This window comes from Anomaloglossus baeobatrachus, chromosome 7, assembly GCF_048569485.1.
Source record: "Anomaloglossus baeobatrachus isolate aAnoBae1 chromosome 7, aAnoBae1.hap1, whole genome shotgun sequence".
NCBI lineage: Eukaryota > Metazoa > Chordata > Amphibia > Anura > Aromobatidae > Anomaloglossus > Anomaloglossus baeobatrachus.
Window position 1 is genome coordinate 273,877,096 of NC_134359.1, and position 144,179 is coordinate 274,021,274.

Genomic DNA, 144,179 nt, shown 5'->3' on the forward strand with positions numbered 1-144,179 from the left:
TTTTACACGACTCTTGCTGACTCATGTAATTGCCTTGGCTAATGAAGGCCAGACACACAGATAAATCGATTATGCGAACTTCCCATTATATTACTAAGTGAATTGTTAGATGTGATGTAACTTACCTGTCGCTCCCTTGTCTCTGGATATTTGAATATGGCTTGAAATCTAGCCAATAAGAGCCCAGTCTTATCCACCAATCGTGAAGCCCCAATGGTCTGAATGGAGAGCTCAGGGGTATAAGAAGGAGGACTGTCCATTGCCCAGGGAGACTCTTGCTACATGCTAGCAATCTAGGACCTGCGGATCTGATTGGCAAGCCATAGCTGAAACTGGATTATAACACTATATTGACTTCAGCATCGAATACAAGGATTCGGCTGTGATATCAAGGACTACCTAAGCAAGTAATCCAGCCTGGGACAATCCAGTCACCTGACTACAGACTTTGCAGACCTCAGCCAGCTTCCTAAATCTGGCGTTATTCCATTCTCGGTGGGTGCCCACCGAAAGCAGGGTGCTGCTGGTTTGAAGTAAGTAGCCCTGGAAGCTGTGAGGCACGGCCATTCGAAATCCCTGGTGAGCCAGCAGAAGGGTGAGACTCTGTTGCCTGTTAAATTTGTGTGTTTTGCTGGTTATGTGTTATGTACCGTTAATTGTTTGCGGATGCAATAAAGTCGTAATATTGTGATTCCCTCACCCTGTGTTGTCTGAGTAGTGTTCCGCCCACGGTTAAGGTGGTCGGGCGTTCAGTTGGGATGAGCCCTGGGCCATGCTGTCTTTCTAAAGGCAGCCGGGCCAGTGGACGAGAGCACCCACTGACCCCCGTGTCTCCACATTAGAGCACCCACTGACCCCAGTGTCTCCACACAGCTGTTCTCCAGTCCTGTTGTGACCGCGCGCGCTCCCGCTGCCCTCTAAGGCACAAGAGCATAAAGACTTGGTAATGCAGGCTTCAGAAACATGGCGCCGGAGATAAGCGCTATGAGCAGGCGCCATCTCCGACGCCAGGTTACTGGGTACAATAATTTGCATAGAGCTGGAGAGATGGAGGAACAGGCGGGGGGGGGGGAACCATGTGCATAACCCGCCCGGATATAATCTGCAAAGGTGCAAATGTCAGTCAAAAAACTGATGAATTTTTAAACTTCACAAACTGGGATTTCAAAGCCTAAACATCCGAGCTGCCCACTAATGGTATGTAGAGAATGTGCCTGACTGTGCCAGTACTGCACTGGCTTTACCTTATATACGAAAATCCTGATATTTGGTTCCCTTTAAGGCTTCTTTAGACTCGATGCGGTCCAGTTTCTGTACTCACTCTGTGGGTGGATCTCCATTAGGCTGTGCTCTGTTGATCCCACTGCTGCCACCAGTTTTGACAGGGTCCTTCTCCCATATCATGCAATCAACAGACTGACAGATGGCTGTACAATCCAAAGAGCATTTATTCCAAGCAAATTAATATAGTATGATATAGTATAATCAGTATAATGGCTGCCACCACAGGGGCCTAACACACAATGTAGTGGCCCTGTTGATGGTGGTCCCCACAGTCCTCCCCATAGAGAGCGATTGCAGACCCCCACACACTATATGATGGCACCCACACCACTATAGGGCACCCACAGCCTCCCCACACATTATGATAGTCCCACAGTTTTTCATTCCAATAATTCCATTTTGCATTATTTCTTATGAAGCACCCAAAGAGTTAAACTTCCTGAAAGCCGTATTGAATATTTTGTGGGGTGGTATTTTTTCCAAACATTTATTGGTTTTTCAATTTTCTAAACACATAACAAAATAGGTATGCTTATATAAGAAGGACATTCATCTTCCACAATGTGACGTATAAAGGGGTGATACCCCAGCTTGAAATTCCAAACTGTTCTTCAATTTCGGATGATACATACTGAACATAAACAAGAGCGTTGAAATATAATGCATGTAATACAAAACATTAAACCCCTGTGCCGTCCTTAAATGCTTGCATTTATAATAGCGTGTCTTGATACTTCCTCGTCATCTCGTCTCCCCCTCCTCCCAGAGCTCCATCTTAGGTAGTCTTCAATTTGCCCAAACTATCTTGGATTTCGTTCATAAGGTACCATTCCGAGTGTATAAAAGGTGTCATCAGGTCTATTTCTCCCCGTGTGAATTGGCTTTCAATAAAATTTCTCCACCTCCCAAAGAACCTAGCTGTCATCTTCCCTTTGTCCCTTTCCGCTTCTATTTTCTCCAACCTCAGGAGGTTGTGAAGTTCGCCGATAACCTCCTTTGTAGATGGGCCCTCCCTTTGAATCCAGTGTCTTAAGATGCACCGTTTAGCTATCATGGCTACGTCACGTATTATTGTAAAATTCTTCTTGTCCTGCATGTTTGGTCCCCCTCCAACTCCTCCATCAAAGAAGTGGAAAATCCACACCAGTAACTCTAGTTTGCAAGATATTCCCCATGTTGACTGGGCAAATATTCTGACTTGATTGCAAAACCTCTGAATTTCCTTGCATTCCCATAACCCATGGATCATATCCGTTTTCTCTTTTTGACATTTAGGACACAGTGAATCCCTTCCCGGTATATTAAAACCTACAATGGCCCTGTGTATGATCCTAAATTGAGTGTCTCTCCATCCCTCATTGGTAACGTGTTTCCGCACTTGCACCCATCCTTTCTGTATATCGCCTACCACTTCTCGTCCTTTCAATTGTTTCCCCCACGCTGTTAGGGTACGACTATCCTCCCGAGATATAAGCACACCCCTAAATGTTCGGTAAATTTGAGAGACATTTACATTTGCTACATCACATTCCAGAAACTCATCGATGGGCCTCTTGTTCAGTTCTCTTCCAATCTCGCCAAGATCTCTCATTACTACATACTTCAATTCTTCATACTGAATAATATGTGAGCTGTTGAGGTCAAATCTATCGAGCACTTCCCGTCCTGTCATCCACCGTCTATCTTCCACATTCATAACATCTTTCATTCTCTTGATGCCCTTTTCTTTCCATCTAATAAATAACTTGCCTCGTCCCTTATTAGTAGAGTTGAGCGCGGTTCGCGGTTCTCCAGTTCGCGGTTCGAGTGAATTTGGGGGCTGTTCTAGATCGAGCTAGAACTCGAGCTTTTTGCTAAAAGCTCGACAGTTCGAGTTACGTTCGAGAACGGTTCTAGCAGCAAAAGCAGGGCTTTTTACAGCTACAATGTGCAGGGAGCCATCACTGGCAGCCTGCCAGAAGCTGGTAACCAAGATAAACATTGCCCACCTGGCACTCTGCACATATGACCCTGCTAGGCTCCGCCCACCTGGCACTCTGCACACATGGTCCCGCTAGGCTCCGCCCACCTGGCACTCTGCACACATGGTCCCGCTAGGCTCCGCCCACATGGCACTCTGCACACATTGTCCCACTAGGCTCCGCCCACATGGCACTCTGCACACATTGTCCCACTAGGCTCCGCCCACTTGGCACTCTGCACCCATTACACCGCTAGGCTCCGCCCACCTGGCACTCTGCACACATGGTCCCGCTAGGCTCCGCCCACCTGGCACTCTGCACGCATTACCCCGCTAGGCTCCGCCCACCTGGCACTCTGCACGCATTACCTCGCTAGGCTCTGCCCACCTGACACTCTGCACGCATTACCCCGCTAGGCTCCGCCCACCTGGCACTCTGCACACATTACCCCACTAGGCTCCGCCCACCTGGCACTCTGCACACATGGCCCTGCTAGGCTCCGCCCACCTGGCACTCTGCACACATGGTCCCGCTAGGCTCCGCCCACCTGGCACTCTGCACACATGGTCCCACTAGGCTCCGCCCACCTGGCACTCTGCACACATGGTCCCGCTAGGCTCCGCCCACCTGGCACTCTGCACACATGGTCCCGCTAGGCTCCGCCCACCTGGCACTCTGCACACATGGTCCCGCTAGGCTCCGCCCACCTGGCACTCTGCACACATTACCCCGCTAGGCTCCGCCCACCTGGCACTCTGCACACATGGTCCCGCTAGGCTCCGCCCACCTGGGACTCTGCACACATGGTCCCACTAGGCTCCGCCCACCTGGCACTCTGCACACATTACCCCGCTAGGCTCCGCCCACCTGGCACTCTGCACACATGGTCCCGCTAGGCTCCGCCCACCTGGGACTCTGCACACATGGTCCCGCTAGGCTCCGCCCACCTGGGACTCTGCACACATGGCCCTGCTAGGCTCCGCCCACTTGGCACTCTGCACACATGGTCCTGCTAGGCTCCGCCCACCTGGAACTCTGCACACATTACCCCGCTAGGCTCCGCCCACCTGACACTCTGCACACATGGCCCTGCTAGGCTCCACCCACCTGGCACTCTCCACGCATTACCCCGCTAGGCTCCGCCCACCTGGCACTCTGCACACATGGTCCCGCTAGGCTCCGCCCACCTGCACTCTGCATGCATTACCCCGCTAGGCTCCGCCCACCTGGCACTCTGCACACATGGTCCCGCTAGGCTCCGCCCCCATGGCACTCTGCACACATGGTCCCGCTAGGCTCCGCCCACCTGGCACTCTGCACACATTACCCCGCTAGGCTCCGCCCACCTGGCACTCTGCACACATGGTCCCGCTAGGCTCCGCCCACCTGGGACTCTGCACACATGGTCCCGCTAGGCTCCGCCCACCTGGGACTCTGCACACATCGCCTTGCTAGGCTCCGCCCACTTGGCACTCTGCACACATGGTCCCGCTAGGCTCCGCCCACTTGGCACTCTGCACACATTACCCCGCTAGGCTCCGCCCACCTGACACTCTGCACACATGGCCCTGCTAGGCTCCACCCACCTGGCACTCTCCACGCATTACCCCGCTAGGCTCCGCCCACCTGGCACTCTGCACACATGGTCCTGCTAGGCTCCGCCCACCTGCACTCTGCATGCATTACCCCGCTAGGCTCCGCCCACCTGGCACTCTGCATACATTGTCCCACTAGGCTCCGCCCACTTGGCACTCTGCACCCATTACACCGCTAGGATCCGCCCACCTGGCACTCTGCACACATGGTCCCGCTAGGCTCCGCCCACCTGGCACTCTGCACGCATTACCCCGCTAGGCTCCGCCCACCTGGCACTCTGCACGCATTACCCCGCTAGGCTCTGCCCACCTGGCACTCTGCACGCATTACCCCGCTAGGCTCCGCCCACCTGGCACTCTGCACGCATTACCCCGCTAGGCTCCGCCCACCTGACACTCTGCACACATGGTCCCGCTAGGCTCCGCCCACTTGGAACTCTTCACACATTACTCCAATAGGCTCCACCCATCTGGAACTCTGCACACATGGTCCCGCTAGGCTCCGCCCACCTGGCACTCTGCACGCATTACCCCGCTAGGCTCCGCCCACCTGGCACGCTGCACGCATTACCCCGCTAGGCTCCGCCCACCTCGCATTCGGCACACATGGCCCCGCTCGGCTTACCTGCGGTGATGAAGTCCCGCCCTCCCGACCTCAGCGCTGTCACTGTTCTCCATGGCCACCGCTTGTCACATCACCTTCTCTCGCTGCGGCCCGAGACTGTCACTAGCGGTGACGTCACAGGCCGCTCGCAATACTTGGCTGTGAAGGTCATTGAACTCTGACAGGTGCTGTCAGCAGTGCAGGAGATCAGCGCAGGTAATGTACCTCGCTGACAGCAGCACTTGTCATCCCCTGCAGTGACCTGGGCTCACTATTGATGTTAGCTCCGGTCACTGCATTGCTCTCCCAGCCAATGGGGAACATCCTGCTCTTCATTGACTGGGACAGTGTGGATCGTCATGGGAACCCCTTGGATTACAGCAGACCTGGATTTGTTTTTCTTTCTAATAAATTGGTGAAAGATGGAATGTGTTGGGGAGTGTTTTTTCAAATAAAAATGTGTTTGTCGTCTATTTTTTTTATTACTGACTGGGTTGGTGATGTCGGGTATCTGATAGACGTGTGACATCACTAACCCCAGGGCTTGATGCCAGGTGACATTACACATCTGGTATTAACCCCATATAGTACCCCGTTTGCCACCGCACCAGGGCACGGGATGAGCTGGGGCGAAGCACCAGGATTGGCGCATCTAATGGATGCGCCACTTCTGGGGCAGCTGCGGCCTGCTATTTTTAGGCTGGTGAGAGTCCAATAACCATGGACCTCCCTAGTCTTAGAATATCAGACCCCAGCTGTCTGCTTTACCTTGGCTGGTGATCCAATTTTGGGGGGACCCCCAAGTGGTTTTTTTTTTAAAATTATTTATTTAATTTAAAATAACAGCGTGGGGTGCCCTCAGTTTTGGATTACCAGCCAAGGTGAAGCTGCCAGCTGTGGTCTGCAGGCTGCAGCCGTCTGCTTTACCCTAGCTGGCTACAAAAATAGGGGGAACCCCACGTCATTTTCTTTTTTCATTTTTTTGGCTAAATACAAGGCTAAGCACCCCTTAGTGCCACATGAAAGGCACCAAAGGGTGCAAAATTACAAAATGCAGGAGAGTGGGACATTATGTGTCTTTCTGCCATTATAATGACAGAAAAGACTGATATGAAGTGTACAAGCACAGGAAAATCACCAGAGCGCACTACGCTGTGAAAAGCAGTAAAAAATGGCACTGGAGTGAACATGTGACCGCCTCATGTAGGTTGAAGCTATGGATCCTGGGAAAATTTATGTATTTTCCCTCCTTCAATTTTTTTGCAGTACACAAAAAAAACGGAAGGCACACGGATGACAAACAGATGGCATACGGACCATCTACGGAACGGAAACGGATGCCACACGGAAAAAAACGGACTGGTTTTTGCGGACCGCAAAAATGGATCGGTCGTGTTAATGTAGCCTTATTCTGATCTGCCGTTTATAAACAGCAGGCAGAAATAAGTGAATAGCGCCCCCAGCGTCAGAAAATCACCGGGGTTTCAGGGGTAGCTGAGACCCTGGAGATCATGATTCAGGTCGGTTTTTCCGGTCCCCGCTCACATGATCACAGGTATACACCGTACACCGATGATCACGCGCTATTCCCTTCATTAGCTGCGTGGAGGTGACAGGAGCGGTGGTGAGTAGCGTGATCAGCTGAGATGTCACTGAGGTTACCCGCGGCCACCGCTGCATCCACCGCTGGATCCAGGTAACCTCAGTGACAGCTCAGCTGATCGCGCGGCTCTCTTCATTTGCTGCGTGGAGGTGACAGGAGCGGCGGTGTCTGCTGCTGCTCCGGTCACCTCCATGCAGCAGAGCTGGAAGCGACGCTGGACCATCCTGGATTACGCCGGACATGGAGTGCTTTTTGGGGCTGATTAAATTGGTGAACCAGGGAATGTGTTTGTGTTTTTTATTTCTAATAAAGGATTTTTCGGGTGTGTGTGTTTATTTACTGTAATTTACAGATCAATCATGGAAGGTATCTCGTGGAGACGCCTGACATGATTAATCTAGGACTTATTGGCAGCTATGGGCTGCCAATAACTCCTTATTACCCCGATTTGCCAACGCACCAGGGCAAATCGGGAAGAGCCGGGTACTGTCCCAGAACAGTCGCATCTAATGTATGCGGCCATTCTGGGCGCCTGCTGACTGATACTGTTAGGCTGGGGGGCTCCCCATAACGTGGAGCTCCCCATCCTGAGAATACCAGCCTTCAGCCGTATGGCGTTATCTGGCTGGTATTAAAATTGGGGGGACCGCACGCCGTTTTTTTAAAATTATTTATTTCTATACTCCATAGTGACACGCCCACCGGCTGCTGTGATTGGGTGCAGTGAGACACCTGTCACTCAGCGTGGGGGCGTGTCTCACTGCAACCAATCATAGGCGCCGGTGGGCGGGGAAAGCAGGGAATACGAGATTGTTTAATGAGTGGCCGGCTTTTTCAAATTAGAAAAAGCCGCCGGAGCAGTGTGAACGCCGTGCAGCGCCGGTGATCGGGGATCGTTGAGTATGAGAGAGGGGGGGACACTTCAGTCACTCGGGGGATTAGCGGTCACCGGTGAATCCTACACAGGTGACCGCTAATCAGTACATGGCACACAGACAGAGCCGCGGCATGACAATGAAGTCGGGTGAAGTTCACCCGAGTTCATTCTCATCCCGCTACTCTGTCTTCCGACATGTAAATGACATTTTGCATCACACACGAACATTCCACACGGACAACACAAACACGTCAGTTAAGTTTCACACACACACACACATACATACGGCTAGGATACGGGATACATACGCAGGCCACACATACCATAAAACGGACCTAAAAAACGAAAAACGGACCCGAAAAACGGCCCGTTTTACACGGACGTGGTTTTCACGGATGTGTGTTTTAGGCCCAATATATAGTAGGTGGAATAGCAATAATATCAGCAAATACCAATATTTGGAAATGTAGAATAGTTCTCCTGATTAGGCATGCCCTTACCTCATGAGCAGGGCATTGCAGCTTTGGTAGCAACCGTTACGACATGGGCTCTGCTGCTGTGGCGCCGGGGAGAGTGAGTGCAGATTCATTGCCCCCACACTCCTCACATGGAGGGTCTGCACTCCTAGGAAATGGGGGATACGTTCCCTGAGTGTCTCCCCCCATATTATAGACCAAACCTGGGCAAGGGGCGGCCTGCGGGCCACATCCGGCCCCCCTACTCTCTGTGACCGGCCCGCCTGGCTCCGGGCGTCCTTGCAGGCCGGTCACTGATGAGGGCAATCTGACCTGTTGTCCGGAGCTCCAGGCTCCGGGAGGCCCGTGGTCAGATTGCCCTCATCACAATCTGCGTGCCGGGTAGGAAACAGAGGACAGATCCTGCAGCTCCGCAGTCAGTGCAGGCAGCGGAACGCAGGAATCTCTCCTCTGTTCCCTGTCCGGCACTTTTCTCTGTGACACACGTGCGCCCTGATATCGTCAGTACGGCGCGCGTGTGTCATTTAAAAAGTTCCCGCCCGGCAGAAAAAGAAACTGCAGCGGCAGCGGCTGTATGGAGAGAAGCAGCGGCGGCTCCTAGCAATACAGCATCGGCGCAGCCTGGGCATGTGAAAGAGAAGCCGCTCAGCGGGGGGCTCGTACGGAGGTGCCTGAGGACGGGGACAATAAGAAGAGAGGTGAGTGGTTACTAGTAACCTGCGGGGACAATGGTGGGCGGGCGGGGGAGGGGGTTAACTGTTGACAAATATTTGGGGTGTAGTGGTTTAGTATATGGGAATGTAGTTTTACAGGTGTGGTATATGAGGGGGGTGTAGTGGTGTAGTATATAGTGGTGTAGTATAATAGGGGTGTAGTGGTGTAGTATAATACAGGTGTATATAGGGGTGTAGTATAATACAGGTGTATATAGGGGTGTAGTATAACACAGGTGTATATAGGGGTGTAGTGGTGTAGTATAATACAGGTGTTTATAGTGCTGTAGTATAATACAGGTGTATATAGGGGTGTAGTATAATACAGGTGTATATAAGGGTGTAGTATAATACAAGTGTATATAGGGGTGTAGAGGTGTAGTATAATACAGGTGTATATAGGGGTGTAGTGGTGTAGTATAATACAGGTGTACATAGGGGTGTAGTATAATACAGGTGTATATAAGGGTGTAGTATAATACAGGTGTATATAGGGGTGTAGAGGTGTAGTATAATACAGGTGTATATAGGGGTGTAGTGATGTAGTATATAGTGGTATAGTATATAGAGGTGTAGTGTATAGGGATGTATATTACAGGTGTAGTATGTGGCGGGTGTAGTGATGCAGTATATGGGGATTGTGTGTGGGTGTATGTATGTATACATTGTGTGTATGTGTATATATATATTATATACACACAGTATATATGCGTGTGTGTATATATATATATATATATATATATATATATATATATATATATATATATATATATATATATAGTAGAACAGAGTTAATTGTATTAGTCCAGCCCTCTAAAACCATCCCAACTTCTCATGCGGCCCTATGGGAAAATTAATTGCCCACCCCTGTTCTAGACGGTCCAGAGTCGTCGTGGGACCCCCTTATTTTTTTTCTTACAATAAATTGGTGAAAGAGGGAATGTTTTGGGGAGTGTTTTTTCAAATAAATTTTTTTTGTCGATTTTTTTTTGTTAGTACTGACAGTTTATGATGTCAGGTATCTGATAGACGCCATGACATCACAAACTGCTGGGCTTGATGTCAGGTGACTTTACAGCTAGTATCAACCCCATTTATTACCCCGTTTGCCACTGCACCAGGGCATGGGATGAGCTGGGGTGAAGCGCCAGGATTGGCGCATCTAGTGGATGTGCCACGTCTGGGGTGCCTGCGGCCTGCTATTTTTAGGCTGTGAAGGCCCAATAACTATGGACCTTCCCACCATGAGAATACCAGACCACAGCTGTCCGCTTTACCTTGGCTGGTGATCCAATTTGAGGGGGACCCTACTTTTTTTTTTGTAATTATTAATATTTATAAAATAATTATAAAAAAGAGCCTGGGGTGACCTCCACATTGGATCCCCAACCACGGTAAAGCTGCCAGCTGTGGTTTTCAGGCTACAGCCGTCTGCTTTACCCTAGCTGGCTATCAAAAATGGGGGGACCCAACGTCATTTTTTTTTAACTATTTTTTTAATAGAAAAAATTAATGGGCTTCCCTGTATTTTGATTGCCAGCCAAGGTAACGCCAGGCAGATGGGGGTGGCAACCTGTAGCTGTCTGCTTTATCTGCGCTGAGAATCAAAAATACCGCGGAGCGCTACGTCATTTTTTTTAAAGATTTATTTTTACAGCACTGTCATGTCAGGCAATCAAAGTACAGGGAAGCCCTTTTTGTTATTTAAATAAATAATTAAAAAAAATATATATGGGCTCCCGCTGCATTTTTTGTATTGCTAGCTAAGGGTAATCCAAGCAGCTACTGGCTGCTAACCCCACTGCTTGGTGTTCCCTTCACTGGCAATGGAAAATCCAGGGAAGCATTTTTTATTGTTTTTGCCAAAAAACTACAAAAAAAATTACGTGCGCTTCGCCATATTTTTGTATGCTAGCCAGGTACAGCAGGCAGGTACGGGCTGCCCCAAACCCCCAGCTGCCTATTTGTACCCGGCTGGGAACTAAAAATATAGGGAAGCCCTTTTTTTTACTTAATTTATGAATTTTATGAAATAATCAAAAAAAAAAAAACCACGTAGGCTTCGCCCCATTTTTGTGGCCAGCCGGGTACAACTAGGCAGCTGGGGATTGGAATTCACAGCACAGGTTAGCCCAAGGGTTCTGGGCCCCTCTGCTGCGAATTGCAGTCCGCAGCCATTATCTGGCGCTGTATCCAACTCTTCCAACAGCCCTGAAGCCAGGTGGCTTGTTGGGTAATCATGAGTTAATACTGGCTTTGTTTTACTAGCTAGTATTGTCAGAGATTCTTAATGTCAGGCACATTTGACCCGGCCATTAAGAATCTCCAATAAAGGGTTAAAAAAAACCACCACACAGAAAAAAAATACTTTAATAGAAATAAATACACAGACACACTTAGAGACTCCTTCTTTATTACCCCCTCTCAGCCCTCCACGATCCATGCTCTTCTGTCTTCTTTCTCCTTCAACACATGCAGCTCTGTCTGCTCCATCAAACATGGGAGAAAGACGCTGTGCTCCGTGCAGAAATCACTCTGTGAGAGTGACCACAGGCTCCCGGCTGTAAGTGGTGGCACGGGTTGCCATAGCAACGCTGCTCCGATTACGTGATTCCGGTGCCGCTGAGTGCTGGTAGCGGGACGTCCCCATCACCGCTACCAAGCGCGTTGCTATGGCAACGGTGATCTCCGTTATTGATCGGCTGTGTCAGCCGGTCTGGAGCCGGCTTCTGTGGACGCTGATAACTACGGTAAACATCGGGTAACCAAGAAGCCTTTTCCTTGGTTACCCGATGTTTACCTTCGTTACCAGCGTCCGCCGCTCTCACGCTGTCAGTGCCGGCTCCCTGCACACATAGCCAGACTACACATCGGGGTAAATTAACCCGATGTGTACTCTGGCTAGGAGAGCAGGGAGCCAGCGCAAAGCGGTGTGCGCTGGTAACCAAGGTAAATATTGGGTTGGTTACCCGATATATACCTTAGTTACCAAGCGCAGCATCGCTTCCACGCGTGCTGCTGGCTGGGGGCTGGTCACTGGTGAGATCTGCCTGTATGACAGCTCACCAGCAACCCATGTAGCGAACGGGGAAGCAGAGCGGGGAGTCGACCGTGTGCTAGAGCATGTCGCCGGTACACGGCGATACACAAACGTGCACCGTGTAACAGAGAGATGCAATGACAGGTCCTAGCATGAGGCGTCATAGTCATGTGACCAGTCTGTAGCCAATGAGATAACAGAAACGTGACTGGTCACATGCTATTTTGATGTCACGTAGGTCCTGCATCACTGCTGGTTAACAGAAGGATGCAGCGATTATCGGGAGGCATAGCGGCAGGGGACAGAGTGCAGGACGCATCCCGGGGACAGGTAAGTGTTATGGCAATGTTTATTAACTGTATGTGTACATTTATAATGCGTTTTTATGTGTTTGTGATTGCCTCCCATTGTTTCCTATGGGTTCGAGTGGTTCGCCGAACCGAACGCGAACCAGACATTGGTTCGGCGAACCGAGCTCGAACCGAAACCGCGACCGGTTCGCTCATCTCTACTTATTAGTGCTAAGCTCCCCGATTGTTCTTACCACCTCCTCCACTGTCATGTCTGCGTTTAAGGCTCCCCGATCTTCCTCCGTTGAGCTGGGCATTTGGGCTTGTCTTAACTATTCTGTCACATCAGTCGTGTCATTATTCCCTGGCCCGTATAACTTTCTATAATAGTCTCCCAACAATTTATTAATGTCCTTGGGATCTGTGGTCACATCTCCCCCTTTGTTTTCAGTTTAGAGATCACCGTCATTTTTCCACTACCCCTTGCCAGATTTGCCAACATCCTCCTCGCCCTGTTACCTAATCTATGTGGGTCAGCTTCCTTGTGCGACCAAAATAATTGTTCCTTTTTCTTGGCCCATTCATAAAAAACCCTTTTTACCTCCAACCATCTATCTTTTGCCATGGTGGACCTGTCTGCCAAATACTTTGTATATGCTATCCGCACTGCTTCACTATGGGAGTTATAGTTCTCATTGGTCTTCCGTTTGATCCTGGCCGCATACCCCACCAGACGACCCCTCAATACCGCTTTTGCCATTTCCCAGTTAAACATTGGGGTCTTTCTGTGTTCCTTGTTATCCTCTGTGAATTCTCCCCACCACTCTTGTAATACCTTATGGAAATTATCTTGTCTAAGGAGGAACGATGGAAATCGCCATAAAATATCTGTTCCTCTCTTGAATTTCTCTCTAATGCCCAACCTCACTGGACTATGATCAGAAATCACCATATTCTCTATCATGCAATTTTGTTCTCCATTCACAAGGACTAGAGATATCCAAATCTGGTCAATGTGCGAACAACTATCATGTGGGTGGGAGAAGTGTGTATACTCTCTATCGTGCGGATGATTTAAGGGTGCTTTACACGCTACGACATCACTAATGATCTCGTTAGCAATGTGACACGCCAGATCGCAGATAAGAATTGCTGAGATCGCAAATAGGTCATTTTTTTTTTAGCGCCGGTCACATGTGCGAACTCGGCAAATCGTATGTGCGATCTGGCGTGTTACATCGCTAACGAGATCGCTAGTGATATCGCATCATGTAAAGTACCCTTTAGTCTCTAAAGGTCTTTCAGTCCTACGTCTTCCAGTGTTACATCCCTATTGTCTGGACTCCTGTCCACGCCACCTGCCCCCCCCTCACCTCCTTCTGTATTCAGCTGAGTTTGGAACTGTGTTGAAATCTTCTCCTACTATGATGTTGGACTCCCCATCTGTTAATATGGTGGCCTTTATGCCATTATGGAATGTGGTCTGTTGTGAGTTTGGGCCATAAACATTGTATACACTGAGTGTGCCAGCTGGACTAGTAATTGTTAAGTGCTGCCACCTTCCCTGATTGTCTTCTTCGTGTGCCACTACTTCATGGCTGAGCGGTTTATTTATTAAAATCATGGTACCTGCCTTCCTACCTTGTGCCGCTGCCCACCCAGTATTTCTTCATGCTAAAAAAATCCTCCCTCCCCAAGAAGGTTTCCTGTAATAAAGCAATATCTGTTTTTAGTCTTTTCAAGTGTCTTAATATCATTGCTCGTTTGTTGGGTGATCTCAGACCTTTAACATTCCACGTTATTATTTGTACCATGGTTACCCTATGTATTCTGTTCTTACCGTTTCCTCCCCTTTGGACCCCAGCATCGAGGGAGACGAGACCACCGACACTATGTTCACAATCTGCACCACAAAATTGACATTCCCTTTTACCACCTTGTAAATATAACAGAAAACAAATAACTATGAAACAAGCTTTCCCTTTTGAGAAATTTTTGGCGCTTTTCGCCATGTTAGTGACTTGCCCTTTTCCTGGCCAAAATATTATGCTCCCTAGTTACCCCCCATAACATACATATTCTATCCCCATATCAACATCAACATACAAAGGCCTTGAATCTTATGCAGAAATTTGTACAATATGCTGAAACCTCATTAATAATTTCAAATCCGATTTAACTCTGGTTCTGGGGAACTATCAGACCGTTCAGATCAGTTCTACTTCGTTTGGATCTGAAAGGCGTCCCTGAGGGGGGGGGGGGATGAGGGGGGCTTGGAATTTGGAGGACCCTCCCACCTCCTTCTTCGCAACGTCTCTCCCCTCTCCTCTTAACGTGTTGTCATCAACACCTTTCCTCGATCGAAAAACAAGTAAAATCCAGTTCAGATATCTTGAATCTTCTCAAAGAGCTGGTCCCTGTATCCCATACGAGGGTTGTGCTGCTCTCCTGGACATAAGGCCGCTTTACACGCTGCGACATCGCTCAAACGATCTCGTTGGGGGTCACAGAATTTGTGACGCACATCCGGCCGCTTTAGCGATATCGTTGCGTGTGACACCTATGAGCGATTTTGAATCATCTCAAAAACGTTCAAAATTGCTCAACGGTGACATGCCCCCCTATTCTCGATTGTCGCTGCTGCAGCTAGCGATGTAGTTCCTCGTTCCTGCGGCATCACACATCGCTATATGTGACACTGCAGGAACAAGGAACCTCACCTTACCTTACCTGCGGCCACCCGCAATGAGGAAGGAAGGAGGTGGGCGGGATGTTACGTCCCGCTAATCTCCACCCCTCCGCAGCTATTGGGCGATGGTTCAGTGACGCTGCTGTGATAGTAAACGAACCGCCCCCTTAGGAAGGAGGCGGTTCGCCGGTCACAGCAACGTCGCTAGTCAGGTAAGTAGTGTGAGGGGACCGCGCGATGTTGTGCGCCACGGGCAGTGATTTGCCCGTGTCGCACAACCGATGGGAGCGGATACGCTCGCTAGCGATATCAGTCACGATATCGCAGCGTGTAAAGCGGCCTTTAGTTTCCTTTCATCTCTGACCTCTGCTTGCGTTTGCCCCCTGGATTGTCCTGTGTCTCTTCCTGTGCCCGTAGGAGATCCTCTTCTGCTATTCCCTCCTCTCTTAGGTCCTCTCTCTTGTTCGTCTGTCCATTTCTTGTCGTGCTCTGACATGAAAATGTTTTCTGCTTCCTTATGATCTTTGTAATATGCAAACAAAGCATTGGGGTTTCTACCGTTCACTGTAGCAGGGTATAGCAGCTGGCATTTTACTTTTTTTTTTTTTTATCATAAAGGTTTTTATTGAGTTTTCAGAAAAATACAAACTTCTCATACAACAACATCAAGAACAGGAGCATTGAGTAGCAAGAGGTGGAATAGCCTCGAGCCATTATCAGAATATCAATCTGGGACATTAAATACCCCTTACAACAACAACCTGAACATAGGAGCAGGGAGGGAGGGGGGAAAGAGAGGGGGTGGGGGAAGCAGCTCTACAAGACATTCTTAGGCATAATCAATTTATTTATGGTGTAGGTGTCGGTATCTGGGGGAGGGCCGTTGCATAAAGGGAAGTGGCCCACGGGTGCCATTGTTTAAGTCTCACCGTTCTCTTCTCTAGGTTGGGGGCCAAGTTGGTTTCGTATAGCCAGTGTAGGTTGATCCTCTCAATTAGATCTCTTTTTGTAGGGGGGCTCACCGACCTCCACTTGTATGCCACACAGTACCTGCCAGCTATGAGAATGTGAGAAATGATGTTTTTTAAAAGATCCGGGATCCCATCTACGCCAATGTGTAGCACCGCTAAGGTTGGGTTTGGAGAAAGGCGGAGACTAGTAACCTCATGGATTAGATTGAACACCTCCTGCCAGAAGTTAGATAACTTAGGGCAAAACCACCACATATGACATAAGGTGCCCCTGTGGTTGCAGCCCCTCCAGCACAGTGGTGACACATGTGGGGAAAAAGAAGCCAGTTTAGTAGGGGAGTTGTACCACCTCAGATGAACCTTTTTTAATTGCTCTATATGATTGAGACAAGAAGAGAACTTGTGGATCCATTTTGAGGCCGCGAACCATTCTTGCGGCGGAAGCGGAGAAGCTAGATCTTTTTCCCATTTGAGCATATTGTCACGCTCCCCGGGTCCTCACCCCCGTTCCCCGGCTCACCTGCCACGCTCTCCGCTCCCCAGTCACCGGATTCCGTCCGTCCCAGGGCTCCGGGCCCCCGATCCCGGCGCCCGACAGCTTCCCTGGACCTGGCCGGCTCCCCTGCGTCCTCCTCGCAGCCTCCTTCCCTGGCTTCTGGCACCCGGGCGGCGCGCATGCGCATTAGGGCGCGCGCGCGGTCACTGACCCTTTCTTAAAGGGCCAGCGTCCATTAACAGGAAATGAGGTTGCACAGGTACAGGGTATATAGGGGGTCATTGTCCAAGGGGGCGGGGCCTGATCTTCGTGTTCCCTGAGCTAGGAGTCAGGTCTCTTGGTGTTTATGTGCCTGTACTCACCTATCTGTCTTTGTAGAGCCGTACCTGCCTCGCCAGCCAGTCTGCCGTGTCCTGATCCCCGCACGCTGTCCGTCTGCCATCTGACAGTCCGTACCATCCCGGATCCCTGCGGTGACCCGTCATCTTGCTCCAGAGGTTCCGGACCCCGCCTGATATCACCTCGGCCTCCGAACCTGAGCTACGTCACCAAGACCACCTTCTGTGACTCCGTGGTCCCTGGGACTCCTCCGCTGCCTTCACTTGCACGGACTGTTCTACTGCCCATCAGTGCTTCAGCTGCCGGACTCCCTACCACCATCTCAGAGAGTTCGGTCCAGTGGATCCACCTCCTGGGTCTGCCCGACCGCCCGGCCGTGACAGTAAGATCAGGCCATGGATCCCGCTGCAGCACTATCGGTCCTGCAAGAGGAACTCCAGCGTCAGCATGAAGTCCAGACCCGCATGCTGCAATTCATGACCTCCGTGGACACCCGCCTGTACACATTACAAGCATCAATGACGCCTGCGGCACCCAGGTCCCCCGCCAGGCAAGCCATGGCCCCCGCACCAGTGGCAACCTCGTCAGATGCTTCCCGACTCCGTTTGGCGTCACCTCCTCGTTATGCTGGAGATCCCAAGACCTGCAGGGGCTTCATAAATCAATGTTCCCTTCATTTCACGCAGCTGCCACATCTGTTCGCCTCCGACCAAGCCAAGGTCGCCTTTATAATGTCCCACCTAGAGGGCGAGGCGCTGGCGTGGATGAACCCCTTGTGGGAGAAGGAGGACCCCATGACCAAGGATCTTCAACAGTTCCTGCAGGCATTCCGCAGCACCTTTGACGAGCCGGGACGCGCTTCTGCCTCTGCTTCATCACTCCTCCGCCTACGTCAAGGAACACTGACGGTGGGCCAATACGCCATCCGTTTCCGTACTTTGGCTTCTGAACTCGGGTGGAATAATGAGGCCCTGACAGCCGCCTTCTGGGAAGGACTCTCGAGTCGCATCAAGGATGAGTTGGCGGGTCGTGACGTGCCCTCCACCCTAGATGCCCTGATTGCCCTAGCCACTCGAGTGGACATTCGTTTCCAGGAACGCTCCAAAGAGCTGTATCGTGAGAGACGTGCAGTACGGCACTCCCCTCCTCCACAGAAGTCCTCTGTGCCTCACTCATCAACAGCTGGGATTCCTGTCCACGAGCCCATGCAGGTTGACCGAGTACGACAGTCTGACCAACGTAGAGCAGAGCGGCTCGCCAAAGGCCTCTGCTTTTACTGCGGAGAGGGCACTCATCTCTTACGCTCCTGTCCGGAAAGGCCGGGAAACTCCAAAGCCTAGGGTTGGTAGGAGAGGCCACCCTAGGTGCTGGGACTCTCTCAGACCCAGTTATGTGGACGGTACAAGTGTCAACAGGAGAGACGCGCTTCACGGCTGAGGCATACCTCGACTCCGGAGCAGCAGGCAATTTTATCCAGCAGGCCACGGTGGACAAGTACCAGCTGCCTGTTACTCCACTCGATAAGCCCCTAGTAATTGCCTCTGTGGATGGGAGACCCCTTTCTGACACCATCTCCTGGACCACCAGGCCGGTTGAACTGCGCATCGGTGCTCTTCACACCGAGAACATCGCCTTCTACGTCCTTCCGCACATGTCCCATCAGATCCTGCTGGGCCTTCCATGGTTACGGACTCACGAACCATCAGTCAGCTGGGGCACTGGCGAAATCACCCGCTGGGGTGCTTCGTGTCATGAGAGATGCCTAAAATCCACACAACCCATCCGACGACCTCCGGTTCCTGAGAACCTACCGGGGCTGCCCTCGGCTTATTGGTCCTTTGCTGATGTCTTTGATAAAAAAGAATCCGAGGTACTGCCGCCACATCGCCCCTACGATTGTGCCATCGACCTGCTCCCTGGAACAACGCCACCACGAGGACGGATATATCCTTTATCTCCAGCCGAAACAAGGGCTATGTCTACTTACATCTCAGAGAGCCTGGCTAGGGGATTCATTCGGAGATCCTCCTCTCCTGCTGGAGCAGGTTTCTTCTTTGTCAAGAAAAAAGAGGGCGATTTACGTCCCTGCATCGACTACCGGGGTCTGAATCAGATCACTGTTAAGAACAAGTACCCTCTGCCGCTCATCCCCGAATTGTTTGACCGGCTTAGAGGAGCTCGTCTGTTCACCAAGCTGGATCTTCGGGGTGCTTACAATCTGGTGCGCATCCGCTCTGGTGACGAATGGAAGACCGCGTTTAATACGCGCGATGGACATTATGAGTACTGCGTGATGCCCTTCGGCCTGTGTAACGCTCCTGCCGTCTTCCAAGAACTGGTGAACGACGTGTTCCGAGACCTCCTCTACACCTGTGTGGTAGTATATCTAGATGACATCCTTGTCTTCTCTCCGGACCTCCCAACCCACAGAGAGCACGTACAGCTGGTTCTACGACGACTAAGAGAGAACCGTCTGTATGCGAAGTATGAGAAGTGTGTCTTTGAGCAGTCTTCTCTCCCCTTTCTGGGGTACATCATCTCTGAGACTGGACTGCAGATGGATCCCAAGAAGGTCTCCGCCATTCTCAACTGGCCTCCCCCTTCTGGACTGAAGGCAATCCAACGCTTCCTGGGATTCGCCAACTACTACCGCCAATTTGTCCCTCACTTCTCTGCTCTGACTGCTCCACTTTCCGCTTTGACTAAGAAAGAGGCAAATCCAAAGGACTGGTCGCCTGCGGCCGACGCCGCGTTTGGCTCTTTGAAGCGGGCTTTTGCTTCCTCGCCTGTACTTCACCGTCCGGAGTTAAACCGCCAGTTCACCTTGGAGGTGGATGCCTCCTCCTCAGGAGCCGGAGCAGTGCTCATGCAGAAGTCCTCCTCCGGGAAGATGGTGACTTGCGGATTCTTCTCCAAGGGCTTCTCAGCGCCTGAACGCAACTATACCATCGGGGACCGAGAGCTCTTGGCAGTCAAACTGGCACTGGAGGAATGGCGCTACCTCCTGGAAGGTGCAGTGTATCCCGTGATCATCTACACGGACCACAAGAACCTAGAATACCTGCGGTCCGCTCAGCGACTGAACCCACGGCAAGCCAGGTGGTCCTTATTCTTTGCCAGGTTCGACTTTCAGCTTCACTTCCGACCCGCGGACAAGAATGTACGCGCTGATGCCTTGTCCAGGTCTTTCATGCCCATGGAGCAGGAGGAAGAGACTACCCAACCCATCATCTGTCCTAGCAACATCATTCCGGTGGCCCCTGTCACCCTAGCCCAGATACCGCCCGGGAAGACCTATGTCTCCGATACCGACAGGCAAAAAGTGTTACACTGGGGTCATGCCTCAAAAACAGCCGGGCATGCTGGTCAGAAGAGAACATGGGGTGCGATTGTACGCCATTACTGGTGGCCATCCCTTCGCACGGACGTCGCTGCTTTTGTCTCTGCCTGCTCCTCCTGTGCCAGGAACAAGACGCCCAAACACTTGCCCCATGGCCGTCTTCTGCCTTTACCGATACCCTCAGTCCCGTGGCAACACATAGCAATGGACTTTATTACGGACTTGCCATTATCCTCCGGGCACACAGTCATATGGGTCGTGGTTGATCGATTCTCCAAAATGGCCCACTTCGTTCCTATGGCCGGACTGCCCTCTGCTCAGGAACTCGCGGAAGCCTATATACATCACATCTTCCGCTTGCATGGCTTTCCATCCCACATAGTGTCCGACAGAGGAACTCAGTTCACCTCCCGCTTCTGGAGGGCTCTATGCAAACATCTGGGAGTGACTCTGGACTTTTCTTCTTCTTACCATCCTCAGTCTAACGGCCAAGTGGAGAGGGTCAATCAAATCGTGACCTCATACCTACGTCACTATGTCAACGCCCATCACGACGACTGGTCCTCGCTTCTGCCTTGGGCTGAATTCTCCCATAACCACCACGTCAGTGAGTCATCCTCCGAATCTCCCTTCCATGTTGTTTACGGACTCCAGCCCGCCGTCCCATTGCCTATATCCCCTTCATCGGATGTCCCGGCTGCTGATACTGCAGTTCGTGACTTTGCTACCATTTGGGACTCTGTCAAGGCGTCCCTTGGGCGCGCTTCCCAGCGGATGAAGAAACACGCTGACAAGAGACGTCTGGATCCTCCGTGTTTCTCTCCTGGTGACCTGGTCTGGCTTGCTTCCCAGTACATCCGATTGAAGATACCTTCCTACAAGCTGGGTCCTCGCTACATCGGGCCGTTTAAGGTCCTCAGCAAGATCAATGAGGTATCCTACAAGCTACAGCTCCCGGCCACGATGAGGATACCCAACTCCTTCCACGTCTCTCTGCTCAAGCCGGTTGTCCTTGGTCCCTTCTCCGCTGCTGCCAGTCCGGCCCCTCCTCCTATTGCCGATGATGACATCTATGCGGTAAGGGATATCGTGGCCATGAAGACCGTACGAGGTCGACAGTTCTTCCTGGTGGACTGGGAAGGGTATGGTCCTGAGGATAGGTCTTGGGAGCCCAGGGAGAATGTGGGCACTCCTCTTATCCGTGCCTTCATGTCCCGGTTGCGGGGAGGGGGGCGTGGGGGGGGGGGGTACTGTCACGCTCCCCGGGTCCTCACCCCCGTTCCCCGGCTCACCTGCCACGCTCTCCGCTCCCCAGTCACCGGATTCCGTCCGTCCCAGGGCTCCGGGCCCCCGATCCCGGCGCCCGACAGCTTCCCTGGACCTGGCCGGCTCCCCTGCGTCCTCCTCGCAGCCTCCTTCCCTGGCTTCTGGCACCCGGGCGGCGCGCATGCGCATTAGGGCGCGCGCGCGGTCACTGACCCTTTCTTAAAGGGCCAGCGTCCATTAACAGGAAATGAGGTTGCACAGGTACAGGGTATATAGGGGGTCATTGTCCAAGGGGGCGGGGCCTGATCTTCGTGTTCCCTGAGCTAGGAGTCAGGTCTCTTGGTGTTTATGTGCCTGTACTCACCTATCTGTCTTTGTAGAGCCGTACCTGCCTCGCCAGCCAGTCTGCCGTGTCCTGATCCCCGCACGCTGTCCGTCTGCCATCTGACAGTCCGTACCATCCCGGATCCCTGCGGTGACCCGTCATCTTGCTCCAGAGGTTCCGGACCCCGCCTGATATCACCTCGGCCTCCGAACCTGAGCTACGTCACCAAGACCACCTTCTGTGACTCCGTGGTCCCTGGGACTCCTCCGCTGCCTTCACTTGCACGGACTGTTCTACTGCCCATCAGTGCTTCAGCTGCCGGACTCCCTACCACCATCTCAGAGAGTTCGGTCCAGTGGATCCACCTCCTGGGTCTGCCCGACCGCCCGGCCGTGACACATATACGGCAATTGTTTGTCCGGTTGTGGGGAGTTTAGCATATTATGGATATATGAAAGGCCTTTGATTTTGCTATTTTGAAAGAATTTTTTAATTGAGGCGTGGTCAGCTGTCGTGGGAGCCGGGAGATGAGGAGCGGCCTGAAGAAAGTGACGTATTTGAAAAAACTGGAATAGACTGTGTCGGGGAAGGTTAAATTTATCACACATTTCTGAGTATGGGAGTAGGACGCCTTCTCTATAGAGATCTGCTAGGGTGATTGGACCTCCACGTGTCCAGGCGGCAAGATTCAAGTTCGGAATGAAGGCTTCTAGCGATCTAAGGGGAATGCTGGGACCTAAAGCATGTGACACTGGCTTGCTCCACAAGGACCAAGCTTTCTTTAGAGCTGCTGTGGTGGGTAGAAGATCGCCGGGGGGCGAAGGGGTTAGGAGCAGGGAGTCTATGAATTGTTTAGGGGAGTGGACCTGTGCCCAGGTGTACTCAATCTGTAACCATCTTAAGTCTGAATCATTCCTCCACCAATCTCGAGCCGGTTCCAGGATAGCGGCTCTGTGGTATGTTAGAATATTAGGAATACCCATTCCTCCACCACTTAACGGGGCATGCATGCATCTCAGGGCTATTCTAGGTTTTTTCCCAGCCCATATAAATTTACTCATTAGCGAATGAATTTTGGTGAGATACCGTTGCGGAATTGTTAGGGGCAGGCACCGAAGTAAGTAGATAATTTTTGGGAGGCAGATCATTTTAAAGGTCTGCATTCTCGCCACCCAAGAGAGCGGGAGAAGAGAAAGGCGAGTAAGTTCTCTATCCAGTGAGGTGTGCAGGGTCAGCAGATTTTTCCGGATCACGGAGTGTAGCGGGGCCAGTATAATACCCAGGTAGGGGATACCCTCGTCTTCCCATTTGAAAGGGTAAAGATGAGAAAGAGTGGCTCTAGTTGAGGCGGGCAGGAAGAGCGGAAAAATTAAGGACTTGGTAATATTAAGCTTGTAATACGAGACTTGAGCGAAGGAGGACAGGATCTCCATTACGTGTTTTAGGGACACCTCTACATTAGTGCAGGATAAAATCACATCATCCGCATATAGACTAATCACATGGTTTGTACTCCCCACTCGAATCCCCGAGATCCGAGGGCATTCACGGATAGTCTGCGCCAGAGGCTCTATAGCAAGGGCATAGATGATAGGGGAGAGCGGACACCCCTGGCGTGTCCCATTGGATAATTCAAAACTCCGAGATATAAATCCGGATGCCAGAACTTTGGCATTAGGGTTAGAGTATAGTGCCATTATGGCGGTAAGTATGGGGCCTTCAAATCCAAACTTGGCCAGTACAGATTTCAGATATCCCCAGTGCACCCTGTCAAACGCCTTCTCTGCGTCCAAGGACAGGAATACACTGGGGATTTTCCTCCCCTCAGCCACCGCAATCAGGTCCAGCATACGTCTCGTCCCATCTTTCGCCTGCCTCCCCGCCACAAACCCCACTTGATCCGGGGAAATCAGTGATGGAAGGACTTTATGTATTCTAGCTGAGATTATTTTGGCGTACAATTTTAAGTCGCAGTTTAGGAGGGATATTGGCCTGAAGTTTCCTGGTGATGTAGGGGGTTTTCCTGGCTTTGGCAGGGTAGTTATAATGGCCTCTAGATTATTTGGTGAAATATCTGCTGTGGCTCGCCAAGAGGAGAAAAGTCTCAGGAGGAAAGGAGACAGGGTTTCAGTGAATTGCCTATAATAGGAGTTAGTGAGGCCGTCTGGGCCTGGAGCTGAATTTCTTTTGGCTGTGATCACCGCCTGGCGAACCTCTTCCAGGGAGAAAGGGGAATTTAGTTGCTCTAGATGTACTGTAGATAACCGAGGAAGATTAATATTGTTTAAGAAGGAATTAATTGCCGATTGGGTAGGCTTTGGGGCATTGGGGTCATTTTTAAGGTTGTAGAGAGACTGATAAAAATCAGCGAATGCATTGGCTATTTCCGTTGGGTTGCGTATTGTGGCATTAGAACCCGTCACGAGGTATTCAATTTTGTTTTGCATTTCTCGTTTTTTAACCCTCCTGGCTAGTAAGGCACCCGCCCTGTCACCCATCATATAGTACCGCTGTTTGAGGGATCTTAAATTTTTCTCATAGTCTACCATCAGCAATTGGCGGAGCTGTGTTCTTAGTTTCCTGAGTTCGTCAGATGTTGACATGTTTGGGGCAGATTTATTGTGGGCTTCTAAAAGCGCTATGTGGGACAGTAGAGCTTTGGAAGTTGCCTGACGCCTCCTTTTCTCCCTAGTGGCAATTTTGATGAATGACCCCCTAATAAAGGCCTTGTGTGCAGACCATAGCGTTTCCTCTGTCACCTCCTTGTTGTCATTAAATTTAAAAAACTCTGCGAGGTCGGCCTGCAACTCCTCAGAGATTTGTCTACAGGCCAGGAGGGAGTCATTCATGCGCCACCGGGTAAAAACGGGCGTGCGGCTTTGCTCCTGGACTGTCAGGTATATGGGGGCATGGTCCGACCAAGCTATAAGTCCAATTTTTGAATCTGAGCAATCCATAATAAGTGAGCTTTCAACCAGAAAGTAGTCCAATCTGCTGTATGAGGTGAACCGAGGTGAGCAGAATGTGTAGTCCCTGTCGTTTGCATGTTGGTATCTCCATATATCATGGAGATGCCTTTCTGAAATTATTGTGCTCATTTCCTTCCTCTTTACAGCAGTATTGGAGCAATCCAGAGTGCTGGACATTAACATGTTAAAATCCCCGCAGATTATTTGCTTACCCTCTGTAACGGATGAAAGCTTGGAAAGAAACCTCCGCAGAAAGCTGATCTGACCAGAGTTGGGGGCGTAAAGGGTTGCAATAGTATACTTAGATCCATTTATGGAGCAATTAATAATGGCGTATCTACCTTCAGGGTCTAAATGTTGGGAATGTAGTGTGAACGCAACAGTATTTTTTACACAAATGAATACTCCAGCCTTTTTTTTTTCCCACAAGCCAGCAGTATGAAAGGAAATTTAGCATTATTTAACCTGTGCGAGTCCCCCTGGAGGAGATGAGACTCTTGACCACAAATCACGTCACATTTGGATTTAACCACTTCCCGCCAAAACATGGATCTCTTGGCCGGCGAGTTCAGGCCCCTAACATTTATAGACATACAGTTCAGTACCATTGTACATGAAAAAAAGTCTCTTGCCTAGAGCTGCGGGGGGAGAAAGGAAGGTTAGGCAGGAAAGAGGTAACACTGACAACATTAACATCACTAACATTACTGATGTAGGGAGCATCAGTCCACATAGAAAAAAGCCCAAAAAGGGGGCCTGCGGTATGGTGGAAATGTACCGCCATGGGGGCTCAGGGTCCTGGTTGAACAGAACCAGCGGACCTTAAAAGTAGCAACTAAGTCTCAGCCGCGACTCAGACATATCACATAACTCACGCGACGGACCAATCGTCATTCACTTTATCCCTTTGGGATGATCCTGTGGCTCTTGGAGATCTGGCCGGGAGATTTGCCATGTTCCAGGAGGATAGGAGCTTTGCCAACTGTTGTGGGGAATGGCAGACGTGGGTGTTTCCTGCACGGAAAAGCAGGATCTTTACAGGGAAACCCCATCTATAGGATATAGCTTCATCCCTGAGAATTTTGGTATAAGGGGCAAATTCCCTCCTTTTTGCCAGGGTTCCTGCAGACAGATCCGGAAAAATGGACAGGTGCTGGAATTGCTCAGACAGAGGCGGCCTCCTTCTCAGGGCTTGCAGCAGGGCTTCTTTGGTCTTGTAAAAGTGCAGGCTAGCCAAAGTGTCCCGGGGGGCATCAGCACTGAGGGATTTAGGCTTAGGGACTCTGTGTATTCTGTCCACCAGGAAATCAGTTGCAGACAGGTCTGGGAGCAGCTCCTGCAGCAAGGAGCCTAGAAAGCTCTGCAGCCCCTTGTCTGGTATGGCCTCTGGAATTCCTCTGATTCTTATGTTGTTTCTGCGGGACCTGTCCTCTAAATCCAAGACCTTGGTATGGAGCTTTTGCACTTGTTCCTCCAGTGCTGCATTGGCATCAATGAGGCTATTGTGTGACTTTGTCAGCTCCTGCATTTTAGTTTCAATGTGTGCTGTGCGACTGCCTATGGCAGTGATATCTCCCCTCAGCTCAGCCACCATATCTTTCCAATCCTGCTGCAGTGATGAGCGGAGGGCACTGAGCAGTTTCTGCATGGTACCTTTGGTAAGCGGTATATCTGCAGCGTCTGTGTCCAAGTCTGGGCCTGCTGTGGATCCCCTCCTGGATGAGCGTGAGGAAGCTGTGGAGGAGGATGCTGCTGCCATTTTCCCTCGTCCCGTGCTGGAGAAGAAGTCTGTAACTTTCGCCGGGGACGGCTTCTTCTGGGACTTTCCCCTTGGCATGCCACGTTCCTGGGTACCTCCGCAGCACTTTCCCCCCGTGTGCAGAGAGATTGGTGCCACTGGTGAGCCGCAGTGAGCCGGTTAGGAGTCGAGGTGGCTGGAGCTCAGCAGCTAGGTGACCGGTGCCATTAGCAAGCAGGCCACGCCCCCCGCATTTTACTTTTTTGATGTACAGGAATGAGCATATTTTACTGAATTCCTTTCTCCTTTTGGAGACTTTAGCCAAATAATCTCCAAAGATTAACAGTTTGTTGCCCTGATATTGCAATAGGCTTTTTTTCGGTCTCTAAAGGCCTTCAGTATTTCCTCTTTAGGCTGCTTTACACACAACGATATCGCTAACGATCTCATTAGTGATGTGACACGCCAGATCGTAGATACGATTTGCTGAGATCGCACATAGGTAGTTTTTGTAGCGCCGGTCAAAAAACGACCTATGTGCGACCTCAGCAAGTCGTATCTACGATCTAGCGTGTCACATCACTAACGAAATCACTAGAGATATCGTTGTTTGTAAAGCAGCCTTTTGTGTTTGTAGTCGAAGTACTTGATTATCACCAGTCTGACTCTCGGTGGGGTTTTCTTTTGACCCTCTCCTTTATTCGCCTCCTGTTGTCTCAGTGGTCCCACTCTGTAGGCACTTTCCACTCTAAATTTCGTCTTTATACCTAGGGCCTGTGGTAGCTCAAATTCACAGATGTTATCCAGCTGCCCCGGCGATACCGATTTCGGCAACCCCACTATACGTAGATTGTTGCGTCTCAACCTGTTTTCCAGGTCTCCCACCTTATTTTTCAGGTAGTCGTTAGATTTCACTAGAGTTGCTATTTGCTCCTGCATAATCACTATTGCCTCCTCAGACTCAGATATTCTCTGTTCTGCTTCTGACAGTCTAGTTACATGATCATTTAGCTGCTTTTGCATAGCAGCTAGTGCTGTTTGTATAGCTGCCTCAATGGCTACCTTAATCTCTTTAGACAGATGAGATGCCACTTTTTCAGCCAGTTTTTTATAGTCCACATTAAACTCTTGTGTGTACTTGTTTTGTCCTGCAGGTGGTGCTGCTTTCTTGGATCTCCTTGTCTGCACTGATCCTTTGCCTTCCTCTCCCAGTAGCTTGCAGGATTGTGATAGTGTACCAGGATGCTTTTTATTCCCTTTGTTAGGGGTATTATAGCTTGCATTCAGCTTTTGGTAGATCTGGTCAGAGCTGTTCCCCATGTACTGCTTGTCTGTGTTTTCATCCAGCACTCCTGTTCCTCTGGCTCTTCCCCTGTCAGACTCGCCTTCGCCATGCTGATTCCTTCCTCTCCTTGCAGCCAGTCAGTGTCGCCGCTTCTCCCAGATCCCTCTCGGTGCCAACACTCCTTGACAGGTACCGTTCCATAGCTGCCACCTTCCGGTTCCCCGCTGTGTTGTTCTCGGCTCGGCCACTTGATCGGGCCGGCTCATATCAGTCGGTTTCTCTGGAAAACATGCTGCTAAATGTTTAACCCTTTTGGCAAAATAAAAGGACATCTGAAGGATAAGGGTGCTTTCACACTGCATTCCTCTCCCCGTTCATTGGTCCTATTGGAGATTCCGTCCGAACCCCCGGCAAAACAGGATTCTGATGTATGCACTGACGGAATCACAGTGTGCTCTGTCGCGCACCATTTTCGGGCATATACGCCTATTGGAGGCGCACACCCAGCTGTAGTAGACTGCATCTGGGTGTCAACCTCATGTAAGCATATACCCCCGAAAATGGTGCACAACAGAATCCATCTGCACCATTATATTCAGTGGCCCCATCAGCACATACGTTCAAATCTCATTTATTTTTTTTAGAGGGGAGGGGTTCGGATGAAATCCTCGACAAGACCACTGAAGGGGGAGAGGAACTCAGTGTAAAAGCACCCTTAGGCTGACATAGTAGACAGAAGATAAATGTTATGTATCAACTTCTTTTTATGCAGTATAGTCATTTGTTGTAGGGGTTAACATGGCTTCTTCCCAGTGTGAGTTCTTTGATGTCTAACAAGTTGTAATTTCCTAAGAAAACATTTCCCACATTCTGAACATGAAAATGGCTTCTCCCCTGTGTGAATTTTCTCATGTATGACAAGAATAGATTTCTGATTAAAACATTTCCCACATTCTGAGCATGAAAATGGCTTCTCCCCTATGTGAATTCTAACATGTGTAAGAAGATTCCACTTCTTCGTAAAACATTTCCCACATTCTGAGCAAGAAAATGGCTTCTCCCCTGTGTGAAGCCTCTCATGTCTACGAAGAACAGATCCATCTGTAAAACATTTCCCACATTCTGAGCAAGAAAATGGCTTCTCACCTGTGTGAATTCTCTCATGTGTAAGAAGAGAACATTTCTTCGTAAAACATTTTCCACATTCAGAACATGAAAATGGCTTCTCCCCTGTGTGAATTTTCTCATGTGTATGAAGAGAAGATTTATCTATAAAACATTTCCCACATTCTGTGCAAGAAAATGGCTTGTCCCCCGTATGAATTCTCTCATGTGTAAGAAATTCAGATCTAACTGTAAAAGATTTCCCACACTCTGAGCAAGAAAATGGCTTCTCCCCTGTGTGAATTCTCTCATGTATAAGAAGAGAAGATCTAACTGTAAAAGTTTTCCCACATTCTGAGCAAGAAAATGGCTTCTCCCCTGTGTGAATTCTCTCATGTGTAAGAAGATGAGATTTGGAACTAAAACATTTCCCACATTCTAAACATGAAAATGGCTTCACTCCTATGTGAATTCTCCAATGATTAGCAAATTTCGTTTTATCTGTAAAACATTTCTCACATTCTGAGCATGAAATTGTCTTCAACCTTGTGTGCGCTGTTTGATCTTTCACACTTCTGACACTATTGTTTTGCTTAACAGTCTTTGATGGATTAGGATATAGTTCTTTAACAGAATCAGATGATAGTTCTTTCCTTTGATGGACTGAGAGTATATTTGAGATGTTTCCATGCTCTTCATATGTATCTTGTGTGATGCTACAATCATCTGCTTTAAAATATGAAGGTATCAGATGTCCTTCGGAGCTGCTGGTACAGCCATCTGCCAAAAAGAAAACGTATTTGATTTTTAAACAAAATAAACTTAAATTATAGTAATCTAAATATGAAAATTACAGATTTTAGTAAAAGGAAAAAATGTCATACAAATTGTATGCAACATCTATATACATAATTAACTTATTCTGTCTGTCTGTCTTGCTCCAAAATGACGTCATTACAGTGACAACCGTCGCATTGGCCGCTCGGCTCGGCCCGGCCCCACCCCCCGCACGCATTGGGCACCTATACTCTACTCCCCCCATTATACTCCACTCCCTCACGGGACTACTCCCCCCTATATACTCCACTCCCCCCCGGGAATACTCCCCCCATTATACTCCACTCCCCCCCGGGACTACTCCCCCCATTATACTCCACTCCTCCCGGGACTACTCCCCCCATTATACTCCACTCTCCCCATTATACTCCACTCCCCCTGGGACTACTCCCCCCATTATACTCCACTCCCCCCGGGACTACATCCCCCATTATACTCCAATCCCCCTGGGACTACCCCCCCATTACACTCTACTCCCCCCATTACACTCTACCCCCCCCTCGGGACTACTCCCCCCATTACACTCTACTCCCCCCATTATACTCTACCCCCCCTCGGGACTACTCCCCCCATTATATTCTACCCCCCCCTCGGAACTACTCCCCCCATTATACTCTACCCCCCCTCGGGACTACTCCCCCCATTATACTCTACCCCCCCCTCGGAACTACTCCCCCATTATACTCTACTCCCCCCAGGACTACTCCCCCCATTATACTCTACCCCCCCTCGGGACTACTCCCCCCCATTATACTCTACTCCCCCCAGGACTACTCCCCCCTCGGGACTACTCCCCCCATTATACTCTACTCCCCCCCAGGACTACTCCCCCCAGGACTACTCCCCCCAGGACTACTCCCCCCATTATACTCTACTCCCCCAGGACTACTCCCCCCATTATACTCTACTCCCCCCAGGACTATTCCCCCCCCATTATACTCTACTCCCCCCAGGACTACTCCCCCCCCATTATACTCTACTCCCCCCAGGACTACTCCCCCCCCATTATACTCTACTCCCCCCAGGACTACTCCCCCCCCATTATACTCTACTCCCCCCAGGACTACTCCCCCATTATACTCTACTCCCCCCAGGACTACTCCCCCCATTATACTCTACTCCCCCCAGGACTACTCCCCCCAGGACTACTCCCCCCCATTATACTCTCCCCCCATTATACTCTACTCCCCATTATACTCTACTCCCCCCAGGACTACTCCCCCCATTATACTCTACTCCCCCCAGGACTACTCCCCCCATTATACTCTACTTCCCCCAGGACTACTCCCCCCATTATACTCTACTCCCCCCCGGGACTACTCCCCCCATTATACTCCACTCCCCCCGGGACTACACCCCCCATTATACTCCACTCCCCCTGGGACTACCCCCCATTACACTCTACTCCCCCCATTACACTCTACCCCCCCTCGGGACTACTCCCCCCATTACACTCTACTCCCCCCATTATACTCTACCCCCCCCTCGGGACTACTCCCCCATTATACTCTACCCCCCCTCGGAACTACTCCCCCCATTATACTCTACCCCCCCTCGGAACTACTCCCCCCATTATACTCTACTCCCCCCAGGACTACTCCCCCCATTATACTCTACCCCCCCCTCGGGACTACTCCCCCCATTATACTCTACCCCCCCCAGGACTACTCCCCCCATTATACTCTACTCCCCCCCAGGACTACTCCCCCCAGGACTACTCCCCCCTATTATACTCTACTCCCCCCAGGACTACTCCCCCCCATTATACTCTACTCCCCCCAGGACTACTCCCCCCCATTATACTCTACTCCCCCCAGGACTACTCCCCCCAGGACTACTCCCCCCATTATACTCTACTCCCCCAGGACTACTCCCCCCCATTATACTCTACTCCCCCCAGGACTACTCCCCCCCCATTATACTCTACTCCCCCCAGGACTACTCCCTCCCATTATACTCTACTCCCCCCAGGACTACTCCCCCCCATTATACTCTACTCCCCCCAGGACTACTCCCCCCTTATTATACTCTACTCCCCCCAGGACTACTGCCCCCATTATGCTCTACTCCCCCCAGGACTACTCCCCCCATTATACTCTACTCCCCCCAGAACTACTCCCCCCAGGACTACTCCCCCCATTATACTCTACTCCCCCCAGGACTACTCCCCCCCATTATACTCTACTCCCTCCAGAACTACTCCCCCCATTATACTCTACTCCCCCCAGGACTACTCCCCCCATTCTACTCTACTCCCCCCAGGACTACTCCCCCCCCATTATACTCTACTCCCCCCAGGACTACTCCCCCCATTATACTCTACTCCCCCCAGGACGACTCCCCCCCATTATACTCTACTCCCCCCAGGACTACTCCCCCCATTATATTCTACTCCCTCCAGAACTACTCCCCCCATTATACTCTACTCCCCCCAGGACTACTCCCCCCATTATACTCTACTCCCCCCAGGACTACTCCCCCCATTATACTCTACTCCCCCCAGGACTACTCCCCCCATTATACTCTACTCCCCCCAGGACTACTCCCCCCATTATACTCTACTCCCCCCAGGACTACTCCCCCCATTATACTCTACTCCCCCCAGGACTACTACCCCCATTATACTCTACTTCCCCCAGGACTACTCCCCCCCCATTATACTCTACTCCCCCCAGGACTACTCCCCCCCATTATACTCTACTCCCCCCAGGACTACTCCCCCCCATTATACTCTACTCCCCTATTATACTCTACTCCCCCCAGGACTACTCCCCCCTTATTATACTCTACTCCCCCCAGGACTACTCCCCCTTATTATACTCTACTCCCCCCAGGACTACTCCCCCCATTATACTCTACTCCCCCCAGGACTACTCCCCCCATTATACTCTACTCCCCCCGGAACTACTCCCCTCATTACACTCTACTCCCCCCATTATACTCCCCCCATTATACTCTACTCCCCCCAGGACTACTACCCCCATTATACTCTACTTCCCCCAGGACTACTCCCCCCCATTATACTCTACTCCCCCCAGGACTACTCCCCCCCATTATACTCTACTCCCCCCAGGACTACTCCCCCCCATTATACTCTACTCCCCCATTATACTCTACTCCCCCCAGGACTACTCCCCCCTTATTATACTCTACTCCCCCCAGGACTACTCCCCCTTATTATACTCTACTCCCCCCAGGACTACTCCCCCCATTATACTCTACTCCCCCCAGGACTACTCCCCCCATTATACTCTACTCCCCCCAGGACGACTCCCCCCCATTATACTCTACTCCCCCCATTATATTCTACTCCCTCCAGAACTACTCCCCCCATTATACTCTACTCCCCCCAGGACTACTCCCCCCATTATACTCTACTCCCCCCAGGACTACTCCCCCCATTATACTCTACTCCCCCCAGGACTACTCCCCCCATTATACTCTACTCCCCCCAGGACTACTCCCCCCATTATACTCTACTCCCCCCATTATACTCTACTCCCCCCAGGACTACTACCCCCATTATACTCTACTTCCCCCAGGACTACTCCCCCCCATTATACTCTACTCCCCCCAGGACTACTCCCCCCCATTATACTCTACTCCCCCCAGGACTACTCCCCCCCATTATACTCTACTCCCCCCAGGACTACTCCCCCCATTATACTCTACTCCCCCCAGAACTACTCCCCCCAGGACTACTCCCCCCATTATACTCTACTTCCCCCAGGACTACTCCCCCCATTATACGCTACTCCCCCCAGGACTACTCCCCCCCATTATACTCTACTCCCTCCAGAACTACTCCCCCCATTATACTCTACTCCCCCCATTATACTCTACTCCCCCCAGGACTACTCCCCCCATTATACTCTACTCCCCCCAGGACAACTCCCCCCCATTATACTCTACTCCCCCCAGGACTACTCCCCCCATTATACTCTACTCCCCCCAGGACTACTCCCCCCATTATACTCTACTCCCCCCAGGACTACTCCCCCCCATTATACTCTACTCCCCCCAGGACTACTCCCCCCATTATACTCTACTCCCCCCAGGACTACTCCCCCCAGGACTACTACCCCCATTATACTCTACTTCCCCCAGGACTACTCCTCCTCATTATACTCTACTCCCCCCAGGACTACTCCCCCCCATTATACTCTACTCCCCCCAGGACTACTCCCCCCTTATTATACTCTACTCCCCCCAGGACTACTCCCCCCTTATTATACTCTACTCCCCCCAGGACTACTCCCCTCATTATACTCTACTCCCCCCAGGACTACTCCCCCCAGGACTACTCCCCCCAGGACTACTCCCCCCATTATACTCTACTCCCCCCGGGACTACTCCCCTCATTACACTCTACTCCCCCCATTACACTCTACTCCCCCCGGGACTACTCCCCTCATTACACTCTACTCCCCCCGGGACTACTCCTCCCATTATACTCTACTCCCCCCATTATACTCTACCCCCCCTCGGGACTACTCCCCCCATTATATTCTACTCCCTCCAGAACTACTCCCCCCATTATACTCTACTCCCCCCATTATACTCTACGCCCCCCAGGACTACTCCCCCCATTATACTCTACTCCCCCTAGGACTACTCCCCCCATTATACTCTACTCCCCCCAGGACTACTCCCCCCATTATACTCTACTTCCCCCAGGACTAATCCCCCATTATACTCTACTCCCTCCAGGACTACTCCCCCTATTATACTCTACTCCCCCCAGGACTACTCCCCCCATTATACTCTACTCCCCCTAGGACTACTCCCCCCATTATACTCTACTCCCCCCAGGACTACTCCCCCCATTATACTCTACTTCCCCCAGGACTAATCCCCCATTATACTCTACTCCCTCCAGGACTACTCCCCCCATTATACTCTTCTCCCCCCAGGACTACTCCCCCCCATTATACTCTTCTCCCCCCAGGACTACCCCCCCATTATACTCTACTCCGCCCATTATACTCTACTCCCCCCATTATACTCTACTCCCCCCAAGACTACTCCCCCCAGGACTACTCCCCCCATTATACTCTACTCCCCCCAGGACTACTCCCCCCATTATACTCTTCTCCCCTTAGGACTACTCCCCCTGTTTTACTCTACTCCCCCCAGGACTACTCCCCCCATTATACTCTACGCCCCCCAGGATTACTCCCCCCATTATACTCTACTCCCCCCAGGACTACTCTCCCCATTATACTCTACTCCCCCCAGGACTACTCCCCCCATTATAATCTACTCCCCCCAGGACTACTCCCCCCCATTATACTCTACTCCCCCCAGGACTACTCCCCCCATTATACTCTACTCCCCCCAGGACTACTCCCCCCATTATACTCTACTCCCCCCAGGACTACTCCCCCCAGGACTACTCCCCCCATTATACTCTACTCCCCCCAGGACTACTCCCCCTATTATACTCTACTCCCTCCAGGACTACTCCCCCATTATACTCTTCTCCCCCTAGGACTACTCCCCCCAATTATACTCTTCTCCCCCTAGGACTACTCCCCCTATTATACTCTTCTCCCCCCAGGACTACTCCCCCCATTATATTCCTCCTATTATACTCCTCTCTGAGGGGTGAGTATCATGGGGGATGAAGCACGATAGGGAGGTGCGCAGCATAGGGTGATGAAGCACGATAGGGGTGCGCAGAATGGAGTATGGAGCATGATGGGGGGTGCGCAGCATGGGGATGGAGCACGATGGGGGTGCGCAGCATGGGGGATGGAGCACGATGGGGGGTGCACACCTCCCCCCAAAACAAACACAGACTCACCGCCACACACACACCACACACAACAGACCACACACACACTGGGAACCACAAACACCGGCCTACACAGACCCACACACACAACGCCGCACACACAAATATACGCACACACCGCGCAACACACACACTGCACAATACATACCTCCCCCAAAACACACACACCCACATAAACCGCGCAACACACACACACACAACAATGCAGACAAATAGCGCTCCACAAACAACGCAACACACACAACGCAACACACAAACAACACCGCTCTCACACACCCCCATACCCAGACAACACCCAGAACATTTACAGCGCCCTACGCAAACACTTGGCAACTACATACAACAACATTTATATATATAACAAAAATCATACATTAACTACACAATAAATTCTAGAATACCCGATGCGTTAGAATCGGGCCACCATCTAGTTCTATTAATAACTGTCTAAAGTGTCATTAAGAAAATGTGATGATTGGCTAGGAAATCAATTGTAATAATGTGGATTACTGATCACTGCTCAGTGAAAACATCACATGTCAAACAATAAAACATTTGTCATTGATCGGTTATTTTATACCGGCGTAAAGATTATCGTTGTTGGCAACGTATCCCTTTGTGTAAATAGAGAATGTTCTGCAACATAAAAATGCATAAGAGAACAGAAAAACCATCAGTATACATCAAAATGAAAGTTAATGAGCCTCAAACTTGTTATATCATCAGTTATATTCTCCCTGCAGCCGGTCTCTTTCAGCCTTCAGGGACAGTAGAGGGTTGTATCAGACGTCTCTCTCTGAGAAGTGACTGGATAAAGCCAGGGAATTTTCTGCTTTCTCTTATAATCTAGACTACCGAGACCCCACCACTGCACCAATCTCCCATGCCCAAACAAAACACACAATAGTAAACCAAATCAACTTTATTGGAGAGATAACCAAATATTTACACAAACTCTCATCTTTTGTTGGGTTGGGGTCGGTCACAGCTTAAAATTAACCGTTGTAATTATCCAACTGGATATACCATTTCAAACGAGGAGTAATGCCAGGCCGGACTCCCGGCGCAATCAGCCTTCGCTTAACATCCACCATTTTCAACCACTGACCGCCACGGAGGAGCAAAAGTCGCTAGGCTGCACTCCGACCCCCACCCATAAAAAAAGAGGGCCTGCTCAATGCCATCTTGAAGGCCAAATAAAATAGCTGCCTGTCCCTGATGGAGTTTTTTTTTTTAATTCTTTATTTAACCTTAAACATGGAATCATTCCAAACTGAGGAAAATATATTGCATTTCACATCCATTGTACGTCATTTGTATAACCGTCTGCCAACAGTACATGAAAATTCCAACACCTTGACCCCTCCATGTTTACCCAATATTTTTGATACGGGATTACCAGAGAAAGTGAAAGATAGAAGAAGAAAGTTAAGAGTCTATTAGGAGTGATGAAACAAGCAACAAGTCGAAGAAGAAGACACGAAAGGAAAAGGGGGATGGGGAGGAGAACATACTAGGACAAAAACGAACACAAAGCAGGGTTCCCCCTCTCAGGTCACTACCGTCTCACAGAACCAATAGGTCCTCCCTCATTCGGGAGGTATCCATGTGCCGTAATCGTTAGAGTATTTAAATTCGATCCAAGAATACCAAGTTTTATAAAAGGCCTCATATCTGTCGTGGAGAGACGCCGTCAGGTCCTCCATGTACATCAGGTCGTTCACCCTGTTTGCCCACCCTGATAACTTCGGCGGGGAAGAGGATCTCCACCCCAAAGGGATACAAGACCTAGCAGCCATCACCAGGAAACTTAACAGAGACCCTTTATATGCACGGACAGAGGACTCAGATAATTGGAGCAGGAACAATTACGGGCCCAGGGTCTGTGTGTATCCAGTCACATGCCTGATCACTCCCCGTACACCTTCCCAAAACTGCTGCAGCCCGGGGCACGTCCAAAATATATGTAAAAAGTCTCCCTCTCCTGCACCACATCTCCAACAGTTAGAGTCTACTGCTGGGAATATTCTGTGGCGTTTAGTTGGGACCCTATACCATCGGGATAGGCATTTGTAGTTGGCTTCCTGGAGTTTCGAACTAATAGATGACTTATGGGCAAGAGACAGCACCTTGTTTCTCTGTACGGCAGAGAGAGTGATGCCCAAGTCCGACTCCCACTGAAAGAGGAATCTAGGAGGAGGTAAATCTGAAGAGTTAGTTAGCACAGTATGTGAGATAGCCAGTGAGTGTCTGAGGGTCCCCCCCTCCATGCATAACTTCTCGAAGTCGGTGAGGGGTCTGGTAAACTGACTATAGTCTGGTAGAGAACGTAGAAAGTGTCGAAGCTGCATAGAACACCACAAGCCCAGAGGACAGGGGACCATGCAGTTCCGAAGTTCCTCCGTCGTTAGCCAGTGTCCTCCAACTCCAATTTGTTGTGCTCGGAACATATTTCTAGAAATCCACAGATGAAACACCAGGTCAGAAAGACCTGGGGAGAAATCTGGGGAACCGATGGTTGGGGAGAGGGGAGAGGGTATGGAAATTAGGGATCTCCGGACCTCCTCATGAGTACAGCAGGATAACGTGGCGCTAATCGTGGGGTGGGCCTTGAGTTCTGTACCCGTTGGGGAGATCACCCATGGGAGCGCCGCCAGTGGAATATTCGTGAAGCTCTGCTCCACCGACACCCAGGATTTGACAGTAGAGTGCCTGCACCAGTCCACCACTGTAGCTAAGTGGATGGCCACATAATATGCCTTGAAATCTGGGAGGCCCAGCCCACCCCGGGTCCTAGGTCTACACAGCAGCGACCGCGCCAACCTCGCTGGCTTGTTTGCCCACAAAAACCCCGATTGCAGAGAAGAAACTTCTCTAAAAAAGGACGCAGGGATCCCGATGGGCAAGGTCTGGAGGAGGTACAACAATCTTGGGAAGATATTCATCTTGAAAATCGCGCACCTTCCAAAACGCGTAAATGTGCCCTTTGACCAGGGCAATCTTCTTTAATTTTTTGAAGAAGAGGAGTAAAGTTCAACTTGAATAGGGAGTCCACGTCGGCTAACAGTTTGAGTCCCAGGTATCGCAAGTATTACGGGGCCCATTTAAGGTCAAAGGCTCCCCGCAACTGCGAGACCACCCCAGATGGGAGGTTTACGCTTAATGCCTCCGACTTAGACAAGTTAATCTTGAAATTGGACAGATTGGAGTATCTTTTAAATTCCTGCATTAGCGCAGGAAGCGAAGTAGTTGGGTCTGTGATGAAAATTAGTAGATCATCCGCAAAGGCCGCTATCTTGTGATTCGTGCTGCCTATCTTAGGCCCTCTGATGTTCTAATTTTGACAAATGTGTCGCAGCAGGGGCTCTAATGTGAGGATAAAAATAAGTGGGGAAAGCGGGCAACCCTGCCGCATGCCATTGGCAATAGGGAATCTCTCCGACAGCACCCCATTACCCGTATGCTTGCCGACGGTGAGCTATAAAGAGAACCTATCCATCTGAGCATGTTGCCACCCAGTCCCAGAGAGGCAAGGACTCCATTCCAGAAACATCCAACCGACTCGGTCGAACGCCTTGTCGGCGTCCGTTGACAACAGCATAAGAGAACCCCCATCTGTCCTAGCCCTGTGAATCAGATTTATGGCCCTCGTAGTGTTGTCTCTAGCCTCCCTGCCCAACATGAAGGCGGCTTGATCAGAATGAACTATGCCCCTCAGCAGAGGGGATAGACGATCGGCCAGAATCTTAGAAAACAATTTTAAATCCACATTGAGCAGGGAAATTGGACGGTAGCTGGCGCAACAGGTGGGATCCCTTCCCTCCTTGTGTATGACCACAATATTAGACGCTAGTGAATCCCTGGGTATTGGGGAGGATGTACATGTTGGGATATTATTAAATGTTGCCAGAAAGTATGGGAATAGGAGAGGGCCTAACCTCTTATAATAGGACAGCGGAAGGCCATCCGGGTCCGGTGCCTTGCCCGCGGGGGAATTCTTTAGAACCGTGGCGAGTTCTGTTTCAGATACCTATGGGGAAATAAGGTATGCACACCAGTGACTATGTAAGGGGAATACATGAAATAGCAGAAACTGCTCTGTGAATACTGACTTGAAAAATCCAATAGCTATATGCAAGAGTGAATATGTGAAATGGAATCTGCATTACTGCCATGAACATATGAATCAAGAGAAATTTAGCTACTGAATTGATCAATGCAATAGAGCCCCAACACTACGCCAAAGTATTTCATAGTGATGTTTTTTTAGGTTTTTGCACCCAGTTCAGACTTAGAATGGTGTTCCAAACGTTATTCCTATTTGTTAGTATTTTTTCGTTTGTGAACCCTCCCCAACCACACCTATTGCCAATCCATATCATACGTATAAATAGCCTGGGTCTCAGCTTCCCATACACGGTAGGTTTTTTAACTGCATGAGAGGACACACACAAGCTAGGGACCCCAATGTAGAGAAATACTTTGGCGTAGTGTTGGGGCTCTATTGCATTGATCAATTCAGTAGCTAAATTTCTCTTGATTCATATGTTCATGGCAGTAATGCAGATTCCATTTTTCACATATTCACTCTTGCATATAGCTATTGGATTTTTCATGTCAGTATTCACACAGCAGTTTCTGCTATTTCATGTATTCCCCTTACATAGTCACTGGTGTGCATACCTTATCTCCCCATAGTGATGTTTTTTTAGGTTTTTGCACCCAGTTCAGACTTAGAATGGTGTTCCAAACGTTATTCCTATCTGTTTCAGATACCGGCGCCTCCAGCATTTCTATGTCCTCCGGTTTGAGTCTCGGGAGGCCCGAGGATCTTATGTATTCCTGTATGCGTTCCCTAGCTGCCTTCCTAGCTTCATCTGTCAGGGTATCGTCAATCGAATATAGGGCCGAGTAAAAGTCCCTAAATGCTGAAGCTATGTCGCCCGGAAGTGTGGCCCTCTCCCCCGACTGCCTCTGTATGTGGGGTATATATCCCTTTGACCGTTGAGCTAGTAATGCCCTGGCCAAAGTCCTGCTGTTTTTGTTTCCAAATTCATAGAAATGCCTCCAGCATCTTGCCAACGAGGCCTTGGCTTTGTTAGACAGCAGTGATTTCAGTTGCTCTCTTTTTTGGAAAAGAAGGGTTTTGGCGCCGTCGTCTAACCGGTCTTTGTGGATAATCTCCAGGGCGTGGATGTCCGCTATTAGAGATTCTATCTCAGAGTTCCTCTCCCGCTTTAGACGCGCTCCATGTTTAATAAACAGCCCTCTCACTACGCATTTGTGTGCTTCCCACGTTACAGCGGGTGTGGTGTCTCCCCCCGAGCAAAGGTCGAAATATTGTTAAACTGCCAACTGTACCTCCTGCATGGTCACCTGATCACCCAAAAGCGAGGTGTTCAATATCCACTGCCCGTGTTTGACAATCGGGCACGACAGGGAAACATTAAGGATAATCAAAGCGTGGTCGGAGAAAACGATCTCATCTATTTCACTATCCAGCAGACAATGGAGGTCCCTGTGCTTGAGAAAGAAATAATCAGTCTCGAGTAGGAATCATGGACCGGAGAGTAAAATGTAAAGTCCCTGTCTGCCGGATGCTGCAACCGCCACGCATCAATTAGCTGGTGCTCGTGCAGACCCTGTTTGATCCGCTTATGGGCGGCCTTAGGCATGGTAGAAACCCCCCTCGAGGTATCCACTACTGCATGCATCCCCAATTCCAGTCCTCAAGGGCCGCCAACAGGGCATGTTTTCAGGAATTCCTTAGTATTGCACATGTGATAATTTAATCACCTGCACAGTTGATGATTCCAACACCCATGCAATGCTAAGGGTGGTTTCACACATCCGGCTTTTCGCCGGTTTGCCGGATCCGGCGCTCTCCCGTACAGACAATACAGTACAGTGACAGCGCTGTAACTTCCGGGTCACATGCTTCGGTCACATGACAGCATGTGACCAGCGCTTGTTGCGCTGTCACTGTACTGTAGTCACTGTATGGGAGAGCGCCGGATCCGGCAAACCGGCGAAAAGCCGGATGTGTGAAACCACCCTAAGGAAATCCTGAAAACATGCACTGTTGGCGGCCCTCGAGGACTGGAGTTGGGGAACCCTGTACTACTGGATCCATTACAAAATTGAAGTCCCCTCCCATTATCAATGTGCCCTCTGAGAACTCGTCTAAGATGGTCAGGTCATAGGAAGAGGAAGAAATAGGCATATAGCACTCAACTCACCAGGTAGTATAGAAATAAGCAAAATATTTATTATAGAAATTAAGTCATGGGGTGTCAAGAGAAATGCCCAAACCCTACGCGTTTCGCTCTCATCACAAGAGCTTCATCAGCTTCACCTTCCCCTGATAAAGCTCTTGTGATGAGAGCGACACGCGTAGGGTTTGGGCATTTCTCTTGACACCCCATGATTTAATTTTTTGACCCTACTTAGGTGGCTATTGGCTTATGGACCTCCTTTGGTAAATTATTTCTGTTGTCTGACCTGTATGTTAGGGGCTTTTACCTGCCTCAGGAAATCCCTTGTGTTTTTTTTACAGGTCTTGATACTTTGTATTTGCCAATTATATACTACTATTATACTGCCATTACATGTATTTGTGTGCCTTGCATCTGCACTTTACTGCTTGGTTCATGGGACAGGTGTCCTGGTGTTTTTAATTGTCTTTAATGGTGTTTTTTTGCACTCATATTTCTATAATAAATATTTTGCTTATTTGTATACTACCTGGTGAGTTGAGTGCTCTATGCCTACTTCTTAGGCCGGTTTCACACATCCGGCTTTTCGCCGGTTTGCCGGATCCGGCGCTCTCCCATACAGTGACTACAGTACAGTGACAGCGCAACAAGCGCCGGTCACATGCTGTCATGTGACCAGCGCATGTGACCCGGAAGTTACAGCGCTGTCACTGTACTGTATTGTCTGTACGGGAGAGCGCCGGATCCGGCAAACTGGCGAAAAGCCGGATGTGTGAAACCGGCCTAACTCTTCCTATGACAGTTTACTAGTAGGTGTGCACCCTCACCTCTCTTTAACATTTTATTACTGATTCAGCTGTGCAGCCCTGTCCCCCCCTTGTTCGTTAAGATGGTCAGGTATCGCAATAGGGAAGAGCACTGACACGTGTTGGGTAGGTAAAGGGCCGCGAAAGTGAAGGCCTGGGACTGGACACGACCCTTTATCATAATCAATCTCCCATCATTGTCCGTGCGGGACTCTACCAGCTCCCAATGGCAATGAGCCCGCAATTAGGATGCCAGTTCCTCTGGACCGTGGGTCAGGAGATGGAGAATGATAAACCGTCGAGTATCTCCTGTCAGATAGCTTGTATGGTTTGTCTAAGCAAAAATGGGTTTCCTGTAAAAAGATTACCTGAATTCGCCGTCTCCACAACAGATTTAGTAGGATCGAGCGTTTCTCCGGACTTTGAAGGCCCTTGACATTCAGGGACCCCACTCTTAGGTTAGGTTGGGACACCCGCTTCATGACAATGACGTGGAGCTACGGGAAAACACTAAAGACAAGACCGGCAAACACACCAAAGGGAGAACAGAGGAAGGGTAGGGAGGGGGAAAAGAGGGGGAGAAACTGAATAGGGCTGTGAGAAGAAAAGAGAAAAGAAAAAGGAGGGGGAGAGAACAAGTGAAACCAAATCACGAAAAGGGGTGAGAGAACCCCCTCTCTCCCTAGATAGAATGTAGCAAAGAGAATTTAGGAGACAATAGCACAGCAGGAATAATAAAGAAGAAGAGAGAAAGGACAAGTAGATAAACAGCTCACAAGGAGCTCGCAGACCTATGGACCAGCCCTAGGCCCACTAGGGTAAATCAACGAGGACGGGTATGAACACACGTGCGGAGCCCACCCCCCTATAGATTAACTGACTACCGCTCCTGCGAACATGCAAGAGACGATACTTATTTTGAACTCTAACGGCCTCACCCCTAGAACACCAACCCTGTACCAACACACCCCACCCCCGTATGAGAGGCAGAGAAAGAAACCTTCACACAAGCCCCCCCCTTCCACATGTTAGACCGGGGCCCCTCACCAAAGCAAATGGTCACATTACAACCTCGCCCATATCTAATATCATTATCGTGCAGCCACTTCATCCCCATCCACCAGATGGCGTAGTAACTGGATCCTTCCCCCTCCTCTGCATCTGGGGGCCCATGGACTCCCATGATAGCCAATCTGGGATGGAGAGATCAGGCAGTTCCAGAAATTTACACAGTCCCGGTAACTCTGCAGGATGTCTCAACGCGAGTGTGGATGTCCCCTTCCGTATAATGAGGTGGAAGGGGTGCTCCCAGCGATACGAGGCATTCACCTCTTTGATTTTGGCCAAAAGCGGATGGAGCTGGCGCCTCATGTAGAGGGTGCGACTGGAAACGTCCGGAAAAAGCTTAATAACAGCACCATCCATCTTCACCGGACCATACTCCCAGGCTCTCCTCAGGATCTGTTCCTTGTCCGTAAAATAAAGTAAGCGGCAAAGAACGTCTCTTGCAGAAGAGGATGTGGCTCCTTGAGTGGCCCTGGCAACTCTGTGTACTCTGTCACATAAGTATGTGGCATCCAGTGGTCTGGCGGCAACCTTGTTGAATATTTCTTGCACTTTAGAGCGAAGTGACTCTGGAGGCCAGTCCTCTGGGATACCTTTTAACCTTATATTGTTGCGATGGCCTCTATTCTCTTGATCATCCAGAAGTAATGCCATGTCCTTGAACCAGGTGTTATAAGACTCACATTCTTTTTCCAGCCGTGAAACTCTGCTTTCCAAAGACTCCTGGGCCTGTTCAGTGGCCGTGACTCTATTATCTAGGGCACCTATCTCCTCCTTCACTGAGGAAATGACTTCTTGGTGGGACTGCTCAATTCTGCTTACTACTGCATCGAGATCACTCTTGCTTGGGAGTACCAGTATGAGGTCTCTCAGTGGCTGAAGCTCTGGGACGTTATATGAAGGGCACGCATGTAGTGAGGAGAGAGCTGAGCTGCCCAGGGAGGGCCCCTCCACAGGGAGGAAGATGGCTAGGATGTCATTTTCTGAAGTCCCCTCGAGTGAGGACAGAGGGCTGCACTCCCTCACAGGGCTCTGCTGTATCAGGGGCTGCATCTCCGAGAGTGTCCCCCCGTTCAGGGCCCCCCCCGCCCCTCCGGGTCTCCTCACCTTCCCCCACGTGGGGCCTTGCCTCCCCCATGGCTGCCTTGTGGTCACCGCTGTGGAGCTTCTCCGTTGTGCTGCCTCTCCCCGACGGCGAAGTCCTCACCTCCACTTCAGCTCGCGGCCCCGCTTCCTCCCGGAGTCTCGCACCGCCGGCGTCTGCAGTCTCGCTGCTTCTGGGAATTCCCCTCCAGGAGGACGCCGCGCGGGAGCCTGCGCCATCTTGTTGCTGCCCGCCACATGCTTCATGTCAGGTGAGGGCCCGGGGAAGAATCGCTCCATCCTCCCTCCCACTCTTGGAGTCACGGATCCAGCCACAGCGGTAGGTGCCCCCTGGGGCTTCTTTTTGGGAGGCATTCAGCAGCGGTGAGGCCGAGTGTAATAAAATTAGGCGGCGGGTGCAGGATCTCTGCAGGGAAGCCTCCTCACGCCACCATGTCCAGGCCACGCCCCCCCTGATGGAGTTTTACCACGTCGGACCTCATGGGACAGGAACAGAGCTCATCACCGAATACGAAAAGCTTGGGCGATACCGCACCGCCTATGAAGAAATGACAAAATTAGTGAAGCAATAAATGAAGTCTACCATAACGCACAAAACAAGGGGAACGCCACTACCGATGTGTTGAAAATCTGGGTTGGCAAACCAGCCCATGCAGCCTCGGTAGCAGCAACCATCCTAAAAGAATGTGTACCAAAAACTCGAAAGGGTTAGGCCGAGAAAACCAAAGACACTGACGAAAAAAGGAACAAGAACTGGAACGTTTGACAGCTAGGGAGTATCCTCTAGAGGTATAAGGAAACACCGGAGCCGAGAACCGCATATAGTTGTTAACCAAAGCAATACTTGCCGGACGGATACGTTCCTGGACTTACCAACCCAAACACGCAAACCGCCCGAAGACCACCGGAACTGGGCTTTGCAAAAAACAAACTACTCACCGATTCGCAAAGCGCCAAAAAAAGGCCAAGCGAAAGGAAAAAAAGCATAAGAACCAATTAAAAAAATGGGCAAACAAAATTACGCGCACAATCAATTGCCACCATGTGACGCTATGTACAGATCCAAAAAAACTCTGGGAAATAAAGCAATCTTCGTCAGGTGGGAGACAAAAAAATCATAGCTTTAGATCAATTTCAATCCCCAAGAACGGTAACCAAAAGTAAAACCAAAGCGCAGCTAAGCAACCGCCTCTTTATTGGGGTACCGATTGAGCCACGGTCCCATCGCGAGAACGACCACTGGCGTCCTTATCCAGCATGTTTGATGGTTTCGCTGGAAATTTTGCGGACAAACTAAGGCACTGGGTTGCTGCATGTGCTCCGCCACAAGCGGAGCACTCATGCCTGAATTTACATAGGCCAAAGAAGCGGCAGTGGCCTTCATTAAATAACAAATACGTGCAGAGTCTACGAACGGCCACTGAGCTGGAGGCGGCAGAGGAGCTAGGGTGAAGGGGGTCTTAAGCCTTCTGGGCCAGCATTAAACGCAGCCAAGTGTCCGTAGCTTTCACTCCCCAACCCAACTAGGGTTGAAGAGGCAAACGACGATGAAAATCCTCGTCGTAATGCCACCAAGCTGATCCCCCATGTGACTTGTAGGAATTATAAATGGTGTCGAGATATATAAACATCTCAGAACAGCGCACGGGGTGCTTCTGTCCCATGACACATCCCATAACAAAAAATGCCTGAAGCCAGTTGTTAATGGACTTAGCCACTTTTGGCCTCCTCTCGAAAGGACGATCAGATGAGCTCCATTCCCTGTCAACTGTATATTGATCGGTCGAAACTAAAGACCATATATCAACATAATCATTCGCCCATATTTTTCGGACGGTCTCAGCATCCAAATGGGATCCCAAAGGGGCAATGCCGCAAAAGAAAGCGTCTCTATGAATGTCAGCACAATGCGGGGGGTCAGACTGTGTAGGTGGTTGACCAGCTAAAGAAGGGTTAACTAGTATCCCCTCCCCACCCGTAAATTAGCTAACAGTGTCTGAATAGTCGCTGCCATGCCCGCACTACCCCCCCCACGCCCCCAAGTATTGGTACTCACCAGCATCCGGAAGTGGAGCGACAGCAGGCTCCTGGAGAGGATCAACAACCGTCTCCCTCTGAAGAGGTCGGCAAAGACGGCGATGATGCCCATGGGGCACAACTGATGTATTTGAGGAATCCGGTGTAGTGGAAGGAGAACGCCACCTCAATGAACGTGAATGGCGGCTCCTCCGAGAGAATCTGGAACGACGGGAGGAATGGTGGCTACGTCTGCCATGTGATCCAGCAGAGCGTCTGTGGTCAGGGCTGCGAGGGGTTGATGCTGAGGAGAACAAGGCGGAGTGGTTACCGCGCCCACGACCGCGGGCCGAGGATCCAGCAACCGCTTGTGGTGAAACAGGAGCAAATGGGGCTTGCGCAGGTGGAGAAGGGGCAGACACTGCAGGGTGTACACCTGCAGAGTGTCTGCGTAGGTCAGGGTTGCGAAGGGGAGACACCGGAGGAGAGCGAGGCAGAGTGGATACCGCGCACACGGCAGCTACGACCGCGGGCCGGGGGTCCAGCACCCGCCTGTGTTGGAGCATGAATATCAGGGGCTTGACAAGCCGGGGCAGGTGGACAAGGGGGAGGTGGGGCTAATAATCGAGCAGATGAGGCTTGTGCAGGTGGGGGAGGGGCAGACACGGCAGGGTGCACACCTGCAGCCCCCTGCACCAAAGATGGCAAGGTGAGGCGCTGCAACTGAGCAAAGGGGCCAGAAGGGCTTATTACTGCCCCAGCACCCAGGGGTGCATCCTGCTGGAGAAACTGAGGGGGGGGGGGGGTTAGGGCTGCACCATGCCTGCATACCCCTCTATGAACGAGGTTCCGCAGACATGTTGCCCCCCTGTTATTCTTAGTGACGGTGGTGGCTGTTTAACTAGCGGTTCAGGGAGGCAGGGGTTAACTAATACCGGCCGCGGCTCCACATTGCTAGAGGGACAGTGTCTGAGTGTGGCAGCCACGGCCGGAAGCTGGGAGGGAGTGAGGAGCTCGGAGGGGGTGAGGGATCTTCATGAGTTGGTGATACATGGGGGTTAATAGCTGCCGACCGCAGGTCAGCGCTGCCAGAGGGACAGTAGTGGCGTGTAGCCACCGCGGTCGGAAACCGAGAGGAAATTAGCGGGGTTAGTCGCGAGGCGTATGCACGAGACGTGCGCACGCCCCGCGACGTCATCGGTGTGGGACTCAGCCGCCGCGGTCGGGAGCTGGGTGGAAGTCAGCAGGGCTAGTCGCGATGCACGCGCATGAGAAGTGCGCAAGCCCCGTGACGTCATAGCTATCGACCGCGGGTCCACGCTGCCAGAGGGACAGTACTAGCGTGTAGCCACCTCGGTCAGGAACCAGGAGGAAATTAGCGGGGCTAGTCGCGAGGCGCACGCACGAGAAGTGCGCACGCCCCGCAACGTCATCGGTGTGGGACTCAGGCACTCCAGCAGACGGGTTCACCGAGCGGACCGCCTGCCGCCGGATAGAAAGAAAGATTGTAATGCAGATTTCTGTGGTTCAAGCGAAGGTTGAAAAGCCATTGAAATAGTTTCCCATTATAAGGTTACACATAACACAATATTTATAGTGTTCCCCGTTAGGTACAATTGACACAATGTGACTTTCATGCCTAAATGTAGAGCTCCGGGGCCACACACCTTTTGAATCTAATTATGCTTTGGATAATAGATTCAAAAAGGGGGGAAAGTTGATGTGGAAAGTCACACTTATTTTTAAGTTTTTAATTTGCTCATCGATTGAGATTTTTTTATTAAGTTGTCTTTATATTTTTATCGTAATGAAGGATACAGCAGACAGACATATAGCTCATGATTGCTCTGATGTAACAGGAATTGTCAGGTTTTGAATGTCTCAGATGAGCCCATTGCTAATGCAGATTTTGAGTTTTTCCGTAGATGGATCTCGATACCAAGATGGTGGTTGATTCTGCACTGGATATGCTGAGGTTACGCAACATGAGGTAATAAAAAAATCGAACCACTCGCTCCTCTCCCATCGGAATAGGAGAACGAGATGAAGATTTGCGATCGCTGTGGTTCGTAGAGAGGAGGGGGGTAAGATAGGAAAATGTGGATATAGGCAGATCTTTTCTAGTGTGACGTGATAAACACAAAAGCGTCGTAAATCGGCGATCTGTGTAGCGTCGGTCATTTCCATAATTTCGGAACGACCGATGTTATGATGTTTTTCTCGTTCCTGCGGCAGCACACATCGCTGTGTGTGAAGCAGCAGGAGCGAGGAACATCTCCTTACCTGCGTCCCGCCGGCAATGCGGAAGGAAGGGGGTGGGCGGGATGTTTACGTCCCGCTCATCTCCGCCCCTCCACTACTATGGGCCGCCTGCCGTGTGACGTCACTATGACGCCGCACGACCCGCCCCCTTAGGAAGGAGGCGGGTCGCCGGCCAGAGCAACGTCGCAGGGCAGGTAAGTGCATGTGAAGCTGCCATAGCGATAATGTTCGCTACGGCAGCTATCACTAGATATCGCATGTGCGATGGGGGCGGGTACTATCGCGCTCGGCATAGCTAGCATCGGCTAGCGATGTCGCAGCGTGCAAAGTACCCCAAAGAGCGTGGTGGTGGACAGCACCACTGCTTAAGTACCAGGTGGCCAGACACATCCAGTCTTGTAAGACGTGTGTCTATTAAGGTAGAAAAACTGTAAAGACCTCGTAGAAACACCCCCCTCATCCGCTCTACTGCTCCCGTGATTGCAGATTAGTCATATACATCTACCATGAGTAGGTTTATATGAGTTTTGTGTGTGTTGTGGGAGTTTCTTTTCAGGTCTGCTGTGAAACATATCCAGTATGGAAAACATTACTGCTGAAAAACTCATGATGCTGGTGGTATGTAAAAATGGAGTTCCTAAAAGTGGTAAAAGTGCATGTTCTATAGCACAGGTCATTATAAAGATCTTACAGTATCTGGGCATTAGCAGCTATTTTGGACAGGCTAGAAACAGGCTACACTAACGGTCCTCACCTGGGGATGCCCCTGATGAACCCGTCTGCCATTGTGAAGAGGGAAGAAACGCGTTGGGCTTCTTTCATGCTAAGTGTCTAACAAATATGTGTTTATTTTTATTAGCCTGAGTGTCAATTGGACAGTGGAGGGTCGGTGATTGCACAAGATCTCCTTATGACTTTACCTGGCCTTATTATTATTATATTTATACAGTGGGTACATGTTATACATGTGCGATATTCCATTTGTTTTAGCGTTTGGTCCTTGAATTTGCTGTATTATATTGATTTAAGCTACCAAACAGCTATTTAAAATGCAGTTTGAATATTTAATCTTTGGGAATGAATTGGATATATATAATTGCATATTGACGCCTCTTTATCCCTGTATCTCACGGTTTCTATATTCCCTCACTGACATTAGCAGCACGTATTAGCTTAGCAGTGTAGGGATAGGGAGGGTGAGCCGTCGGTGAGCGGGGGCGCCAATTCGCCTTATAGGGTGCCGACCTCCGCTGCGAGGTAGGGATATTTAGGGCTATTACCCCAATCCCTGCCCCCTTCTTTATTGGAATATTTAATTGTGTCTATAGTTACTCACATGGGTGTATGTATGTTTGAAATTTTATTGATTATAACAAACATGTAACAATCCACAAGATAATGGTGGATGCTAGCAAATCATGTAACAAATGTTCATTTTCATTTTTCTTAATAATTAGATCATTAAATAAGATATTTTTGGTTTAGCACCTGGAACGTGATTATATTTCTCACAGATACTGCAGATACAGTGTGATATCTTGACCAGCGATGTACAAGCCTTATACAACTGCCTATATAGTGACTAACATGTGTATCCTCCAATTCCAGATCCTAAATCAGTGTTGGGAGGATGTGGTCTCCAGCCAGGAGACTGGGTGATCCTAAAAAGACAAGTCAGAATGATCCCTGAGTCCGACCACAGCAACTTCCATGAAGCTTGAGGGAAAATTCATCTGGAGACAACAGCCGCTGCAAAGAGTCATCATACCAGCAGAATGAAGGTCACAACACACATAGTGCTGGATTATCTCACATAGGACCTTATGGAGAATTTCTAGCGTGGGGATGATACATGGGAAATAACCATGATAAGGGAACAATGGGTACAGGAACATTACACAAATAAGGGCTCATGGTGGTAAAAACATTATCTGACCTGAACCAACCAATTATTTTAAGGGTTTAAGTGACTTTTTAAGGGTAACATACACTTGTAGGTAACTGGTATTGCCTTATTTGTTGGTATTTGAAGCCGTAAAAGTGCTACTCTGTGTTACTGAAGGTAATCAGATCCATGCGTAAGGGAAATCTTGTTAAAGGCCTCCTGGTGGTAGATTAGGGACTGGAGACAAGAAGAGATCCATTAGTGTTGTGATAAAATTAGGTGTATTCAGGTAGAAAAGTCTCGAGGATGCGGACAGGACTCAGATGTTGACTGAGAAACATTCTTTCAGTAACAGTAATGCTAAAAGCTGCAGCATAACGGTAAGAAGCTTATTCTTACAACTGTCTTACTCTTTCTAATCGATTAATCTCAAAATCTGGGTGAGCTCTTCAGTATTAAATAGTCTGTTCTAAGGACTGGGACATTACCTGTTCCTCTGTGAACTGTGTGTGTGGGATGTGATCCACGCTCTGATCATCAGTCTGTACCAGTGGGGGGAAAGGCTTAGCATTGCTTGTATAGCGGATAGCAAAACGAAAAAAAGTTGCAGTTAAAGCATTAGAGCTGATGTGTTAGACGACCACGGTAGGGTCAGAAGGTTAATAAAGTATTTAGGGGGGACTGTTGAGGAGAGCCATAAAATGAAATACTTAATTAACCTCTTGACAAGGGATTGTGGGAAATATGTCGATTTGCCTTGCATAATTCAGATTTCAGATCATATACATGACACATATAAAGATGGCTGCCATTTCCTGTTCTCTACACCTTGCCTGGAATGCAAGGATGGTCCAGATGTAAGAAGATCACCATATAAGGAAAGACCCACTGGACAAGCTAGAGGACCAACCCACAGATCAGATGACACCATGGATTCATGCACTGAAGTCAGACCCGCCCATCAACAGCAACACAGATCTTCCCATTGGCTAGCCCATGAACCGTCCCACTAAATGGGCATATCCGAACTTGTGTACGCCCCTAGCCTATATCAAGAGAACGCATGCTTGTACTCGCTCTGTTCGGTGCCATCTTTACTGTGATCAAGAAGAGATTTCACATCCGACTGTGTCTGGTGTGAATTCTTTACGCATGCACTTGGTCCATACCAATTAGGCCAGGCAGTAGGCAACAAGTGATCTCTGGTCAAGAGTTCACCCTAACAATGTCATGAGTGTGTCACAGCCTGATGTGATCTCAGGGGGGGATCTGGGATCAGAAGGTCACAGTGTGTTGTTGATCGCAGATTTCTTCTAGCAGTGAAAGGGTTAAGGTTCATGTATATGCTGCACTGATCTGACAGGTAGTTGTTAAAGGGAACCTATCAGGTGCAATATGCACCTAGGACCACGAGCAGTTCTGGGTGCATATTGCTAATTCCTGCCTAACTGTCCTTGTATACACTAGCATAGATAAAGAGAGCTTTAGAAAAAGTATTTCTAAACATTTTTATCTTATGCTAATGACCACAGGAACTAGTCCCATGGGCATTATATCCCCAGAGTAGTCCGCCTTCTTAGCATGTTAGTATGTCCACCAGGGCCCACAGGGGTGTACTAACATGCTATTCAATTCAGCATCACCAGTGGTGACGCGCGTACCTGTGTTTACTGCAACCACATTTCTGAATGCCGGGCACTTCCGGTCAAGCGAAGTATGAAGCCGGGTGTATGTGTACCAGCTTCAGAGAGGTCTAATGCGCATGACTGGAAGTGCCTGGCATTCAGAAGAGCGTTGACCGGGAACGCTGGTGACGCATTGAATATGTTAGTACGCCCCTGTGGGGTAAAATCTGGGATCTATGGATTTCCTCTCCCAGCACACTCACAGAAACTTGAGAGAGAGGTTAATGTAGCTAATGATTCTTTTTGCAATTTGAAGGTGTGACATCCTCCAGCGGCAAATAGTGATAGTATGGTTATACTTTATTTTTGTCTGTTGTGTTATTTCTGTGATCTTTAGTTATGGTTATCTCAGACTAATTCTGAATAAGCTGCCTGCATGTCTATCACAGAGATACGTTGATTGTTCTAATGTTAAAGTAGATAGACGATAACGTTGCACCAGATATGGTTGAGATTAGCTTTGATGCTTGATTGGTACTTTATAATTTGTTTTTTTGCTATGTACAATCCGTGGTGTACCATGTCTGACTTGACTATTTTGTTAATAAAACTAAGGCTATGTGCGCACGTTGCGTACAGTTCACTGCAGAAATTTCTGCAGCGATCTGAAGAGCACACGTGCGCTTTAAATCGCTGCAGAAATGTCCGTAGTGAAGCCGATTCCATGCGCTCTGCCTGCAGCTCCTCCCATAGACAGAGCAGGAGCTGCCGGCAAAGCGCACGGAAGAAGTGACATGTCACTTCTTAGAATGCAGCGCTTCGGCAGCAGCCGAAGCGCTGCGCTCTAAAACGCCACGTGCGCACGGCCCCTGCACAATCTCCATAGACTGTGCAGGGGAGGCAGGACGCATGCAGTTACACTGCGCTACAAAGCGCAGCGTAACTGCATGTATTTACGCAACGTGCGCACATAGCCTTAGGTAACAAAAAATTACTGCTGCTACATACGTTACATATTAATCCTGGAGCCATGATGGATATTATAAAAAACACCAAATGAAGTTTCTTAAGTGTCATTGATGATCTATCATCTCAGTTTATTCTTAAATCCATATTGTAGATGCACAGCCAGGGTTATCACACATACCGCTATCACACTGTCAGCCATATATAATCCGTATTTTAGCTGAATGAGGGAATTTATGGCAACAAAAACTGAAACACATAAAACAAAGGGAAAAGCAGGAGCCTTAAGGCCACTTTACACACAGCGACATCGCTAGCGAGCGTACTCGCCCCCGTCGGTTGTGTGTCACAGGCAAATCGCTGCCCGTGGCGCACAACATCGCTAGGACCTGTCACACATACTTACCTGCCTAGCAACGTCACTGTGGCCAGCGAACCGCTTCCTTTCTAAGGGGGAGTTTTGTTCGGCGTCACAGCAGCGTCACTAAGCGGCGGCCCAATAGAAGTGGAGGGGCGGAGATGAGCGTCTGGAACATCCCGCCTACCTCTTTCCTTCCTCGGCGGAAATGTTGCTTCCTTGTTCCTGCGGTGTCACACATAGCAATGTGTGCTGCCGCAGGAACGATGAACAACCTGCGTCCTGCAACAGCAACGATATTTGGGATTAGAACGACGTGTCAACGATCAACGATTAGGTGAGTAATTTTGATAGTTAGTGGTCGTTAGTGTGTTTCACACGCAACGACAAAGCTAACGAGGCCGGATGTGCGTCACGAATTCCGTGACCTCAACGACATCTCGTTAGCGATGTCGTTGCGTGTAAAGCCCCCTTTATACTGACCAGTCTCATGTGCAGCTGTAACACTGTTTCTGGGGCTGCTCAAACTACTTCCAGGGCTGCTTAACAGCCTTCATACATATGCACCGCTTTTCTTGTCCACTGGCAGTTGCAGCGTCTCTGATTAGTTGCAGTCAGACCGCGCACCCCCGTGTGACAGCGTGTCTGACTGCTTTCAATCACAGACTCTGTGTGTGTCTAGATTGGTGTAAAGATAAATAAAAAAAAAATTAAGGTAGGGTCCCCCATATTATGATACACAGCCTTTATCTGCGCTGGGTATCAACATATGACATACATATCCCAATTTTGGAACCCAGCCATGATAAAGTAAACAATCCTGGATGGCTGCAGGCTTCTATTTTTAGGCTGGGGGGGTCCAGCCTGAGAATACCAGCTCCCAGCTGTCAGCTATATCATGGCTGGGTATCAAAATTGAGGGTGACCGCATGCAGGTTTTAAAAAATTATTTATTTAAATAATTTTTATAAAAAAGCCGCATGCGGTCCCTCTTATTTGATTACACAGCCAAGATAAGCACACGGCTGGGTGCTGCAGCCTGTAGCCATATGCTTTACCTGTGCTAAGTATCCGAATATGGTGGACCCTAAGCCAATTTTATTTATTTTTACACCAATCTAGGAACTCATACAGCATCTGTGATTGAAAGCAGTCAGACACACAGGGTGGGGGCGCTGTATGACTAACCAATCACAGACACCGGCACTGCCGATGGGCGAGGGAAGCAGTGCATGTGTATGAAGGATAATGAGTAGCCCCGAAAGTAGCATTATAGCCGTGTGTGAGACCGGTAGGTATAACGCGCTTGCTCTAATTCCCCTATCCCTTCTACCACCATTTTAAGGCAAAACCTACAAATAATTCCTAAAAGGAATGGTCTGGTCCAAGAGGATAGACATAGAACCTAAAAGAATAGGTGACCCCTAAAGTATAACGCCAAAATTGATAATTGGGGGAAAACCCCAAAAATTACCACAGGACCACAATATAAATGCAAAAGTGAAAAAATATTTTATTGAAATCATTTATAAAGGAAGGTGAAGCAGTAAAACAAGGAAGAGTGGCTGAGATGGAAAATGCCACACAAGGGGAACAGAGGAAAATATACTCCAACCAACCTCCCTAGTGACACCCAGTAAATAATAAATATTATTCTGTTTATAATTTCCTTATCCTTTTTTAGGTCCCTTTTGGATTGTGTCCATAGTTTTTCTCAGATTGGTCATTTACACCTATTGAGTATTGCGGAGTCGTCCATCAACTTCTGACAAGCTCCATCCTCTGTTGGCGATGATTTTGGTGGCATGTGCTCTCATTTGTTATTTTTTGATATGTATGATTAAATTGTAGATTTTTTTTTTACTCCGGATACTCTTTGGAGTGCTGGACTGATGTATGTACTGCCGTGTTTTGTATTTTGTGTCACTAAACAATTGTGCAGGTTTATATTTGCATATACTCTTTGTTTATGTAATATCATATCCTTGCAGTCATCAAATATCTTGACATTTATCAAGGCGGTATCTGTTATCTATACCCCTTTTTTGGTTATCAGTAATGATTCCACTTACTGAATGAGTTTGTCTTGCTCCCGGACACAGACGTACTGAGCGCGTGCGATGTCCCGGCCTTCCGCACGCTGTGGTTGTTGTGGCGTCACCGTGGAGATGGGGGGAATGACTTAGTCCTACTCTCCCTTTTCCTCGGTGGGCTACCGCTGCGTCATGCGGAGGGGGGAGCAGGATAGCGCGACGCTGGGCACGTTGACCTGCTCTACTCTTTCCTCTATACATTCCCATGGACACATATGCGCCATGCGCATGCACTGTCACTGACTATCGCGCACTGTGGTGATGGGAGGGATGACGTATGTCCTCCTTCCCATCATCCTCGGTGGGCCACTGCCGTATTATGTGGGGGAGCAGGACAACATGGCGCTGAGCGTGCTGATTTGTTCTATTTGGGACTTTGTGCCCCAGGTTGTTGTGTGCTAACAGCATGACTCAAAGTAATGTGGGTTACAATGGCCTACATATTATATATATACAGACACACACACACACACACACACACACACACACACACACACACTGTGTGCAGAATTATTAGGCAAATGAGCATTTTGATCACATGATACTTTATATACATGTTGTCCTACTCCAAGCTGTATAGGCTGAGAGCCAACTACCAATTGAGTAAATCAGGTGATGTGCGTCTCTGTAATGAGGAGGGGTGCGGTGTAATGACATCAACACCCTATATAAGGGGTGCTTAATTATTAGGCAACTTCCTTTCCTTTAGCAAAATGGGTCAGAAGAGAGATTTGACGGGCTCTGAAAAGTCCAAAATTGTGAGATGTCTTGCAGAGGGATGCAGCAGTCTTGAAATTGCCAAACTTTTGAAGCGTGATCACCGAACAATCAAGCGTTTCATGGCAAATAGCCAACAGGGTCATAAGAAGCATGTTGGGCAAAAAAGGCACAAAATAACTACCCATGAATTGGGGAAAATCAAGCGTGAAGCTGCCAAGATGCCATTTGCCACCAGTTTGGCCATATTTCAGTTGCAACGTTACTGGAGTATCAAAAAGCACAAGGTGTGCCATACTCAGGGACAGGCCAAGGTAAGGAAGGCTGAAAAACCACCACCTTTCAACAAGAAACATAAGATAAAACGTCAAGACTGGGCCAAGAAATATCTTAAGTCTCATTTTTCAAAGGTTTTATGGACTGATGAAATGAGAGTGACTCTTGATGGGCAGATGGATGGGCCCGAGGCTGGATCAGTAAAGGGCAGAGAGCTCCACTCCGACTCAGATGCCAGTAAGGTGGAGGTGGGCACTGGTATGGGCTGGTATCATCAAAAATCAACTTGTGGGACCTTTTTGGGTTCAGGATGGAGTGAAGCTCAACTCCCAGAACTTTGATACGCTTTGATATTTATGAGTCTTTTGGGTTGATTGAGAACATTGTTGTTGATCAATAATACAAAAAAATCCTCTAAAATACAACTTGCCTAATAATTCTGCACACGCTGTATATATACACATATGTACACAATCACCTTATTTTTTGCATGCTGCTTGGCACTGAAATGGTGTTGTTTTATGGGGGTCTGTTTGTGTTAGTGTCTGCTTATGAGGCGCACACAGCAGTTACTAACCAGCTTAATTGCTGCTGTACAGACTTAATGAGTGGATAGTTCTGTGGAATGTCTATAGTGTGTGCAATCAAACAGTTTAACCTGTGAGTCGCTGACCAGTTTTCAATTTTTCTGGTTACTTATATGCTGCTGTAATTTGCACTACTATATGTAATTAACCCTTTATTATTACTGGGTGTCACTAGGGAGGTGGTTGGAGTGTATTTTACTCTGTTCCCCTTGTGTGGCATTTTCCATCTTAGCCACTCTTCCTTGTTTTATGGCTTCACCATCTTTGTAAATTATTTCAATAAAATATTTTTTCCCTTTTGCATTTATATTGTGGTCCTGTGGTAACTTTTGGGTTTTCCCCTAATTAACAATTTTGGCTTTATACTTTAGGGGTCACCTATTCTTTTACGTTCTACCCTATTTTAAAAGCGCCTGATTTAGATAATTACAAAAAGCTGCATGTGGTCCCTCTTATTTTGTTACACAGCCAAGATAAGCACACGGCTGGGGGCTGCAGCCTGTAGCCGTATGCTTTATCTGTGCTAAGTATCCTAATATGGGGGGGCCCTAAGCCAATTTTATTTATTTATTTTTACACCAATCTAGCCACTCACAGTGTCTGTGATTGAAAGCCGTCAGACACGCTGTCACACAGGGTGGGGGGCGCAGTATGACTGTAACCAATCACAGACACCGGGACTACCAGTGGGCGAGGGAAGCAGTGCATATGTATGAAGGATAATGAGCGGCCCCGGAAGTAGCGTTACAGCCATGTGGGAGACTGGTAAATATAGCGCGCTTGCTCTAATCCCCCTATCTCTTCTACCACCATTTTAAAGAGCCTGATTTAGGTCCCTATTGACCTGGTTGCATCTGCCGATCCCGGGTATCTGCGGGTCCGGCCATCACTAGTAATAGTCATTATTCCTGGCCGGGGCGATTACCTGTAGGATCCTCCTCTTTGCACCGCTTATCTCCCCACACATCGCTTTCTCCTTTCTCCATTATGGCTTCAGGATGAATCTTCTTCAGATTTTTCCTGGATTTCAAAACTATGAAAATAGTAAATGTAAAAGTCACAGACAGAATACTGTGGAGCTGTGTATATACTACATAGTGTAGAGATGTGCCAGTGTATATACTGTAGTGTGGATTCCGCAATACAGTGGTACCTTGCTTAACGAGAACAATCCATTCTGGGACTGTGCTTGTTAATCAAGGTACTCGTTCAGCAGAGCAAGGTTTCCCATAGGAAATCATTGCAATGCTGACGATCCGTTCCACAATGTGTTAAATGTCCCATCCTGGTCCCCTATTCTATCATTCCAAACATGTACAAACTCACACAAGCACACATGCACGCATGCACACGCACATATTATGCTCACCTTACCTTCCGTTCCATCGCCGGTCTCCTGGGACTTGCTGTTCTCCGGTGCGGGCCGTGAATCAGGTGACCATAACAACGAGGGCGGAACTTCCTGCCAGAGCGCTGACGTCAAAGGCAGAGCCGCTTGCCTCTGATTGGCCAGCGCGCTGCCTTTGACAAGCGGTGACAGGAACCAGGAAGTTCCTGCTTCGTTGCTATGGATGCCGATGCCTGGAGCAGAGCGGCGCGGTGCACTACAGGACCCAGGAGGCCGGCGATGAAACGGAAGGTACAGATATTATATGCTCACCTTACCTTCCGTTCCACTGCCGGCCTCATGGTACTTGTAGTTCGCCGCGATGTACCCGGGAACTACAAGAACCATGAGGCCGGCGGTGGAACGGAAGGTAAGGTGAGCATAATACAGTACTGTGTGTGTGTGTGTGTGTACGTACATGTGTGTTTGTGTGGACAGTGCAAGTGCGGGTCAGAGTGTGGTAGATGGACGAAACCGGAAGTGTGTGAGGTGAGAATTTCGCTCGTACAGCAAAAGCTCTCGTAAAGCGGGTTACAAATTTACAGAAAGCTTTGCTTGCTAAGCAAAATTCTCGTTAAGAGAGTTACTCGTTAAGTGAGGTACCACTGTATATACACACACAGGACCAAACTATATAAACATCTCTGCACTATATATACACACACAACTCTACATTATATACTATATATACCCAGCACCATAGTAATTCTGCTGTATACATCACATATGATACACAAAGACTGGTGTTTATACATCCCATGGGAGATAGTAACTGCAGGCATATATCCTGGCTTATATACAGATGCACATATATAGGCAGGATTACACACACACAGGCAGGTTTATATACTGTGTATGTGTGTATGCATGTATGTATGTGTATATATATATATATATATATATATATATATAGAGAGAGCGAGAGAGAGAGAGAGAGAGGCTAGCATGTGAAATAGAACGAACAAGAAGTAGAGACAGAAAGAGACCATCAGTATATAAAGACTGCAAAGTAACGGATACAGAGAAAACCACATGTCCCAAATAGCACAAATATCATGCACTTACCTCAGAGGAATGGCAGTGTGTGTGTGCTGCTCGGCAGTGTGTGTGTGCTGCTCCGCAGTGTGTGTGTGCTGCTCCGCAGTGTGTGTGTGTGCTGCTCGGCAGTGTGTGTGTGTGCTGCTCCACAGTGTGTGTCACCATGAGGCGGGGGGGTGTAAAAGGTGCTAACTGGAAGTGACAAAGCTGGAGCAGCAGGAAGTGGGGCATGGAATGTGTATAAGGAATAGCACAGGAAGTGCGGCCAAGAAAGGAGGAGCAACAGGACGGAAGTGGGGCAATATCTGTACAATAAAGAAAGATAGCTGAAGTAAGGAATAAGAGGGACAATATAAAGAAGCAATATATATAAGAGCAGAAATGTACTGAAAAGAGAGTGACGATAACAAAAATTAGGAAAGAGAACATTAGACAGAAAGGAAATGATACAAAAGAAAAATTGCAGCAAAACCTTACATGACTTTGTTCCCCCGCAGTCATGTGGGTTTTATATGCATATGACCACTTGCTGCTTCGGGCACTATGTTATGCACTTCTTTCCATCTTCTATTGATTGCCTTTAGATTTAGTAGTGGCACCTTCTAATAGTCTATAGACGTTATATTATGAATTTTGGTGTCTACTACTGGCAGATCATGTATTAGGGGAAATTAGATATTTTGCCCTTGCTGCAGGTGGTGTGCATCTGTTCTATGAATATATCTATATTTCCATATACTCTTTCTCAATGCATTTTTAGGTGTCCTTCCTGCATGGTTTAAATAATAATTAATATAATATTAGTATCTTTGTGTCCCATTGTTGGACTCCTGGCATGAAGTATACCTTATATTAAGGATTTAATTTCATCTCCGTGGGTATGTTGGAAATATAAGTATATTAGTTTTATTGTAGGCCATTTCAGTGACCCGTCAATTACCGACTGTGATATATGCAGTCTGATGATTAATTTCACTATTTATGATGCATTTACACCTGGTGTTTGCAGTGATGTAATCAGTGTTTTCTCCCCGTCACTTTTTCTATGAATAAAATCTTATATTTTTCACCATATGATCGTTGTTTCTCTTCTTTGCTTGAATTCAGTGTTTTTGCGATTTGGTCCATATGATAGTCCTCATGGTCTGCTGGTTATATTTATATAACTATATTTGAGATATATATTTGTATTTTCATTATGCAGATAATTTTATACCTATATTCATTGTCACTTGAGTCCATGTTGCTCAGCTGTGGATAGTCTATGGTTCTTCTTGCCAGGACAGTCCATCAGCATTCTTGTGTTGGCTTCCATGCTTGTATTGGATGTAGAATCTGTAGATAGTCCCTTGTATAGCGGTAGGGTTGGAAGGACAAGCTTCCCTTTGTGTCCTCTTTCACTCAAACTGTATTTTCTGCACCCACAAATCGGCATTGTAGATCTCCTACATCATTTCCTAGGAGAATATCTGCAGGCAGGCCGCTCATCACCCCAACCACACATTGCTTGACCACAAAGCCAAAGTCCAGATCTACAGTCGCCCTTGGGATATTCCTCCTTTGTCCTCCAGCCAATTCAATAACAATCCCTGGTCCATGATGTATCGTCTTTGGCCGAACCACCCGGGATCAGCTATTGTGAGAAATGGCCCAGAGTCAAAAAATCCAATGACTCTCTGTCCATCCAGCCCGAACTCCTGTAAGTGCTTACTTTGATGGTGAGAAAAGCTCGGGGGAGTGCGCGCGGTCACAACAGGACTGGAGAACAACTGATCTTACCAATTACTGCTGTGCTGGCCCGGTGTCCTGGGGCGGCACGATATTGTCTGCTGGAGCTAATCGGTAAGATCAGCTGATCTCCAGTCCTGTTGTGACTGGGCACGCTCCCGCTGTCACAACTAGATCTGAAGAAGCAAGGGCGCATGCGATGCCCTCTAAGGCACAAGAGTATAATGACTTGGTAATGCAGGCATCAGAAACATGGCGCCGGAGATAAATGCTATGCGCAGGCGCCAAATCCAACGCCAGGTTACTGAATAGAAAAATTGGCATAGAGCCAGAGAGAGGGAGAAACAGGCGGCGGGGGGGGGGGGGGGACTATGTTCATAACCCACCTGGATATTATCTGCAACGGTGCAACTGTCCGTCAAAAAACTGATGAATTTTTAAACTTCACAAACTTGGATTTCAAAGCCTAAACATCCGAGCTGCCCCCTAATGGTGTGTAGAGAATGTGCCTGATAGTGCCAGTACTGCACTGGCTTTACCTTATATACGAAAATCCTGATGTTTGGTTCCCTTTAAGGCTTCTTTAGACTGGATGCGGTCCAGTTTCTGTACTCACTCTGTGGGTGGATCTCCATTAGGCTGCGCTCTGTTGATCCCACTGCTGCCACCAGTTGTGACTGGGTCCTTCTCCCATATCACACAATCAACAGATCGAGAGATGGCTGTACGATCCAAAGAGCATTTATTCCAAGCAAATCAAATGGTCCATAACATAACCCACTATACAGAAGGTAAAAATAGTAAAGAAACACAAATATAGTCCAGTAATTTGATAAATGTCTAGGTCTCTCTGAGTTCCCTCAGAGGTTCAATCCTGCTTCTTCTCTCTCGTAAGTCTCACCCAGAATGACAAATCCCCCAGGTAAGCAGAGAATTTAGGTAGATCCCAGGCCCCCTTCCCCCAGACTGAGGGACAGGAACACTACAGGGTGTCATTACCTACAGACAATACAATGTACACACAAGCAATACAAATAATGGACAGTGAACCAAGCATAAAATACGAACCTACACAACATGATACACAGTACACCATATCCCACCATCACACTGTCTTCTAAGCCAATGTATCTAATCCGATCTTGTGCCACACTGCTGTATTTTTCGGACTATAAGACGCACCGGACCATAAGACGCACCCTGGTTTTAGAGAAGGAAAATAAAATTTTAAGCAAAAAATGTGGTCATGACACACTGTTATGGGGCGAGGATCTGCTGCTGACACTATTATGGGGGTAATATCCCCAAATTCTCTACTAAGGTACCCCATCCTGGTAATGATCCTCCTGCCTTGTATATATATTTATGTCCCTCATCCTGGTTTAGCCCCATCTTGCTATATACTGCCATCCTGGTATGTGCTCCCATCCTGCTATAAACGCCATCATCCTGCTCATATACCCCCATCATCCTGCTCATATACCCCATCATCCTGCTCATATACCCCCATCATCCTGTTCATATACCCCCCATCCTGCTCATATACCCCCCATTATCCTGCTCATATACCCCCATCATCCTGCTCATATACCCCCATCATCTGCTCATATACCCCCATCATCCTGCTCATATACCCCATTATCCTGCTCATATACCCCATTATCCTGCTCATATATCCCCATCATCCTGCTCATATACAACCATCCTGCGGCACACACAAAAAATAAATAAACGTTTACACTCACCTTTCCTCGTTCCACGCAGCATCGCTCCTCCTCCTGTCTGTGCTGGCAGCGCTGTGTTGAGCTAGCCACGTTCCCTGCAGCATTGTGATGTCCTCTAGTCTGCCGGCGCGGCTGTCAGGACACACGTGCACACATCGATGACGTCATCGCTGTGAGCACCGCTAGTCTCCAGTCCACACAGCGCGGCCGGCAGACTGGAGGACATTGCAATGCTGCAGAGGAATGGTGAGTACATTGATTCACTTCACCCCACGTTGATGATGATGCGCGGGGGGCAGTGAATACAGCCGAGCATGAGCACTCCAGGCTGTAGTTGCCAGGGGTGATCACGGCCGGCTGTTAATTATGCGCACGTCCCCGCCCATCACCCCGCCCACACGTTAGTGCCAGCTTCAGCGCTGGTATATTAAAACCTACAATGGCCCTGTGTATGATCCTAAATTGAGTGTCTCTCCATCTCTCATTGGTAACCACTTCTCGTCCTTTCAATTGTTTCCCCCACGCTGTTAGGGTACGACTATCCTCCCGAGATATAAGCACACCCCTAAATGTTCGGTAAATTTGAGAGACATTTACATTTGCTACATCACATTCCAGAAACTCATCGATCGGACTCTTGTTCAGTTCTCTTCCAATCTCGCCAAGATCTCTCATTACTCCATACTTTAATTGTTCATACTGGATAATATGTGAGTTGTTGAGGTCAAATCTATCGAGCACTTCCCGTCCTGTCATCCACCATCTATCTTCCAAATTCATAACATCTTTCATTCTCTTGATGCCCTTTTCTTTCCATCTAATAAATAACTTGTCTCGTCCCAGAGGGAAGTTTGGGAATGCCCAGGGATTTAGATACTTAGACACTTTCCATGAAAGCCCCAGTTTCCTTCTTACCAATTTCCAGGTTAGCATGGTATCCCGGAATATAATTGACTTAATTATATGCCCTTCAACCCTAGACATTGGGGAATGAAGAATGGACGTCAGATCCCATGGTGATGCATACTTTTTTTTCATACCATGGTCTGAGTGTCTACTCGTTCCTCTCAGCCAATCAATCATGTGTCTCATGATACACACAAGGTTGTACCCCCGAACGTCTGGGAAACTAAGTCCCACCTCCTCCACTGACTTCATCAGCGTACGCAGTTTTATTCTGGGTTTCCTTCCCCTCCACACAAAATCCGCATAGGCTGAGTTGAGTGTATTAACATCATTTAGTTTTAGCAGCAACGGGATTGTCTGAAAGGGGTACAGCAGCCTAGGAAAACTCATCATGGTTATCAGATGGCACCATCACAATAATGGTAAAGGCATCCCTTTAATTGAGCTATAATTTTCTGATTAGCAAACCATAGTTCAATTTGTATATTGTTTCCACAGTTCTTCCTATATGTACTCCCAAGTATTTGAATGATGTTTGTGTAATAGGTATCCCACATAGACAACCATCACTTGAGTTTCTCCCTGTTTCCCCATGATACCCCTTTAAGAACAGGATCTCACATTTCTTTTTGTTTAACTTGAAGCCTGAAAATGATCCAAATTTTTCAATTAAGGCAAGAGTCTGTGGCAAATCTGCGCTAGGGTTCCCCATATACAGTATAATGTCATCAGCAAAAAGCGCTGTCTTTATTTCTGATCCCCCTATCTTAATCCCTTTAAAACTATTATGTCCCTGTAGTATTCTTGATAGTGGTTTGATTGCCAGATTAGATTGAATAGCAAGGGAGATAATGGACAACCCTGTCTTGTCCCCTTCATCAAAGGAAACACGTCCGAGAGAAAGCCCGGGGTATATATCATAGCTCCCGAGTTGGTGTATAGACTTCTGATATTAAGTCTCCTTTTACCCACAATCCCTGTGGCCTCCATCACCTTGTCCAGCCAACTCCAATTTACGTTATCGAACGCCTTTTCGGCGTCGAGTGTAACTAGTGCAGGTCTTGCCCCTCCCTCAGTGCGCCCCAATCTGACCACCTCTACCACTAGAATTGTCTTCCGGATGTTGGGAACAGCATTTCTCCCTTTGATAAACCCTACCTGTTGATCTGTTATTATCTTGGGTAAAATCATGGCCAGTCTATTAGCCATGATTTTGGGCATTATTTTAAAATTTTGATTAATGAGCGATATAGGTCTGTAACTAGATGGATCGTCGAGGTCTTTGGTCCCCTTAGAAAGTAATTTGATGTACGCTATGTTGGCATGTTTGGGGATTTCTGCTCCTCCCAGGATTGCATTGAAGACTGAGGTTAGATCCGGTGAGATCAGATCCTTCAGTGCCTTATAAAATTCGCTGTTGAAGCCATCGGGTCCCGATGCCTTATTAGTGCTAAGCTCCCTGATTGTTCTTACCACCTCCTCCACTGTAATGTCTGCGTTTAAGGCTCCCCAATCTTCCTCCGTTAAGCTGGGCATTTGGGCTTGTCTTAACCATTCTGTCACATCAGTCATGTCATTATTACCTGGCCCGTATAACGTTCTATAATGGTCTCCCAACAATTTATTAATGTCCTTGGGATCTGTGGTCACATCTCCCCACTATGTTTTCAGTTTAGAGATCCCCGTCACTTTTCTGCTACCCTTGCCAGATTTTCCAACATCCTCCTCGCCCTGTTACCGAATCTATGTAGGTCAGCTTCCTTGTGCGACCAAAATAATTGTTCCTTTTTCTTGGCCCATTCATAAAAACCCCTTTTTGCCTCCAACCATCTATCTTTTGCCATGGTGGACCTGTCTGCCAAATACTTTGTATATGCTATCCGCACTGCTTCACTATGGGAGTTATAGTTCTCATTGGTCTTCCGTTTGATCATAACCACATACACCACCAAATGACCCCTCAATATCGCTTTTGCCGTTTCCCAGTACAACATTGGGGTCTCTCTATGTTCCTTGTTATCCTCTGTGAATTCTCCCCACCACTCTTATGGAAATTATCTTGTCTAAGGAGGAACGATGGAAATCGCCATATAATATCTGTTCCTCTCTTGAATTTCTCTCTAATGCCCAACCTCACCAGACTATGATCAGAAATAATCATATTCTCTATCATTCAATTTTGTACTCCATTCACAAGGTCTAGAGATATCCAAATCTGGTCAATGTGTGATCAACTATCATGTGGGTGGGAGAAGTGTGTATACTCTCTATCATGCGGATGAGTTAGTCTCCAAATGTCTTTCTGTCCTAAGTCTTCCAGTGTTACATCCCTATTGTCTGGACTCCTGTCCACGCCACCTGCTCACCCCACCTTCTCCTTCTGTCTTCAGCTGAGTCTGGGACTGTGTTGAAATCTCCTCCTACTATAATCTTGGACTCCCCATCTGTTAATATGGTGGCCTTAATGCCGTCATGGAATGTGGTCTGTTGTGAATTTGAGCCGTAAACATTGTATATACTGAGTGTGCCAGCTGGACTAGTGATTGTTAAGTGCTACCATCTTCCCTGATCGTCTTCTTCATGTGCCACTACTTCATGGCTGAGCTGTTTATTTATTAAAATCATGGTACCTGCCTTCCTACCTTGTGCCGCTGCCCCAAAGACGATGCCCACCCAGTATTTCTTCATGCGAAAAAAATCCTCCCTCCCCAAGTAGGTTTCCTGTAATAAAGCAATATCTGTTTTTAGTCTTTTCAAGTGTCTTAATATCATTGCTCGTTTGTTGAGTGATCTCAGACCTTTAACATTCCACGTTATTTGTACCATGGTTACCTATGTATTCTGTCCTTACTGTTTCCCCCCCTTTGGACCCCAACATCGAGGGAGACGAGACGACCGACACTATAGTGGGCTTTACACGCTGCGATCTCGCTAGAGAGATCGCAAGCGATCGTACCCGCCCCCGTCGGTTGTGCGACACGGGGAAATCGTTGCCCGTCGCACACAACCTCGCTTACCCCCGTCACACGCACTTACATGTCCTGCGACGTCGCTATGGCCGGCAATCTGACTCTTTTCTAAGGGGGCGGGTCGTGCGGCGTCACAGCGACGTCTCACGGCAGCGATCCAATAGAAGCGGAGGGGCTGAGATGAGCGGGACGTAACATCCCACCCACCTCCTTCCTTCCGCATAGCCGGTGGAGGCAGGTAAGGAGATGTTCCTCGCTCCTGCGGTATCACACACAGCGAAATGTGCTGCCGCAGGAACGATGAACAACATCGCTAATTAGAAGAAAATGATTTTTTGTTTTAGGACGACCTCTCCACGGCAAACGATTTTTGCCACTTTTGCGATCGATTTAGGACGCACATAAATGTCACACACTGCGATATAGTTAATGACGCCAGATGTGCGTCACAAACAACGTGACCCTGACGATAATTCATTAACGATATCGTAGCGTGTAAAGCCCGCTTAAGTTTACAATCTGCACCACAAAATTGACATTCCCTTTTCCCACCTTGTAAATATAACAGAAAACAAATAACTATGAAACAAGCTTTCCCTTTTGAGAAATTTTCTGAGCTTTTCGCCATGTTAGTGACTTGCCCTTTTCCTGGCCAAAATATTATGCTCCCTAGTCACCCCCCATAACATACATATTCTATCCCCATATCAACATCAACATAGAAAGGCCTTGAACCTTATGTAGAAATTAGTACAATATGCTGAAACCTCATTAATAATTTCAAATCCGATTTAACTCTGGTTCTGGGGAGCCATCAGACCGTTCAGATCAGTTGTACTTCGTTTGGATCTGAAAGGCGTCCCTGAGCCTAGAAGTAAAGTTAAAAAAAAAAAAAAGGGGGGGGGCTTGGAATTTGCAGGACCCTCCCACCTCCTTCTTCGCAACGTCTCTCTCCTCTCCTCTTAACAAGTTGTCATCAACACCTTTCCTTGATCGAAAAACAAGTAAAATCCAGTTCAGATATCTTGAATCTTCTCAAAGATCTGGTCCCTGTGTCCCATACGAGGGCTGTGCTGCTGTCCTAGACTTAAGGGTGCTTTACACGCTGCGACATCGCTAGGGATCTCGTTAGCTTTGTGACACGCCAGATCGCAGATGCGATCTACCAAGATCGCACATGTGACCGGTGCTATAAAAACGACCTATGTGCGATCTAGGCAGATCGCATCTGCGATCTGGCGTGAACCCATCGCTAACGAGATCGCTAGCGATGTCGCAGAGTGTAAAGCACCCTTTAGTCTCCTTTCATCTCTGACCTCTGCTTGTGTTTGCCCCCTGGATTGTCCTGTGTCTCTTCCCATGCCCGTAGGAGAACCTCTTCTGCTATTCCCTTCTCCCTTAGGTCCTCTCTCTTATCCATCCGTCCGGTTCTTGTCGTGCTCTGACATGAAAAGCTTTTCTGCTTCCTTATAATCTTTGTAATATGCAAACCAACCATTGGGGTTTCTACCTTTCAATGTAGCAGGGTATAGCAGCTGGCATTTTACTTTTTTGTTATACAGGAATGAGCATATTTTACTGAATTCCTTTTGGAGACTTCAGCCGAATAATCTCCAAAGATTAACAGTTTGTTGCCTTGATATTGCAGTGGGCGTTTTCGGTCTCTAAAGTCCTTCAGTATTTCCTCTTTGTGTTTGTAGTCGAGGTACTTGATTATCACCTGCCTGACTCTTGGTGGGGTTTTCTTATGTGAGTTTTGACCCTCTCCTATATTCGCCTCCTGTTGTCTCAGTGGTCCCACTCTGTGGGCTCTTTCCACTCATGATTCAGATATTGTGTTCTGTTTCTGACAGTCTAGTTACATGATCATTTAGCTGCTTTTGCATAGCAGCTAGTGATGTTTGTATACAGTTAGGTCCAGAAATATTTGGACAGTGACACAAGTTTTGTTATTTTAGCTGTTTACAAAAACATGTTCAGAAATACAATTATATATATAATATGGGCTGAAAGTGCACACTCCCAGCTGCAATATGAGAGTTTTCACATCCAAATCGGAGAAAGGGTTTAGGAATCATAGCTCTGTAATGCATAGCCTCCTCTTTTTCAAGGGACCAAAAGTAATTGGACAAGGGACTCTAAGGGCTGCAATTAACTCTGAAGGCGTCTCCCTCGTTAACCTGTAATCAATGAAGTAGTTAAAAGGTCTGGGGTTGATTACAGGTGTGTGGTTTTGCATTTGGAAGCTGTTGCTGTGACCAGACAACATGCGGTCTAAGGAATTCTCAATTGAGGTGAAGCAGAACATCCTGAGGCTGAAAAAAAAGAAAAAATCCATCAGAGAGATAGCAGACATGCTTGGAGTAGCAAAATCAACAGTCGGGTACATTCTGAGAAAAAAGGAATTGACTGGTGAGCTTGGGAACTCAAAAAGGCCTGGGCGTCCACGGATGACAACAGTGGTGGATGATCGCCGCATACTTTCTTTGGTGAAGAAGAACCCATTCACAACATCAACTGAAGTCCAGAACACTCTCAGTGAAGTAGGTGTATCTGTCTCTAAGTCAACAGTAAAGAGAAGACTCCATGAAAGTAAATACAAAGGGTTCACATCTAGATGCAAACCATTCATCAATTCCAAAAATAGACAGGCCAGAGTTAAATTTGCTGAAAAACACCTCATGAAGCCAGCTCAGTTCTGGAAAAGTATTCTATGGACAGATGAGACAAAGATCAACCTGTACCAGAATGATGGGAAGAAAAAAGTTTGGAGAAGAAAGGGAACGGCACATGATCCAAGGCACACCACATCCTCTGTAAAACATGGTGGAGGCAACGTGATGGCATGGGCATGCATGGCTTTCAATGGCACTGGGTCACTTGTGTTTATTGATGACATAACAGCAGACAAGAGTAGCCGGATGAATTCTGAAGTGTACAGGGATATACTTTCAGCCCAGATTCAGCCAAATGCCGCAAAGTTGATCGGACGGCGCTTCATAGTACAGATGGACAATGACCCCAAGCATACAGCCAAAGCTACCCAGGAGTTCATGAGTGCAAAAAAGTGGAACATTCTGCAATGGCCAAGTCAATCACCAGATCTTAACCCAATTGAGCATGCATTTCACTTGCTCAAATCCAGACTTAAGACGGAAAGACCCACAAACGAGCAAGACCTGAAGGCTGCGGCTGTAAAGGCCTGGCAAAGCATTAAGAAGGAGGAAACCCAGCGTTTGGTGATGTCCATGGGTTCCAGACTTAAGGCAGTGATTGCCTCCAAAGGATTCGCAACAAAATATTGAAAATAAAAATATTTTGTTTGGGTTTGGTTTATTTGTCCAATTACTTTTGACCTCCTAAAATGTGGAGTGTTTGTAAAGAAATGTGACAATTCCTACAATTTCTATCAGATATTTTTGTTCAAACCTTCAAATTAAACGTTACAATCTGCACTTGAATTCTGTTGTAGAGGTTTCATTTCAAATCCAATGTGGTGGCATGCAGAGCCCAACTCGCGAAAATTGTGTCACTGTCCAAATATTTCTGGACCTAACTGTAGCTGCCTCAATGGCTACCTTAATCTCTTTAGACAGATGAGATGCCACTTCTTCAGCTAGTTTTTTTATAGTCCACATTAAACTCTTGTGTGTACTTGTTTTGTCCTGCAAATGGTGCTGCTTTGGTGGATCTCCTTGTCTGCACTGATCCTTTGCCTCCCTCTCCCAGTAGCTTGCAGGTTTGGGAAAGCAGGGTACCAGGATGCTTTTTATTCCCTTTGTTAGGGGTTTTATAGCTTGCATTCAGCTTTTGGTGGATCTAGTCAGAGCTGTTCGCCATGTACTGCTTGTCTGTGTTTTCATCCAGCACTCCTGTTCCTCCATGCACCCCTGCCATGCCGCCATCTTCCTCCTCTCTCTCTTCTCCCTCCATATCACCCTTATCTTCCCATTGCGATCCTCCCTCTTCGTTCCCCTGCATCCATCTCTCTCCAGCTCAGTCTTCCTCCGTCACCCCACTCACGTCTCCCTCATCTCTCCAGCTCTGTATTACCGCGTCTCGCGCCTGAAACTCTGGCTCCTCCTGTCAGACTCGCTAGCACCATGCTGGTTCCTTCCTCTCCTTGCGGCCCGTCAGTGTCGCAACTTCTCCCGGATCCCTCTCTGCCGCCGGCACTCCTTAACAGGTACCGTTCCATAGCTGCCACCTTCCGGTTGCCCGCTGTGTTGTTCTCGGCTCGGCCACTTGATCAGGGAGGCTTGTATCAGTCAGTTTCTCTGGGGGGTTTTGGGAGCTTCCCCTCTATGCTTCCACCTCAGCCAGGACTAGATCCAGAACTCCATGGGGTGCTATTTTAAAAGTAATATTCCTTCAAGGAACTGTCCAATACATAGGCCCCTGAAAGTCACTTGAAAACAAGTATGCCCCTAAAAAATAAGTTGTGTAAATTGGTCTAAAATAATCAAAGCTAAAACTTGCTGCTAAATATTTATCCCTTTTGGCAAAATAAAAGGATATCTGACGGATAAGGGTGCTTTCACACTGCGTTCCTCTCCCCATTCATTGGTCCTATTGGAGCTTCCGTCCGAACCACCCACAAAACAGGATTCTGATGTATGCACTGACGGAATCCCAGTGTGCACTGTCACGCACCATTTTCGGGCGTATACGCCTATTGGAGGCGCACACCCAGCTGTAGTAGACTGCGTCTGGCTGTCAACCTCAAGTAAGCATATACCCCCGGAAATGGTGCACAACAGACTTAATCTGCATCATTATAGTCAATGGCCCCATCAGCGCATATGTCCAAATCCCATTTTTTTTTGAGGGGAGGGGTTCGGATGAAGGCCTCGACAGGTTCACTGAACGAGGAGAGGAACTCAGTGTAAAAGCACCCTTAGGCTGACATAGTAGACAGAAAGTAAATGTTACGTATCAACTTCTTATTACGCAGTATAGTAATTTGTTTTATTGGTATAAACATATAACCAAAAAATTAGGTTGTCACCAATAGGTTAACATGACTTCTTCCCAGTGTGAGTTCTTTGATGTCTAACAAGTTGTAATTTCCTAAGAAAACAATTTCCACATTCTGAACATGAAAATGGCTTCTCCCCTGTGTGAATTTTCTCATGTGTGAAAAGATTAGATCTATCTGTAAAACATTTCCCACATTCTGAACATGAAAATGGCTTCTCCCCTGTGTGAATTCTCTCGTGTTTACGAAGAGCTGGTCTATCTGTAAAACATTTCCCACATTCTGAGCAAGAAAATGGCTTCTCTCCTGTGTGAAGCCTCTCATGGGTACGAAGATAAGATCTAGCTGTAAAATATTTCCCACACTCTGAGCAAGAAAATGGCTTCTCCCCTGTGTGAATTCTCTCATGTGTAAGAAGATCAGATTTGCGACTAAAACATTTCCCACATTCTGAGCAAGAAAATGGCTTCACTCCTGTGTGAAGTCTCTCATGTGTACGAAAAGCAGATCTATCTGTAAAATATTTCCCACACACTGAGCAAGAAAATGGCTTCTCCCCTGTGTGAAGCCTCTCATGTGTACGAAGAGAACATCTATCTGTAAAAGATTTCCCACACTCTGAGCAAGAAAATGGCTTCTCCCCTGTGTGAAGCCTCTCATGTATACGAAGAGAAGATCTATCTGTAAAAGATTTCTCACATTCTGAGCAAGAAAATGGCTTCTCCTCTGTGTGAATTCTCTCATGTATAACAAGAGACAATTTGAGACTATAACATTTCCCACATTCTGAACATGAAAATGGCTTCTCCCCTGTGTGAATTCTCTCATGTGTAAGAAGATGAGATTTGCGACTAAAACATTTCCCACATTCTGAGCAAGAAAATGGCTTCTCCCCTGTGTGAATTCTCTCATGTATAACAAGAGACAATTTGAGACTAAAACATTTCCCACATTCTAAACATGAAAATGGCTTTTCCCCTGTGTGAATTCTCTCATGTGTAAGAAGATGAGATTTGCGACTAAAACATTTCCCACATTCTGAGCAAGAAAATGGCTTATACCCTGTGTGAATTTTCTCATGTGTGAGAAGACGAGATTTATGATGAAAACATTTCCCACATTCTGAACATGAAAATGGCTTCTCCCCTGTGTGGATTCTCTCATGTGTAAGAAGATCAGATTTGTGACTAAAACATTTCCCACATTCTGAGCAAGAAAATGGCTTCTCCCCTGTGTGAATTCTCTCATGTCTAATAAGACTAAATTTCTTCATAAAACATTTCCCACATTCTGAGCATGAAAATGGATTCTCCCCTGTGTGAATTCTCTCATGTGTAACAATTTGAGATTTGAAATTAAAACATTTCCCACATTCTGAGCATGAAAATGGCTTCACTCCTGTGTGAATTCTCCAATGAATAGCAAATTTCGTTTTATCTGTAAAACATTTCTCACATTCTGAGCATGAAATGGTCTTCAACCTTGTGTGCGCTCTTTGATCTTTCACACTTCTAACACTATTGTTTTGCTTAACAGTCTTTGATGGAATAGGAGATAGTTCTTTAACAGGATCAGATGGTAGTTCTTTCCGATGATTGGCTGAGAGTATATTTGAGATGTTTCCATGCTCTTCATATGTATCTTGTGTGATGCTACAATCATCTGCTTTAAAATATGAAGGTATCAGATGTCCTTCGGAGATACTGGTACAGTCACCTGCCAAGAAGAAAACGGATTTGATTTTTAAACAAAATAAACTAAATTATAGTAATCTAAATATGAAAATTACAAATTTAAAGTAAAAAAAGTCATAGAAATTGTATTGCATTCTATTAATAACTGTCTAAATTGTCATTAAGAAAATGTGATGATTGCCTAGGAAATCAATTGTAAGGCCCCTTTCACATTGCGTTTTACCTTCCGCTCACAGGTCCCGTCGGTGCATCCGTCCGAACCGCCCCTCCCCCACTCTGCAAAGCATGTTCTGGACGCATGCGCCCGACGGGGCCATTCTCTGTTATGGAGCGCACTGCGTTAGCGTGTGCTCTGTTTTGTGCCATTTTTTGCATATATACGTTTCAGCAGACGGACACCCGAACGTACTCCACTCCATTCATAACAGGGAATGGCCCTGTCGGGCGCATGCGTCCGGAACACGTTTTGCAGAGTGAGGGAGGGGCGGTTCGGACGGATGCTCCGACGGGACCTGTGAGCGGAAGGTAAAACGCAATGTGAAAGGGGCCTAATAATGTGGATTACTGATCACTGCTCAGTGCAAACATCACATGTCAAACAATAAAACATTTGTCATTGATCGAATATTTTATACCGGCGTAAAATTGTTGTTGGCAACGTATCCCTTCGTGTAAATAGAGAATGTTCTACAACATGTAATGCATAAGAGAACAGAAAAACCATCAGTATACATCAAAATGAAAGTTAATGAGCCTCAAACTTGTTATATCATCAGTTATATTCTCCCTGCAGCCGGTCTCTTTCAGCCTTCAGGGACAGTAGAGGGTTGTATCAGACGTCTCTCTCTGAGCAGTGACTGTTACAGCTCCTTGCACCGCCTCGGTGACTACCGTATTTTTCGCTTTATAAGACGCACCGGAATATAAGACGCACCCCAAACTTAGACATAAAAAAGGTAAAAAAAAGAAAAATGGGGTCCGTCTTATACTCCGGTGTTCTCTTACCGGAGGGGGGCAGCAGTGGTGGTGAAGCGGGGTCACAGGAGGCACAGGTTGTGCTGGCAGGCGCGGCAGGTCAGTGGCAGCGGGGTCCGTGGTTGCAGGTGCCGTGGTTGCAGGCGCGGTGGCGTCCGCGGTGGCAGGATCCGTGGGGTCCGTGGTGGCGGCAGCAGCCGTGGCGTGTGAGCCGTGCAGCAGGCCGGTGCAGTGAGTGTCCGCGGTCCCGGTTCAGTGGTGGCAGCGGCGGCGGCAACTGCTCAGTGGTGGCAGCGGCAGGGACTGCTCAGTGGTGGCAGCGGCAGGGACTGCTCAGTGGTGGCGTGTGTCCGCGGTCCCGGTTCAGTGGTGGCAGCGGCGGCGGCGGCTCAGTGGTGGGAGCGGCGGCAACTGCTCAGTGGTGGCAGCGGCAGGGACTGCTCAGTGGTGGCGTGTGTCCGCGGTCCCGGTTCAGTGGTGGCAGCGGCGGCTCAGTAGTGGGAGCGGCGGCGACGGCTCAGTGGTGGAGTGTGTCCGCGGTCCCGATTCAAGTAATGGCGCCCGGAGCGACGCATGCGCAGATGGAGCTCTCATCCAAGGGCTCCATCTGCGCACGCGCTGACTCCCGGAGCAGCGCGTGCGCAGATGGAGCTCTCATCCAAGAGCTCCACCGGCGCCATCATTTGAAAGTGGGACCGCGGACAACTGGTAAGCTGCACAGCCGCCCGCCCCGCATGCACAGAGTGGCAGCCAGCAGGCTGCCCGCCCACCCCGCGTACAAGCCGCCGGGTACCTGTGCTTGCGTGCGGTGGCAGCCGGGTACCCATGGCTGTGTGCGGGCGGCAGATGGGTGACTGTGTGAGGGCGGCAGCCGAGTACCTGCACGGGCACCCGACTGCCGCTCGCACACAGCACCCGGCTGCCGCCCGCACACAGCCATGGGTACCCGTCTGCCACCGCATGCAAGCACAGGTACCTGGCTGCCGACCCCACACAGCACCCGCTGCCGCCCGTACACAGCCACGGGTACCCGGCTGCCGCTGCATGCAAGTACAGGTACCCGGGCGCTTGCATGCAGCCACAGGCACCCGCCCGATCGCCTCAGACAGGACCCCCCCCCCCCCCCGCTACCGCTTTATAAGACGCACCCCCCATTTTCCTCCCAAAATTTGGGGAGGAAAAGTGCGTCTTATAAAGCGAAAAATACGGTACCTCAAATTGCACAGTGCAGGGTGGAGGAGCCATATGTCTGTGTATAAGGGTATGTGCGCACTAGGCGTTTTTTTCACGCTGCGTTTTTATGTGCGTTTTTGTCTCAAAAAACGCACCCGCGGCTAAAAAACGCGACAAAAACGCATGCGTTTTTACAGCGATTTGGTGCGTTTATTGCTGTGTTTTTGCTCACTGCGTTTTTAATCAGTGCACAATGCCATTAAAGATTGTTGATGGAAGAAAAAAAAAAATAAAAAGGTCTGATGTCATTTCCTTCTTCAAAATGTTCATTGTATGCAGGAGAGCAGACAGCTGCAGAACTAGTGTATGCAGGAGAGCAGACAGCAGCTGCAGAACTACAAGGCTCAGCATCCTCCATCCAGGACTGTATGCAGGAGTTATTTTGCCCAAAAAGAAAAAAAAAAAAAAATGACATGAGCTTCGCTATATTTTTGTATGCTAGCCAGGTACAGCAGGCAGGTACAGGCTGCCCCCAATCCCCACCTGCCTATTTGTACCCGGCTGGGAATCAAAAATATAGGGAAGCCCTTTTTTTTTTTTATTTCATGAATTTCAAGAAATAATTAAAAAAAAAAATGACATAGGCTTCGCCCAATTTTTGAGTCCAGCCAGGTACAACTAGGCAGCTGGGGATTGGAATCCACAGTGCAGAGTGCCCATGCTTTCTGGGCACCCCTACTGCGAATTGCAGTCCACAGCCACCCCAGAAAATGGCGCTTTCATAGAAGCGCCATCTTCTGGCGCTGTATCCAACTCTTCCAGCTGCCCTGATGCCGGGTGGCTCACTGGGTAATAATGGACTTAGGGCTAGCTGTATATTATCAGCTGGCCCTAAGCCCGAAATTCATGGTGTCACGCCAATATTAGACATGGCCACCATGAATTTCTAGTAAAGATAAAAAAACACAACACAGAAAAATATTTTTATTAGAAATAAAACACAATTAGTGACTCCATCTTTATTGAAATAAAGAACCCCCCTCCACAGTAATCATGGGTCAGGGTCCCGCGCCGTCCAATTCAGATCCAATATCATCTGATCGGTTTGCTGGAAGGCAAAGCGATCAGATGATGTGTCAGGTTCTAGGGGCTGAAGCACACCACACATCAGCTGATTGTATAAAAGCCGATTATACAATCAGCTGAAGCATCAGTGCAAAAAAATAAATAAATAAATAAATAAATACTCACGTCTGTGCTGATTACCGGCAGCTCCTGGAGCGATCGGATGAGAGTCTGATCCTGTCCCATCGCTGCAGCAGCTGCCGGTAATCAGCTGATGAAGTCCCCTGATGGCAGGATCAGCTGATAGCCGGCCGGGCGCGAAAAAGCCGGCGACACCGCGAGAATTACGATCAGCTGATGCGTCAGGTGACTGCATCAGGTGATCCACCGCCAGGTCCTGCAAGCTTCGTACGTGCCCCGGGGAGACTGCACACAGCCAGAGCGGCGGGACCGGGACAGGAGCGGGCATGGCACCGGGACCCTGCAGACAGGTGAGTATATATGACATTTTTTTTTTTCTACTGTTCACTTTTGTTTCACCACTGCCTCCACCTCCCGCCCAGACATGGTGCCGCACGGAGCTGACATGGCACCGGTCGGGTTGTGGAAGCAGCGGTGACGGTACCGGGGGGATTCATGCTTCTGTGTTTACCAACAGAAGGAATCCTCTTCCTGTACACGTCACTATACTGCCCATCCCTTGCGTTTATAGCTGCGTTTTTAGTCATAGAAACACAGCTATATGCGTTTTTCATTGCGTTGTTGAACATTTCATTGAACTCAATGGGTGAAAAACGCAGTGAAAAACGCAGAAATAATTGACATGCTGCATTTTTGTGGTCACCACAAAAACGCAGCGACAAAAAAACGCTGTGTGCGGACAGCACTTCTGAAAACCCATAGACATTGCTGGTGAAGCAATGTCACTGCGTTTTCAGCAGAAAAACGCGGTAAAAAACGCCGCTAAAATTGCAGCAAAAACGCCTAGTGCGCACAAGGCCTTAGGAAGCAATGGCATTGCAACACACATAAGGCTGGATAAACCCAGGGAATTTTCCGCTTTCTCTTATCTACTCCTGGCTGTGACTGTCACGAGTGTGTCACAGCCTGATGTGATCTCAGGGGGAATCTGGGATCAGAAGGTCACTGTGTGGTGTTGATCGCAGATCCCTTTCTGTGTCTGCTCGTCGTTTACCCTAAGTTGGAGCATATTAAAATTTCTTCTAGCAGTAAAAGGGTTAAGGTTCATGTATATGCTGCAGTGATCTAACAGGTAGTTTTTAAAGGGATAGTTAATCAACATATTTGTCCTTTACAATTAGGTTTATATTATCATGTGTGCATAAACTAACTCAATAAATGCCCGATTGGAATCCCATCCAAGGGACAATGAATACGACTGCACTATAGATGTTTAATCAAATGCGATTTTAAAGTGAAAATAAATATATAAAACATCCAAAAAGGTGGAAAACAGGGAGCCACCAGGAGGGACATAAACCAAAGGGCTGAAGCTGATAATATGTATAATTATAATAAATAATCCGCCAATTGTTAATATACGCTGTAATTATACAATTAATATTTGTATATTATATAAGCTATTACATATACTATTAATAAGGTCAATTATCAGTATCCATTTATAGACAGAATTTAATATGTATATAACAATTGAAGATTGCGCTCGTGAAACTACAAAAAAATTAAACCTTATAGCCGCATCCCCTAAAAGCTGGGTCTGTGTATCGTGGATAACCAAGTGTATACACCACCCACAGAGCCAATTAAGGTGCAGGGTACAAAGGAAATACAATGCGCATAGGTATATGCGACCCGTCAAACAATATATGTGTGGCTATATGTCCGATATCGTTAGCATATAAGTGAAGGCCAGCTGGCTGTGCTCATATAAAGGCTCCATAGTAACTCAAAATTTGACACATTGTCCACATCACATGCAGGTATATCACAGACATGGCATCACATATAACACAAGCAAAAGATCATATTAGCGATATTAACGATCCTGTGAAAAACGGTCTATTGATAGAATCAATAGCATTGAAAAACAGCATTTACCTTATTGCATTCAGTATATAATGCGCATAGGTATATGCGACCCATCAAACAATATAACCGCATGTGAGGGAAATAGCACTGAGCCGCGGCTATATGTACATTTTAATTAGCATATACCGTATTTTTCGGACCATAAGATGCACTTTTCCCCCCAAATTTTGGTTTTATGGTCTGAATGTGGCTGCGGGGAATGAGGGTGCTGCGGTGGAGCGGGTCATCGGGGGCACGAGCAGGATGCAGCAGTTCCGGTAATTTACCCGATGGGGGTGAAGACTTCAATATTCATCCCCAACCCGCTCCAAAATCGGGGTACTAGCGCACCGATGAGATAGGACTTTCCCAATACAGTCCAAAGAAATCCTATGCGTGAACCCTGAGAGCAAGCTCACTCCGTTAGCCATACGGGCGAGCGGGATCCGAAGAGTTCCATACTTCAGATTCCAAATAGAGACAAAGGTGCCAAGGAAAGGGCCACAGGCTAACAGCAACACCAAGGGCACGGACCCAAGCGTGCTCCCTACAAGCGGCAGTGGTGCTCAGAAATCTGGTTTACAAGCTGTCGGTATTGTTATTCCTGGACTGAGTGAGTATACTGAAAAACCCTTTTCCTTTCCCCAACGGCACCCCAACACCAACAACCCAACGGACCCCGGGACACAAACCCCCTACCCATGGAGGGGTTAAACATCCTGCTGCTACACCATTGTCACCGGGCTCCCCAACAGCAGCGGTGGTCCCTCACATTACCACGTACCGTGGGTGGCGTCACAAACTTTCTAACCCCCTTTTGTTCACACTCACCCCCCCCCTTTCTTTTAATTCGAGTGTCCGTGCGGACTCCCCGGATTAGGAGACCACTCGAGCCGCAGCAGCTCCGGATCAGAGCGGGGGGGGGGCGGTACACTCATATATAGTCTACGTGGTAATTCACAATTTGACACATTGTCCACATCACATGCAAGTATACCACAGAAATAGCATCACATATACCACAGGCAAAAGCTCATATTGGCGATTTTACCAATCCTGTAAAAAACTGTCTGTTAATAGAATCAATGGCATTGAAAAACAACATTTACCTTATTACATTCACCAGCATTGGTGTACCCCTCCACCTCTAACGTACGTTTCACTAATGCAGGGGTGGGGAACCTTTTTACTGCCGGGGGCCATTTGGAAAATTCTACCAACCTTCGGGGGCCGCACAAAATCATCAACTTGAAAATGACCCGGCTATAATTGGTCAAACAATTAATTAACTCACCCCTATACCCCTACTGTGGCGGCCAGAGCTGATTCTCTTTGGTGCGCTGTGATGTTTGCGTCTCACAACTGCTTTTCCAGGTTTGTCTTTGTTTGAAGCGCAGATTGGTAAATCATATATATCACACAGGAGACACTGTACATACACACACCGCTCTGACACACTGCCCGTATACTGCACACAGCCTTGACACAGTTATCATATTGTACACTACCCATGACACACACTGGCCATATATAGTACACATGCACAGGAGATACTGTATACTGCACACAGCACTCACATGCCGTATACAGCACACACACAAGCCATACACAGCACTCACATGCCGTATACAGCACACACACAAGCCATGCACAGCACTCACACGCCGTATACAGCACACACACAAGCCATGCACAGCACTCACACGCCATATACAGCACACACACAAGCCATACACAGCACTCACACGCCGTATACAGCACACACATGCCGTATACAACACACACACAAGCCATGCACAGCACTCACACGCCGTATACAGCACACACACAAGCCATACACAGCACTCACATGCCGTATACAGCACACACACAAGCCATGCACAGCACTCACACGCCGTATACAGCACACACACAAGCCATACACAGCACTCACACGCCGTATACAGCACACACATGCCGTATACAGCACACACACAAGCCATGCACAGCACTCACACGCCGTATACAGCACACACATGCCATATACAGCACACACACAAGCCATGCACAGCACTCACACGCCGTATACAGCACACACACAAGCCATACACAGCACTCACACGCCGTATACAGCACACACATGCCGTATACAGCACACACACAAGCCATGCACAGCACTCACACGCCGTATACAGCACACACATGCCGTATACACGCCGTATACACAGCACACACACCGTATACACAGCACACACACAGCACACACGCTGTATACACAGCACACACGCTGTATACACAGCACACACGCTGTATACACAGCACACACGCTGTATACACAGCACACACACAGCACACACGCTGTATACACAGCACACACACAGCACACACGCTGTATACACAGCACACACACAGCACACACGCTGTATACACAGCACACACGCTGTATACACAGCACACACGCTGTATACACAGCACACACGCTGTATACACAGCACACACGCTGTATACACAGCACACACGCTGTATACACAGCACACACGCTGTATACACAGCACACACGCTGTATACACAGCACACACACAGCATACACGCTGTATACACAGCACATACACAGCACACACGCTGTATACACAGCACACACGCTGTATACACAGCACATACACAGCACACACGCTGTATACACAGCACATACACAGCACACACGCTGTATACACAGCACATACACAGCACACACGCTGTATACACAGCACACACACAGCACACACGCTGTATACACAGCACACACACAGCACACACGCTGTATACACAGCACACACACAGCACACACGCTGTATACACAGCACACACACAGCATACACTCTGTATACACAGCACATACACAGCACACACGCTGTATACACAGCACATACACAGCACACACGCTGTATACACAGCACACACACAGCATACACGCTGTATACACAGCACACACACAGCATACACGCTGTATACACAGCACACACGCTGTATACACAGCACATACACAGCACACACACCGTATACACAGCACACGCACATGTCGTATACACAACAGACGCTGGACACTTAAGTGACAAATACATTTGATATATGGTGGTATATATTAGATATAAACACACTTAGCGCAGATATAAGTACCTGCTGCTTAGTTGCCCTGTAAGATTAGGTGCAGCACAAGTGATGGATGCAGCAGCTCAGCTCAAGGGCTGGCTTCATTCTCGTCTTTTCTCTCCAAGAAAAGACCTGCTAGCCATGAACAGCCGAGCACAGAATGGGAGTGTGAGAGGTAGAACGCACGGCACTATACAGCCTTCTATGTCCCGTGCAGGCCCCTCCCCCATCACTCTGATTCTAGCTGCAATCTCACAGGGAGCATGTAGGAGCAAGAGGGAGGAAGTCCAACCCCCAGTGCTGTCTGCTGGCAATAGACAAGATGAGCGGCTGCCCGAGCACCACAACCACCGGGAATCTGCCCCAGTGCCCCGGGGGCCACAGAAAAGGTCATTGCGGGCCGCATACGGCCCGCGGGCCGGAGGTTCCCCACCCCTGCACTAATGCTTTCTCAAAGAGGCATATCAGGGTGGGGTCAAGCCGTCTATATAAACTACCCGTAACCAATTAAAATGATACATTTTAATTAAGAACCTGTGCGTTTCTCAGGCAATTATGGCGCATGGAGCTCCGGACTGCTCACCTCCATTCAAATCACTTCCGCATTGCGCGCGCTGGAACGCAGGTGGAACCATCAGCTTCAGCACTTAGGTTGATGTCCCTCCTGGTGGCTCCCTGTTTTCAACTTTTTTGGATGTTTTATATATTTTTTCACAAAATTCGCATTTTGATTAAACATCTATAGTGCAATGCATCGTATTCATTGTCTCTTGGATGGGATTCCAATCGGGCATTTATTGAGTTAGCTGTTAAAGGGAACCTGTCAGGTGCAATATGCACCCAGAACCACGAGCAGTTCTGGGTGCGTATTGCTAATCCCTGCCTAACTGTCCTTGTATACACTAGCATAGATAAAGAGATCTTTATAAAAAGTATTTCTAAAGATCTTTATTTTATGCTAATGACCATAGGGGACTAGTCCCATGGGCGTTATATCCCCAGAGTAGTCCGCCTTCTTCGCATTTTAGTATGCTCACAAGGGCCCACAGGTGCGTACTAACATGCAATTCAATTCAGCATCACCAGTGGTGACGAGCGTACCTGTGTTTGCTGCGACCGCATTTCTGAATGCCGGGCACTTCCGGTCAAGTGAAGTATGAAGCCGGGTGTATGTGTCCCAGCTTCAGAGAGGTCTAATGCGCATGACTGGAAGTGCCTGGTATTCAGAAGAGCGTTGACCGGGAACGCTGGTGACGCATTGAATATGTTAGTACACCCCTGTGGGGTAAAATCTGGGATCTATGGAATTCCTCTCCCAGCACACTCACAGAAACTTGAGAGAGAGGTTAATGTAGCTAATGATTCTTTTGGCTATTTGAAGGTGTGACATCCTCCAGCGGCAAATAGTGATAGTATGGTTATACTTTATTTTTGTCTGTTGTGTTATTTCTGTGATCTTTAGTTATGGATATCTCAGACTAATTCGGAATAAGCTGCCTGCATGTCCATCACAGACAAAAAAGACTGACTGCACTCACCAAACTATTCAAAAAAAACCAAGAAAGCCTGCGGAGACACCATCACGTTTCTCAACGATGGCAGGAAACTAGCCAGGTCTTTCACCGGGAAGGAACAACCACGGGAAGGGCAGTCTCCAGTCAAGGAGACCACCTATGCCAAACATGGTATCCATCCACAGACAGCTGTTTCGGGGTATTTGCCCCTCATCAGTGTGGAGTAGGAAACTGGCTAGTGGGAGCATTGCCTAGTAGAAGACTACATAAGCAAGGATGGTTGACCTTAGGGAGATCAACACGGCGGAGACACCATCACGTGTATCTCAACGCAGCTAGTTCCTGCAAGCATTGAGAAACATGTGATGGTGTGTCAGCAGGCTTTCTTGTTTTGAATATTTCCCAGGGGGCATTGCTCTAGAATCACTGCGTTGAGAAACACGTGATGGTGTCTCCGCGGTGTTGATGTTGATCTCCCTAAGGTCAACCATCCTTGCTTATGCACTCACCAAAACAGACATGTGAACAGGTGCATAACTGAACATGACATAAAATACAAAAAAGACAGTTTGCACTCTGATAATGCTAAAGTATGGAAACCATGAATGTGTGAACATGGACCTGCAACTGGGCAGATATACAAATGGCCATTTATATATGCTAAATATCTGCCCAGTTGCAGGTCCATGTTCACCCATTCATGGTTTCCATACTTTAGCATTATCAGAGTGCAAACTGTCTTTTTTTTTTGTATTTTATGTCATGTTCAGTTATGCAGCTGTTCACACGTCAGTTTGGCGAGTGGAGTCTTTTTTGTCTATATTAAGAGGGCATACCCACTGACCGTGCACCCCTCCCCCAGTTGCCACAGATAATCTTATCCTACATAGCAGGTTCCTACTTGCCCATACACAGGAGGTTTTTAACCCAGAGAGAGGCTTCAGAATAGCATTAGGTACCCAGTTACGAGATATGCCGTGAAGGGGCAACTGGGCAAATATACAAATGGCCATTTATATATGCTAAATATCTAATTTTTCTTAGATTTTCCATAGCAGTAATGCAGGTCCATGTTCAAACATTCATGGTTTCCATACTTTAGCATTATCAGAGTGCAAACTGTCTTTCTTTTGTATTTTATGCATGTCTATCACAGAGATACGTTGATTGTTCCAATATTAAAGTAGATAGACGATAACGTAGCACCAGATGTGGTTGAGATAAGCTTTGATGTCTCACGTGCGGCTGTAACACTACTTCAGGGGCCACTCAATAGCCTTCATACATATGCAATGCTTTCCCTGCCCACCGGCAGTTGCAGCGTCTGATTAGTTGCAGTTAGACCGAGCCCTCTCCCTGTGTGACAGCGTATCTGACTGCTTTCAATGTGTGTGTCTAGATTGGTGTAAAGATAAATTAAAAAAAATGGGGGTAGGGTCCAGGGCCGGCGCCAGCACCCGGCAAACCCGGTCAAATGCCGGGGCCCTGAGCTGCCGGGGGGGCCCACTCGCGGTGGCAGGAGTGGCGCACCGCTACTCAGGGGGGCCCGGTGGCCACGCTGTCACCGCCCCCCGCCGAGGATCGAGCTTTCAATTGCATCGACATCGCAGGTGCTGATACAATTGAGAGCAATGATGAGAGAGTGAGCTCCCTCTCTTATCATTCTCCCCGCTGTGACTGTCGGCGTTCTTCTGACAGCTCTGCAGAGGACCGCGGTGACGTCATCACTGTGCGCCTGCTGAGAGGTCAGAGCGAGCGACAGCAATGGACGCGCCGAGGAGACCGGATCAGCGGGGGAACGAGGAGAAGTGAGGCGCCCCTCTACTGACACTGGGCTCCCCTGACTCACAGGCCGGCCACTACACAGCGGCACTAGTACACATAGGGGCCCGGCAGCCGCTCTGCGTCTATGTGTAGTGCTGCTGTGTAGTGGCCGACCTGTGAGTCAGGGGAGCCCAGTGTCAGTAGAGGGGCCCCTGACCTGGAGAGGCCACCAGCCATGTCTGAGCTGCAGGAGTGCTCCTGACCTGCACAGCAGACGGAATCTCCATCCTGCAGGACCTGCGATGATGTCACGCCCATGTGACTGTGTGGGAGGAGACACAGGAGGCCGGGCAGAAAGCAAGAGAACTGAATCCTGAAGGAGATAATGGACACATGATGACTGGTAATAAGAAAAGAGGGGACATGAGGGTGAGGGGGACTGCAGGGTGAGGGGCATATGAGGGCTGCAGACTGTGACAGAAGCATGTGAAGGGGTGCAGAGTGTTTGAGAGGGGTAAGTTGGGGTACAGGCAGGGTGAGATATGTGAGCAGGGTGTGTGAGATATGGGGGTGTATTGTGTCTGATATGGGGGGTGCAGGCTGTATGGGAAGCAGGGTATGTGACATATGGGGGTGTAGTGTGTGAGATCTGGGGGGTGCAGACTGTATGGGGAGCAGTGTGTGTGTGATATGGGGGGTGCAGGCTGTATGGGAAGCAGGGTGTGAGAGATATGGGGGTGTAGGCTGTATGGGAAGCAGGGTGTGTGAGATATGGGGGTGTAGTGTGTGTGATATGGGGGTGCAGGCTGTATGGGGAGCAGGGTATGCGACATATGGGGGTGTAGTGTGTGGGATATGGGGAGTGCAGGCTGTATGGGGAGCAGTGTGTGTGTGTGTGTGTGTGTGTGTGTGATATGGGGGGGTGCAGGCTGTATGGGAAGCAGGGTATGTGACATATGGGGGTGTAGTGTGTGAGATCTGGGGGGTGCAGGCTGTATGGGAAGCAGTGTGTGTGTGTGTGATATGGGGGGTGCAGGCTGTATGGGAAGCAGGGTGTGTGTGTGTGATATGGGGGGTGCAGGCTGTATGGGAAGCAGGGTGTGAGAGATATGGGGGTGTAGTGTGTGTGATATGGGGATGCAGGCTGTATGGGAAGCAGGGTGTGTGAGATATGGGGGTGTAGTGTGTGTGATATGGGGGTGCAGGCTGTATGGGAAGCAGGGTGTGTGAGATATGGGGGTGTAGTGTGTGTGATATGGGGGTGCAGGGTGTGTGACATATGGGGGCAGGGGCGTAACTACCGCAGTCGCAGGGGTCGGAAGGAGAAGAGAGGTACTTGTTTTTTATTTTGCTGGCTGCATGACACATGGAGGCCTGGAGGGGCCTGGCTCCATGATACATGGAGGTCTATGGGACTGCATAATAAACATGAAGGACACCTTATACATGGACTAGAGGTGCATTATACATGGAGGAGTATGGGGCTGCATAATACAATATGATGATTTATGGCGCTACATTATAATACATATAGCACTATGGGGGCTACATTATAATAAATGGAGAAATATGGAGGCTACCTTACACATGGACACACATGGGTGTGCGTTATAAAACACTGTGGTGCAGTATAATATATGGAGTACTATGGGGTGAATTATAATACATGGAGAACTATGGGGGTGCATTATAATATATGACGGGTTATGTGGGACCCTTTATATTATACGGAAGGCTATGTGGGGGCCATTATAGTATTTGGAGAGCTATATATAAGGAGGACAAAGATACAAGTATGGGATGGGAATGTTTTGTGCTGAGGGAAAAAGGCTTTCCCTCAGCACCCAGCTTTCCCATGCTCTGCTATACATCTCTTAGCACCCAGCTTTCCCATGCTCTGCTATACATCTCTCAGCACCCAGCTTTCCCATGCTCTGCTATACATCTCTCAGCACCCCGCTTTACTCTGTTATGGGAAAGCTGGGTGCTGAGGGAAAGATAGATATCAGAACATGAGAAAGCTGGGTATTGATAGAGGGATTTCAGATCATGGGAAACCTGGGTGCTGAGGGTAAGAGCCAAGTGTCAGCATCATTATCCTGTACCCCGAGTGTCAGTGTCATTATCCCGCACCCTAAGTGTCGGTGTACGTGGAGGGGGGCCCCGGTCAAAATTTTGCACCAGGGCCCATCAAACTCTAGTTACACCACTGAGTATTAATCACTGTATTCTACATGAGGGTGCCTACTGCTATCTGGCTCTGCACTGTGCTATATACAGGCTATGCTATATACAAGCTGTATGCTACATGAGGGTGCCTATTGCTATCTGGCTCTGCACTGTGCTATATACAGGCTATGCTATATACAAGCTGTATGCTACATGAGGGTGCCTACTGCTATCTGGCTCTGCACTGTGCTATATACAGGCTATGCTATATACAAGCTGTATGCTACATGAGGGTGCCTAATGCTATCTGGCTCTGCACTGTGCTGTCTGGGTCTGCACTGTACTATATACTGCACTGTGTACTACATGAGGATACCTAATGCTATCTGGCTCTGCACTGTGTTATATAGGTGCTGTGTACTACATGAGGGTGCCTAATGCTATCTGGCTCTGCACTGTGGTATTTAGGGGCTGTGTACTACATGAGGGTGCCTATTGCTATCTGGGTCTGCATTGTGCTATATGTGTGCTGTATACTACATGAAGGTGCCTAATGCTATCTGGGTCTGCATTGTGCTATATGGGGGCTGCATAGTGCATACGGGGGCTACATAATACTATATGGAGGACAATGGGGGCTTCATAACACAATATGGGGGCTGCATACTACTATACCCCCAGAGTTGTATGTCCCCTCCACCCAGGTGCTGTATGTCCCCCCCCCACCCCAGAGCTGTATACACCCAGAGCTGCATGTCAACCCCCCACCTCACAGCTGTCCCCCCCCACCTCAGTCACTGCCCTCCTCTAGAGCTGTATACCCCTTTCCTCAGTAATATGTATTCCCCCCAGTATTGTGTTTGTCCCCAGCCTCTCTTGTGATGTATATACTGCAGTGTTAGTGTGCCCAATGTGCGGCCATGTCTGTTAGACAAGCCGGGAGGTGAATGAGGCTGTTGCCGGCTTCCCAATATTAGAAATATATATACAGGATAAATATATAAAAATAATGTGTGTGTGTGTGTGTGCGCAGATATAGGCTGTGTATCAACATAAGAGGAACCATATATGGCTTTTTTTAAATTATTTAAATACATATCCCAATTTTGGAACCCAGCCATGATAAAGCAGACAATCCTGGATGGCTGCAGGCTGCTATTTTTAGGCTGGGGGGGTCCAGCCTGAGAATACCAGCTCCCAGCTGTCTGCTATATCATGGCTGGGTATCAAAATTGAAGAGGACCGCACGCAGGTTTTTAAAAATTATTTAAATATTTTTTTTAAAAAGCCACATGCAGTCCCTCTTAATTTCTAACACAGCCAAGATAAGCACACGGCTGGGGGCTGCAGCCTGTAGCCATATGCTTTACCTATGCTAAGTATCTGAATATGGGGGGACCCCAAGCCAATTTTATTTATTTTTACACCAATCTAGGAACTCATACAGCATCTGTGATTGAAAGCTGTCAGACACACAGAGTGGGGGCGCTGTATGACTGTAACCAATCACAGACACCGGCACTGCCGATGGGCGAGGGAAGCAGTACATGTGTATGAAGGATAATGAGTGGCCCCAGAAGTAGCATTATAGCAGTGTGTGAGACCGGTAAGTATAACACGATTGCTCTAATTCCCCTATCCCTTCTACCACCATTTTAAAGCAAAACCTACAAATAATTCCTAAAAGGAATGGTCTGGTCCAAGAGGATAGACATAGAACCTAAAAGAATAGGTGACCCCTAAAGTATAAAGCCAAAATTGTTAATTAGGGAAAACCCAAAAGTTCCCACAGGACCACAATATAAATGCAAAAGTGAAAAAATATTTTATTGAAATCATTTATAAAAAGGAAAGTGAAGCAGTAAAACAAGGAAGAGTGGCTGAGATGGAAAATGCCACACAAGGGGAACAGAGGAAAATACACTGCAACCAACCTCCCTAGTGACACCCAGTAAATAATAAATTATAATCTGTCTTTAATTTTCCTATCCTTTTTTTTAGGTCCCTTTTGGATTGTGTCCATAGTTTTTCTCAGATTGGTCATTTACACCCATTGAGTATTGCAGAGTCGTCCATCAACTTCTGACAAGCTCCATCCTCTGTTCGCGTTGATTTTGGTGGCATGTGCTCTCATTTGTTATTTTTTGATATGTTTGTGTGACGCCCCAGGAGTGCTGATCCTGTTCGGGGACGCCACAGGGATTGATCAATATGACGAACAGGTAATGTCAGTTTTATTATATGTCGTGACGCCACTCACGCTTGCGGTCATGGATGTGGATGACCGCCGCTGCAGGTTTTACGAGCGTCTGGGGCTGATGGGGTCTGCAGCCAGGTGATGTAGCCTCCCGTGGGTGAGGCAGGCCCCAGGGGCTCGGGTGAGCAGGGTAGCGGGGTCCCGGAATAACACAGGCTGAGTCCAAAAGTCTTTCAACTGGTTTTTACTCACTTCAGATGTTATTGTGAGCTGACCCGGGCGTTGCTGTGATTAACCAGGTAAGACCAGGGTTCCTTTGGGCCAGTCTGAGGGTAACCTGTTAGCTCACCTTCCTAGAAGTCTGTGTTCGGATAACCCCCTGACGTGAAGTACCATGGGGGTCTATCCAGGGAGTCGCTTCTGCCTTTTCTCCCCTGTGTTTGGCCCGTTTGCCGGCAGCGTGGACCAAGTGAGATGGCTCCAGGCTCTGTCCCCTTATGGGTCCCTGCGTTGCTGCTGAGGCTCGGACTCTGTGAGGTTGGTGAGGTACTTGTAGTTCCCCTCACCGGCAGGTTCAGTAGGTCGTTAAACTGGAGTCTGCTCTAGGGACCTGTACTCCGTATGTGCCTAGTCACCGGCAACTCCGTACTACTCTCACCACTCACCAGGTGACCGTTCTCCCCCGCTAACTGTTACTACCCCGTGCAGGGTCTGACTAATGGCCGCGCGCGTATCTATCTCGTGACTGCCGCTCACCACCACCAGACTGGCTCTCTCCCCCCTTTCCTGACAACCTCTGCACTGTTGCCCCCAGCCCCTCCGCTTCACTCCTTGACAAGATTTGAAAGCCACCCCCTCCGGAGACTGCCCAAGGGTCCCATCTTCTGGTGTGGGAGAACTGGTTGCTATGTGTCTGTGCGTACACATCTCGTCTGGCCCTTAGGATTACCTGGAAGTACTATCCCAGCATGGGTGCAGTATTTAGTGACGCCTGACCGGGTCAGGGGCGCCACATATGATTAAATTGTAGATTTTGTTTTTTTACTCCGGATACTCTTTGGAGTGCTGGACTGATGTATGCACTGCCGTATTTTGTATTTTGTGTCACTAAACAATTGTGCAGGTTTATATTTGCATATACTTTTTGTTTATGTAATATCATATCCTTGCAGTCATCAAATATCTTGACATTTATCAAGGCGGTATCTGCTATCTATACCCCTTTTTTGGTTATCAGTAATGATTCCACTTACTGAATGAGTTTGTCTTGCTCCTGGACACAGACGTACTGTGCACGTGCGATGTACTGGCCTTCCGCACGCTGTGGTTGTTGTGGCGTCACCGTGGAGATGGGGGTGGAATGACAGTCCTCCTCCCCCTTTTCCTCGGTGGGCTGCCGCCACGTTGTGCGGAGGGGGGTCAGGATGACGTGACGCTGGGCATGTTGACCTGCTCTACTCTTTCCTCATTCCCATGGACACATATGCGCCATGCGCATGCACTGTCACGGACTATCGCGCACTGTGGTGATGGGAGGGATGACGTATGTCCTCCTTCCCATCATCCTCGGTGGGCCACCGCCGTATTATGTGGGGGAGTAGGACAACATGGCATTGAGCGTGCTGATTTGTTCTATTTGGGACTTTGTGCCCCAGGTCGTTGTGTGCTAACAGCATGACTCAAAGTAATGTGGGCTTCTTCAATGGCCTGCATTTTATAAATACACACACACACAGTGTGCAGAATTATTAGGCAAATGAGTATTTTGATCACATGATACTTTTTATACATGTCGTCCTACTCCAAGGCCGAGAGCCAACTACCAATTAAGTAAATCAGGTGATGTGCATCTCTGTAATGAGGAGGGTGTGGTGTAATGACAACAACACCCTATATAAGGTGTGCTAAATTATTAGGCAACTTCCTTTCCTTTGGCAAAATGGGTCAGAAGAGAGATTTGACGGGCTCTGAAAAGTCCAATATTGTTAAATGTCTTGCAGAGGGATGCAGCAGTCTTGAAATTGGCAAACTTTTGAAGTGTGATCAACGAACAATCAAGCGTTTCATGGCAAATAGCCAACAGTGGCGCAAGAAGCGTGCTGGGCAAAAAAGGCGCAAAATAACTGCCCATGGATTGGGGAAAATCAAGCGTGAAGCTGCCAAGATGCCATTTGCCACCAGTTTGGCCATATTTCAGAGCTGCAACGTTACTGGAGTATCAAAAATCACAAGGTGTGCCATACTCAGGGACATGGCCAAGGTAAGGAAGGCTGAAAAACCACCACCTTTCAACAAGAAACATAAGATAAAACGTCAAGACTGGGCCAAGAAATATCTTAAGACTGATTTTTCAAAGGTTTTATGGACTGATGAAATGAGAGTGACTCTTGATGGGCCAGATGGATGGGCCAGAGGCTGGATCAGTAAAGGGCAGAGAGCTCCACTCCGACTCAGACGCCAGCAAGATGGAGGTGGGTACTGGTATGGTCTGGTATCATCAAAGATGAACTTGCGGGATCTTTTTGGGTTCAGGATGGAGTGAAGCTCAACTCCCAGACCTTTGATACGCTTTGATATTTATGAGTCTTTTGGGTTGATTGAGAACATAGTTGTTGATCAATAATAAAAAAAAATCCTCTAAAATACAACTTGCCTAATAATTCTGCACACGCTGTATATATACACATATGTACACAATCACTTTATTTTTGCATGCTGCTTGGCACTGAAATAGTGTTGTTTTATGGGGGTCTCTTTGTGTTGGTGTCTGCTTATGAGGCGTACGCAGCAGTTACTAACCAGCTTAATTGCTGCTGTACACACTTGATGAGTGGATAGTTCTGTGGAATGTCTATAGTGTGTGCAATCAAACAGTTTAACCTGTGAGTCGCTAACTAGTTTTCAACTTTTCTGGTTATGTATATGCTGCTGTAATTTGCATTACTATATGTAATTAACCCTTTACTGGGTGTCACTAGGGAGTTTGGTTGGAGTGTATTTTACTCTGTTCCCCTTGTGTGGCATTTTCCATCTTAGCCACTCTTCCTTGTTTTATGGCTTCACCATCTTTGTAAATTATTTCAATAAAATATTTTTTCCCTTTTGCATTTATATTGTGGTCCTTTGGTAACTTTTGGGTTTTCCCCTAATTAACAATTTTGGCGTTATACTTTAGGGGTCACCTATCTTTTACGTTCTACACTATTTTAAAAGCGCCTGATTCAGGTCCCTATAGACCTGGTTGCATCCGCCGATCCCGGGTATCTGCGGGTCCGCCCATCACTAGTCATTACTCCTTGCCGGGGCGATTACCTGTAGGTTCCTCCTCTTTGCACCGCTCATCTCCCCACACATCGCTTTCTCCTTTCTCCATTATGGCTTCAAGATGAATCTTCTTCAGATTTTTCCTGGATTTCAAAACTGTGAAAATAATAAAATGTGAGAAATTGTAGAAACGGGTATCTGCACCGCGCCAAAGACACCTGTAGGAAAAGATTGTAAGGAAATCCCCTCCCTCCAGGTAGTCTCCTGTCTCTAGCAGCTCTGTGAAACCTCATACCACAGTTGGATTGCAGAGCTTCAGGAGGACAGATATAACTGCGCTAATCTCTCAGGCTCATTGTATGTGAACACGTCACACTCAATAAGCTTTTGCACAGAAAAGATCACTTCTAGGTTACACTCTTTCGATGAGCTCCTGAAACGCGTAGACCTATGATGCAATAAAGCTACATTAATCTGGTATCCTGATTTGTGATCTTTGGCGCAGTGCAGATACCCGTTTCTACAATTTCTCTCTTATCAGCCTTTGGGTTGCCGCTGCCTTGATCCAGTTCTACGTGCTAATATAGTAGTTATGGCTTGCACAACTATAGTTGGTGAGTATTATTGCTCCCCATTCCCTTGCCCTGTGCCTATAAAGGTAAAACCCTATTGCGCTTTCTTTTCCACAGCCTTTCATTTAAAATAATAAATGTAAAAGTCACAGACAGAATACTGTGGAGCTGTGTATATAATACATAGTGTAGAGATGTGCCAGTGTATATACTGTAGTGTGGATTCTGCAATATATACACAGGGCCAAAACTATATAAACATCTCTGCACTATATATACACACAACTCTACACTATATACTATATATACCCAGCACCATACTATATTCTGCTGTATACATCACATATGATACACAAAGACTGGTGTTTATACATCCCATGGGAGATAGTAACTGCAGGCCTATATCCTGGCATATATACAGATGCAGGGCCGGCCTTAACCTGAATGGTGCCCTGTGCAAAACTGCCCTTTGGTGCCCCCCCTACTGATTCTTTACCTAGTTTCCCAGGAAACAAACGAGGACAGGAGGCCATTTTTTTTTTATAGGCTAAGAAAATTGATCTCTTCAAATGTACAATAAATTACAAATTTGTGCTGGAGAATCTGCACCTCAAATCCACCACGTCTGATCTCTTTTTTTTAGCGGTCTTCCTATTTCAACCATTTATGCCGTATCGATGGATATTACACCCCACCCCAGCTCCGACTCCACCCCTCAAGCCCTCCACACACCACCATTCTTGGAAAAACGTGTGTGTGTGTGTGTGTGTGTGTGTGTGTTACTGCTCTTCTGTATAATATCACCCCAAACACACTGCTCCTCAGTGTAATATCCCCCACACACTGCTCCTCTGTATAATATCCCGCACACACACACTGCACCTAAGTACACTATCCCCCATACACACACACACTGCACCTCAGTATACTAACACACACACTGCACCTCAGTATACTATCCCCCCACACACACTGCTCCTCAGTATAATATCCCCCACACACTGCTCCTCAGTATAATATCCCCACACACACTGCTCCTCTGCATAATACCCCATACACACTGGTCTTCTGTATAATATCCCCACATACACACTGCTAGTCTGTATAATATCCCCCCACACACTGCTCGTCTGTATAATATCCCCCCACACACTGCTCCTCTGTTTAGTATCCCACACACAGTTTATCAATATAATATCCCCACACACACTGTTCCTCTGTATAATATCCTCCCACACACACTGCTCCTCTGTATAATATCCTCCCACATCCACTGTTCCTCTGTATAATATCCTCCCACACACTGCTCCTCTGTATAATATTTCCCCACAAACACTGCTCCTCTGTATAATATCTCCCCACAAACACTGCTCCTCTGTATAATATCTCCCCACAAACACTGCTCCTGAATATATCCCCCTCCACACACTGCTCCTCTGTATAATGTCCCCACACGTACACTGCTCCTCTGTAAATACCAACACACACTGCCCATTTGTATAATATCCCACACACTGCTCCTGTGTAGCTTCCTCCACACACACACTGCCCCCTCTATATATCCCCCACACACTGCAACTTTGTATAATATGCACACACACAATAACCCTCTGTGTAATATCCCTCATGTACGCTGCCCCTTTGAACACTATCCCCCAAACAAGCTGCCCCTCTTTATATATATCCTCACACACACACACAATGCTCCACTGTATATCACCCCACACACATTGTCTCTCTGCATAATATCCTCCTGGTATATATGTCCAAATCCTGGTATATATGTCTGCATCTTGGGCCCTTCCTGGTATGCATGTCCCCATCCTGGTTTATTGTTCCCTTCCTAGCATAAATGTCCTCTTCCAGGTATATATGTCCCCATCCAGGGACCCTCCTGGTATGCATGTCCCCATCCCAGTTTATTTGTCTCTATCCTGGTATATATGTCCAATCCTGGGCACCTCCTGGTATGTATATCCCACTCCTGGGCACATTCTGCTATATATGTCCCCATCCTGGTTTCTGTCCCCTTCTTGGTATATATGTCCTCCTCCTGGTATATATGTTCCCATCCTGGTTTATTTGTCTCTTTCCCAGCATATATATCCCCATCCTAGGCTCCTCCTGATGTATATATATTCCCCTCCTGGGCACATTCTGGTATATATGTCCCATCCTGGTTTTTGTCCCCTTCCTGGTATATATCTCCTCCTTCTTGTGTATATGTGCCTTTTCTGGGTCTCTCCTCGTATATTTGTCTACTGCAAAAAGAAAAAAAAAAACAAAAAAACATTTTACTCACCCTCCCCGACTCCCACGTCCTGCAGCATCCTCTCTGAGCAGCGATGCATTTCAGCTGATTGTGTGCCCTCCACACATCCAGCTAAAGCATGGCAGGGGCTGCAATCAGTGGGCCCCCACCCGCGGCTGGAGTCAGCGGCCCCTCACCTCCTGCAGCTGGAGTCGGCGCCCCCCTTGTGGCCGGAGTTGCCCCACCCCTGCCACCCCCCCCCCCGCGGCCGGAGTCGCCCCACCCCTGCCCCCCCCGCGGCCGGAGTCGCCCCACCCCTGCGCCCCCCCCCCCGGAGTCGCCCCACCACTGCCCCCCCTCCCCCGGCGGCCGGAGTCGCCCCACCCCTAAATCTCCCCCCCGCGGCCGGAGTCGTCCCGGCGCCCCACCACCACCCGCGGCCGCAGTCGGCGCCCCCCCCCCCCACCACCCGCGGCCGGAGTCAGCGCCCCCCCCCCCCCCCGACACCCTGCGGCCGAAGTCAGCGGCACCCCCCCGCGGCTGGAGTCAGCGGGCCCCCAGCACCCCCCGGCGATCTTCAGCTCATAGAGCGCCTACCTCTCCCTGCCGGATGCCACGAGCTCGCCATCTCCTCGTTGCCCGCAGCACTGTGATGAAGTGCAGAGTGATTACCTCATCACATTGGGCTGCTCCGTTATGACGCGCTGCCTCCCTGCTCTTCTCCACTCACAGTGCCTCCCCACCACATGACTAATTTGCCTGCAATGCCCTAGATGGACTTTGCACGCACCTTAGTCATGTGCAGACTGCAGTTGTGGCTGAAGCGACACTGCCGGGCCCCGCTGCTGCAGCTGTGACTGGGTGAAGATGGTGGGCCCGGCTGGCCAGGGGCTACATAAAGCTAAGTAAGTAACCGGCGGCGTTTACAGTAAAAACACAGTGCTGGGACCAGAGGAGCCAGGAAATTTACGACTTCTTACCTCTCTGCTGCGCCCCCCCCTGAAGCATGGCCGTCGGCGCCCTGTGCGACCGCACATACCTAAAGCCGGCCATGTGTAACAGATGCACATATATAGGCAGGGATCCACACACATGGACACAGGCAGGTTTATATACTGTGTACATATATATAAATAAAAGTATAAATATATATAGGCTAGCATGTGAAATAGAACAAACAAGAAGTAAAGATAGAAAGAGACCATCAGTATATAAAGACTGCAATAAGTAACAGATAAGGATCAAAACCACATGTCCCAAATATCATGCACTTACCTCAGAGGAATAGCAGTGTGCGTGTGCTGCTCGGCACTGGCAGTGTGTGTGTGCTGCTCGGCAGTGTGTGCCACCATGAGGGGGAGGGGTGTAAAAGGGGCTAACTGGAAGTGACAAAGCTGGAGCAGCAGGAAGTGGGGCATGGAACTGTGAGTAAGGAATAGCACAGGAAGTGCGGCCAAGAAAGGAGGAGCAACAGGACGGAAGTGGGGCAATATGTGTACAATAAAGATAGCTGAAGTAAGGAATAAGAGGGACAATAAAAAGAACAAGTATATATAAGAGCAGAAATGTACTGAAAAGAGAGTGGAGATAACAAAAATTAGGAAAGAGAAGATTAGACAGAAAAGAAATGATACAAAAGATAAATTGCAGCAAAACCTATAAAGCAACGAAAAGGCTCCAATAACCAGATTAGACCTGGGGAAAGGGAAAGATAGGGATCAGGGTGGGGAGAAGTGGATGCAAATTGAGTAAATAGTATCGTATACCGTATCAATTGGAAAAGATGTCACCCAGGACAATTGAACTCTCTGTTGAGACCTGTAGGGAGCGTCTGTAGTCTCCTATTACCTCCATGTTGTGAAGGGGCAATTGTGCATTGTTTTGATGTAACATTATTCACCATATTCCCACCTACATTCAGAAATTTACCTTTTACCTCCTGTCTCTCGCTCTTTAATTTTGTCTCAAATTTCCTGTCTCTCTCGTCTCCTGTCCCTCTATTACCTCCTGTCTCTCTCTCTCATCTCCTGTCCCTCTATTACCTCCTGTCTCTTTCTCGTCTCCTGTCCCTCTATTACCTCCTGTCTCTCTCTCTCATCTCCTGTCCCTCTATTACCTCCTGTCTCTTTCTCGTCTCCTGTCCCTCTATTACCTCCTGTCTCTCTCTCGTCTCCTGTCCCTCTATTACCTCCTGTCTCTCTCTCGTCTCCTGTCCCTCTATTACCTCCTGTCTCTCTCTCGTCTCCTGTCCCTCTATTACCTCCTGTCTCTCTCTCGTCTCCTGTCCCTCTATTACCTCCTGTCTCTCTCTCGTCTCCTGTCCCTCTATTACCTCCTGTCTCTCTCTCGTCTCCTGTCCCTCTATTACCTCCTGTCTCTCTTTCCTAATAATAATAATAATAATAATAATAATAAAGTTTATTTATATAGCACCAACATATTTCTCATCCCTTACTGTCTTCCTCAGTACCTCCTATGTGTCCATATACTTTTCCCCCTCACTCCCCATCCTGCCCACTTGCTCCTCATACCATGTGACTCTTTATTCTGTGTCCTCAAAATTTCTTTCCCATTTGCTCCCCATACCATGTCTGTATACGTCACCCCTCCCTCTCCCCATACATCCCCCCGCATCCTCCCTCTCCCCATACATCCCCCCGCATCCTCCCTCTCCCCATACATCCCCCCGCATCCTCCCTCTCCCCATACATCCCCCCGCATCCTCCCTCTCCCCATACATCCCCCCGCATCCTCCCTCTCCCCATACATCCCCCCGCATCCTCCCTCTCCCCATACATCCCCCCGCATCCTCCCTCTCCCCATACATCCCCTCGCATCCTCCCTCTCCCCATACATCCCCCCGCATCCTCCCTCTCCCCATACATCCCCCCGCATCCTCCCTCTCCCCATACATCCCCCCGCATCCTCCCTCTCCCCATACATCCCCTCGCATCCTCCCTCTCCCCATACATCCCCCCCGCATCCTCCCTCTCCCCATACATCCCCCGCATCCTCCCTCTCCCCATACATCCCCCCGCATCCTCCCTCTCCCCATACATCCCCCCGCATCCTCCCTCTCCCCATACATCCCCTCGCATCCTCCCTCTCCCCATACATCCCCTCGCATCCTCCCTCTCCCCATACATCCCCCCGCATCCTCCCTCTCCCCATACATCCCCCCCGCATCCTCCCTCTCCCCATACATCCCCCCGCATCCTCCCTCTCCCCATACATCCCCCCGCATCCTCCCTCTCCCCATACATCCCCCCCGCATCCTCCCTCACCCCATACATCCCCCCGCATCCTCCCTCTCCCTATACATCCCCCCGCATCCTCCCTCTCCCCATACATCCCCCCGCATCCTCCCTCTCCCCATACATCCCCCCGCATCCTCCCTCTCCCCATACATCCCCTCGCATCCTCCCTCTCCCCATACATCCCCCGCATCCTCCCTCTCCCTATACATCCCCCCGCATCCTCCCTCTCCCTATAGATCCCCCCGCATCCTCCCTCTCCCCATACATCACCCCTCATCATTTCTCTTCCCATACATCACCCCTCCTCATTTCTCTCCCCATACATCACCCCTCCTCATTTCTCTCCTCATACATCACCCCTCCTCATTTCTCTCCTCATACATCACCCCTCCTCATTTCTCTCCCCATACATCGCCCCTCATCATTTCTCTCCCCATACATCACCCATCATCATCTCTCCCCATACATCACCCATCATCATTTCTCTCCCCATACATCATCCCTCATTATTTCTCTCCCCATACTGTGCCCAAAGATGCTTCCCCCTCCCCAACCTCTCTTCCCACCATACTGTCAAAAGATCGTTCCCCCTCACCTCTACTGTGTCTATAGATCCTGCTCCCTTCACATCCTCTCTCCTCCATACTGTCTTTAGATACTGCCCCCTCCCCAACCTCTATCCCCTCATAATGTGTACATAGATACCTCCCCCCTCACCCCATAATGTTCCTCTGTTTGTGTCTTCAGCTCCACACTGGAGCAATTCAGCACTCTCTGCCGCCTCTGCGTTGCGGGCCTGACTTCCGTGTCAGCAGTGTGATCAGCTGACTGATCACATGACAGCCGTCGCTCTGACACGGAAGTCAGCGCCGGCGTCACGGCTCCAATTGTCCTTGCGACTGACAGATACGAGGACAATTGAGCAGTTGGAGCCGCGCGCTGCAGATTCTATGAGTGCGGCTGTCAGCGTGACCGCTGCGCTCAGAGAATAGCGGCTCCCACTGCAGAACGCCAACCGCACCCCCTGGGGAGACTTTCACAGCGCAGCATCTGGCAGCCTGACAGAGCCCCCCTCACAGTTGTGCCCGGGGCAGATGCCCCGCCAGCCCCACCCCCACCGGATACGCCCCTGTCTACAGGCAAGGGTAAACACACTCAGAAGGAAGGAAGGCTGCACTCATCTCAGAATTGCTAGAGTGAACAGGATAGCAAGTTAAGGTAATTACTTCTTAAAAGCGTATTTAAATTTTCAATAAACTGTGCATAAATCAATAGTCCATTATACTGTATGTTCTCTGTATGCTTGATGCTTATTTGTTTTTTCTTTGAGCTCATGCACTTTTTGGAGGATAGCTTATATACAATATACATGCAATCAGGGGCGTAACTACCGTGGTCGCAGCGGTCGCCATTGTGACCAGGTCCTGGTGGTTAGCGGCCCGCGGCAGATCAGCAGCCAGCTCCTTTCTATGAGAGAGGAGCTGCGCTGTTCTGCCACAGACCACGCGGCGCGGCGGCCGCTATATGACCCGGTCGCCACCGCTGACACCGGGGCCCCCCTGCCTGGCGTCAGCGGTGGCGTCACCGCGCTCCTGTCTCATCGCGCTCCCGTCTCACCACGCCCCTTGCTTTGATATTGCATAGAGCGGACGGTGCCGCTCTACGCATCATCATTCTTCCACCGTGCCTGCGCGGTGACGTCACTCCTGTGCGACTGCTGTGTGTGGTGAGAGCACAGAGCGCAGGAGGATGCCGACCGGAGCCATGGGGGAACGAGGACAGAAGTGATAACGAGCAGTGGTGAAACAAGTAGCAGTGAGGACAGAGCTGCGGTGGAAGGAGAAGAGAGGTGAGTACTTGTTTTTTTTTATAAATCAGTGAGTACACGGGGAGGCTGGCTGTAGGACACATGGAGGCCCTGGGGGGGGGGCTGGCTGCATGACACATGGAGGCCCTGGGAGAGCTGGCTGCATGAAACATGGAGGCCCATGGGGGGGCTGGCTGTATGACACATGGAGGCCTGGAGGGGCTGACTGCATGACACATGGAGGCTCTGGGAGGCTGGCTGGCTTGTTGCATGACACATGGAGGCCCTGGGGGGGCTGGCTGCATGACATATGGAGGCCCTGGGGGGTGGCTGGCTGCATGACACATGGAGGCCCTGGGAGAGCTGGCTGCATGACACATGGAGGCTGTGGGGGGCTGGCTGGCTTGCTGCCTGACACATGGAGGCCCTGGGGGGTGCCTGGCTGCATGACACATTGAGGCCCTGGGAGAGCTGGCTGCATGACACATGGAGGCCCTGGGAGAGCTGGCTGCATGACACATGGAGGCCCATGGGGGGGGCTGGCTGTATGACACATGGAGGCCTGGAGTGGCTGACTGCATGACACATGGAGGCCCTGGGGGGCTGGCTGCATGACACATGGAGGCCTTGGAGGGGAGCTGGCTGCATGACACATGGGGGCACTGGGGGCGGCTGGCTGCATGACACATGGAGACCTTGGGGGGGGGGCTGGCAGCAGGACACATGGAGGCCCTGGGGGGGGGGGGGGCTGGCTGCATGACACATGGAGACCTGGGGGGGGGGGGTTTGGAGGCATGACACATGGAGGCCCTGGGAGAGCTGGCTGCATGACACATGGAGGCCCGGGGGGGGGGGGGGGGCTGGCTGTATGACACATGGAGGCCTGGAGGTGGCTGGCTGCATGACACATGGAGGCCCCTGGGAGGTGGCTGGCTGCAGGACACATGGAGGCCCTGGGAGAGCTGGCTGCATGACACATGGAGGTCCTGGGGGGGGCTGGCTGCGTGACACATGGAGGTCCTGGGGGGGGGCTGGCTGCATGACACATGGAGGCCCTGGGAGGTGGCTGGCTGCAGGACACATGGAGGCCCTGGGAGAGCTGGCTGCATGACACATGGAGGCCCGGGGGGGGGACTGGCTGTATGACACATGGGGGCCCTGGGGGGCTGGCTGCGTGACACATGGAGGTCCCGGGGGGGCTGGCTGCATGACACATGGAGGTCCTGGGGGGGGCTGGCTGCGTGACACATGGAGGTCCTGGGGGGGGGGGCTGGCTGCATGACACATGGAGGTCCTGGGGGGGGCTGGCTGCGTGACACATGGAGGTCCTGGGGGGGGCTGGCTGCGTGACACATGGAGGTCCTGGGGGGGACTGGCTGCATGACACATGGAGGCCCGGGGGGAGGGGGCTGGCTGCATGACACATGGAGACAGGGGGGGGGGGGGGGGCTGGCTGCATGACACACGGAGGCCCGGGGGGGGGGGGGCTGGCTGCATGACACATGGAGGTCTATGGGGATGCATGATACTTGGAGGTCTATGGGGCTGCATTATACATGGAGGTCTATGGGGATGCATAATAAACATGAAGGACACCATATACATGGACTATATGGGTGCATTATACATGGAGTATGGGGCTGCATAATACAATATGAAGGTTTATGGGGCTGTATTGTAATATATATAGGACTATGGGGGCTACATTATAATATATGGAGGACTATGGAGGTTACTTTGTACATAGAGGACTATGGGGGTGCGTTATAAAACATGGAGGACTATGTGGTGCAGTATAATATATGGAGAACTATGTGGTGAATTATAATACATGGAGGACTATGGGAAATGTGTTATAATACCTGGAGGACTATGGAGGTGCATTCTAATATATTAAGGGTTATGTGGGACCCTTTATACTATATGGAAGGTTATGTGGGGCCCATTAAAGTATTTGGAGAACTATATACAAGGGGGGACAAAGATACAAGCATGGGATGGGAATGTTTTGTGCTGAGGGGAAAAAGGCTCTTTCCCTCGGCACTCAGCTTTCCCATGCTGTGCTGTACATCTCTCAGCACCCAGCTTTCCCCTGCTCTGATATGGGAAAGCTGGGTGCTGAGGCAATGATGTATAGCAGAGCATGCGAAAGCTGGGTGCCGAGGACAAGATGGATATCAGAACACGGGAAAGCTGTGTGCTGATAGAGGGATTTCAGATCATGGGAAACCTGGGTGCTGAGGGTAAGAGCCAAGTTTCAGCATCATTATCCTGTACCCCGAGTGTCAGTGTCATTATCCCGTACCCTAAGTGTCAGTGTACGTGGAGGGGGGAGCCCCGGTTCAAATTTTGCACCAGGGCCCATCAAACTCTAGTTACGCCACTGCATACAATATACAGGGAAAATACAGCAACAGGATTGATGAGGGCTTATATGAGGACTAGTATAGGTATAGAAGCCAAAACATCAAGTTATTAGCTCTGTGATCAGTTTCTTTGCTCCCTCCTCCCCCTCTTTATAGACTGAAGCAATCTGATGTGAAACATTTAGTGATCTGTACCTAAGAAAAGCCTGAGATTGGAAATTCAAAGTAAAGTATATAATGACATATTTCACAAACTTTATATTTGTCATCTGTACTATTGATTTATGCAAAGTTTGTTTTATTTCTATCTAAAATTATACAGTGGGGAAAACAAGTATTTGATACACTGTCGATTCCCACCTACAAAGAATGGAGAGGTCTGACATTTTTATCATAGGTAACTTCATAGTTGAGTTCAACCATATTATTTAACCCCTTCCCAATTGGGGGTAAGACCCTATTGCACTTCTTTTTCCACAGTCATTTAATTTCCTGCCAAAGGTGGAGGAAAGAGCATCTCAAACATCATTAACAAGATATTTTGGAAGTGACAGTTACTGTAACAATGACAGCAGATATATTTAAAAGACAGCTCATACAGCTTCTTGTGAAGGACAGTGTACCATTATCATTATTTGCACAACCAGCTTTTACAGCTCTTAATGGAGAAATGGCCCGCAAACTTGGTGTTTCTCTGGAAAGAGAACGTGTTAGAAAATTAGTGATTGAAGAAGCCCTTAAACAAAAAGGAAGATCTTAACACCCTCAAAAGATACTTCATGTTTCTTAAAATGGATGCCTGCCCACGTCACAGAGTGAATTATTTTGTCATCAATGTTCGATATGTTTGTGACAACAAAGAAATTGTTACCAAGACACTGGCAGTAACAGATAGTAAAGCTCATCACACCGGCCAGTTTCTCCAGGCATTATTGGAAAAAGTTCTGCATGATTACAAACTCAAAAAAGAACAGGTTCTTGCTATTGTAACGGACAATGCTTCAAACAAGATAAGTACAATTAAACTGATGAATGAGAGTAATGAACAACAGCTAGAATATTTAGGATTCAGTATGTGTGAGATGGAGCCACAGCGCTGTTTATGTAACTGAGGAACAAGCAGATATTACAACAGAAGAACAGCAAAATGATACTTCAGAATTAGATGATCTTGTTGAAGCTGCTTCAAAACACTTTCATATTCATCACATGCGCTGTGTTGTGCACACACTGCAGCTGGCAATAAGAGATAGTCTGCAAGAGGGACATGCTGGAAATCTGATTGGAAAAGTGAGGAAATTGGTTATTGCCGCCAGAACCCCTAAAATTGATTCCATCTTGAAGAGACGTGCTAGGAAAGGAGCAATTGTCGATCAAGCCAGTCGGTGGGGCAGCACTTCTTTAATGATTGAGCGATTGCTTGAACTAAAACAGTTTCTTATAGATATGGCGAACCCTCAGGTAACGCTAAATGAAGGTCAATGGACACAGGTGGCTGAATTGAAGCAATTGCTTTATGACCCATTTACCATGACTAAAAAATTACAAGCTGAGAATTTAACTCCTGGCATTTTCATAAGGGAGTGGAAGACCTTGCTATTTTGCCTGTCCCAAAACGGTGGTTTAATCACAGATGGCATTTCTGCTTCAATGAAACTGAGAGACACAGCTATTGGAAAATAATTTTTTTCTGGCAGCTGTTTATGTGGACCCCAGTCATCGTATACTGCTTGATGATCAACAGCTTACTAAAGGAAAAGAAGCTCTGACTGAGGCAGAAGTTAGGATGAGTGGCTACAGAACTGCCAGGTGCAAGAGGACTTGGATCCAGACATTGCTACTGCTGCCATATCTTCATCCTCATCAGATGAGGAGTTTAACCCCTTTACGACCGCCGATACGCCTTTTAACGGCGGTAAATAAGGGTACTTTTTCCGATCCGCCGCTTTTTAACGGCGGTCGGAAAAAAGGGTCTAGCGCCCCCCAGAGTCAGAAAATTTCCGGGGTCTCAGCTGCCGGGGGTAGCTGAGACCCTGGAGATCATGATTCGGGCCGGTTTTTCCGGTCCCCGCTCACCTGATGACCGGTATACACCGTATACCGATCATCAAGTTATAGTAAATGACCGCGCCGGTAAAAAATGATTTATCTCCCATCTGGCATGATCAAACATGCCAGATGGGAGATAAATCTTTTTCCCGGTTCCCTCCGGTCCCCCGGTGTCCCCAAAGTGCCCCCCCCGACCCCCAACCCCCTCCCGAAAATCCAAGATGGCCGCGCGCACCGGCGATCACAGCAGCGCGCCGGCCGCATTTCCACTGTTCCTATGGTTTCTGTCGTATGTGCCATAACACATACGACAGAAACCTGCTCCCTAGGCCCTGCCGGGTCCCCCCCTACCCCCCCCTGGTGTTCCCCGGTGTCCCCCGGTGTCATACATACCTGTCGGAGCGCTGATCCCCCGCGGCCCCCTCCTCCGGCTCCTTCTCTGCAGACTCCGGTCACATGAGCAGAGCGCAGCTGTCAGCTTCCTGTGTTCAGGACGCTGGCTGCTGCACAGAGTCTGCAGCTGTGACCCGGGGAGGGTGGGTGCAGATTCTTTGCACCCACTCTCCTCAAATGGAGGGTCTGCCCTCCTAGAAAATGGGGGATACGTTCCCTGAACGTGTCCCCCATATTCTAGAAGGTCCAGAGGCGACGTGGGACGTCCAAATGGATTATTGTGGATTTTTTTTTTTTCTTTTCAATAAATTGGTCAATCAGGGAATGTTTTGGGGAGTGTTTTTTCAAATAAATTTTTTTTTGTTGTCAATTTTTTTTTTTATTACTGTCAATTAGTTATGTCGGGTATCTGATAGACGCCGTGACATAACTAATTGCTGGGCTTGATGCCAGGTGACATTACACACCTGGTATCAACCCCATTCATTACCCCGTTAGCCAACGCACCAGGGCGCGGGATGAGCTGGGGCGAAGCGCCAGAATTGGCGCATCTAATGGATGCGCCACTTCTGGGGCGGCTGCGGCCTGCTATTTTTAGGCTGGGAAGAGTCCAATAACCGTGGCTCTTCCCATCCTGAGAATACCAGACCCCAGCTGTCAGCTTCACCTTGGCTGGTGATCTAATTTGGGGGGACCCCACGTTTGTTTGTTTTTTTTAATTATTTATTTATAAATAATTAAAAAAAAAAACCAGCTTGGGGAGCCCTCCAAATTGATCACCAGACAAGATGAAGCTGTCAGCTGTGGTTTGCAGGCTACAGCTGTCTGCTTTACCCTAGCTGGCTATCAAAAATAGGGGGGACCCCACGTCATTTATTTTAATTCTTTTTTTTTTTTTTGGGCTAAATACAAGGCTAGGCATCCTTTAGTGTCACATGAAAGGCACTAAAGGGCGCCAGCTTAGAATATGCAGGGGGGTGGGACGTTATATATGTTTGACATCCATTCATCCATTGTAGCATTTTACGCTGTGTGCCCACAATCAGGGTTTGCAACGTTTTGGGCGCAGAGTGTTTTCCCTGCGTCCATAACGCTGCGTTGTGCAGTAGAAGCACAGTGGCAGGATTTTTAGAAATCCCGTGCCCACTGTGTTTCTTTTCTCCGCAGCATAAATCGACCTGTGGCGCAGCTTCCCGAGCCTCAGGATGTCAATTTATGCTGCGGAGATGAGTGTTCTTTGCAGGTAGAATAGAACTAAAGTCCACAGCAGCCTGAACCCAAATCGTGGGCATGGGCAGCTGCGTTCTCCCGTGGACAACACTCACATTTCTGCAGGAGGCTGACACTGGGTACTAGACGCCGTGTCGCTGGATCATGGCCACATAGCCTAAAGGCTACTTTACACGCTGCGATATCGGTCCCGATATCGCTAGCGTGGGTACCCGCCCCCATCTGTTGTGCGACACGGGCAATCGCTGCCCGTGCCGCACAACATCGCGCAGATGCGTCACACATACTTACCTGCCCGGCGACGTCGCTGTGACCGGCAAACCGCCTCCTTTCTAAGGGGGCGGTCCGTGTGGCGTCACAGTGACGTCACTGAGCGGCCGCCCAATAGAAGCGGAGGGGCGGAGATGAGTGGCCGGAACATCCCGCCCACCTCCTTCCTTCCTCATAGCGGCCGGGAGGCAGGTAAGGAGAGGTTCCTCGTTCCTGCGGCGTCACACATAGCGATGTGTGCTGCCGCAGGAGCGACGAACTACATCGTTACTGCTGCAGTAACGATAATCGAGAATGGACCCCCATGTCACCGATGAGCGATTTTGCACGTTTTTGCAACGATGCAAAATCGCTCATCTGTGTCACACGCAGCAACATTGCTAATGCGGCCGGATGTGCGTCACCAATTCCGTGACCCTAACGACTCCGCATTAGCGATGTCGCAGCGTGTAAAGCCCCCTTAACAGTGAGAAATTTTTTGCTACAGCAACAGTTTTGTGAAGTACCTGTGGATTCAAAATGTTTACTATACTCCTGAATAAAATCCTTGAGGGGTCCAGTTTCCAAAATGAGGTCACTTGTGGGGGGTTTCTGATGTATAGGTGCCCAAGGGGCCCTGCTAATGTGACATGGTGCGCGCAATTTACTTCAACTTTTCCAAAATTCAAATGGTGCTCCTTCCATTCCAAGCCCTCCCATTTATCCAAACAAAGGTTTTTGGCCACATGTGTGGTATCCCTGCGCTCACAAGAAATTAGATAACAACCTGTGGGGTACACGTTTTGTTGTTGCCTCTTGAAAAAGTGAAAAATGTGTCGCTAAATCAACATTTTTGTGAAAAAAATGAAAATTTCAATATGGCAACCTAAGCTTATCAAATTCTGTGAAGTATTCGTGGATTCAAAATGCTCAATATACACCTAGATTAAAGCCTTGAGGGGTCTTATTTCCAGAATGGGGTCACTTGTGGGGGACCTCCACTGCTTAGGCACCTCAGGGGTTCTCCTAATGCAACATGGCGTCCGCTATTGATTCCAGCCAATTTTGCAGTCAAATTGCACTCCTTCTCTTCTGAGCCCTGTAGTGTGCCCAAACAGTTGATTTCCACCACATACAAGATATCAACAAACTCAGGAGAAATTGCGCAATAAATTTCATGGTGATTTTTTTCCTGTTACCCTTGTGAAAAAAAAAGCTACCTGGTTGAAGTAACAATTTTGTGGTAAAATTTTATTTTTTTATTTTCATGGCTCAACGTTATAAACTTCTGTAAAGCACCTGGGGGTTCATGGTACTCACCAAACATCAAGATAAATTCCTTGAGGGGCCTAGTTTCCAATATGGGGTCACTTGTGGTGTTTTTTTGCTGTTTACGTACCTTAGGGGTCCTCCAAATGCGACATGGTGCCCGCAATCTTTTTCAGCCAAATTTCCTTTCCAAAATTCAAATATTGCTCCTTCCGTTCCAAGCCCTCCCATTTCTCCAAACAAAGGTTTCAGACCACAAGTGAGGTATCACCGCGCTCATAAAAAAGTGGGTAACAAACATTGGGGTCACATTTTTGGAATTACCTCTTGAAAAAGTGAAAAAATTGATGCTAAAGCAACATTTTTGAGAAAAAAATGAAAATTTTCAATGTGACAACGTAACGTTATCAAAATCTGTGAAGTACCTGTGGATCCAAAATGCTCACTATACCCCTAGATAGAAGCCTTAAGGGGTCTAGTTTCCAAAATGGTGTCACTTGTAAGGGGTTTCTGCTGTTTAGGTACCTTGGCGGACATGTAAATGCAACATGGTGCCCGCAATCTATTTCAGCCAAATTTGCTTTCCAAAATTCAAATATTGCTCCTTCTGTTCCGAGCCCTCCCATTTGTCCAAACAAAGGTTTCTGACCACATGTGGGGTATTGGCGCGTTCATAAGAAAGTGGGTAACAAGTTTTGGGGTTCATTTTGTTGTGTTATTTCTTTTAAAAGTGAATAAATTTGGGGTAGAGCAACATTTTAGGTAAAATTTTATTTTTTGCTTTTTTTCATTCCACTTTGCTTTAGTTCCTGTGAAGCACCTGAAGGGTTAATAAACTTCTTGGATGTGGTTTTGAGTACTTTGAGGCGTGCTGTTTTGAGAATGGTGTCACTTTTAGGTATTTTCTGTCACTTAGGCCTCTCAAAGTCACTTCAAATGTGATGTGGTCCCTAAAAAAATGGTTTTGTGAATTTTGTTGAAAAAATGGGAAATTGCTGATGAACTTTGACCCCTTCTAACTTCCTAACCCCAAAACATTTTGTTTCAGAAATTGCGCTAATGTAAAGTAGACATGTGGGAAATGTTATTTATTAACTGTTTTGTGTGACATAACTCTCTGGGTTAAGGGCATAAAAATTAAAAGTTTAAAAATTGCAAAATTTTCAAAATTTTCATCAAATTTCCGATTTTTTCACAAATAAAAGCAAAAAATATCGTTCTAAATTTATAACTATCATGAAGTACAATATGTCACGAAAAAACAATGTCAGAATCACCGGGATCCGTTGAAGCGTTCCAGAGTTATGACCTCATAAAGTGACACTGGTCAGAATTGCAAAAAATGGCCTGGTCATTAAGTACAAAACTGGCTTCGTCCTTAAGGGGTTAACTTTGACAAGTATTTGGATGACATGGAGCAGGCAAAGCATTGCCGCAAGGAAAAAGATTTCACTCCGTCTCCTATAGCAGCAGATTGACCATATTTTAGCAAAATTTTTCACTTGCTCTCAAATAAATAGACAAATTCAACCATTTATCAAAACTGACTGTGCATGAGACAATTCCTTAAAGGGAACCTGTCACCACTTTTTTGCCCTATAAGCTGCGGCCACCACCACCGGGCTCTTATATACAGCATTCTAATATGCGGTATATAAGAGCCCAGGCCACTGTGAGAACATAAAAAACACTTTATACTTACCTAACGGTCAAGCAGTTGGCTATATGGGCGTCTCCGTTGTCCGATGCCGGCGCGGCCTCGTTCGGCCATCTTCGTCTTCCGAAGCCGCTGTGTATGAACCGTCCGACGTCATACACACTCGCCGGCATTCGGGTCCTGAGCAGCCGCACTTTGATCTGCCCTGAGCAGGGCAGATCAAAGTATTGTAGTGCGCCTGCGCAGCACTGTCGAGTGTGTACGACGTAGACATGTCATGCACACAGGCTTTAGAAAGAGGACGAAGATGGCCGAAAGAGGAGGCGCCTGCACCGGACAACGGAGATGCCCATATGGCCAACCGCGCAACCGTTAGGTAAGTGTTTTTTATGTTTTCACAGTGGCCTGGGCTCTTATATACAGCATGTTAGAATGCTGTAAGAGCCCGGTGGTGGTGGCCGCAGCTTATACACCAACAAAGTGGTGACAGGTTCCCTTTAATACCCGGAAATTGATAGAGATGTTGCCCATGTGGTTACGGCTTTGCCTCCAACCCAAGTTAGTGAAGTGAGGTTGTTCTCTAGCCTTAAAATCAATAGGTCAAATTGCACTAACGTTATTTAGTATGTGTTTTTGTTGAAAACTTACATAGTTTATTACATAGTGTGTATGCATATGTATATACGGTATATATATGTAATCTATATTACATAGTGTATTACATATTTACAATTTATTAATTACTAAAGTTGTATTCCAATAAATATATTTCATGTTCTAAATATCTTGATTATTGTATCATAAAAATTATTAAATGTCTGATGTTCACATTGTACTACAATACATTTTTTGGTGCAAGGGAAATTGAGGAGTCGGAGTCGCAGGTTTGGCTTACCGACTCCACACCCCGGCCTCGCAGCCCCTCGCACCCCAGCCTCGCAGCCCCTCGCACCCCAGCCTCGCAGCCCCTCGCACCCCAGCCTCGCAGCCCCTCGCACCCCAGCCTCGCAGCCCCTCGCACCCCAGCCTCGCAGCCCCTCGCACCCCAGCCTCGCAGCCCCTCGCACCCCAGCCTCGCAGCCCCTCGCACCCCAGCCTCGCAGCCCCTCGCACCCCAGCCTCGCAGCCCCTCGCACCCCAGCCTCGCAGCCCCTCTCACTCCAGCCTCACACAGCCCCTCTCACTCCAGCCTCACACAGCCCCTCTCACTCCAGCCTCGCACAGCCCCTCTCACTCCAGCCTCGCACAGCCCCTCTCACTCCAGCCTCGCACAGCCCCTCTCACTCCAGCCTCGCACAGCCCCTCTCACTCCAGCCTCGCACAGCCCCTCTCACTCCAGCCTCGCACAGCCCCTCTCACTCCAGCCTCGCACAGCCCCTCTCACTCCAGCCTCGCACAGCCCCTCTCACTCCAGCCTCGCACAGCCCCTCTCACTCCAGCCTCGCACAGCCCCTCTCACTCCAGCCTCGCACAGCCCCTCTCACTCCAGCCTCGCACAGCCCCTCTCACTCCAGCCTCGCACAGCCCCTCTCACTCCAGCCTCGCACAGCCCCTCTCACTCCAGCCTCGCACAGCCCCTCTCTTCAGCCTCGCACAGCCCCTCTCTTCAGCCTCGCACAGCCCCTCTCTTCAGCCTCGCACAGCCCCTCTCTTCAGCCTCGCACAGCCCCTCTCTTCAGCCTCGCACAGCCCCTCTCTTCAGCCTCGCACAGCCCCTCTCTTCAGCCTCGCACAGCCCCTCTCTTCAGCCTCGCACAGCCCCTCTCTTCAGCCTCGCACAGCCCCTCTCTTCAGCCTCGCACAGCCCCTCTCTTCAGCCTCGCACAGCCCCTCTCTTCAGCCTCGCACAGCCCCTCTCTTCAGCCTCGCACAGCCCCTCTCTTCAGCCTCGCACAGCCCCTCTCTTCAGCCTCGCACAGCCCCTCTCTTCAGCCTCGCACAGCCCCTCTCTTCAGCCTCACACAGCCCCTCTCTTCAGCCTCACACAGCCCCTCTCTTCAGCCTCACACAGCCCCTCTCTTCAGCCTCACACAGCCCCTCTCTTCAGCCTCACACAGCCCCTCTCTTCAGCCTCACACAGCCCCTCTCTTCAGCCTCACACAGCCCCTCTCCTCAGCCTCACACAGCCCCTCTCCTCAGCCTCACACAGCCCCTCTCCTCAGCCTCACACAGCCCCTCTCCTCAGCCTCACACAGCCCCTCTCCTCAGCCTCACACAGCCCTTCTCCTCAGCCTCACACAGCCCCTCTCTTCAGCCTCACACAGCCCCTCTCTTCAGCCTCACACAGCCCTTCTCCTCAGCCTCACACAGCCCCTCTCTTCAGCCTCACACAGCCCCTCTCTTCAGCCTCACACAGCCCTTCTCTTCAGCCTCACACAGCCCTTCTCCTCAGCCTCACACAGCCCCTCTCTTCAGCCTCACACAGCCCTTCTCCTCAGCCTCACACAGCCCTTCTCCTCAGCCTCACACAGCCCTTCTCCTCAGCCTCACACAGCCCTTCTCCTCAGCCTCACACAGCCCTTCTCCTCAGCCTCACACAGCCCTTCTCCTCAGCCTCACACAGCCCTTCTCCTCAGCCTCACACAGCCCCTCTCTTCAGCCTCACACAGCCCTTCTCCTCAGCCTCACACAGCCCCTCTCTTCAGCCTCACACAGCCCTTCTCCTCAGCCTCACACAGCCCTTCTCCTCAGCCTCACACAGCCCCTCTCTTCAGCCTCACACAGCCCCTCTCTTCAGCCCCTCACCCCAGCCTCAACCCGCTCCTCCTCACTGTGATCTCTGCAGTCTGAGTCTCCACAGCACTGTGCTTTTGGACTCCGCCTACTTCCTGTGACGTCACCCCCCCTTCCCGGCGGCAGCTCCTCGGTAGACGTCGAGAGTCGAGACTATTCCAGAGCGGGAAGCAGCAGCACGTGACGAAGACAGGACACTGCTGAGAGGAGATCAGGGTACAGGGCATACATGGGGTGCGGTCTGTATATGGGGGATACATGGGGTGCGGGCTGTATATGGGGGTATATAGGGTGTGGTCTGTATATGGGATGTGGGTTGTATATGGCCCTCAGGCTTTATATGGTGGTACATGGGGTGTGGGCTGTAAAGGGGGGTATAGGGGGGTATATGGGGTGCGGGCTGTATAGGGGGGTATATGGGGTGCGGGTTGTATAGGGGGGTATATGGGGTGCGGGTTGTATAGGGGGGTATATGGGGTGCGGGCTGTATAAGGGGGTATATGGGGTGCGGGTTGTATAGGGGGGTATATGGGGTGCGGGCTGTATAGGGGGGTATATGGGGTGCGGGCTGTATAGGGGGGTATATGGGGTGCGGGCTGTATAGGGGGGTATATGGGGTGCGGGCTGTATAGGGGGGTATATGGGGTGCGGGCTGTATAGGGGGGTATATGGGGTGCGGGCTGTATAGGGGGGTATATGGGGTGCGGGCTGTATAGAAGGGTATATGGGGTGCGGGCTGTATAGGGGGTTATATGGGGTGCGGGCTGTATAGGGGGTTATATGGGGTGCGGGCTGTATAGGGGGGTATATGGGGTGCGGGCTGTATATGGGGGTATATGGGGTGCGGGCTGTATATGGAGGTATATGGGGTGTGGGCTCTATACGGGGGTGCAGACTGTTGTATTACATTTTTGTTTGGGTGGGAGGATCGGTGGCAAAATATCTCATGGCTTCTTCCCTGATCTTTTCTGACCTTACCAACACCCCTGACAGCCCCTATGGTAAATGTATTGGCTCTGGTCCACTTGCGATTTTCATGTGCGAGTGCGATTCGATTAAAAGTCGGATCGCACTCGCACCAGTGTTAAGCTATGAGACAGTGTCCTCGTGCTTAATTTTCTACGGCACGAATCGTGCTCTCAGTGCAATTGCAGCATGCTGCGTTTTGCACCGAGTCTTGGCTCACGCGTGTGTAAAATCGCACTGCACTCGCATGTTATGCGAGTGCAGTGCACGGAGAGACAGATAACGGAGGAGATGGGAGAAAGTGCTCCCTCCATCTTCTCCGCTCCTTTGATGCGATCGCATTATAGTCGCATGACCCTCAGCTGACACCCGCAGCAGAGGGTCATTAGCATATTGTTTCCGATGCTATCGCATCGGAAGCGGTGTGCAAGTGGACAAGAGCCCTAAGTGGTATATACGGTACTGGATCTCGGCTCTCACATCTCATATTGGTCTGCAAATATTTTAATAGGTCATCTGTGCATCATGTTCAATTTATACAATAAAAAGGGACAGGAGTCATGGGAAGTGACATTGCATTGTAATAGGATTCCTGTGACTGTTATTTTCTCATTGTGTCTGGGAATTAGATTTCCTTGAAGTTCCACATCACAATCCAGAGGTGCAGGGAGAACATCAACAGGAAAAGCCATAAAATGCAGTTATCCTGATCCCTCCCCTGGAGGTGACTTTACTGGATGGGGGGATGAGCAACAAAGGATGAGACAGGTCTTTACAAACAAATGGAAGACTAAGGCTATGTGCACACACTGCGTCTTTTTGACGCTGCGTTTTTGTGCGTTTTTGGCCGCTAAAAACGCACCTGCGTCGAAAAAACGCGGCAAAAAACGCACGCGTTTTGCCGCGATTTGGTGCATTTTTTTGCTGCGTTTTGCTGCGTTTTTGCTCACTGCGTCCTTATGCGTTTTTTATCAGTGAACAAAAAAAAAAAAGGTCTGATGTCATTTCCTTCTTCTCCACTAGTGTATGCAGAAGAGCAGACAGCTGCAGAACTACAAGGCTCAGCATCCTCCATCCAATAGTGTATGCAGGAGAGCAGACAGCAGCTGTCGAACTACAAGGCTCAGCATCCTCCATCCAATAGTGTATGCAGGAGAGCAGACAGCAGCTGTCGAACTACAAGGCTCAGCATCCTCCTTCCAGGACTGTATGCAGGATTTCTTTGCCCCCCCCAAAAAAAAAAATGACGTGGGCTTCGCCATATTTTTGTATGCTAGCCGGGTACAGCAGGCAGGTACGGGCTGCCCCCAACCCCCAGCTGCCTATTTGTACCCGGCTGGGAACCAAAAATATAGGGAAGCCCTTTTTTTTTAAATTATTTCATGAATTTCATGAAATAATTTAAAAAAAAAATGACGTGGGCTTCGCCCAATTTTTGAGTCCAGCCGGGTACAACTAGGCAGCTGGGGATTGGAATCCACAGTGCAGGGTGCCCATGCTTTCTGGGCACCCCCGCTGTGAATTGCAGTCCCGCAGCCACCCCAGAAAATGGCGCTTTCATAGAAGCGCCATCTTCTGGCGCTGTATCCAACTCTTCCGGCTGCCCTGGTGACGGGTGGCTCGCCGGGTAATAATGGGGTTAGGGCTAGCTGTATATTATCAGCTGGCCCTAAGCCCGAAATTCATGGTGTCACGCCAATATTAGACATGGCCACCATGAATTTCTAGTAAAGATAAAAAAAAACACAACACAGAAAAATATTTTTATTAGAAATAAAACACAACACAATTAGTGACTCCATCTTTATTGAAATAAAGAACCCCCCTCCTCAGTAATCCTGGGTCAGGGTCCCGCGCCGTCCAATCAGGATCCAATATCATCTGATCGGTTTGCTGGAAGGCAAAGCGATCAGATGATGTGTCAGGATCAAGTGCCTGAATCCCATCACACATCAGCTGATTGTATAAAAGCCGATTATACAATCAGCAGATGCATCGGTGCAAAAAAAAAATAATAATACTCACTTATGTGCTGATTACCGGCAGCTCCTGGAGCGATGGGGCGGGAGTCTGATCCTGTCCGATCGCTGCAGCAGCTGCCGGTAATCAGGGATGAAGTCTCCTGACGCATCCGCTGATACCGGCCGGGCGCCCGCGTCACCGCGATACTTACGATCACCTGATGCGTCAGGTGACTGCATCAGGTGATCCATCGCCAGGTCCTGCATCCGTCGGAGCTTTCCCGGCCATCTGCACACAGCCGGAGCGGGGGTGGCGATACCGTGAGAGGATCTGGGAGCGGGCATGGCACCGGGAGGCTGCAGACAGGTGAGTATAACTTTTTTTTTTTTTTTCTACTGTTAACTTTTGTTTTCGCAGCCGCTTCCATCTCCTGCCCAGACATGGCGCCGCACGGCAGCATACATGCCCAGGACGGGAGGTGGAAGCGACGGTGACGGTACCGGGAGGATTCACGCTTCTGTGTATACTGACAGAAGGAATCCTCTTCCTGTACATGTCACTTTACTACCCACCTCCTGCGTTTATAGCTGCGTTTTTGGTCTTAGAAACGCACCAAAACGCAGCTATTTGCGTTTCTCATTGCGTCTTTCAACATCCCATAGAACTCAATGGATGAAAAGCGCAGTGAAAAACGCAGGAATAATTGACATGCTGCGTTTTTGTGGTCACCACAAAAACGCAGCTGAAAAAAAACGCTGTGTGGGGACAGCAAAAATGAAAACTCATAGACTTTGCTGGGGAAGCAAAGTCATGCAGTTTTGAGGCCAAAAACGCACCCGAAAAACGCGCAAAAACGCCGAGAAAAACGCACCGTGTGCACATAGCCTAAAGGTGGCTTTACACACTGCAACATCGCAAACGACATCGCTGTAACGTCACCGGTTTTGTGACGTAATAGCGACCTCCCCAGCGACATTGCAGTGTGTGAAACACATCAGCGACCTGGCCCCTGCTGGGAAGTTGCTGATCGCTACAAATAGTTCAGGACCATTCTTTGGTCCTTTGTTTCCCGCTGTGCAGCATGATCGCTAGAAAGTTTCAGTGTGTAAAGGGGACTTTACAGCGACTTTGTTAGCGACTTCCCTTTCAAAAAGCTGCTTTACAACGTCCCCAATGACTAGCTAGGTCGTTCTGCAGGTCCGGATCGCTGTTGCGTCATTGGCCAGGTTTGCCTTTTTGACAGCTCACCAGCGACTCACCAGAGACTTTGTAGCGATCCCGGCCAGGTTGGGATCGCTGGTGGGATCGCTGAAAGTCTCAGTGTGTAAAGGGGCCTTTATTTCTGCCTCCCTCTCCCATACCCCTACTCACAAGGATAGTGTGAGAAAACATATGGACACACGGAGGGTGGTTGTAACCCAAAATGAAAACCAGTAGAAAAATCTAATACTGGTTGTCGGCCGTAGCGCCCCTTGTGGGTAGGGACTGGAGTTGGATGCGAGACGACTATGCAGTCTAGTGTGGCAGATCCGAGAGCGTCGCTACTGCCTGTTCCTGGGAGGACGTGGAACAGGACGGGGACTGGATTGACTCTCACAGATGTCTCCGTTGGGCTAGGCCGGGCAGTGGCAGGAGGACAGGGAGCATCCACAATAATAACAGCTGAGGTGAACTTAGAGGAAATGCGGCTGTTGGTGTTTGATACTAATGAAGCGTACTATGAGATGTGCCCACTACTTCTCGTGTAAAGTTGCCTTCCAGAAACTGTGTAGTAAAGAACTGTTGCGTAAAGGCCACTTTACACACTGCGATATCGGTACCGATATCGCTAGTGTGGGTACCCGCCCCCATCTGTTGTGCGAAACGGGCAAATCGCTGCCCGTGGCGCACAACATCGCCCAGAGCAGTCACACATACTTACCTTCCCTTCGACGTCGCTGTGACCGGCGAACCGCCTCCTTTCTAAGGGGGGCGGTCCGTGCGGCGTCACAGCGACGTCACAGCAGCGTCACTGAACCGCCGCCCAATAGCGGCGGAGATGAGCGGGACGTAACATCCCGCCCACCTCCTTCCTTCCGCATTGTGGCCGGGAGGCAGGTAGGGGAGCTTCCTTGGTACTGCGGCGTCACACGCAGCGTTGTGTGCTTCCGCAGCAACGAAGAACAACATCGTTACTGCTGCAGTAACGATAATCGAGAATGGACCCCCATGTCACCAATGTGCGATTTTGCACTTTTTTGCGACGATGCAAAATCGCTCATAGGTGTCACACGCAACGGCATCGCTAATGCGGCAGGATGTGCGTCACGAATTCCGTGACCCCAACGACTTAGCATTAGCGTTGTCGTAGTGTGTAAAGCCCCCTTAAGGCTCAGCACACACGGCGAGTAATACGGAGAGAGTGGAATGTGATAAAAATCGCATTCCACTCGGACCAATATTACTCTATGGGACCACTCCTATGAGCGATTGTTTTCTCAGACCTAATCGGACCGAGAAAACAGTCGCAGCATTCTGCGGGTGGAATGCGATCCTGTTTCACTCCCACCCATACAAGTTTATGGGGCGAGAGAAACATCGCATTGCACTCACGTTACATAGGTGTAACGCGAGAGCTGTGCAATTCTTACATCAGTTGGCAATGGAGGAGATGGGGAGATAAATCCCTCCCCTCTGCAGCGCTGGCTCTCCCCTCTGCAGCTGTGGTCTGATCACACGATCGGACCACAGTCACATGACACTCAGCTCCCACTGGGGTGCGAGCGTGAGCCGAGTGTCATGCAAGGACTCTCAGTAATCACTGTGTGGCCTCAGCCTAAGGCCTAAGCCACACGGCGAGAAAATCGGTGCGAGTGGAGTGCGATAAAACATCGCATTCCCCTCGGACCAATTCTAGCCTGTGTGTCAGCACACATGAGCAATTATTTTCTCAGCCCTAATCGGACCGAGAAAACAATCGCAGCATGCTGCGATTGTAAGCAGAGACTCTTTCTCTCGCACCTATTCAAGTGAATGGGGCGAGAGAAAAATCGCACTGCACTTGCGGTACACCGGTGTACTGGGAGTGCAGTGCGAGAATGGCAATAGCCGACTACGGAGGAGAGAGGGATAGAAATCCCTCCCTCCCCTCCTGAGAGCCAGCCCGCCCCCCGCAGCTGAGGTCTGCTCGCAGGGTCGGACCTCAGATGTACGCACACTCGTATGACACTCTGCTCCTGCTGTGCTGCCAGCACAAGCCAAGTCTCATGCGAGCATCGCAGTAGTGCCCCGTGTGGCCCCAGCCTAATAAGAACTCAGTCTCCGTTTCCTCCACGATTCGGTCCTGGCCTGCCCAAGACAGTGGCAAGAAGCGTCCCTCCTGAGAGGAATGAACAGCACCGCACCTCTCCACACACCCAGCCAGGACCACAACAGTTTTCCTCTGAAGTGGGGCCAGGTCGCCTATCGGAAGGAAGCCTTTGCCTGTGACTACCGCCTACTGGCCCCACTTCACATTATCACAGTAGGGGCTGGGGCACAGACAGCACTGGGAGATCATAGACATCACAAGAGCACACAGCACTGGGGGTGGCACACAGCACTGTGGGGGAAGGCATGTTCAGGATGGTGGGACGGGAGCCCAACATGTGCTAACCCTGCCCACAAAGTAAGTTCTCAGCGCGAGGACCTAAATGTTTGCCCACGCAGCGTTCATTAATGAATGCTGCGTGCGCATCCTCGCAGTGTACATGGGGATTTAAAGGGATGGCATCCAGCATATTGCGGCTGCCAGCCTGAGCGCTTCGGTCCCCAGCAATCTGCCTGGGGGCCACAGAAAAGGTCCCCACCCCTGACTTAGACCATACTGAGCTGCAAATATAAATAAAAAAGGAACAGATCTGTCTAACAGCAAATTAATAGCACTTAAAAAAATGTTTCGGACACCATTAAACAAGATAATACTATATACCCAAAAACTACAACATTGCCAAACAAAACAATTCACATTTGATAAAAAAAAATGTTAGGGTATCTGAAAAGTCAAGACAAAATAATGAAAGACATCACTTTGTCGTAATGTGGTACATTTATCGGACCCTGCTCCAGAGACGCCTGCTTCTACCACTAGGTGCCGCTGTACTGACTCTCAGGGCAGCACTGGTGATATAGGAGGTGGTGATGTTTTTTGCAATTGGCGGCTCAGTTGCCACACGAGAGTCTAATAAAAGCATCCATCTAGAACATTCCACAAGAGTTTTCCTTCTGTTTGTGACTTTTCCATTTATTATTTTCACAGTTTTGAAATCGAGGCAAATATCCGAGGAAGATTCATCTTGAAGCCATAATGGAGAAAGGAGAAAGGGGTGTGTGGGGAGATGAACGGCGCAAAGAGGAGGATCCTACAGGTAATCGCTCCGGCAAGGAGTAATGACTAGTGATGGCCGGACCCGCAGATACCCGGGATCGGCAGATGCAACCAGGTCTATAGGGACCTGAATCAGGCGCTTTAAAATGGTGATAGAAGAGATAGGGGGATTAGAGCAAGCACACTATACTTACCAGTCTCCCACATGGCTGTAACGCTACTTCCAGGGCCGCTCATTATCCTTCATACATATGCACTGCTTTCCTTGTCCACTGGTTGTCCCGGTGTCTGTGATTGGTTGCAGTCATACTGCGCCCCCCACCCTGTGTGACCGCATATCTGACTGCTTTCAATCACAGATGCTGTGTGAGTGCCTAGATTAGTGTAAAAATAAATAAAATTGGCTTAGGGTCCCCCCATATTAGGATACGTAGCACAGATAAAGCATACGGCTGCAGCACCCAGCTGTGTGCTTATCTTGGCTTTGTAACAAAATAAGAAGGACCGCATGCGGCTTTTTATAATTAAATAAATATTTTTTTAAAAATCGGCATGCGGTCCCCCTCAATTTTGATACCCAGCCATGATATAGCCGACAGCTGGGAGCTGGTATTCTCAGGCTGGACCTCCAGCCTAAAAATAACAGCCTGCAGCCATCCAGGATTGTCGCATCCTTTAGAGGAGCAATCCCAGCACCTTACCCAACTCATCCCAATTGCTCTGGTGTGGTGGCAATTGGGGTAATAAGGGTTTAATGACAGCTCAGCTGCTGCTAAGCCCTAGAGGCATCTATGTGACTCTCCTTCCCCCATTACTAATGTGTAAGTGAAAAGGAATAAACACAAAACACCAAAAAATCCTTTATTTGAAAGAAAATACACCCTCTTTCACAATTTATTAACCCCCAAAACACCCTGTTCTGAAGTAATCCACACAATATCCCACAAGGAACATGACCACACACTGTGGGCTTTAGGCAAAGACTGAGTTGCAACGATGAACAGTGACATCACTCAAATTATTTGCGGTCACAGCTGGAGGTTCCCACTGTATCTCAGTGCCGTTATACCTGCTATAGCAAAATCCTGCTGGTTAGTTCACTTAAAGGGAACCTGTCATCAGAAATTTAGCTATAAAGCTAAAAGTTCCCCCCTCTGCAGCTCCTGGGCTGCATTCTAGGAAGCTTCCTATAGTTTTTTTGGCACCTTTTATACCAAAATAAACACTTTGTAAACTGGTACCTTTTCGTATGCAAATTTCTAAAATCTTCCATGGGGGCGGGCTGCCTGGGGTCTGTTGCTGTCCTCCTGCCGATTTACGCCGCCCCCGAACGCTGAATTTCAAAAGCTCAGGACGCCGCCCCTGGGTGCCCGTGGTCCCGCGCATGCGCTGTTCCACTGTAGCGGTGCACGTGTGACCGCTAGTGACGCTTTGCGCGGGCACGAGGTTATGGGCGGCGCTGTGAGTGTCATCAGTAAGTGCCGCCCATAACCTCGTGACCGCACTTTCCCCTATGACTCCAGCGTTATGCGCAAGCGCTCGCTGGCTTGATGCCCGGACGTCCCCTCCTTCCCATCCTGCTCAGCAGCAGGAAATAGATGGGAGGAGCGGACGGAGCAGGAGAGCTTAGGTTACGCGGAGACACGGCGAGCATCAGAGCGACGTAAACAGTAAAAAAAAACCATGTAAAATCAGTCACACATTGTCATCTGTAACGTCAAAAGCACTAAACCTTTTTTTTTTTTTGTCTCCAACTCGCTGACTCTCCCTCTGTTTCTATATCTCTACCTTCACACTCTTTTTTTCTGTTTTTCTCACTCCGTTTGACTCTGTATTTGTCTATTTCTCTTTATATATCCCTCTCTTTCTCTCTATCCCTCTATATTTCTATTTCTTTCTCTGTCTTTGTCTCTCTCTCTCTGTTTCACTGTTTGCATTTCTCTGTTTATTTCTCTCTATTTCTCTATTATTTTTCTCTATCTCTCTCTATCCCTCTCTTTCTTTCCCCCTCTTTTTCCCCCTCTTTTTTCCCCCCTATTTTTCCCCCCTCTTTCTCTATCCACTGCTTTTCCCCACTCTTTTTTCCCCTCTAATTTTTTTCCATCTCACTCTGTTGCACTCTTTGCATTTCTCTGTTTATTTCTCGTCTTTCACTTTATTTCTCTCTATTTCTCTCTATCCCTCTCTATTTTTTTTCTCTTTCTCTATCCCCCTCTAACACCTCTTTTTACCTCTCTTTATCACTGTTTCACTATTTGCATTTATTTCTATGTCCATTTCTCTCTCTTTTTCTCTATCCCTCTCTCTATCACTCTCTTTTTCTCTCTATCCCTCTATTTCGCTATCTTACTCTATCCCTCTCTTTCTATTTCTCTTTCTTTTTCTCTCACTCCATTTCACTCTTTGTATTTCACTGTCTATTTCTCTTTCTCTGTCTTTAAATCTATCCCTCTCTTTCTATATTTTTTTTTCTTTCTCTGTCCCTCTCTATATATATCCATCTATCTCTCTCTCATTCTGGTTTTCTCTATTTTTCTCTCTCACTCTGTTTCACTCTTTGTATTTATGTCTGTTTATTTCGTTCTCAATCTATTCGTCTGTTTCGTGCAATTTCTATTTCTCTCGTTTTTCCTGTCTCTTTTTTTATTTCTTTCTCTTTTTCTCTCTCCCTCTGTTTCACTCTGTTTTTATTTCTTTGTTTTTTTCTCTATCCTTCTGGCTATCCCTCGCTTTCTGTATATCTTGCCCTTTATTTGTCTGTCTCTCTCTTTGTCTCTATTGCTCTCTTTATCTCACTATTTTTCTTTATTTCTCTTTCTATGTTGCTCTCTCTGTCTCTCTATTTCTATCTCTCTTTCTATCTCTGTTTCTTTCTCCCTCTCTATATATTGTTAAATTCATGTCTCTTATTCTCTCTCTCTTTCTCTCTATCTCTATTTCTCTCGCTCTTTCTCTCTGTCTCTTTCCCTCTCTATCTGTCTATATCTCTCCCTGGCTCTATTTCTCTTTCTCTGTCGCTCTCTATGTCTGTATTTCTTTCTCTCTCTGTCGCTCTGTGTCTCTTTCTCCCTCCCTCTTTTTATAGTCATGTCTCTCTCTCTCTTTCTCTTTTTCGATGTCCCTCCTCTCTCTTTATCTTTGTCTATCTCTCTTCCTTTCTCCCTCTCTATCGCTGTCTATATCTTTCTCTCTCTCTTTCTCTATATTTCTCTCACTATCTCGCTCTATTTCTCTTTCTCTTTGTCACTCTCTCGGTCTTGTCGATATTGTCCTGGATTAACCTCTGAGGCTTGGGAGTAATAAAGATGGCAATCAGGGATGTATGTGTGTTTTTTCTTTCAAATAAAATTTTTAAAAAAAGTGTTTTCTTTTCTTTATTACCAAACGGAGGTTCATAATGGCCGTGTCTACACAGGCATGACATTATGAACCTCGGGCTTAGTGCCAGTTTGCAGAAAACTGGCATTAACCCCGTATTACCCAGCCAGCCAAATGCATCAGGGCAGCTGGATGAGCCTCGGTACAGCACCTGAGAATGGCGCTTCACAACGGAGCCGCCATTTTCAGGGGCAGCTGAGGACTGTTTTTCTCAGCGGGAGGGGCAGAGAATGCTTCAGCCTTATCCCGCTGAGAAGCACAGCCCTCAGTAGCTCGCTTGCATCGGGCTGGACAGTGAAAATACAGCGGAGCACATTTTTTTTTTTTTTAAAAAAGAATTGTGAAAAAAGACCTGGGATCCTGTTTTGCCAGCTAAAAGCAAGCAGCCTGTAACTAGCTGCTTTTAGCTGGCAATCCAGAGTCCGGACACAACACGACTACACTGCCACTACTCTACACTACAAAATGGTGAAACTTCCTCTTTCTATATTTATCTATGGCTATCACTATTTATTTCTATTTCACTTTCTCTTTGGCGCTCTATCTCTATTTCTGTCTATGTGTGTCTCTGTCTCTGTCTCTCTTTGTGTGTCTGTGTGTGTCTCTCTGTCTCTGTGTCTCTCTGTCTGTCTCTCTGTGTCTCTGTCTCTGTGTGTCTGTCTCTCTGTGTGTCTCTCTGTGTCTGTCTCTCTATCATTTTATCTGTATATTGACGGCAAAGTAGCGGAAGGCAAGTTTGTTACATTGCAAGCAGAAGAGAAGAACAGAAGAGAAGAAAAGAGAAAAGTCAAATAAAAATAAATACACAATTATAAGCACATATACGCCAAGAAATAATAAAATATTAATGTTATTGCACATCTCTCCTTTTTGTTAGATCTATCCTTCATATTTATCCCTCTCAACCTGTATCTACACCTATATGTCTCTCTACATCTGTCTATATTTCTCGCTCTCTATATATGTCTGTTACCTTCTATATTTCTTTCTATCTTTCTCTCTCTGTTGCGCTCTTTCTCCCTCTCTATCTATCTTTATATTCATGTCTCTTTTTCTCTCGCTCTGTCTTTCTATCTTTCTCTATTTCTCTATTTCTCTGTCGCTCTTTCTCTATCGCTCTCTATATTTCTCTCGCTTCTTGTCTCTCTATCTGTCTCTCTTTCTCCCTCTCTCTCTCCGTCTCAATTTATCTCTCTCTTTCTCTCTCTTTTTCTCTGTCTATCACTATTTCTCTCTCTCTCTCTATTTCTATTTCTCTTTCGCCATCTTTCTTTATCTTTGTTGCTCTCTCTCTATTTCTTTCTCTCTCACTCTCTCTGTCGCTTTCTCCCTCTCTTTGTATATTCATTTCTTTCTTGTTTTCTCTCTATCGCTCTCTCTTTCTCTCTATCTTTCTCTCTTTCTCTGTCGCTCACTATTTCTCTTTATTTCTCTTTGTCAATCTTTGTTTATCTTTGTCGCTCTTTCTCTGTTTCCCTCTCTCTATTTATCTCTCTCTCTTTCTACCTCGATCTCTTTTTATATTTATTTCTCTTTATCTTTCTCTCTTTTCGCGCATTTTGATAGAAACCAAAGTAAAGGCATAAGGCTGGTATTTTCACACTGGGGAGCCCCACGTTATGGGGAGCCACCCACCCTGATAATTTCAGCCATCAGGCGCACGGAATTGCCGCATCCATTAGATGCCACAGTCCTGGGATTTTACCAGGCTCATCCCCAAATGCTCTGTTGCGGTGGCAAGAACGGAAATAAGGAGTTAATGGAAGTAGACCATAGCTGCCATCAAGTCCTAGGTTAATCATGGCAGGCGTCTTCCCGAGATACCTTTCATTATTAACCTGTAAGTTACATAAAATAAAAACACACATCCCAAGAAAAACTTCATTTTGAGTAAAAAACCAAAAAAAAAACAAGACCTCTTTAACCACTTTATAAACAACCAAAAACCAGGCCAGGTCCGGCGTAATCCACACGACGTTACACGACGCTCTCAGATATGTTACATGAAGCTGACAGGAGCGTTCACAAACCATACCACTCGGTCAGCTTCACGCAGCAACTTAAGTGAGCCGCACGATCAACGATGACGTCAGTCACGTGACACGCGGCCACTGCTTCATCCTCCACCTGTGACAGCAAGTCGCCCGAGTGACTTAAGTGAGCTGCGCGATTGGCGATGATGTCACAGGTGAGTTGCGGTTTCCGGTGGAGGACTCCAGCTGGCCTCGGGTAAGCTGAGCAACGGCATCGCTGATCACTTATGGGGATCTGCGGCCAGCGTTGAGTATTTTACGGGTGACCGATAATCAGGACGAGACACACAAACTGAGTTTGGGGATGACAATGAAGTCGGGTGAAGTTCATCCCAGTTCATTCTCATCGCGCGACTCGGTCTGCTGACAGCGGGCATGTAGCAGAGGTAAATGACGTTGGACCGCACTGTCAAAAATGTTAGCAAAATGCATGCACAACGTATGCAAAATGTTTCCCAAATGCATGCATTTTAGATACATTTTTTTTTAAAACGCAGTGTTTACAGTTCTGAGGGTGCGTTAGTTTTCACCCGGCTCATAACGTAAGGTGCCCACATACCCTAAGGGGTACTTTACACGTTGCGACATCAATAGCATTTGCTATCGATGTCCAGCGCGATAGCACCCGCCCCCATCGTACATGCAATATCTTGTGATTGCTGCCGTAGCAAAAAAAAAAATCGCTACGGCAGCGTCACACGCACATACCTGGTCGGCGAAGACGCTGTGACTGGCGACCAATCCCTCCTTCAAGGGGGAGATGTGTTTGGCGGCACAGCAACGTCAGCGCGATGTCACTAGGCGGCCACCCAATAGAAGTGGAGGGGAGGATATGAAGGGGACATGACATCCCGCCCACCTCGTTCCTTCCACATTTATGGTGGATGAAGGTAAGGAGATGTTTGTCGTTACTGCGGTGTCACACACAGCGATGTGTGACACCGCAGGAGCGACAAACAACATCATATCTCATGATGTAGCGACATTATTGAAATGTACGACGTTACACAGATCAGCGATTTTGAACGCTTCTGTGTTCATTCATCATCGAACTTAGGATTTACACGTTGCTATGTCGCTACCGGTGCCGGATGTGCGTCACTAACGCCGTGACCCCGACGATATATCGGTAGGGATGGCGCAACATGTAAAGTACCCCTAAAGCCCGCTTTACACGATACGATATCGCTACAGCGATGTCGTTGGGGTCACGCAATTTGTGACGCACATCCGTCCACTGTAGCGATCTCGTTGTGTGTGACTCCTGTGAGCAATTTTGAATCTTCGCCAAAAAATTCAATATCGCTCATCGGTGACATGGGGGTCCTCTGCCAATTATCGTTTCTATGGCTTGGGCGAAGTTGTTCCTTGTTCCTGCAGCAGCACACATCGCTACGTGTGACGACGCAGAAACGAGGAACCTCACCTTACCTGCTTCCCGCCAGCAATGATGAAGGAAGGTGGTGGGCGGGATGTTCGTCACGCTCACCTCCGCCCCTCCGCTTTGATTTGGCGGCTGCTTCGTGACGTCGCGGTGACGCCGATCGAAGCGTCCCCTTAGAAAGGAGGCGTTTCGACAGTCATAGGCAGGTATGTTTGTGTGACGCTGCCATAGCGATACTGTTCACTACGGCAGCGATCACAACATATCGGCCTTACGATGGGGGCGGATGCTATCACGCTACACATCGCTAGCATCGGCTAGCGATGTCGCAGCGTGTAAAGCGGCCTTAACTCTCCGTTTCAGTGTGTATCTCCTTGTCCCTCTCTCTCTATATCTAGCTCTTTCTCTGTCTGTATCTCTCTCTTTATTTGTTTGTCTCTATATCGATCTCATAATATATCTCTCTCTATATCTAACTATTTTTATATGTATTTCTCTACATCTAACTTTCTATATATCTCTCTTTATCTATCTGTTTATAACTAACTATCTCAAACGCTCTATTTATCTCTGTAGAGCTATCGTTTTATCTGCCTATAGCTGAGAAATGACCAGAACACAAGCTCTGAAAATACCAGCATAACATAGGAATAGTTAAAACTAAACTATAAATAAATACAAAAGTTATTATCACATATACGTAAGACACCCTAAAAACATAATTATTTGTAGCCATCTGTTTAATTTTGTGATATCCCTTTTAAAAAGTTTTTGATATTTTTATTTTGAATAAATAATTGATATATCCATTCTAAGTTTGAAATAATTTTTTTAATTCTATAATTGTAGAAACAGAATGGCTAACATTCGAAAGGATGACATACAGAACGTGGCAAGTAGTCATTACCGGACCCTTATTTTTTTTTTTTTTTGGTTGTGTTTAGGCAAACTTTGGATTAAAGGCCATGTCTCACTAAGCAACATCGCTAGCAACATCGCTGCTGAGGCACGATTTTTGTGATGCAACAGCGACCTTGCTAGCGATGTTGCTGTGTGTGACATCCAGCAACAACCTGGCCCCTGCTGTGAGGTCGCCGGTTGTTGCTGAATGTCCGTGAGCATTTTTTAGTTGTTGCTCTCACGCGGTGAAGCACACATCGCTGTGTGTGACAACAAGAGAGCAACAACTGAATGTGCAGGCAGCAGGGAGCCAGCTTCTTCGGACGCTGGTAACCAAGGTAAACATCGGGTAACCATCCTGGTTACCCGATATTTATTTTGGTTACTAGCGTCCGCCGCTCTCACGCTGCCTGTGCCGGCTGCCTGCTCCCTGCACACGTATAGCCGTAGTACACATCTGGTAATTAACCTGATGTGTACTCTGGCTAGGAGTGCAGAGAGCCAGCGCTAAGCGGTGTGCTCTTACACTACCAGTGCCGGCTCCCTGCTCCCTGCACAAGTACCTGGAGTACACATCGGGTAATTAACCCGATGTGTACTCTGGCTAGGAGTGCAGGGAGCAGAGACCCGGCACTGGCAGCGTTAGGCTATGTGCCCACGCTGCGGATTTACCGCGGATTTTGCCGCGGATTTGCCGAAAATCTGCAGCAGCGGCACTTCCAAGCCATTTCAATGGCATTTTGGAAATGCTGTGCCCATGCTGCGGATTTTTCCGCGGCGGATTTGCCGTGGATTTTGATCCGGAAAAATCTGCAGCATGTCAATTATTGTTGCGGATTTTTCCCATGCAAGTCAATGCAAGGTGTAAAATCCGCAAGAAATCCGCAGGTCTGTTCTCCCACAGGCTCTTTTTCCTGTGGATTTGGTGCGGATTTGGCAAACAAATCCGCAGGAAGTGATGTAGGATAGTTCAGGAAGAGGAAGTTTCACCATTTTGTAGTGTAGAGTAGTGGCAGTGTAGTCGTGTTGTGTCCGGACTCTGGATTGCCAGCTAAAAGCAGCTAGTTACAGGCTGCTTGCTTTTAGCTGGCAAAACAGGATCCCAGGTCTTTTTTCACAATTCTTTTTAAAAAAAAAAAAAAAAAAAGTGCTCCGCTGTATTTTCACTGCCCAGCCCGATGCAAGCGAGCAACTGAGAGCTGTGCTTCTCAGCGGGATAAGGCTGAAGCATTCTCTGCCCCTCCCGCTGAGAAAAACAGTCCTCAGCTGCCCCTGAAAATGGCGGCTCCGTTGTGAAGCGCCATTCTCAGGTGCTGTACCGAGGCTCATCCAGCTGCCCTGATGCATTTGGCTGGCTGGGTAATACGGGGTTAATGCCAGTTTTCTGCAAACTGGCACTAAGCCCGAGGTTCATAATATCATGCCTGTGTAGACACGGCCATTATGAACCTCCGTTTGGTAATAAAGAAAAGAAAACACTTCTTTAAAAAATTTTATTTGAAAGAAAAACACACATACATCCCTGATTGCCATCTTTATTACTCCCAAGCCTCAGAGGTTAATCCAGGACAATATCGACAAGACCGAGAGAGTGACAAAGAGAAAGAGAAATAGAGCGAGATAGTGAGAGAAATATAGAGAAAGAGAGAGAGAAAGATATAGACAGCGATAGAGAGGGAGAAAGGAAGAGAGATAGACAAAGATAAAGAGAGAGGAGGGATATCGAGAAAGAGAGAGAGACATGACTATAAAAAGAGGGAGGGAGAAAGAGACACAGAGCGACAGAGAGAGAAAGAAATACAGACATAGAGAGCGACAGAGAAAGAGAAATAGAGCCAGGGAGAGATATAGACAGATAGAGAGGGAAAGAGACAGAGAGAAAGAGCGAGAGAAATAGAGATAGAGAGAAAGAGAGAGAGAATAAGAGACATGAATTTAACAATATATAGAGAGGGAGAAAGAAACAGAAATAGAAAGAGAGATAGAAATAGAGAGACAGAGAGAGCAACATAGAAAGAGAAATAAAGAAAAATAGTGAGATAAAGAGAGCAATAGAGACAAAGAGAGAGACAGACAAATAAAGGGCAAGATATACAGAAAGCGAGGGATAGCCAGAAGGATAGAGAAAAAAACAAAGAAATAAAAACAGAGTGAAACAGAGGGAGAGAGAAAAAGAGAAAGAAATAAAAAAAGAGACAGAAAAAACGAGAGAAATAGAAATTGCATGAAACAGACGAATAGATTGAGAACGAAATAAACAGACATAAATACAAAGAGTGAAACAGAGTGAGAGAGAAAAATAGAGAAAACCAGAATGAGAGAGAGATAGATGGATATATATAGAGAGGGACAGAGAAAGAAAAAAAAATATAGAAAGAGAGGGATAGATTTAAAGACAGAGAAAGAGAAATAGACAGTGAAATACAAAGAGTGAAATGGAGTGAGAGAAAAAGAAAGAGAAATAGAAAGAGAGGGATAGAGTAAGATAGCGAAATAGAGGGATAGAGAGAAAAAGAGAGGGATAGAGAGAGGGATAGAGAAAAAGAGAGAGAGAAATGGACATAGAAATAAATGCAAATAGTGAAACAGAGTGATAAAGAGAGGTAAAAAGAGGTGTTAGAGGGGGATAGAGAAAGAGAAAAAAAAGAGAGAGGGATAGAGAGAAATAGAGTGAAAGAGGAGAAATAAACAGAAATGCAAAGAGTGCAACAGAGTGAGATGGAAAAAAATGAGAGGGGAAAAAAGAGTGGGGAAAAGCAGTGGATAGAGAAAGAGGGGGGAAAAATAGGGGGGAAAAAGAGGGGGAAAGAAAGAGAGGGATAGAGAGAGATAGAGAAAAATAATAGAGAAATAGAGAGAAATAAACAGAGAAATGCAAACAGTGAAACAGAGAGAGAGACAAAGACAGAGAAAGAAATAGAAATATAGAGGGATAGAGAGAAAGAGAGGGATATATAAAGAGAAATAGACAAATACAGAGTCAAACGGAGTGAGAAAAACAGAAACAAAGAGTGTGAAGGTAGAGATATAGAAACAGAGGGAGAGTCAGCGAGTTGGAGACAAAAAAAAAAAAAGGTTTAGTGCTTTTGACGTTACAGATGACAATGTGTGACTGATTTTACATGTTTTTTTTTACTGTTTACGTCGCTCTGATGCTCGCCGTGTCTCCCCGTAACCTAAGCTCTCCTGCTCCGTCCGCTCCTCCCATCTATTTCCTGCTGCTGAGCAGGATGGGAAGGAGGGGACGTCTGGGCATCAGGCCAGCGAGCGCTTGCGCATAACGCTGGAGTCATAGGGGAAAGTGCGGTCACGAGGTTATGGGCGGCACTTACTGATGACACTCACAGCGCCGCCCATAACCTCGTGCCCGCGCAAAGCGTCACTAGCGGTCACACGTGCACGCAGTAAACGGCACTGCTTCAGTGGAACAGCGCATGCGCGGGACCACGGGCACCCAGGGGCGGCGTCCTGAGCTTTTGAAATTCAGCGTTCGGGGGCGGCGTAAATCTGCAGGAGGACAGCAACGGACCCCAGGCAGCCCGCCCCCATGGAAGATTTTAGAAATTTGCATATGAAAAGGTACCAGTTTACAAAGTGTTTATTTTGGTATAAAAGGTGCCAAAAAACTATAGGAAGCTTCCTAGAATGCAGCCCAGGAGCTGCAGAGGGGGGAACTTTTAGCTTTATAGCTAAATTTCTGATGACAGGTTCCCTTTAAAAAAAAAAACAAAGAAAACCTAAAACAAACAGTTTTAAGGTACCGTATTTTTCGGCCTATAAGACGCACTTTTTTTCCCCCCAAATGTTGGGGGAAAGTGGGGGGTGCATCTTATAGTCTGAATGTAGGGCTGAGGGGAATGAGGGTGGAGCGGGTCATCGGGGGCACAAGCAGGCTGTAGCAGCCTGCCATGACCATGTGGGCCCGCTCATTACATATGCATGCCCATCCCCCCGCCCATGTCAGCGCTGAAGCCAACGCTGACAGGTGGGCGGGGACGCGCGCATAGTAAAGAGCCGGTCCGCATGATCACCCCTGGCAACTACAGCCTGGAGTGATCATGAGTGGCTGTATTCACTGCTCCCCGCGCGTCATTATCAGCGCAGGGTGCAGTGAATCAGTAAACTCGCCCGTCACCGTTCCCCTGCAGCTTCGTGATGTCTTCCTGTCTGTGCCGGTCAGCTGATCTTTGTAGAGAGCGGTGAGCACAGCGATGACGTCATCGCTGTGCGCGCCGCTAGTGTCCACACAGATCAGCTGACCGGCACAGACAGGAAGACATCGCGATGCTGCAGGGGAATGGCACCACACAAGTCAGCGACACTGCTGCTGTGACAGAAAGGAAGATGATCGATGTTGCAGGGAGTGAGGAAAGGGGATTATAAACGTTTATTTTTTTTTTCTGTGCCATAGGATACAGGCCATATACCAGGATGGGGGTATATTATGAGCAGGATGCTGGTATATGAGCACAATGGGGGCATATAGCAGGATGGGAGTATATGAGCAGGATGGCTGGGGGTATATGAGCAGGATGGGGGTATAGGAGCAGGATCATATACATGGCAGGAGGATCATTACCAGGATGGGGTACCTTAGTAGAGAATTTGGGGACATTACCTCCATAACAGTGTCAGCAGCAGATCTTCGTCCCATAACACTGTGTCATGACCACATTTTTTGCTTAAAATTTTATTTTCCTCCTCTAAAACCAGGGTGTGTCTTATAGTCCGGTGCGTCTTATAGTCCGAAAAATACGGTAATTGCCTCATAGTTTGTCACGGCATGACTTCACCTGTTGTGCCTGGTCCAAGAATTCACCTTGTGAGCTGCTTAGCACAGGGAGAACACCAAATTAACGCTACAATGCAGGGCCCTGGCGCTAGGGAGAGGGGAATGGGGTCACCTCCCAGCATTTACGTGAGGCTGATCCCTGCACTCCCTCACGTCTCTAGACAAGTCCTTCCCTCCACATGATGATCACGTGCTTAAGCTCTCACTGACTCTGAAATCACCCTGACAAGTGAAGGCCAATAAGACGCTAGTCTTGTCACTGCAATTAGACAACATGAGCTAAGGCTGCTTTACACGCTGCGATCTCGCTAGCGAGATGGCTAGCGTGCGTACCCGCCCCCATCGGTTATGCGTCACGGGCAAATCGCTGCCCGTGGCGCGCAACATCGCTCGGACCCGTCACACATACTTACCTGCCTAGCAACGTCGCTGTGACCGGCAAACCACCTCCTTTCTAAGGACCTCCTTCACTAAGCGACCGCCCAATCAAAGCGGGGGGCGGAGATAAGCGGGACGAACATCCCGCTCACCTCCTTCCTCATTGCTAGCGGGACGCAGGTAAGGTGAGGTTCCTCATTCCTGCGGTGTCACACATAGCGATGTGTGCTGCCGCAGGAACGACGAACAACATCGTACCTGCAGTAGCAACGATAATTGGGAATAGGGGAGCATGTCAACGATTAGCGATTTTGAACGATTTTGCGACCTTTTCCGATCGCACGTAGGTGTCACACGTAATGACATCGCTAACGAGGCCGGATGTGCGTCACGAATTCCTTTACCCCAACGACATCGCTTTAGCGATGTCGCTGCGTGTAAAGCGGCCTGTAGGAAAGACAAACAGGAGGAAAGACACAACAAATAACACTGCAGCCGGGAACTTCAGCTGCAACTGAAGTGACACCTCAGCTTTCTTCAGGAACTGGCTCCTTCCAAGTGGACAGTATAGGTATGAGCTATAGCCGACATAGGAAGGCGTGAGGAAGAAGATTTTTATAGCAGAAGGGAGTGGTTGCAGTTGAGATTACAAATACCTGTTAGATCACTGTAGCATACAAGTGAACCTTAACCTTTTCACTGCCTGAAGGAAATTAAATACACTCCAACTCTGCAAACGACAAGCAGACAGAAGCAGATCTGCGATCAACAACACACTGTGACCTTCTGATCCCAGATCCCCTCTGAGGTCACATCAGGTTGTGGCACACTCATGACATAGTCACAGCCAGGACTAGATAAGAGAAAGCAGAAAATTACTTGCGTTTATCCATCCTTATGTGTGCTGTAATGCCATCGCTTCCTAATACATGAACATGTGGCTCCTCCACCCTTCACTGTGCAACTTGAGGTAGTCACCGAGGCGGTGCAAGGAGCTGTAACAGGCACTGCTCAGAGAGAGAGAGATGTCTGATACAAGGGGCTGCTGATAAGTCTTTGGCTTTGTGATCTTTTTTTGTTTCCATGGCAACGAATGTTACATCACATGAAAGCCTTATGTGTGTAATATGTTTTCAAACTTTTGTGTTTGTTGCTTATGGCAACAGTGTTCTACGCACGCGGAGTTTAATGCGTTATTCACAGCAACTGAGAGCAGAGGAGTGGTAAAATTCTTGTTTCTGCAAAGGAAGTCCGCGAAGGATATTCATGGTGATATGTCGCAGACATTGGGGGATCAATGCCCTTCATATTCCACAGTTAAGAATTGGGTTGCCAAATTTAAAATGGGCCACTTCATTACCAATGATGAGAAACGTCCTGCACAACTGAGAGTGGTTGTTGATTTTGTTGTTGTTTTTGGAGATCGTCGATGCTGTACTCAACCTCATACTGGAGAATCCACAAATTTCAGGTAAAGTTACAGCAGACATCATGGAGATTTCCCGTGAACATGTTTGTGTCACTCATTATCCATGACCATTTGGACATGAAGCTATTAAAAACTTCCTGGATCGACTGGTCACTATGGATGAGACCTGGATTTATTTGTATGACCCTGAAAACAAAGAGAAGTCAAAAGAGTGGAGGCACAGTGGTTCTCCTTGTCCAAAGACGTTTAGGCTGCAAAAATCAGCCACTAAGGTGATGGCATCTGTGTTCTGGGATAAGGAGGGTGTGCTGCTAGTGGACAACCTTCAAAAGGTGTCCACCATCAATGCAAGGAATTACATTGAACTTTTGGACCAACTGAAAGCAGCTCTGAAGGCCAAAAGGCGTGGCAAGCTGTCCAAAGGAATCTTGTTCCTGCAAGAGAACGCCTCCGCTCACACTGCACAAGCGACCACGGCAAAACTGACAGAGCTGGGCTTCCAGCTGGTTAACCACCCACCTTATTCACCAGATCTAGCTCCCTCCGACTATCATCTGTTTCCAAACCTGAAGAAACACCTTAAGGTACCAAATTTCACACCATTTCTGATGACACTGCTACGGATGCCTGGTTTGAGGCACAACCGAAATCCTTCTTTTTGCTAGGCTTACAGAACCAGGAATACCGATGTAAGAAGTGTGTTGACATTAGTGAAGAGTATTTGAAATAAATGTAAAGTTTCATCATCCTATCTCGTTTCTTTCTGGGTAAAGCCAAAGACTTATCAGCAGCCCCTCGTACAACCCTCTACTGTCCCTGAAGACTGAAAGCGACCGGTTGCAGGGAGAATATAACAAGTTTATTGAGGCTCATTAACTTTCATTTTGATGTATACTGATGGTTTTTCTGTTCTCTTATGCGGTTTCCTATTGCAGAACATTCTCTATTTACACAAAGGGATACGTTGCCAACAATGATTATTTTTACGCACGTATAAAATATTCGATCACTTTGATGAGTTATTAATAATATTGTTACATACAATTTCTATGACATTTTCTACTTTCTTATATTTGTAATTTTCATATTTAGATTACTTAAATTTTTAAGTTTATTTTGTTTAAAAATGAAATCCGTTTTCTTCTTGGCAGATGACTGTACCAGCAGCTCCGAAGGACATCTGATATCTTCATATTGTAAAGCAGATGATTGTAGCAACACACAAGATACATATGAAGAGCATGGAAACATCTCAAATATACTCTCAGTCCATCAAAGGAAAGAACTATCACCTGATCCTGTTAAAGAACTATCTCCTAATCCACCACAGACTGTTAAGCAAACCAATAGTGTCAGAAATGTGAAAGATCAAAGAGCGCACACAAGGTTGAAAACAATTTCATGCTCCGAATGTGAGAAATGTTTTACAGATAAAAAGAAATTTGCTTATCATTGGAGAAATCACATAGGAGTGAAGGCATTTTCATGCTCAGAATGTGGGAAATGTTTTATTAGCAAATCTCATCTTCATAGACATGAGATAAGTCACACAGGGGAGAAGCCATTTGCATGTTCAGAATGTGGGAAAAGTTTTAATATCAAATCTCATCTTCATAGACATGAGAGAATTCACACAGGGGAGAAGCCATTTTCATGTTCAGAATGTGGGAAATGTTTTAACAGCAAATCTAATCTTCTTAAACATGAAAGAATTCACACAGGGGAGAAGCCATTTTCATGTTCAGAATGTGGGAAATGTTTTAATAGCAAATCTTATCTTCTTACACATGAGAGAATTCACACAGGGAAGAAGCCATTTTCATGTTCAGAATGTGGGAAATGTTTCACAGAAAGATCTTCTCTTCTTAGACATGAGAGAATTCACACAGGAGTGAAGCCATTTTCATGTTCAGAATGTGGGAAATGTTTTACAGATAGGCCTTCTCTTCTTAGACATGAGAGAATTCACACAGGGGAGAAGCCATTTTCATGTTCAGAATGTGGGAAATGTTTTACAGGTAGGCCTTCTCTTCTTAGACATGAGAGAATTCACACAGGGGTGAAGCCATTTTCATGCTCCGAATGTGGGAAATGTTTTACAGATAAAAAGAAATTTGCTTATCATTGGAGAAATCACATAGGAGTGAAGGCATTTTCATGCTCAGAATGTGGGAAATGTTTTAATATCAAATCTCATCTTCTTAAACATGAGCAAATTCACACAGGGGAGAAGCCATTTTCATGCTCAGAATGTGGGAAATGTTTTAATAGCAAATCTAATCTTCTTTCACATGAGAGAATTCACACAGGGGAGAAGCCATTTTCATGTTCAGAATGTGGGAAATGTTTTAATAACAAATCTCATCTTCTTAAACATGAGAAAATTCACACAGGGGAGAAGCCATTTTCATGCTCAGAATGTGGGAAATGTTTTAATAGCAAATCTAGTCTTCTTTCACATGAGAGAATTCACACAGGGGAGAAGCCATTTTCATGTTCAGAATGTGGGAAATGTTTTAATAAAAAATATCATCTTCTTAAACATGAGCAAATTCACACAGGGGAGAAGCCATTTTCATGTTCAGAATGTGGGAAATGTTTTAATAACAAATCTCATCTTTTTACACATGAGAGAATTCACACAGGGGTGAAGCCATTTTCATGTTCAGAATGTGGGAAATGTTTTACAGATAGGCCTTCTCTTCTTAGACATGAGAGAATTCACACAGGGGAGAAGCCATTTTCATGTTCAGAATGTGGGAAATGTTTTACAGGTAGGCCTTCTCTTCTTAGACATGAGAGAATTCACACAGGGGTGAAGCCATTTTCATGCTCCGAATGTGGGAAATGTTTTACAGATAAAAAGAAATTTGCTTATCATTGGAGAAATCACATAGGAGTGAAGGCATTTTCATGCTCAGAATGTGGGAAATGTTTTAATATCAAATCTCATCTTCTTAAACATGAGCAAATTCACACAGGGGAGAAGCCATTTTCATGCTCAGAATGTGGGAAATGTTTTAATAGCAAATCTAATCTTCTTTCACATGAGAGAATTCACACAGGGGAGAAGCCATTTTCATGTTCAGAATGTGGGAAATGTTTTAATAGCAAAAATTATCTTCTTACACATGAGAGATTTCACACAGGGGAGAAGCCATTTTCATGCTCAGAATGTGGGAAATGTTTTAATATCAAATCTTATCTTCTTACACATGGTAGAATTCACAGAGGGGAGAAGCCATTTTCATGCTCAGAATGTGGGAAATGTTTTACAGAAAGATCTTCTCTTCTTAGACATGAGAGAATTCACACAGGGGAGAAGCCATTTTCATGCTCAGAATGTGGGAAATGTTTTAATATCAAACGTAACCTTCGTACACATGAGAAAATTCACACAGAAAAGTAATTTTCATGTTCAGAATGTGGGAAATGTTTTATTAGGAAATTACACCTTGTTAGACATCAAAGAACTCACACTGGGAAGAAGCTATTTTAAGCTCTTGGTGACTAAACCATTTTTTTTTTTTTCTGATAATGGTTTTTATTACCTGCCATGTTCTATTTTATGTTAGTCATACATTTAAGTTACTATGTTTGACTTTTATGTTTAAACCAGGGGCGGGGATTATTTGTAAATTTCTACTAACCTTCGACAGCAGCACAAAATTAGAAATGTGAAAATTACCCTCCTATATTTGATCAAGCAATTAATTAAAGGGAACCTATCAGGTCCCATATGCCTTGTAGCCTACAACCAGGGTGATGTGTGGCCTAGAAATCTCTTCCTACCCATCCCTGTATTGTAATTTTGTGTAAAATTAATTTGTAAAAAAAAAAGTTTTATAAGTTGCATGTTCCATATGTAAATGAGCAGAATGACTAGTCCCGTGGGCATTGCTTCACCCCGTCTTTTTTGCCCTCTTTCTGTGGTAACACGCCCCTGTAAGCAGAATACCATGGATTTACATGAGCGACATCACCATGAGCTCCTGAAAATCGTGCGCACTTCTTATTTGTGCAGCTTTCTTATCCGGGTGTACGCTTGTCGGATTCACAAGCGCACTGCGCGTGATCTGAAGCCTCCTGCTCTTCAGACCATGCACAAATAGAACAAACAGAGCAGTGTATATGGATTTCATCGAAGATGATATGCAACAACTTCAATAAACATATGCATAAAAGAGAAACAGAAGTCTTTTAATTTGCCTGAATAGCCCTATACCCCATGATCACAAAATCACCAATCATAAGCGCTAGTGCACCTGAAAATTATTTTAATTGGTCAGACACAAGAAATAACAGGGGTATAGACAATTATAAAACATTAAGAAAAGGTTTTTAGACAAGGAGAGGCGAATAGATTCCCCATGTGGGGCTGCATGCAAAAGGTATAGAGGTATAGGAGATATACTAGCTCCCCACAATGGTACGTGCTGGGCAATAAGGTAAGATTCAATATACAGCCAGCTTACCCCCAAAGGGGTGATACACTGGACAGAAACACAGAGTGTAAATATCAGTAAAACAGAGGGTGCATACATAATCACCACAGCACAAGAACCAAGAAGGGGCTTACCAGAGTGGATGAGAACACATGTGGGCACACATGGGGAACAGTCCCAACACGTATTTCGTGTAATGACTTCCTTGGGGGACCGTGGACAACAAGGGGACATGTGAGTATTATATCTGCAGCACCTGTCACGGTTCCATGGGGCAGGGATGCACGGCACCGGTGTGGGCGGCTACTCCAGCGTCGCCTGGGCTAGGGAAACTCCCTTAGTGACGTCAATGTTACCCAGGGGACGCTGAGAGGAGAGCCGCACCCACTGCGCATGTGCAATCCCGCAACCAGGGAGCGTGACTGCAGATGCCATGTCATATACTGGCAAGAGTAAAGGCAAGTCGTACAGTTTATACAAAACAGGCTAAGAGCATCATAAAAAATAGGAATAATTAACACTTCATTGTAGTTATAGTATCGCAGCAATAGCTGAGATTACACATGAAGTAGATCACCATATCATAATATAAGTTAATAATACAACTGTAGAGTGATAGAATAAGTTCATACTCAGTGATGATCATATATAGAAGTTTTTTTCCTTCTTTTCCTTTCTATTTTTCTCTCTTTTTTTACTGAGCAGTAGGACAATGGTTTTAGGTATGACATAGGGGTCATCAGGCAAGGACACAAAATAGGAAAGACGAGGTAAACTGTGAAAAACCAAATACAGGGGAAAATTTTTAATTTAGAAAAGGAAAAAAATAAAAATGATTAAAAAGACTCGAATAAAGCGACCGACACATAGATCACACAGCCAACATAGAGCCCATTAAAGCCAATAAATCGCAGAAGAGACATCCTGGATCATAAGAAACACGCAAAAGTCTGTCTCTCATTCAATCCACTGGGTACCACTGTGTCGAGAAGAAAAATCCACCGAAATTCCGCCCGTACCAACACCTTATGAATATCCCCACCTCTAAGTCCAAGGTACACCCGGTCGATCCCCCTCACCTTAAAGCCTGAGGGGTCTGAAACGTGATGCAACCTGAAGTGGCGGGGAATAGTCTTTAGGGTATCAACATCCTCTGGTTTTGCCTGCGGCAATAATATCCCTGATATGCTCCCTCGTCCGGACCCTAAGTTCACGACTTGTGAGTCCGACATATATTAAATTGCATTCACACATGGCGTAATAAATTACGCCCGTGCTGCTGCAAGAAATATAGTGTCGGATCTCGAACGTTTTCGATCCATTGGAGGAAGCAAAGGATGTCGCCCTGATAATGTTGCCATGACGGCACACGAGGCATGAGCCACATGGAAAGGATCCACATCTGGAACGTCCAGTCGAGAATGGTAATTTATTTCGTGTCACATAGTGACTGTGGACCAACATATCGCACAGGCTCCGGCGCCGACGAGCCGTCATAAGAGGTCGCTCGGGTAGTATATCCATCAAAACAGGTTCTGTTTTTAACACAGACTAATGTTTTGTGAGGATACCTCAAATGTGGTCCCACTGACGATTGAAGGAAGAGACAAAACGAACCCTCGGCTCAGCACGTCGTGTCTTGTCGGGGTTAAATCTCAACAGAAGTTGGTCTCGCGAGGCCGATTTGGCACGTCTATATGCCTTCTTAATGGATCTAGCACTGTAGCCTCTCTCTAAACCTGTCACGCATCTCACCGGCTCGATCCTCAAATACACTCTTGTCAGAACAAATCCGTTTCAAACGGATAAATTGTCCTGTAGGGATGGCATTAATAGTGGATCTCGGATCGCTGGAGGATGCGTGCAGCAGAGCATTCACAGAGGAGGTCTTCCGGTAGATATCAGTGGTCAGGAAACCCTGATCACCAATAGATATGCTAATATCCAAAAAGTCGACCTTAGCCAGATCAGCCTGGAATGGGAGATAGATGTTATAGGAGTTGGAGTTCAAGTGACGTACAAAGCCCTCAAGCTCCGAGGCGGCTCCCCCCCAGATGACAAAAATGTCATCAAAAAGCACAAAGCATGTATAAGGCCCTGTGCACACACTGCATTTTTTACTGCAGTTTTGCTGCAGAAAATGTTCATAAGCTTGCTGCAGTCCTTCCCCAGCAAAACCTATGTAAAAAAAAATGCTGTGCGCAGAGTGCGTTTTTTTTCACCTACAGCTTTTGCTGCAGGATTTCTGCAGCAAAAAGAATGTGCATGTCACTTCTTTTTCTGCAGATCCCTGTGGTTTTTGCCGTAGATAATGGTCAAAAAACGCAGGGAACAACCCGGGTACTGTGTGTGTGTGTATGTATGTGTATGTGTAGATATAGAGATATAGATAGATAGATAGAGATAGATATAGAGATGTGTGTGTCTACCCATATCCTGTCCACCGCCATTAACTTGAGAACGGCGGCAGCTATAGGCATAGAAGTGGTGTCTAGGTATAGTAAAGTAGCCATGCGCTATGCAATGAAACCACCTATAGCACCACCTGGTGGAAAACAACGGAGTTACCATATTTATCTCGAAAACGAAATGAGAGAGAATAAAAGTGAAGTTAAAAATTGTCTTCATGAGGTATCGCTTCACATCCGCAGCCTTGTGAGTTTTACACGTTCTAATCATAGCATTTCTGTATGCAAGGTGTCGATTCGTATTGAATTGATGATGCCTACAACTTTGTAATTCACTTTTTTTCTCTATCTCATTCCGGTTTCGAGATAAAAATGCTAACTCCTATAGCTGCCACCGTTCTCAAGGTAATGGCGGTGGACAGGATATGGGTGGACACATATATATACACACACACATACTGTATATATATTGATATTATTGGGGGACACTTCCCTCTACAATCCCCCTGTTGTCAGTATTGTTGACCCGATAAAGTATCACATGAGGGAAGTGTAGGAACATATTTGTCTACTCAACTTTATTGTTGATGATGGAATGAAGTAAAATATTGCACTTAGGTATAAAGATATCACCCATCTCATCTCTTTCCTGTCGTTCACCGGAATCTACAGTCTCCATCCACAGAATACAGTCTGTCTTTCTGAATCTTCTGTTTTGCCGTTGCCGATATCCGCCTCTCCCAAATTAGTCTTCTTCCAAATTTTACTGGTCAGACTCTGGAGTGGCTGTACTTTAACAGTCCATAGGAGAGCTCACAACTTTTATACACCCCTTAACCTGCCAGCATTTCTGTACTTTTACTGCACCTTGCTTCTACAGGGCTTTGGGTACATCTGGCATGATGGGACTTTCTTTGTGTCAAAATCTGTAGTCTCTTTGGCAGTAAGGGTTATTCAGCAGGTGCCCTGGACTGTTCAGTCATAGTCATAGTAGCCAGAATTTTCTTATATATATACAGTCATATGAAAAAGTTTGGACACCCCTATTAATGTTAACCTTTTTTCTTGATAACAATTTGGGTTTTTGCAGCAGCTATTTCAGTTTCATATATCTAATAAATGATGGACTCAGTAATATTTCTGAATTGAAATGAGGTTTATTGTACTAACAGAAAATGTGCGATCTGCATTTAAACTAAATTTGACAGGTGCATAAGTATGGGCACCTCAACATAAAAGTGACATGAATATTTTGTAGAGCCTCCTTTTACAAAAATCACAGCCTCTAGTCGCTTTCTGTAGGTTTTAATGAGTTCCTGGATGAAGATATTTTTGACCATTCCTGTTTACAAAACAATTCCAGTACAGTTAAGTTTGATGGTCGCCGAGCATGGACAGCCCGCTTCAAATCATCCCACAGATGTTCAATGATATTCAGGTCTGGGGACTGGGATGGCCATTCCAGAACATTGTAATTGTTCCTCTGCATGAATGCCTGAGTAGATTTGGAGCGGTGTTTTGGATCATTGTCTTGCTGAAATATCCATCCCCTGCGTAACTTCAACTTCATCACTGATTCTTGCACATTATTGTCAAGAATCTGCTGATACTGCTGAGTTGAATCCATGCAACCCTCAACTTTAACAAGATTCCCGGTGCCGGCATTGGCCACACAGCCCCAAAGCATAATGGAACCTCCTCCAAATTTTACTGTGGGTAGCAAGTGCTTTTCTTGGAATGCCGTGTTTTTTTTGCCTCCATGCATAACGCCTTTTTGTATGACCAAACCACTCAATCTTTGTTTCATCAGTCCACAGGACCTTCGTCCAAAATGTAACTGGCTTGTCCAAATGTGCTTTTGCATACCTCAGGCGACTCTGTTTGTGGCGTGCTTGCAGAAATGGCTTCTTTCGCATCACTCTCCCATACAGCTTCTCCTTGTGCAAAGTGCGCTGTATTGTTGACCGAGGCACAGTGACACCATCTGCAGCAAGATGATGCTGCAGGTCTTTGGAGGTGGCCTGTGGATTGTCCTTGACTATTCTCACCATTCTTCTTCTCTGCCTTTCTGATATTTTTCTTGGCCTGCCACTTCTGGGCTCAACAAGAACTGTACCTGTGTTCTTCCATTTCCTTACTATGTTCCTCACAGTGGAAACTGACAGTTTAAATCTCTGAGACAACTTTTTGTATCCTTCCCCTGAACAACTATGTTGAATAATATTTGTTTTCAGATCATTTGAAAGTTGTTTTGAGGAGCCCATGATGCCACTCTTCATAAGAGATTCAAATAGGAGAAGTACTTGCAAGTGGCCACCTTAAATACCTTTTCTCATGATTGGATACACCGGCCTATGAAGTTCAAAGCTCAATGAGGTTACAAAACCAATTTAGTGCTTCAGTAAGTCAGTAAAAAGTTGTTAGGAGTGTTCAAAACAAGAAATTGATTGCCCATACTTATGCACCTGTCAAATTTAGTTTAAATGCAGATTGCACATTCCTTTCTCGCCTTTTCATTGGGGGACACAGACAGTGGGTTATATGTTGTCTCCAGGGGAGGCTTGACACTAGGTTTAAAAAAAGAGTTAGCTCCTCCTCCCACAGCATATAACCCCAGCTAGGCGGGAACTAGCTCAGTTCTTTTTAG

The 144,179-nt window shown here is 48.0% G+C and overlaps 2 protein-coding genes across 2 annotated transcripts; one reads left to right on the forward strand and one right to left on the reverse strand.

Annotated features, from left to right (window-relative positions):
* Nucleotides 1–28,615: 28,615 nt before the first annotated feature.
* Nucleotides 28,616–94,538, reverse strand: LOC142246721 (uncharacterized). Its single transcript, XM_075319776.1, has 4 exons — nt 93,328–94,538; nt 72,347–74,020; nt 58,500–58,607; nt 28,616–29,745 (listed from the first exon to the last, which is right to left on the reverse strand). Exons 1-4 carry the CDS (start codon nt 93,386–93,388, stop codon nt 28,655–28,657), a joined length of 2,934 nt encoding a protein of 977 aa, XP_075175891.1. The 5' UTR covers nt 93,389–94,538; the 3' UTR covers nt 28,616–28,654.
* An 18,688-nt stretch (nt 94,539–113,226) lies between these two features.
* On the forward strand, nt 113,227–138,874 carry LOC142245444 (uncharacterized). Its single transcript, XM_075318154.1, has 3 exons — nt 113,227–113,328; nt 120,317–120,425; nt 135,831–138,874. Exons 2-3 carry the CDS (start codon nt 120,365–120,367, stop codon nt 138,086–138,088), a joined length of 2,319 nt encoding a protein of 772 aa, XP_075174269.1. The 5' UTR covers nt 113,227–113,328; nt 120,317–120,364; the 3' UTR covers nt 138,089–138,874.
* The last annotated feature ends 5,305 nt before the right edge of the window (nt 138,875–144,179 follow it).

What these genes read in the sequence shown, in the direction of transcription:
- LOC142246721 (XM_075319776.1), bottom strand. Translation starts at nt 93,388, where the DNA reads ATGGAGAAAGGAGAAAGCGATGTGTGGGGAGATGAGCGGTGCAAAGAG. An exon ending in CAAAGAGGAGGAACCTACAG is followed by an intron (nt 74,021 to 93,327) that starts GTAATCGCCCCG and finishes TCTTCTTGGCAG; the next exon opens with GTGACTGTACCAGTATCTCC. An exon ending in TCACACTGGGAAGAAGTCAT is followed by an intron (nt 58,608 to 72,346) that starts GTTAACCTATTG and finishes CTATTTTCATAG; the next exon opens with TTTTGAAATCCAGGAAAAAT.
- LOC142245444 (XM_075318154.1), top strand. Translation starts at nt 120,365, where the DNA reads ATGGAGAAAGGAGAAAGGGGTGTGTGGGGAGATGAACGGCGCAAAGAG. An exon ending in CAAAGAGGAGGATCCTACAG is followed by an intron (nt 120,426 to 135,830) that starts GTAATCGCTCCG and finishes TCTTCTTGGCAG; the next exon opens with ATGACTGTACCAGCAGCTCC.